At 41.4% G+C, this 144,179-nt stretch overlaps 4 protein-coding genes across 13 annotated transcripts; 3 read left to right on the top strand and 1 right to left on the bottom strand.

The window, feature by feature from the left end:
- Positions 1-25,992: 25,992 nt before the first annotated feature.
- On the top strand, positions 25,993-40,963 carry klhl21 (kelch-like family member 21). Of its 3 annotated transcripts, none has more exons than XM_072367276.1 (5): positions 25,993-26,135; positions 32,422-33,500; positions 35,957-36,362; positions 37,297-37,369; positions 37,668-40,963. In XM_072367276.1, exons 2-5 carry the CDS (start codon positions 32,474-32,476, stop codon positions 37,995-37,997), a joined length of 1,836 nt encoding a protein of 611 aa, XP_072223377.1. In that variant the 5' UTR covers positions 25,993-26,135; positions 32,422-32,473; the 3' UTR covers positions 37,998-40,963. The 3 variants fall into 3 exon arrangements, with proteins under 3 accessions (XP_072223377.1, XP_072223378.1, XP_072223379.1); XM_072367277.1 differs by lacking the exon at positions 25,993-26,135 and adding an exon at positions 31,082-31,221; XM_072367278.1 differs by lacking the exon at positions 25,993-26,135 and adding an exon at positions 31,696-31,813.
- A 1,335-nt stretch (positions 40,964-42,298) lies between these two features.
- Positions 42,299-49,531, bottom strand: zbtb48 (zinc finger and BTB domain containing 48). Of its 3 annotated transcripts, none has more exons than XM_072366832.1 (11): positions 49,203-49,531; positions 48,014-48,690; positions 47,591-47,907; positions 47,400-47,505; positions 47,228-47,320; positions 47,045-47,131; positions 46,296-46,450; positions 46,054-46,190; positions 44,741-44,905; positions 44,562-44,650; positions 42,299-43,547 (listed from the first exon to the last, which is right to left on the bottom strand). In XM_072366832.1, the coding sequence occupies exons 2-11, from the start codon at positions 48,668-48,670 to the stop codon at positions 43,122-43,124; spliced, it is 2,232 nt and encodes a 743-aa protein (XP_072222933.1). In that variant the 5' UTR covers positions 48,671-48,690; positions 49,203-49,531; the 3' UTR covers positions 42,299-43,121. The 3 variants fall into 3 exon arrangements, with proteins under 3 accessions (XP_072222933.1, XP_072222934.1, XP_072222935.1); XM_072366833.1 differs by having other exon boundaries at positions 49,215-49,531; XM_072366834.1 differs by having other exon boundaries at positions 49,393-49,531.
- A 142-nt stretch (positions 49,532-49,673) lies between these two features.
- nol9 (nucleolar protein 9) lies at positions 49,674-61,259 on the top strand. The gene is made up of 13 exons (XM_072366835.1): positions 49,674-49,956; positions 50,319-50,849; positions 50,946-51,156; positions 51,240-51,370; positions 51,535-51,670; positions 52,568-52,664; positions 52,916-53,013; positions 58,438-58,605; positions 58,693-58,945; positions 59,047-59,161; positions 59,481-59,655; positions 60,548-60,681; positions 60,784-61,259. The coding sequence occupies exons 2-13, from the start codon at positions 50,382-50,384 to the stop codon at positions 60,901-60,903; spliced, it is 2,106 nt and encodes a 701-aa protein (XP_072222936.1). The 5' UTR covers positions 49,674-49,956; positions 50,319-50,381; the 3' UTR covers positions 60,904-61,259.
- A 2,957-nt stretch (positions 61,260-64,216) lies between these two features.
- plekhg5b (pleckstrin homology domain containing, family G (with RhoGef domain) member 5b) lies at positions 64,217-138,063 on the top strand. 6 transcript variants are annotated; one of them, XM_072366825.1, is made up of 21 exons: positions 64,223-64,528; positions 90,558-90,634; positions 115,629-115,770; positions 117,202-117,301; positions 117,485-117,545; positions 117,795-117,886; positions 117,972-118,108; positions 120,398-120,564; positions 130,455-130,646; positions 131,793-131,960; positions 133,015-133,110; positions 133,349-133,549; positions 133,667-133,777; positions 133,918-134,067; positions 134,178-134,315; positions 134,402-134,521; positions 134,687-134,813; positions 135,008-135,123; positions 135,240-135,394; positions 135,579-136,568; positions 136,656-138,063. In XM_072366825.1, the coding sequence occupies exons 1-21, from the start codon at positions 64,447-64,449 to the stop codon at positions 136,663-136,665; spliced, it is 3,432 nt and encodes a 1,143-aa protein (XP_072222926.1). In that variant the 5' UTR covers positions 64,223-64,446; the 3' UTR covers positions 136,666-138,063. The 6 variants fall into 6 exon arrangements, with proteins under 6 accessions (XP_072222927.1, XP_072222926.1, XP_072222929.1 ...); XM_072366826.1 differs by lacking the exon at positions 136,656-138,063 and having other exon boundaries at positions 64,217-64,528; positions 135,579-136,572; XM_072366828.1 differs by lacking the exons at positions 64,223-64,528; positions 90,558-90,634 and adding an exon at positions 103,561-103,694.
- The last annotated feature ends 6,116 nt before the right edge of the window (positions 138,064-144,179 follow it).

Below are 144,179 nucleotides of genomic sequence, written 5' to 3'. Positions count from 1 at the left end.
CGGTTCAGAGGGACAAAACTGGACCCCAATGACCGACCCTTTATCTACGCGCAGCAATTGAAGGACGCGGCGACCAGATGGCTGCAGCCAGGGGACTCAAATGGTGGGCAGAGGATGGTGGAACAGATCATCCTGGAGCAGTTCATGGAGGGGCAGCTGACTGGTACGACAGAGTGGGTGCGCTGCCACCGACCCACAGACCTGGCTGCCGCAATCACCCTTTCGGAGGATCATCTGGCCATTTTTCCCGACGCCGGATACAGGAGGCTCGGCTAGCATCTCTCAGCCGACCCAAAGGAGGTTGTCAATAGCTGACCCTGTACACCACACAACAACGCGACCATCTTCTCTCCCCCGCACTAACATTTCCTGTCCTTTCTTTCCACCACAGGTTCCAGCTGCTACAGATGCTGCTCCCGACCCGCAGAGGGTTCCTCAGGTGGCAGGGCAGGAGTGTTGGAGGTGCGGGCAGCCCGGTCATTTTCGCTGCGAGTACCCGCTTATGGAAGTCGGACAGATGATTCGGGTTGGTGGCCCTCCGGCATCCTCCCCCGGTCCAGGAGAGACATACAGCGTTCTGGTAAGGATTCAGGGGGGTACACATCAGCCGATGGTGGACTCGGGGTGCACGCAGTCCATAGTTCACGACAAGTGGCCTTGATAGAGGCAGGATGGGTGGATATTAGGTGTGTACATGGGGATATACACATGGGGTTCCAGTTGAAATTCATTATAAGGGAAAAAAAGCATAGTCTGAAGGCTGCGATCTGGCGCACCCCCTGATTTTGGGTACCGATTGGCCCAGGTTTGATAGATTAGTGGGGCAGTGTGTGGGGGTGCGTTCACAACCGTCAGGGGCTGCGCTCAGCTGTGACGCGTGGTTGTCCGACACTGCAGACAGGGAGGAGGAGCCGGCGGTGCCTTCACAGGAGGCTCTGCAGGTTCCCGTGTTCGACTCCATGTAAGATTTCCACTTGAGCAGTCTCGTGATGATATTCTACGCTGTGCCTTTGACCAAGTGATGAAAATTGATGGTCACATGGTGCGCCCTGACGCAGTGTTAACATAGCCGCACTTTTCATTGTGCAGGGATAGATTGTACAGAGTGAGTCATGACACTCAGCCAGAGGAAATAATAACACAGTTGTTCATCCCGAAAAGCCGTCGGGAAATTATTTCCAAGCGGCTCATTATAACTTGATGGCTGGGCATATGGGGTATGAAAAAACACTGAACTGTGTAATTGCCCGGTTCTATTGGCCAGGCATTCGGGCAGACGTACGCCACTGGTGTGTGTCCTGCTCCGAATGCCAGTTGGTTAACCAACTGGCCATCCCGAGAGCGCCTTTGCGCCCATTACCGCTGATTGAGGTCACATTTGAGTGTATTGGGACGGACCTCATTGGACCATTTCACCAGAGCGCACGTGGACATCACTTTGTGTTAGTTGTTGTGGATTAAATAACGCAGTATTCAGAGGCAGTGCTGCTGCGCACCATCTCTGCAAAGAGTGTGGCGCAGGCACTGTTTTCAAGTCCTCCCGAGTCAGGATCCAGAAAAAGATCCTGACTGATCAAGGTACCCAATTTATGTCACGAACACTGACACGAAAACTGTACGGATTATTGGGCATCAAGTCTATTCGAACCAGAGTTTACCACCCTCAAACTGACAGCCTCGTTAAGCGCCTGAATAAGACTTTGAAGTCCATGATCCGTAAGTTTGTGCACGATGATAGTCGTAAGTGGGATAGGTGGCTCGATCCTCTGCTGTTTGCCGTGCATGAGGTACCCCAAGCCTCCACGAGATTTTCTCCCTTTCAACTGCTTTTTGGCAGAAAAACCACGCTGGGTTTTGGACCTGGTTAAAGAAAACTGGGAGGAGGGTCTGAGCCCCAGTAAAAATGAAGTTCAGTACATCAGGAACGTCAGCAGCGGCTGTACAACAGAGGCTCTAGGTTAAGATCATTTTCAGCGGGAAATAAAGTGTTTGTATTGCTCCCATCTTCCAGCTCAAAATTTCACGACAAGTGGCAAAGTCCCTTTGTGGGTGACGTTGATGATGAGCTTGTGCGATTTGACAGGGGAGGTGTGACACAGATTTATCACGTCAACCTCCTTAAAGCATGGAGAGAGGCGACTCTGTTTCCCTGGTGATGGCAATTGCAGAGAGATGAGTTGGGACCTGAGGTACCAAAATTGACCAATCCTGTGGTGTGTCAGTATCTTGTTTACAGATGATGTCAGGGAGTGCTGGGTAGTTCCGGGATCATCAGAGTGATAGGATGTGCTGTAAGATGGCGTCTCTATGTTAACAGTAAATGTTCACAGACTAAAGAAAGGCGGTGTCATCATTCCTAAAACTAAGAACTCATATCATTAACATAACAAATCCCACCTCGCTCCTTTGTGAAAGCCACCTCTCACCGTCCCAGAGAGCAGACATAGCCCAGTTGCAGCAGCGTTACGTTGATGTCTCTGTCAGGATGCACAAGCTTTATTCAACACCATGTTGAAACTCAACCGGGCGTGACGGTGGGTTCGCGACCCTATCTTTTTTTTTTACGACACTGGATTTGACCAGGGGCTACTGGCAGATTCCCTTCTCTCCAGAGTCTAAGGAGAAAACGGCCTTCTCCACTCCGTATGGTTTGTACCAATTTTTCACACTTCCGTTCGGGTTGTTTCAATGCCTCATGGATCGGGTGCTGTGCCCGCATGCTGCATATGCTGCCGCCTACCTGGATGACGTTATCATCCATAGTAATTGCTGGGCAGAGCATGTGCAGCAGGTGGTGGGCAGGTGCGTCCACAGGTAGACAAGACAGCAGCGATTGCAGCCTGCCCAAGACCAAAAAAGAGGTGAGGTAGTTTTTGGGGCAGGCCGGATATTACCGGCGATTTATTCCCAACTTTGCGGAGCTGACCAGCGCCTTGACCGACCTCACCCGACCTCACTGCTGCCTCTGATCCGATCCGGTGGACGGAGCAGTGCCAGGTGTTGCTTGAGAGGGTAAAGCAGGCCCTTTGCGGGGAGCCTCTACCTAACTTTTCTCTCCCATTTTTCCTGCAGACTTATATGTCAGGCAGGGGGCTGGGGGCTGTTCTGTCCCATCATTAGCTTTAGGAGAGAGGTGTGGAGAGAGCTCAGGGGAGCAGGACCTGGTGAGTGGTTAGTACGCCGGCATCCACTTTTCTAATCACTCTTCTCTTTTAAAACACCGTAGTGTGCTGGACCTGAAGAGGAGAAGCAGAGACAAAGAGAAATGGAGTCGGCAGCACGAACCGAGAGAGGGAAGGCCTGCGAACGGCTCCACCTGGCCATATTGTCTGTAGAAACAAATAAATAAATATCGAACTGTCCTCAATCTCGAGCGTCCTTGCTGAAAGAACCCATAGTGGCATCAGGAAATGCCACAAAATCCATTTAGAGCATGAAATGTTTGAAAACTGATTTGTCGATATCTAATCCACACCACTCCACCACTTTCCCTAAATAACAGTCTTTTATTAACAATGTAATAATAACACTTAATCAATCCCCCAAGGGAAACTATATTGCTGCAATAGAAATAATAGTTAAAGATAAGTTTTGGATGGATGACTAAATAAAACTTCACAAGAGTGAAAATGATATCAAAATCAGTTGACAAACTTTTGGAAGGTTTAAGTGTAGCAAAGAGAGGTGTAATGAAATCTTCAGAGCTCACCATGAATGGACTGTGTTGTTCTTTTGTACCTTAGCAACAACATAGCTGATGTTGTGTCAGCAGGTAACACAGGTGAACACCCTCAGCAGATGACATGCACAGGAACTCAACCAAAAGTTTTACATCTTCGTGTCTACAGTGTTTGTCTGCTCGTATGATCTGAAAGCTGGGTCAGAGATGTTGGAATCATTCCAGCAGCCATATCTTTGTGGAATAAATAATCTTGCCTTCCTGATAGTCCTACTGCATTCTCATCAGGGCTCCAAGCACGTCAATTTTATCTACTTCTTCTCCTTTCTCTCTGTTTTGTTCCTGCTCTGCATCAACATCGCCTCTTCAACTCATCTGAAAATGATAGCTTCACTTTATGTGAAAAATTACAGTCATTTACAACTTGTCACTAACTGACACTTTGTCAAGAGTCCAATTTTCAGTGCACATGGTACCCCATACTGTTACTTTCTGTTTACAGAGAACTTCTCTACACCTGCGTATTGTCAGTTGTTCTCTGTGATCCTAAATGATACACTGGCTGCTTCGAAAGTAAACATTGACACAAACATATAATTCTATCATTTTAAGAAGTAAGAAGATTTGGTTTTCAGTCTGATTTTGAAACTACTGTTTTTGGTCATTATTGACTTCCACTGCCATGTAACTGTAAAGCGTCCTTACACATTAAAGAATAAAACTTGGTACTTAATTGACATACTACCATACTTATTTCCATTCAGTTTTTATATACTATTGCAATTTTTTTTGTCACATTGCACTTTTGTTTTCCTAAGTAAATCAGCAATTATTTGTGTGAAGTACAGCACTCAAACTTTCAAAGAGCCTCTCCTGGCATATGATAATAATCCAAATCTAATAAGTAACTCCACTGAATATCTCCAGAATCTTTCTACCTCTACGAGGGATATAAATGCTTCTTTTTACTTTATTAGCCCCAAAATCGTACTTCATACTGCTCAGAGAGTTATTTTTGATCTGATAGGCGTGTTAGTAATCTGAAAGACTCATATCCTTGTATTGACCAGGTGCAGGAACACAGAGCCTGGAAATGACAAATTAAATTAGGTTTTTTTCATTACACAATAGTAAATATGATCTAGTCGCCAGAGCAACCAAACCCAGAGATGCATACATGTTTAAGAATAAATTAAATCCAGAAGTAAAAGGGAACCAAAAGGGAATCTTTTAACTGGAGTGTGTCAGAACAGTAAGTAGCACTGTCATATTCCTCAGGTAAATCTACACAATACACAGTAAATACTTTAAACAGTATGAGTACACAAAGAGGTTTTAGGAAAGATTCTCTCAGAGCAAATCCAATACATCCAACTATATATTTCATAATTCAAATTGTGTATAAGTAGGTGAATTAAAGTACTTTTAAGCATACACTAAAATGTTTTAATAGATTTAGAGATCTAACAGAGTGCTAACAACTCATTCTGTGCTAAAGTATTTGCAAAAAAATCAGATTGTGTTTAAAGGGTGCTTAAGGTTTAGAGTTCTTACTGTCCTTTCTTGCCTGATATATCCTCCCTCAGCTCAGCTTCCCTGAGCATAAAATCATTCGGGCAGAATGACATGATGTTTGGCTGCAAAGCAGTAGCACGAGATTTGTTTCTGTGCAAATAAACAGCGTTGATTGTTGTCTCAGCAATTTAACGGTGCAAGGGGGTTCTGCTACTGGACATCTCAGTTATCATTATAAAATATCAAATGGAGGGCGTTTTTCTTTTATGGTTGCTCCAGCATAAGATACACTCTAAAATTTAGACTTTTTTGGTGTGTGTGTTTGTGTTTTTATGTCCCTAATAATGGCTCCTAACAAGGTTTGTGGAGATTTTTGAAGAAAGTTAAGTCTGTGCTGGGAACTGCTCTTGAGCTGAGATAAAGCTGACATTACGAAGAGGAATGTTGCACATGCTATGGAACATAATGGACAACACTGCCTCCACACAACATAGTAGTCCATCGACAGAGTGTCATCAGTCAGAGGCTTTAGTAAAAGTTTAATTTAATGATATATAGTAATATCCTACACATTACCAGACACAATGAAGAGATCTCTGCATTTTCATCTAGTGGATATCTACTGCAGCTGCTGTTTTGTTTGTCCTCAAGGTTTGTTTCCAGATAGGACAACTACTTCTTTAAAAAGATTGTTTCAGATTTGGTTCACTAAGGAGTAGAAATTTAGCTATTGACAGAGTGACAGCTCATCCAATCATCTGCTTTTTATGTTTTGATGGTACTTGCATGGTACTTACCTTGTCTCCTCTAGACACATTCCAACAATAGCTTTACTGTTTGGTCTGTGTAACAAATCATAAGGCACATCAGGTTATTTTCAATCAGCATTTTTATTAACAATAAAATCAATAATCCCCTAGAGGGAAAATCCTTCAAAACAGCTGCCAAAACTGTGGAAGCTGTATCAATTATTACACATCAATGCTAGGGAAAAACAAAAAATAGAAAGTATCAAAAAAATTAGTTACACATCAAAAGTAATGAAGCCAAAACCAAATTAAAATTTAAAAAATACAACAGAAGATAATTCTATAACCGTATAGCCACAGGGAGGAAAGCCCTCTGTGGTGTGCAGTGGAGCATTTTGTCATTGTTAAGTCTCTTGCTGAACGTGGGAGATGTAATCCATGATGTAAAGGAGTTTTGACAACATCCTTCTCTCCCCTACTGCATGTAGATTGTTCAGTTCCACCCACAGGACTGACCCAGCCTTCTAAATACATTTATTTTGTCTCTTCACGTCACCCACCCTCAGTTTTTTTGCCACAGCACAACCTATGTAGAAAATGTCACTAGCCACCACAGACTCATCCTCGGCATGGTGCCACATATGCTGAGGGACCAATACTTCTGCAGGGATGAGAACTGACTAGAGCCATTTTTATAGACCTGAACAGTTTCTGGTCCAGTCTCATTTCCTGTTTATGTAATCTTAATCTTTTGTAATCTTGTTTCCATATTATTATTATATTTCACATATTTCCCTACGGAAAGAGGGATATTAAGAATCTAAGATTTCCTAGAGTCCACCACAAGCTGTTTTCTTCTGCTGATGTTATAGTATTGATGGTACATAGAAGTACAAACTTTGGAGCTGTAACCCCATTAAGATTTCTGTGGTCTGCTTTGAAGACAGATTTGACCCACCTCGGTGTAGGATTCCTGGGAGATGGCTTACTAAACAGTTAATCCCACAATGTGCTGTTGTTAAATAAAAAGGGTTAGAGTTATTCATGTGTCATCATTTCCAGGCCGCTAGCTACCTCAACAGGCCAAACATGCCCTGTCATCTGAGTCAGCCTTAAAGCTAAAGCACACTGTTAGCGGATGTTGTGGCATGTCATATGACTTCCTTAAAGTGCTGCTGCTAGTACCAAGTGTCACAATCTGACCAGACAGGTCATGGGCTGTGGCGAAGCTCCCCATTTTTAGGAATACATTGAAAAATGTATGTTTTGACCAGTGACATCGTGTCTTCAAAGCAACAGAAGATATTATATGGTTGGTAGGCTATCAAATGTTGTTTCCTGACAAGAAAGAGCTAAACTTAGTATTCCTGAATCTTGTACCTTACCAGTGTTGGCGATAACGACGTAAGAGTATAACAGCATTACTAATGGCATTATTTTTTTCAGTAATCTAATTAATTATTTTTTATTAATTAATTTCGTTGCAACTCCGTTGCCTTTACTGAAAATTTTAAGTGGCACATTACTACAGGTTAAATGAAGCTTAAGATGTCAGGTTTTAGCCACACATCAGCTGCCTGGAGAGAGCAGGAGTGGGGATGATGACATCGTTGCAAATGTCCCATTCACGCTGTATACTCAGTGGGTCTACATGATGAGATTAACTCGATTATAGTTATAGTTGGGTTATGCTCCTTATCTGAGGGTAATTATCCTTGGATATATGGCGGTGAATGAATCGAATCACTGGCACAAAGCATGCCATACCCCAGTATGATAGGTGGCGCTGTACCCATTTCAGCTATCGCTAATAGAGCCACTTCCTGTTAACGTCTTCACCACCAACAACAACAAAACTAAGGCATTCGAGAAAGATGGCGAAAGAAGAGCAAGATGAAACTACATTTCGTTTATGATGAGCTGGTTATGGCACAAACGCAATGCACAACAGGGCATTCTCCATCGCGTAGTTTATTTCTTTCCGACGGCAGCGACAACAACAGTAATATCGTCTCCTTCGACTTCCAGGTGACGATCCCGGGAAAACATCTTGAGCATGCGCAGAATGCTCAATCCAATCCATTACCGTCTACATGCACATTCAGTGTACATTTGGATCGAGTTATGTGGGGGTCTTAATTCGATCGCGAGTAACCCGATCCGATCCGTTTTTTTGTCAGATTAAGGTGTCTACATAAACTGAATAACTCGATCTTATTGTAATTTAGCCATTAATCCGATCCGATGGCCCGCATGTAACCGCACTGACTGCACGCTCTGACTGCCAAACACAACAAGACAGCGACAATGGCGACAAGCCAGGGAAATTCAAAGGTAGTGTTCTCAAACTGAAAGTACTACTTCCTGCTCATTGAAATTAAAGGCAAGAATGTTTATATAACATGCACGCTATGCCCAGGAAAAAAGACTTTATCCACATCTGCCTCAAGCAACTCGAATCTTATGAAGCACCTCACATCAACACATGCAAACATGACACCTTTTGCTGCTGCTGCTGCTGCTAACCCAACCCCAAGCCCAAATGCAGCCAGCGAAGGAGAAGGAGACACTCTGTTAAAACAAGCAAAACTCGATTTTCCAGGTCAGCAACAGGTTAATAGCGTATAGAACATGAAAAATAATGTCACAGTTACTTTGATGAGTAACTAATTACTCTTACAATGAGGTAACTGAGTTACTAACTCAATTACATATTGGGAGAAGGAATTTGTAACTATAACAAATTACTTTTTTAAAATAAGATGACTGTACGTCACGAGTCAAAGTAGGATCCTGTTAGCCTGCCAGTGTATGTCGGCAGGTGACGTATGATTTAGTGAGACATAAGATGAACTTAATCAATGAAATACATTACTTTTGCATTAGTAAAACTATTTTTGTATTATAATAAAATCTGTACCATAAATATAAACCTCTCTGATACACTACTTAAAGTTGATCACTTACCAGAAGAGCAATATTTCTGACTCGATTTAATGACAGGATTGTGGCTTGCAAAGTTGCATTTTTTTCTTGACCACAATAATTAATCTCTCCATGTCCATTTTACAAATATGTTTGACAAGGTACGTGACAGCACTGCTAAAAAAGAAGGGAAGAAAATCCATCCATCTATTATTTTTTTATACCAGCTATTCATCCATTTTCCATACCCACTTAATCAAATTCAGGGTCACAGAGGAACTGGAGCCTATCCCAGCTGCCATTTAGCGTGGGAAGAAATTTTATTTTATTTTTTTTTTTAAATGCACTGCTAAAGCACCAGAGAGGAAGAGCTGTGGGAGGGGAATCAGTATATACTTGCATGGAGCAAGTATTGAAAATAATGTATTTTCAGGTCCAGCAGTGCTTAAAAAAACAGGACAGTGTTGACAAGTTACAAAAAGCTACCATATCTTTTTTATTTTTATTTTTTTTTTTTTTTGCCATGTTCTGCCTTGCAGCATGCGTCAGGTCACAAAAATACATACTGAGATCAATAGCTTTTAATCTGAGGACACATTCATTTGTTATACCTCTAATTTCACGACTAGTGACAGCAGCCATAAAGAATTGTTTGCCACTTAAGGGGCCTGTCTACATAGAACAATGACATACAGTACAGTACAGTGGCTTGCAAAAGTATTCATACCCCTTGTACTGCGCACTTTTCAGTTTTTTATTCGTAAAAATAATTTTAAATCATGCATAATTTCCTTTGTACTTCACAATTGTGTGCCACTTTGTGTTGGTCTTTCACATAAAATTCCCAAAAAATATATTTATGTTTGTGGTCATAGCGTGACAAAATGTGGAAAAGCTGAAGGGGCATGAATACTTTTGCAAGCCACTGTAAAGGCATACACTATATAGGCAGGAACATGAGAAAGGGATGGGACAAAACTATGCGACTGAGAGTTAACTGGCTAAGAGGCTGACTATAGCCATTCAATTCAATTAGACATGCTTTTACGTCTTTTTATAGAATAGAAATAGTTTAAAAAATAAACATGAAATAGATTCTTGGAAAAACACTATTTGTGCCTTTCCGTATACTTAAACACTTTTGAGCCTCTGTAATTAGCCATTAAGGGTTCAGATGGCTCAAGGTTTCAAGATAATCATTTTTATTTCCATTTCCTGTGTTCAAATGATGCTTCATGGAGGTTTGACAGACTTCTGTGTTATTTGAGGGAGGTTAGGGCATACAGCCTTGAGCAAATAACGCTCTTTTAAGCATCATTTGACTTGATTATTGGGCCTAGACACACAACCTTATGCCCTACATGCCAATATATTCTAACTTATTAGCTTTGTGTATGTGCAGCATAGCTCAATTTGTAGATCCCGATGCACTAGTAAGTGGCCCTCCAAGACTTTTAAGGTGTGAGAACTTCAGGACTATGTTGCCCGCAGTTGTTTGTGCAACTGTGTGCAAACAGGTATTGACTGACCCTCGGTAAGACAAAGCGGCATCACCAGTTTGGGCTGATGGTGGATTAGATCAGCCCTGCTCTCTGACCCAACCTGCTTTTTCTGACTGAACAACATAACTACGAGGTGGGACAGAGAAATGGCAAATGAAAAATAGTTAAATACAGGAAATAAAATTGTTCTGTGAAAGGAATAAATGCAGAATTCTCAAATAAAAGTCTTTGTATTTAACAGATGTCAATTATCAGTCCTAATTTACTGAAAACTATATGGATCCATATATTTATTGAAAAAAATATTTATTATTTGATGACATGTTGTTTTAAGTCATAGTCTTATTTATTTATATTTGATTAATGTATTTATGGATTTTCCAAAGTAAAAGCTTTAACCCAATATCGTAATTAACATAGCTGACATGACATTTTCTAATTTGTGGAATAAAATCTGTAATCTTTACCACATTTTTCCCATAGCTTAACATAAACTACCTCAGTGCTGCTAAAATAATGCCCTTCAACACAAAAGGCACTGTTTTCTTCATAATCCACGAGTGAACAATTTGTGGCTTTAGTTTGGAGGAGTGCACCATGCAGTCCATTGAACCTTTTATGACAAAATCATTAAAAGTGCAGGATAACTGTGCTCAAACTGGCCATCCTTTGCAGGAGGCAATCTTTGCTTCCCTAATAATCAGTTGAGGTCTTTTTCAGACCATCAACACTCAGTAATCTCCGTCCATAATGACATGGCTGCCTGAGAAATGTGGCAGGAGGCAGGAGCCCCCAAACCTAAGCTCCTTTTGTAAGACGGAGGCAAAGCCACTCTTCGAAGACAGGCTGCAAGGAGCATCAGGCTCGTGAGCCCTCCCAGGGTTTAATGTCTTATTATTTTCCACAGACGGGGACAAAATGAATAGTTTTGTCAGCAGGAACACTGCTATGTTGGTGTCACTTCCTTTGAACACACAACAAGAGGAGAGCAGACTGAGAAATCAGGGAATCCATAAAAACTCACAACTGCGTCATTAGCAAGAGTCTCACATCTGAGGATGTTGCCAGAGGATGCTGGTGAGGCATCATTCATGTTGCCAGGACAAATATTATATATGGCTGAGGACTGAAATAAAAATATTTCAGAGCCAAATATAGAATTATCCAATTATTTCTTTCAGTCACTGTTGCAGTACTGGACTGTCCCCACAGTTATAATACTGATATAATACTTTGACCTATTGAGTTGCTGTTAAACACATTGTTGAATTAAGGCATTTTGTTCACTTTAACTTGATGAATTACGAGTCATGGGACCCAAATTAATTGAGTGTAATGAGAAGTTGTGTGGTTAGGATGAAAAATCCTTTTTATTCAGTTTAATGAGATTTTGAACATATTTTTCCCTGACCTACTCAAGAACCGTGACATCCCTAAGCAAAGCCGATTGACAGATTAAAAAGGACTTGAATGCTAGATGACTAATGTCTAATCCAAATCCAACATTTATACTTACAGTGCTGCATGGTTACTGTGAAAATTAAAATCACTTTTTGCACACAAGAAAGTGGTTAACATCCTCAGTTATGTTTGTATGTGACACACCTGGTAACCCTGGGGCCACAAAGCACTCATGCATAGTGACAGCATGATTAATTGTGTTGTGTTGAGAGGCAAACTAAGCTAGCTGATGGATATGTGAGGAGTCCTCAGTGGCAAAAAAGAAGTAACTGTTTAACCGTTGTGTGAAAAGAGAAGACTGTTATGATGATAAATGAGTGCACAGAAACATTTTGCTGACGTCTTAAAAAATGCTGTCTAGGGATTTCAAAACAATACATTTTTCAGGAGGATAAATGCATTCTAATCTTGTATTTATGGTGCTTTGATTGTGCCTGAAATAGCAGCATAAACTATTACTGTCATATTTAATGTAAAAGACAGAGGAGGGGCGACTGTAGTGCAAATGCAGAGAGAGAATCGAATATATATTTTTTCTTACAGCAATCTCGGCAAATTCATATGTATAGGCAGATATGATATCCAGAAGAAGTGTCCCAAAGGTGGGCTGCATATGATTGGATTAGACTTCAGATTATCATGTATGTTGTGAGTAGTGGGCAGACATATAGCCATGCCTTCAGAAGATATTAATCACAATAAACCGACGCAAATGGTTTACCTCTGCTGAATGCAAAACAGAAATATCTACCTTACAAAAGACGAACTACTGTATGCATCTGCAAGCATACAGTAGTAAACAAAGAGACTGTTGACGGTGTTGGTTGTCTATGAGATCCTCAGCCCTGCAGCAGACATTTCAATCACCTGCACTTCAATTCCCTCACTTATAACTGACATGATAATTAGGATTTACAATTTTGTTTTCTTCTGCAATTCAGTGGGCAGAAATGCTCGCGAACCACAAGAGATGGCATTTGAAAATTCACAGATGTATGACTGAATGTGATAGAATTTTCCAGTTTTGCTGTCGTCGCTTCCTGCTGTGCAAACACTGACTCGATTAAAGGGGAAAATGCTTTGAGAGCATGGAGGTGGTCTCAATGTGTAATTTGGCATTAAACTTGCTTAACATATGAGTCATAGTAAAGCCTAAACTTCTACCAGAGTGTTTTCTTCCTGTGCTCGCACACACACAAAGACGCAGTGATCCGAAAATGAAAGATGCTTTATGGGGCATGGTTGACAACATGAACAGCATGAAAAGTGTGGCTGAGCTAATGCAGCAAGGAAAAACAAATAAAACATAGATCACCTCTGACCACCAGAGGTTTCTTTCCATACATGATAAACAATGAGGCATCTGGGAATAAACACAAAGTATGTGGTGTGAAGAAAGCAGACTGTGACTTAAGTTGAATATGTCAAACTAATTTTAGGTTAATTGTGCCACACAAAGGTATGTAGAAAGTAGTCTTGTCCCTATTCTGAAAAAAAACTGTGTAATCATTGTATATTTTGTAATATTCTTCTGTAACTACCGCTGCTTGCTCAATGCTGATATTTGGCATCCAATCTTCCCTCAAGTGTATTTTCCATGGGCTGTGGAAAATAAAAAATACACCAGCAAGTAAAAATAATAATAAAAGATGATAATACAACTTTGAATGTATGAGTAAAGAAGAATGATTATGGAAAAGTCTTCAAAGGTCCATTTATCCCAGGAAGGGTTTGCTGAGCAAGCTTTTACCTCCTCCTCCCAAAAAATACAATAAAGATGAGTTTGTTCAATATTTCATGTTGCTACATAATTTTTTGCTTTTCCTGAACTACCTTATCCACATATAATAAACATACTTATTCAGCAAGCCCAGAGTGTGTTATCATCAAGCCTTTCAAAGCTGTCACCCCATAGAGAGGCACCACTGTGCAGCAATAAAGTTGGAATTCAATTAACACAAGCAGATCCTGACCTTTGATATTGTAACAACAAAGAGGTTAGCCATGATCACATGTTATAAAACTCTGTTGTGTTACAATATGTAAAACATTATATGCAACTGACAGCTCTGTTTTTAAGCTTTGTGTTTATATTTTTTTATTCTTTTTTGTCGGTTGTGTAACTGCTCTTTCTCCACTAATCTATTGCCACCCACCTGTCTTTATTGATCAGTCTTTCATATCAGGGGTTCATTCACTTCCCGTCTCAAGAGGGATCTATTGACATTTAAAGCTGCAGTTTATCATATCAATAATTTACACAATGATTGTGCTGTGTCATTTTTATATGCAACAGAACATCACAACAACAAATAATGCATCAGTGTTACAGCATCCATTTGATTTACTGCTGCACTATGAGAGGCTCTAAATGCCACATGTTTGCCTGATTTATGTCATCAACCATAGCAATAAATGATAATGGAATGTTGCTAATTTACTGACTAAAATATGATGAATTACTCTTTAAAGTCAGCCTTGCAAGGTATGTGAAAGTGATTAAGGTGACTGATCCACCTAAACAGATTTCCGTCCATTGATAAAGCAAGTTTATGTGCTTACTATCAAAGTACATTAAAGAATTGGGATGATGGAGATATTTAAAACAATCAGAAAGGTTTTTCTTTCTTTCTTTCAGATAAGACGGAAATTTGTTGGAATGCATCACAGCACATTTCTCCAGTTACTTACAAATGACAAAAAAAGACTTCTAAAAAGCTAAAATAAAATAAATAATTACAATTAAAGAATAGTAACAGAATTTGAGTAAAACACATTATTTCATCAGAAGAATTATCACACAGAAACCGTCACTGTATATTTATTTAAGTCTGCCATCTGTAACTGTTGTGTAGCTAACAGAACTACATAAGGTTACTTTGCTAATGTAAAATATGACTCACATCAGGGAACAACTCATTACAACTGACACTTGTCAGTTACTTGCCAGTTAGACTAAATGACCAATTAATAAACAGACTCTGACATTTGCCACTTTACTGTGTATGAAAACAAATTACTAATAATCTTAGTTAATGTCAAATTGATGCATTTCTGAATCAATTACCAATTGTGTTATTTTATAGATATCTGTTGTTAGACAATTCTAAAACAATGAACTAACGTTAACAGGAAACTACCATGAGGTTGCTCACATGACTCACATTAGAGAGTGACAGATGTTTATGCAGCTGCAGACATCTTCTGAAGCAATTATGAAGAAATGCGAGGGAGCACTGACATTACTTTAACAACAACAACAAAAAAAGACAATTTCCCTGGGAAAAAGATTATTCTGTTGGTTTTCTTTGAGCTAATGTTAGTTAAAAAAATAGGCTTTAAGCTAATGTTAATAATATTAACCTAAATAACCAAACTGGTTTCATCGATATCTGCCACTTTCAATTGCATTAAAACTACAAAACATAAAATAATTACTTGTAATCTTCTTAAATGTTGAATTATCTCCTAATGAAACTCAAATTACAAAATTAGACTAAATGACACTATATTAGCAGTCACCAAATGTAAACACAAATCTGCCTGGTGTGACTTTAGTGTAGCTAAAGCTAACACACCGTGGCTTTTCTGATATTTACCATAAAAGATGACAGCAAACATATCCAAAATGCACATTTTCTATGAATACATCCATCCATCCATTTCCTAGACCCGCTTAATCCAATTTAAGGTTTTTAAGGGAGGGCTAGAGCCTATCCTATCTGTCATTGGGTGGGAGGCAGGGTAAACCCTGGAGATGTTACCAGTCCATCACAGGGCCCTCTATGAATACACATTCAGCTAAAAAGTAAATCATGGCAACATTTACACGGGTTGGGCAGCAAGGAGTGATTGACATGTCGGTTGCAGCTTACGTAAATTAACTCTTTTCTAGAGATTTATTGTGCATTTTGCTACAAACTACAAAGAGCAGGCAGGCACATTGCAATCCCAGCAAGGATTATAGCATGAAAACTTTATTTTAAAAGCCTGTTAGTTACAAGTCCTCAGAAGCTACTTGAAGCACTCAGCAACAGTCATGGCACATAAATATCCTTTAAATGTTGTGTTTTGCAAGAGCCAGTAGTCAACAGATGTTGTGTGTGGCAGGAAAATAAAAACTATAGAATGTCTCCATCTAGTGATGGAAGAGGTGTAAACATATCATATTTCAAACATGCCATGTGTACTTCTCACTTGTTTCCATGAGGAGAACAGAAATATGCATAACAATGGCCAAATTGTAACATAATAGTGGCTTATTTTTTCAAGGTATCACCTGTTTTGGACATATGAATACTTGCTGATTTAAATATGTAAAAAGGAAGATAAGATATTCTCCTTTTAAGAAAAGGTAAGAAGGAAGATATTAAATCCTTATCAGAGAGCTTTTGAGTTGCTGAAATGAATTTTATTTTCTCCAGAGAAAAAAGTTTGAGGTTATCCTGTTTCTTTCCTCTAAAATGGGTCTTGCTTTCTTATGCAGGGGCTATGTTTCAATACCCTGTGAGTACCACGAGCAAGGGTCACAGTCTAGATGAAATCTCTAAATCTGATTTAAGTGATGTAAAATGTCAGTATCACTTCTTAGAAGACCCTCTGTTTGGCAGCCCTCTTGCACCGTCACTCCTGAAGCAGTTCCCACATCTTTGCTGCCAGAGGGACACATTGAGGCCAGAGAAGGTTCAACAGCAGGTCACTCCTAATTGCACTGCTAAGGATATTTCCCTCTTTCGTTCACAATGTAGGCCATCATCTCTTTCTTGCAGTATAAGTGTCCTCTGTGAACTGAATTATAAGCAATTTACTGAATTAAACATTGTGATATCCTTGGTGAAAACTCCCCGTCAGGGTTTCAGCTTGTAATACAACTTGTTCAAGGTGACTGAGAGGACTTTTCAGCCGAATTTGCAATTTCAATACGGGAATAATGGGAATTTAAAGAGTTGATGTCATGTTCGTTTTCTGTGTTATTTGTTCAGGCTGAGACACATACAGTAGCAAATCAATTGAAGCATTTATGTAAATCATGAATATAAATTTTCCCTAATAACAGAAAACTGCTTAGTATTGTATAATGTAATGTTGTTGTTTTTTTCATAATACACTTTTGGCCAAAAATGTATTTTCTAAATGTAAGCAGTGAGAGAAGTAGAATGTATTTTTATTTTTAATTCCAACTTTCCAGGGCATGATGGAAGACCAGCAGGATTTTTTAATCTCAAGCTCACAGTTTGAAGTATGAGCTTGTCTCACTGATACAGCAAACACATTTGCAAACACAGCACTGTTCCACGGATAACTTAAATTGCAGTTTGAAGTCAAAATGTAAATATGATATAGAGCAAAACTGATCTCACCCCCATGTGATTTTAATTGTATTTGACCTAAACCTAAGAAGAATGAATGTAATGATGATGAGAATTTGATTTGTTAAACTATAATGAGAGTCTATGTGTAATAACCAACTGCAACAAAAAATAAGTACTAACTTAATTTCTTTTGTATTGAATCAGTGATCTTGCAGGGTGTTAACATTATTATGCTGGTGATTGAAGAGTGTTCTGTTGGACTCAAGTTTTAGTCAGGCCACAGTTTTCCTTTTTGCCTCGTTGAAACACCTTGTACTGTCACAGTTTCTGTAATTCAGTCCCTCCCTGACAGATGGTCACTGTGCATAAGCTGTTGTTTCCCTCTTTTATGGACACTCAGCTTTGTCCCTTTGTCTGTCCGAGTCTGTCATCTCTTAGAAATGAAGTCTGCAATTGTTACATTGTGTTTTGGTCTGTTTTCATTATCATTGCTTTTGATAACATGCTAAATATATTAATTCTCTACACCCACTTAAACCACTTGGTGTACCGTAGCTCAGGTGGAGAGAGGTAATTCCACATCAGGAGCACCTCCACATGTCAAAGTATTCTTAGGTGAGACACTGAAACTATATTCATTCATTCATTCATTCTCACATTCATTGGTGTATGATTGTAGAGAAAAACAAATAATGATTTAATATAAATATTAATGTATAGAAGTCTTTAGCCACAACTTATTATATATATTGCCAGGGAATAGGTGCATAGTTTCACTGGAACATGTGAAACCATAAACTGAAATACACTACAAAGGGCAAAAACAGAGTTGAGAGAGCACAATTCTAACAAGTTTAAACAGCATTATTTGGTTAGACCACCTTTATTCTTCAACACAGCCTGAACCCTCTCAGACAAGTTTTTTTTGTACTCTCTTTAAGTAATCTACAGGAATAGTTCTCCAGGCTTCTTAAAGGACATCCAAAGCTCTTCTTTGGATGTTGGCTGCCTTTTGTTCATTTCTCTGTCAGATGATCCCACACTGCTTCACTAACGTTGAGATCCTGGCTCTGGGGAGGACTCGTCACTCCTTAAGACGTGCTGCCATTGATTCACAGTCCACTTTTATCTCAGCCTTTTCTCCCTGTGCACCTTCCTTAAGAATGGCTTCTTGACAGCCACCCTTCTGTGGAAACCATTTCTGATGAGGCTTTGGTGAACAGCAGATGGATCAAATAAAGGGTTCAACAGAGCTCTGAGGTCCTGTGTCAATTTGTTGCTGCCATTTTTCAAGGACATCACTTTCAGATACTATTCATTTTGACCTGTCACTTCTTTAGGTCTCCACTTGTCAAATTCTATCAATTTCTCAGAAGACACAATGCACACCAGGCCAAGATATTCCAGTTTTTTTTCAGCGAATTGCTATTTGGGGATCACTTTGTTCTTTAAAAAATACTAGTGTATGCCCATCAAACAGCGGGGTTTTTTTTAAATACGGTACACAACACTTATTCAACCCTTAAGTCAGATGCATTTTTATGCTTTAATGGTTCATAGGTCAGTGTCAAGTGGCTTCGTAAACAAAATAAATAACAACACATTCTTCTGAGAATGGTAATGGACTGGACTGTGTGTAATGTGTGTAAAATCAGCCACCATCCAAAGCAACTCTATGAAACACCTTAAGAAAGCCAAGATAGTTCTTGTTGTTGCTGAATCGAAGTAGTTTGAAGCATTATTGGTCAACATACTGAACCTCACGTTGCCCACCATGTGCTTCTCGCTTGTAAGTCCCTTTAAATAAACTTTGCATTCAGCATCCTCACCATTTGGTAACTTTATTCCTCTGCCCTCACTTTAAGGATATCCCTAAGAAAAAAAAATGCACACATAAAAGCCCTAGCAGAAGATCAAATCACAAAGCTTTGCATTGTAAGCCAACCAAGCCCTGAGCGTGCACGAGACATGCGTAAACAGCAAACCTCCAGCATAACCATCTGAGGCCATCTGCCTCAGCTGGTCAGGGGTTGAGAGGACAGGAAAGAGAAATCATCAAACGACACTAGGCCAGGACGACCTACTGAGATAGAAAAAAGAGAAACACGTGATATTGACAAAATAATGTTGTATATACACATGGAGGATAAAGAGTGCAGAGAGAGGAGAGGTGTATTGCAGATTTATATCTTTTGACAGTGTCAAACTGTAATTTTATGCCAGGTGTCCCAGAAATGGTAAAAGTAGGCTATTTTAAAACAGCAATTAGATTAACATTAAACTACATCCACATAGACTTGGTTTAACAATTAATTAGGTAACTGTTAACCTAGGCTACTTAACCAAAGTCCTTCCCAAATGTCACAGGCTGAACACGAGAGGAAAAAAGTGAAATAAGGAGTGTTTAACATCATCACTAGAGTGTAGAAGGTAGGTAGAAAAGTAACTTACGGAGAGTAGAGTGGGGGATATCGGCCGACGGCCTGTACAGGTCCGGTAGCGATATCCTAGCGCTACTTTTGGTAAGCGGGTGTAAAATGGAGGGGGATAGAGAGAGTTGTAACAATACGGAGATGAGTGAAGAGGAGTTTGAGATTGATAAAGAGGGTGGTGAGTGGGAGCAAGTAGGGAGAGGAGGAAGGGGTAAAGGGGAAAGTGGGAGAAAGAGAAAGAAAGAAGATAAAGATAGCGTAGAAGACACGGAGAGTGAGGGACAGGAAGATGAGCAAAGGAATAGGAAGAAGGGAAACTTTAATGTTGTAGTGAGATTTGAAGGTGAAGGGGGAGTTAAAAAATGGATCCATTAAAAATTACAAAAATAATCAGAACACAAGTAGGGGAAGTCAAATACGCTAAAGTGTTAGGAGATGGAAACTTGCTAATCGGGTGTAACACAGATACTCAAGTGGAAAAAGCTCGGAAAACGGTGAGTGTAGGAAAAATGAAAGTTGCAAAAATGGTGAGAGTTGGAGAGCAGAGAAGTTTTGGATGTAAGGGAGTGATAACAGGGGTTCCCCTTGGAATCAGTATGAAAGTTGTAATAGAAAACCTGAGAGTAAGAAATACAACAGTTAAAGATGTTAAAAGAATGACAAGAGGGCCTGAGAAAAAAGAATCTGAAACAGTGGTTATAGAATTCGATGCAAAAACGATCCCAAAAGAAATTTATTTTGGATTTGTAAAGTATAGTGTTAGAGAATTTCTCCCAAAACCAATGAGGTGCTTTAACTGTCAAGAGTACGGACATATTGCTAGCAGGTGCACAGGGAAAAGAAGGTGTGCAAGGTGTGGAGGGGACCATGAATATGGGAAATGTGGGACAGGTGTGAAACCAAAATGCTGTAACTGTGGAGGAGAACATAGTGTAGCATACTGGGGATGTGAGGTTATGAAGAAAGAGATAACAGTGCAGCGGATGAAAGTGAATGAGAAAATATCGTATGCTGAAGCTGCCAGGAGAGCGGGAAAGGAGAATGATAAGCAGAAGCATAGAGAGAAACAAGTGGTGACGGATGTTGGGCAAGAAATTGAAAAGAAAATGGTGGAGGAGAAAAAAAGATTGGTGACATTTGTAGCAGGGGTCATAAATGCGACTGCAGATGTTAAATCTAAAACCGAAAGAATACAAATCATAGTCAAAGCAGCAGTGCATCATCTGGGTATGAGAGGGATACGATGGGAAGAAGTGAGAGACGAGTTAAGTGTTCAGGCCAGTCAAGATTCATCATGTATTGGATAGTATTAATAATAATGATAATCCTTCAATGGAATGCAAGAAGTCTAATTGCTAATGGTCAGGAATTTAAACAATTCATACATAGTCAGCAGGAAAAACCAAACATATTGTGCATACAGGAATCATGGTTAAAACCAAATTTAGATTTTATTATCACAGGATAGAAGGGACAGGGAAGAAGGGGTAGGAGGTGGGTGTGTCACGTTTGTTAAAGAGGGCATTCCTTACAGGGTTATCGATATAGGAGTTGAGATGGAGAATATTATAATAGAAATATGGATAGGGAAGAGAAAGTTGGCAATAATAAATTTTTATAACCAATGCAGGAAGTTGGATATAAAGAAACTGGAAGAAATGGGGGGCAAGAGCAATGGAAATACAGTGTGGTGTGGAGATTTTAATGCTCATAATACATTGTGGGGGAGTGAGAAAAATGACAGTAATGGAGAAATAGTAGAAGAAATGTTAGATGGACAGAATCTGGTTTGTGTGAATGATGGAAGAGGGACAAGGATAGATGTAAATACTGGGAAGGAGTCGGCTATAGACCTGACAATAGTGACGTATGTATTAGCACCACTGTGTGACTGGAATGCGTATCAAAAAGGGACCATAGGAAGTGATCACTACCCTATATATAATAAATTAAATATAGAGACAGTACAGGACACGGAGAGAGTAGGGGGAAGATGGATCTTAGAAAAAGCAAATTGGATAGAGTTTACAAAGGAAAGTGAAAAAAATCTGGATCGGGTTAATGATAATGTGGAGGTGGAAATGATGGACAGGGACATAAAGCAGGGGATTATATCAGCAGCAGACAGATATATACCTAAAAGTTCAGGGAGAAAGAAAAACAAGTTAGTACCATGGTGGGATGAACAATGTAAACAAGCAATAAAGAGTAGAAATAAAGCGTTTAAATTAGTTAAAAGATACCATAACTTTCAACACATGATTCAGTATAAGCAAGCACAAGCAATGGTAAGGAAAACAATAAGACAAGCAAAGAGGTCGTATTGGAGGACATTCTGTGGATCTATTGGGAACAAAACTAAGATAGGAGAAGTATGGGGAATGTTGAGGAAAATGGGAGGGGATAGGAAGGATTGGACTTATCCAGTCCTGAGTTCTGTAACTATAACTAATAAAGAAAAGGCGGAATTAATGGTTAAAACTTTTGTTGCGGTGCACAGTTCAAATAATTTAACTGAGGAGGGAAGAAATGGAAGGAAGAAAAAGAGAGATGAAAACGGGGAGGTGTTAATAAGAAAAGAAAGTAGAGAAAACGAAATAGATGTACCATTTACAATTAGAGAAATGAAACGAGCAATAGAGAATACAAGAAGGAGTGCGCCAGGCAAAGATGGGATATGTTACACTATGATCAAACATTTAAGTGAGGGGGGATTAACAAAGATATTAACATTATTCAATAAAGTCTGGAAAGAGGGGAAAGTACCACGAAGTTGGAAGGAGGCGATAATAGTACCAATTAGGAAGCTGGGGAAAGATCATAGTAAGACAATAAATTACAGGCCCATAGCACTAACATCCCATATAGGTAAGATAATTGAAAGAATGATAAATGAAAGAATGATGTATTATATAGAAATAAGGGGATTGGTGACTAGACATCAGAGTGGGTTTAGAAGAGGTCGGAGCACTATTGATCCAGTAGTATGCATTGAAGATGATATAAGAAAAGCACAAGTAAATAGAGAAACAGTGGCAGCAGTGTTTTTTGATGTGGAAAAGGCATATGACATGTTGTGGAGAGAGGGATTGCTAATTAAAATGCATCGAATGGGAATTGAGGGAAACATGTTTAACTGGACTATGGATTTTTTAAATGAAAGAGTTATACAAGTTAAAATAGGGTCGGAGGTGTCAGAGAGCTATGTGGTAGAGAATGGCACACCGCAGGGGAGTGTGATAAGTCCAACACTATTTACAATAATTATAAACGATATATTCGACAGTATACCAGCAGGAATGGGAAGATCTTTGTTTGCAGATGATGGGGCATTATGGAAGAGGGGAGGCAACATAGATCACATAGTTAAGAAACTACAGGAAGGGATAGATCAAGTGGAGAAATGGGGAGAAGAGTGGGGTTTTAAATTTTCAGTGGAGAAAAGTAAAGTAATGTTCTTCTCAAAAAAGAAAATTAGTGAAAATAAAAAGTTAAACTTGTACAGAAAGAACTTAGAGAGAGTAAGCAGCTTTCGATTCTTAGGAATGATAATGGATTCTAGATTAACATGGAGGGAGCATGTGGAGGGAATTGTAGAGAGAAGTAAGAAAGTATTGAATATTATGAGGTGTTTGGCTGGGTTAGAGTGGGGTGCTGATTTTACAGCATTAAAATATATATACATAGCATTAATAAGGTCTAGAATAGATTACGGTTGTGTGGGATATGGATCGGCAGCAAAATCAGTGCTCCCGCAAATAGATATAATTCAAGCCAGAGCAGTAAGAACTTGTCTCGGAGCAATAAAAACAGCACCAATATGTTCACTACAGGTTGAAGCAGGAGAAATGCCATTAGGGCTCAGAAGAAAACAGCTGATAGCCAACTACTGGATAAATTTAAAAGGACACAAAGAAGAACATCCAGCAAAGACAGTTCTGGAGATGTGCTGGGAAAAGGGGAAGGAGGAAAAAACGAGTTTTGGGTGGGTCAGTGAGGGTTTAGCAGAACAACTAAAAATACAACATGTGGAATTCAGCCCAACAGTTCTATGGACAGTAATACCAAAATGGATGCTACAAGAAACAAATGTAGACTTAAACATGTGAAACATCAAGGAAAGAAATAAAACAGCAGATATAGTACAGGAATTTTATAACTATGTGGAGGAAAAATATGGAGAATATGTGTATATCTATACAGATGGGTCCAAAGAACAGGCAACAGGAGTAACAGCAGCAGCAATGGTGGTTCCCATTTATAATAGAACAATTTCAAGAAGAACATCGGATCATTTAAGTATATATGCAGTGGAATTATGTGCAATATTGATAGCAATTGAATGGATGGAGGTGAGGGATAGGAGAATAGTTATATGTAGCGATTCATTTTCATCACTCTTAAGTATTAAAAGCAGAACAGCAAAAACACATCAGGAAATTTTATATGAAATAAAGTTAAAAACATCCAGGTTAATGCAACAGGGGAGGGAAATAGTGTTCATGTGGGTACCAGCTCATGTAGGAATAAATGGAAATGAAAAAGCAGACAAAGCTGCTAAGGATGCAGTAAAGAAAGAGGTGGTGGAAATGAAAGTAAAATTATCAAAAACAGAAGGGAAAAGTTTAGTATGGAAAGAAATAAACAATCAGTGGAATCAATATTGGAAGAATCAGGAAAAAGGAAGACATTTATATAAATTACAAAGTGTAGCAGGAGAGGCAGGGTGTTATGGACAGAACAGAACAGAACAAGTCATTATTAGCAGGATAAGAATAGGACATTGTAAACTGAATAATACACTTAAGATAATGGGGAAACATCCAACTGGGCAGTGTAGCTGTGGGGAGAGGGAGACAGTGGAACATGTGTTGATAGCATGTCCCAGATATGGAAGGGAGAGGGAAATAATGAAGATAGGGCTGCAGAGGGCAGGAATAACAGAATATAATTTGAAAAACATAGTAGAATCTGCTAAGTTTAAGGAAGGGAGGAGAATAACAATAAGATTCTTGGTAAATACTGGAATAATTAAAAGAATATAGAAAAGAAGAAATAAGAAGGGAAAAAAAGAGAGAAATCTAGTCCAGTAGATGGCTGCATATGCAACACCAAGGATGCCAGCTGCCATTAAACATCAAAGAAGAAGAAGAAGAAGAAGAATGTCACAGGCTGCTGCAGATAAATCAGCAACGCCGTGTAGTGAACAATGAAGCTATAATCTGCATATAGTTTACAACACTGTTTACTTTGATTAGTTTGCTAGTGGTAGCTGTCTATATGCGCTAAGACTTCCTTTCACATTACAAAGAGACTGACCTATCCTTGTACGTTTTCAGGTACCTGATAACTGCATACAGTAGGACATAGTTGAGCCGGCATCATTTATCCTGATACCACACACTTTGCACGTCGCTTGTTTGCTGTCTGCGTGAACGCTTTAAAACCAAATGTGACAATTAGCACGTTGCCATGTTAGACTAATTCTGATATCAGTAGCTATGAGGTGAAATCGATGTCAAAACAACTAGAAAGACACGCAGCGACGTTCGTGCACGGATGTTTATTTTGTTATGCGTGCGTGCGTGCGTGCGTTGTTACGTGCAGATTGTATTTCACGAGAGACAAGAAGCTGCGTACATGTGACTTACAGACATATGCAGACATTTGCATGACATGATTCATTTGTTCAAAAAAATAAAAATATCTAAACTACAACTCTTTTAAGGATTACAGTTGCATCAGTCAAGAAATAAACTAGCTTTGAATAGCAGTCCTCTCTATGAGCAGTCAGGTTGTTTGAAACTGCCCTGTACTGACATCTACTTTAAGAGTCGTGTGATGGAAAATTCTGGTATTTAACCCATACTATGTTTTGCATGTGCTGTATAATCATGTATGAAACAGAACTTCTCCTCACCTTGTGATATGTGTTGCTCTGTTTTGAGCAATATGTATTTGCAGTTGGAGCTCATCAACTGGAGCTTATCAATGAAAAGTCAACAATGGGAAAGTGGGACGAGCAGTCGCAATATAATTAACTTTCAGGAAGCACAAGTTGATGAGGATGTTAGTGTGGGAGGCTACTACGAGACACACGAATTGGGGTTGTTAAACCCAGATCAAAGTAAAACTTGGTTAAAATTAAACAAGCCAGTGTGTTTGCTCCGGTTAAATCGGACTCTCGATAAAGGAATGAATTGAAGAAAGTGATTATGGGGAGAATTAAAATGACCCCGACAAACAAAACAAAAAATAAATTACTCGGAAAAACAGAAATATTTACCCCGAAAAACAAAACAAAAAATAAGTTACTCGGAAAAAACGGATTTTTTTTCAAGTGAATGCAATACGCTTCCGTAAAAAATATTTACTGGGAACTCGCGAAAGTTAGTCTGATACTCATATTTCCGCGGGCACTCGAAGGCAGCATTTCGGCTGTCATGGCGCTGAGGAGGCCCGAGCAGCCAAGGCGTCAAACTTTAAGTCCGGCTCGATTTGGAACATCTTCACCCTGTTTACTCTTTAGAGTCGTCACCATCCGACGAGGACGCGCTTCGGTAAGTTTTCTAACACCAAGTTGGCCTGATTTTGAGCGTTGTTGTTCGCTCCAAGCGGGGGACAGTTGGACATTAGCTGAAACGTTATGTCTAAATGGAAAATAACGTTACGTGCGTATCAATATGTCTCTACTTTTATGTTTGCTGGCAATTCACACGTTACAATAAACTCAAGACTAATTTAAAAAAAAAAAAAAAAAGAATCATTCACTGCATTTTAGCAGGCATTATGAAACGAAAAAAGCTGTACAGAAGTTGCGAACTATTTTTTGTCACATCATGCTGTGCTGTGCTGTGTTGTGTTTACTGGTACTGACACATTTGTGGAGCTTTTGGCCTAGTGCTGCACAAAGGCTTTCGCTTATATATTTGAATATTATCACGACCGAGGGGGTGGAGCAGTGATACGTTTGATGTTTTTTCAAAGTAATTGAAGACTAAAGCCTCTCTGCTCACAAATGATGTCTTGTGTTTGGGGCCTTGTAATTGTTGAGGAGTTAAGACTTTAACAGTACATCATATCTGGAAATCTGGCCATGTTTTACATGTACAATCCTAATCAATATAGTTAGCCATAACTATTGCAATGAAGCAGATGTATCCGCTTATCTGATTTGAAAAATCAGACCTTGATGCCATTTAAATGAAAAGTAACATTCTGATATCAACACAATAAAGTACTCAGAATAAGATACTGCTATATAAACAACATCACATGAACTTGAAGAAGGCTATGCTCTTTAACACATATGAATGGGGATATGAATGACATATTCTGTACACTCATGATAAAAACACCACAATCAAACTATTTTCCCATTAAATTTAAGGTTAACAGTTAGATTATTGTGAACACAGTTAAGTTAGAGTGCCTACATGCACAGTTGAGTCGAGAAATCATTCTGATGCCACAACGCTGTGTGAAAACATTCTGCCGCTTCCACCTTTCTCTGTGGGAGATCACCGTACATGTAATTATAGCTGAACTGACTGCACAGACGTAGCCTTTAAGTTACTTGGAGGGCGATTTTGTTAGATGATGCTGCGGTTATGAAATTAGGATTTTATTAGAGCAAAGAGACTGTTTTTTTTGTGTTACAGTTGTCTGAGGACAGAAGAAATCAAATATGTGAACGAGAGCAGCCACATTTGGAATTTGGGTGTATCTATTACCTCAAAGAAAGTGTCTTTCCAAAACTCTGGAACTCTGAAGCATGAGCAGACAACCCTGGCCCTCTCCATTGAGTTTCTACTTGCAGGAGTGATTCAGTCCCCAGCTGCATTATCAAAAATGATGGAAATTGAAAGGAACTGTTTAGCTCTTTGTTTTACTTTCCTGCTTATTAACTGTGAACTGGCAGTAAAATCATTTGTCTGACCAACCATTAGATGGACACATTTGCTTGTGGGAAATATGCTCTAAAATCCTTCAAACAGAACAACTAATTGTCTCTGAGCAGACTCCTTCATAAACATAGTTCACTAGATCACTTATTTGTGCTGAAAATAGTCCATCGTATGAGTGCACAATCAGCTCTACAACGCACCATTTATATGAGAAGCTGCTGCATCAACATAGCAGTAATATATTCACCCTCATACGTCTTATCTGAGTGTTGCTTCTGGTAGCCTTGCACTGGCCTTCCTTAGTAGGGAATGAGGTGAGTGTGGCGTGTTTGCCTTTTTAAGGGCAGGACGGGCTCGTCTGTGGAGGAGTGGGGATTCATGTCACCTCAGCCTCAGCAGTCAGAGCAGCTGTCTTTGTGTGGTTCGTAGCCTGTCAGGTGCTTAGTCCGACCACACCAGCCACACGTCAATACTATATCAACATGTTAATGGATGGATGTGTACAGTGAAACCTTTCCTTTGCCTTTCTGTTCAGCACCAATGACTTTGTTGTTCAGAGTAGCCCAAACTGAACAGAAGCCAAAAAAGTATCAAATGAAAGGAACCTGCACATCTTGAAATGCTTTGAAAAGCTTTGAATATAGCTTTGAAGTGTTTGAATTATACTTTTGCACTTTAGACTAAGCCGTTCATTTTCTTTTGGATCTTACCGAGATGTGGCCACCTCCATAGAAGTAGAATATTGTTGTGTAGGTGGATTGTGCTTGACGGAGCTGTTCAGGTCTGCCTTCTGAAGTTTTAGGTGTCATCTTGAGATGGTGATCAGAATCTGATGGTTTTTGGTTTAACTGGCTATGATTGGTTATCGGCTGAGTACATGCAAAGAGAGCCAGCACAACAGTGAGGTCTGTTGTCAGATCTGCCTGGCAAATTTCCCTGATAGGAAAGTATTTTGTAAAATGTTGTAATGATAATACAAATAAGGCGTCTTTCTAACAGCAGGAGTGTAGACCTCATTTTAATGAAACTGAGCAGACAAATTGGTTTCTCTGTGCAGTTCACAGGGCCTGTTTACAAAGCCATATGCCAGCTTCTGCTCTCTTTAAAGGTGAAGTGGGATATACTACTGTTAATTGCTCTCCGGTTGAATTTGTATGATACAAAAAGACGGTTTAGTAACCAGAGGCACTTTATCTTTTTTAATTAGTTCGAGTGGGATTAGGAGGTAATTCAACCTGTAAGGACCTGATATGAAAACATGGGTGTTCCACTTCCCATGTGTTGAGGGATGTCTTTGTCCACTGTATAGTTCTGAGGCAGGAGCCAAACCATTGTGTGCTCTTATATTTTGATACTAACAGCTCCTGTAACAATGCTCTCATTAATGTTTGTTTCCCCTATCAAACAATACTGATTAGGCTACACAGTAATTTGCTTCAGAAAAGACAACGGCTGTACTTTAAATCCGTTCTGTAATATTCTTTTTACAATTACATTTAACATGGCATTAAAAAGTGTGAAGTTTGGTGGTAATTGCACTGATGCACCAGTAAGAGGCAACAGTGTCATTGAAAGAAATAGACGTTGCACGGCCACTTTAACACTTCTCTGGAGGCTGTAATGTCTCTGCAGCGTTTCAGTGAATTGCTTATGATACCCTGACTTTTATTGTCGTGCTAAAGCTGACATTCTTGGTTTTGATGGATAGATAGATTTTTTTCATGGCTAGATGAAATTATTTTGGTTCAATTATCTGCTAAACTGTTTAATTTTTACTCAGTGTTTGATGTTGATTTGCAAGTGTTGGGGTCCAGCCAGCCTGAAATCAGACAGGGAATATGGGGAAAGTGTGCTATCTGCTCCATATGTTGCTGTTGGTACATTTTGCTGCAAGGAGAGCTGTACAGCAGAACCTCACAGGGCTGCTGTTGAACCTGTGTGAAGATGTTTGAACTCTGATTGAATGCAGCAGGTTAATTGAATGTCAAAAGTTTCAAGAAAGAGAAAATATCACACACGAACCACACTGCGTTCGGGTGCCCAGACGAACGGCGCGGCCCCTTTTTGCTTCCCCTCTGGCCGGATTTGCAGGTCATGAGTTCACCGTCAGGGGCAGACTGACTAATACCGTTATGCTACATGAAGAAAGGGGGAATTGAGTTCCTTCCACTCATGTAGCCTGTGTGTAGGTGCCGTCATACCTCTGCTGCTACACTGGTCTCTCTGTGCTCCTCTGACATAGCAGTGAGATTGTTTTCCCTCCTCCTCGCCTTCTTCCTCCCCCTTTTGAGAGTATGAGTCTCTTAGCTGTTCATTTGTACAACCCTGCTTCAGAAAAAGTTGTGTGTTTGAGAAGTTGTTTGAATAACAGAATGCAGTCATTGCAAATGATCTCTTCCCTGTAGTTAATGAACAACAGTACAAAGATGAGGTTTGAAATTTCAAACCTGATAAATTAGTTTTTGTTTTTTTTAAATTAACAGGCATGTTTACCACTGTGTTGCAGCACATCTCATTTTTTTAAACGACGCTCTGCAACTGTTTTTTAACTGAGGAAAACCCTTGTTTTGAAAGTAATGTTTTTTTTTCTTTCCCTTTCCGGTTGTTTCAACACTTGTGTAAAGCATAAGCACAAGTGTTGAAACAGCTTAGCGAGGGAGTAACTCATGATCCAGCTCCTGCTCCACAAGCTGAAGTGTCCTTGGGCAAGACACTGAAGCCCACATTGGCCATGATATGCTCGTTGGTGTGTGATTGCAGAATAAACAGCTGCAAATATCAACTAAGAGAGTGAGGTTATAAGAAACACAGTGGAAAGTGTTTTTTAAACTCATTAGATAAGGTTAAAAAGTTGATATAGATATATATATATATATATATATATATATATATATACGTGTGTGTGTGCGGAGCATTTGGCTTATAGGATTTAAGCTGTTCAATATTTTGGGGGCTCCTTTTTGGTGAGTGACTCGGTGACCACAGAACTGTGCTGTTGTACCTCATGCAGTATGTGGTTTGACATTGTCTTCCTGAAAATAAGCAAATCCCTCCCTGAAAACCGCATTGTCTGGAGGGCAGCATGCATTTCTAAAGATAGTTTGATACTTGAATTGAATCCTCAGATATGTGCACATTGCCCATGCCGTGCACACTAATGGTCCCACACCATCGCAGATGCTGGCCTTTGGAGGTGTGCACTGATTAAAGGACTTATTAAAAAAAAAAAAAAAGAATTGAAATTTTGAAACTGTCAGACCACAGGAGTTTTCCACTTCATCTCGGTCCATCTTGAGTGAGCTTTGTCGTGAGGAGGTAGCAGTATTTTGGGGTCTTCTTTGATACCTGGCTTTTTGTCGACACAGTAGAGCTCTACCTTGCATATGTGGGTGTAGTTTGTGGTTTCTGTCAGTGTTTACAGAGACCATGAAGCGATGTCCACTACAAAATCATGCCTGTTTGATCACTTTATGCAGCACGAGAACCCGAAGATTAAAGCAGCACTGATTCTCAGCCTGTCCGCTGCAAACAGATTTCTTTGAAGTCGTAAAAATCTTTTAAGGGCATAAAATGATTCAGATATAAAGAATTATCGCAGGTCTGGACTGTGAGGCTCTGCGTGTCCTTCGGGAAATCAGCAGCTATTTGGTCTGCTGGGTTGTTGAACGCTGGTGTGGAATGCATGCTGTCCTTTGGCCAGAGGATCAGGGGCTTTATAACAACCTTTAAACAAATCACTGTAAGCAGATACCTGTGTATTTTGAGTTGAGTTTGGGGGGGGTTGACGACGCACGCTTATTTTCGTAATCAAGCACTTTTCATGTCGAGGCTGGGAGTTGTTTAGATATTTTACTTTGTGCCCGCACCACCATCCTAAGATTTCTTTATTTTTTTACTGTTGTTTGAAGAATCACTTTTTATAAAGTAGGTTGTTTCTAGTTTTTTTTACACTTGAGCAGAAGAAGTGTTTGGATCCCATGATTAGGATGTGGATGTGTGCCTCTGGTGCTTTGCTAACAGATTTCTGGTGATTCAGAAATGACTCACCACACATGAGTGGTTTTGGGTTGTTGGTGGATGGAAGGGTGGGCGGAGAAGCGTCGGCTCACAGCATGGTAGGTGTTCTCCCCAAAATCCATCCCCCACCCCTGTCTGGAAATGGACACTGCTGGTGTATTTATAGCTCCAGACCACAAGCGAGCTCTCTTTCTTAAACACAGCTAAGGAGTTGGTGGGATTCACCGCAGCCGTGCTGAGCTTCACTGTCGTATATTCTCGACTGTTGGACTCTGTCACTTTGCTTGTTAAACGCGCCTGGAGGAGCTCGTCAGGTAGGAGGAAAAAAACAGCACAGGCTTTTTTTATTGAGTCAGTGATGTGTTACATGGCTGCTTGGTTTGACGTAATTAATTTGGTTGTGTTTGACTCTGGGTATTTAATTTCATTGTTTGGATGTTTTTTTTAACATTGCAGCCATTCATAGCAGGATGGAAAACTAGGCATTGAATAATTTGACCATTTGTGGCATCATGTTTGACCGTGGCATCCAAGCTATAAAAGATGTGACTTGTCAGTTCACTGAAAGTGAATCTGTGGCAATTTTTTTAATTTTATTTATTTATTTTTTCTGCAAATAAACTAATTTATTTATTTATTTTTTGTTCCAGACTGGGGGTTGTGAGACTAGGTCTCCTTTTCTTTGGTTTATGAAAACTGAGTGTTTTTGGATGTTGTGTTTGAAAACAAGCAGCTGAAAAAAATCAGACAGGATAATTAAAAAAAGTCATCTCGCACAATTCTGTATTTTGTATTCCATGGACCAAATAACTGATAGACCAACAGAATCATTTAGATTTAAATTTTTGATGAAGATTTTTGCCGACCTCGTGGTAAACCTGGTTTGAGTTTAATATCCATTTTCGATGTTTATTTCTTTCAGATGAAAACAGCATTCTGAACCCGACCACAGGAAGCACCCACAGAGAGGAGAGATGGAGAAGCCCGTCCTGCAGACGCAGCCGTCAACACTTCCTTTTTTTGACACGGCCCACGCCTTCAACCTGCTGCGGGGAATCCATGAGCTACGCGCTGAACGGAAGTTTTTCGATGTGACTTTGTGTGCCGAGGGCCGCGAGTTCCACTGCCACCGCACGGTGTTGGCTGCCGCCAGCACCTACTTCCGGGCTATGTTCACAGGAACCCTGAGGGAGAGCGTCATGGACCGAGTGGTGCTACACGAGGTGTCGTCTGAGCTTTTAGGCCTACTGGTGGACTTCTGCTACACTGGACGGGTCACTGTCACTCAAGATAACGTGGACCTGTTGCTGAAGACAGCTGATTTGTTTCAGTTCCCCTCGGTCAAAGAGGCCTGCTGTGCTTTTCTGGAGCAGCGACTGGATGTTTCCAACTGCTTAGAGATCCAGGACTTTGCAGAGGCCTATGCTTGCAGAGAGCTGGCAGTCAGTGCACGCCGCTTTGTCCTGAAAAACATAATGGAGCTTGCTAAAGGGACAGAATTTGAACGGTTGCCATGGAAGCGCCTCCTTGAGTTTGTCTCAGATGATGAGCTTTGCGTCGACAAGGAGGAGACGGTTTATCAAATCGCGGTGCGCTGGGTGAAGGCGGATCTTCAGCGTCGACTGCACTACTGGCCTGAGCTCCTCCAGCAGGTCCGACTTCCATTCGTCAGGAGATTCTTTCTGTTGGCCCACGTGGAGAGCGACCCGCTCGTCTACCTTTCACCCACTTGCCTCCGCATGGTGAATGAAGCCCGTAGCTTCCAGTCCTGCGAGTATGACCGCCATGACAGGCCCTGCCACCGCATGCGGCCGCGACCTTCCACGGGACTGGCAGAAATCCTGGTGGTGGTTGGAGGCTGCGACCAGGACTGTGACGAGCTGGTCACAGTGGACTGTTACAACCCTCAGACTGGACAGTGGCGCTACCTGGCTGAATTCCCTGATCACCTTGGAGGAGGTTACAGTATAGCTGCCCTCGGAAACGACATGTATGTCACAGGTAAGTCGTTTAAAGAAATACAAAGCCTTTTTTTTATTTATTTATTTTTTAATCATTAAGCTGCATTTGACTTCCAAAGCCAAAAAAAAAAAAAAGTCTAAATATATGTAAAGGTCTTACTCAAAATTCTTGAGCTGCATTTCTATCACAGGAGCCTTTTTACAGGAACTTGTTTTTTAGGGGGTCCATTCCTCAACCCCATTCCATATTTACTACAGTAGTCAGAGGCTAAAACATTGAGAACCCTGTGAAAGGGTCACATTTCACCTGGCAATTTTTGTATAAGTTAAGTAGTTAAGTAAGTTAAGGGTGCAAAGATTAGTCGACATTGTCGACAAAAATCGATAACATAATTAGTCGCCGACGTATTTAATTGTCGGTTAAGTCATCGCACGTCTTTTTCACGCTGTCGAGCTGAACATGAGTTTTCGTACGGAGTGAGTCATCTTACTTCCTAAATATCTCTGCTTAGAGACGCATGCGCGTTACGGTAAATAATAGCGGGAGATGACCTGTATAAACATGGTGAAATGACTGCGGCTGAATTATCGTCCTCTCATCCAAAAGTGTCCAGGGTCTGGGAGCATGTCACCCTCAACACCCAGAAAAAATAGCTTACCTGCAAGTTTTGTAAAGCCGACCTCACGTATCACGGGAACACGTCTGTCATGCATGAACGTTTGAAGAGGAAGCAGGTTGGAGCTCTGGGAGACGCGGACTCACCATGGTAAGAGCTTGTTAGCGTAGCCTGCTAGCTATAAAAAGGCTGAGTTGTCTTGGATTTTAACATTAAAGTGGAACATTAAAATTGTATCATTCAACTTCACAGTCCAAAGTTACAACCAGGCTGTATTCTTTTTCACTTGTTCACTTTTTGGTATTGATTTGACTGTTGGTGCATTACAGCCACAATCTTATTAGCATTTTCAGTTAATGTTAAAAGTCAAGATGAAATATGGCTTGAATGTATCCTTTTTCAGTTTTAATTGTTTTAATTAGTAATTAACCGATTAGTCATTTCAATAATCGATGACTAGTCGACTATTTAGTTGCAGTTAAGAATCATTTGGTTCTGTTCAGACTATTGGTTTCTATTCATAAATTAAATACAAAGGAAAAGTATCTGTTCACATTCTTCTATATTTTTGAAGGTAGAGTTCAGTCTCCGGTTTCCCACTTAACTGACAGGGTTCAGCCGTTACATTAGCCGTGTTTATGTTCACCTTTGTGTGAAACCTGCAGTGCACAGATTCCCATTTCTTCCTTCTTCCTGTGAAACGGCTGTCAGGGACTGTGTATAAAAAAAGATCCGGGCTCCTTGGCTACTGACTGTGTGAGAACCAGGAAGGACACGGTGTGCTGCCAGGACAGCAGTGGTGTTATCTTCGTCATCATCGTCGTTATTGGTGGACTTGTCTTGTCTGAAAACAGTGTTTCCCATTAGAAATGGCATCAGACTTTCACTCCTGAAAGATGCTGATGGTGGTCCATAAAATTAGTGGTGTTAGCTCACTGCCTCGGTGACAGAAAGAACAGCAGCATATGATTGCATCATGGTGGCAGGCAGATTTAGTTTTTGTAAGGCTTGATTCTTTGAATTAATATTTCAGCTGCTGGAGTTATTTATTTGCTGTGAGAGTAAGTCATTTTCAGAATTGCACTCACAACTGTAATTTGTTTGTATTTGTTCTTATCATGGTTGGTTATAAATCTGGTGATGTTACTTAAAAGCTATCATAAATAACACCAGCCCAAGTGTTTTAGTTGTACCCTTGTTAGTCAGCCAGGGAAATCTAATCTTGTCACAATACCACAATTTTGGTACCGTTATCGATACCAACATGTATTTCGATACTTTTAGATCCTTTTTTAAATGAAAAAGGAACACAAAAAATGTCCTTATTGACTTTATTTTAATAGAAAATCTTAGAACTATAACTATACACCAGTAAATTAAATAAAACACCACAAAGACAGGCTTTTCTAATGCACAGGCAACACAATTTTATAATAAATAGAATATAGAATAAAATGATATAAATAGGCTATTTAAACCAGAGGAAGTGGTAGCTAATTGCAATGCAGCTTTTTTATTTTTTGGAGAGTGAAGGGGGCTGGCGTTGCTTGGAACAGAATTTTAATTTTCACAAATGGCTTTTTGTTTTACAAATGGAAAATGATAGAAACCAACACACAAGTTACAAATAGGAAATTTGTAGACAGCAAAACACGTGTGCAACTCAAGGCATATTTGTAGCTCACCCTCTATGCATTTGCAGTTATTTTTGAGACAAGTTTAAGCCCATAAATCTGCTCTGTGGCCATTGCCTTGCTCCCAATAACCACATTTAACACTGCATTAGTGAGGACAGCCTGGATGCAGACAACTGTAGTCTTCTGCCAGGGTGTCTGAATTTCGTTGATTAACAGCAAGTAAATATGTCTGTTTCCTCTAGGTGGCTCTGATGGCTCTCGACTCTATGACGGCGTGTGGCGCTACAAGTCCAGCGTGAACGAGTGGACAGAGGTGTCGCCCATGTTGAAGGCCCGTGAATACCACAGTTCCTGCGTGCTGAAAAGCCAGCTGTATGTGGTAGCGTTGGACAGCACCGAGCGCTACGATCATGCGTTGGACTGCTGGGAGTCCTTGCCCGTCATGCTGCATCCCATGGATAACTGCTCCACCACGGCGTGCAGCGGACGCCTGTATGCCATAGGCTCTCTCACTGGAGAGGACACCATGGCCATCCAGAGCTACGACGCAGACACCAACCGCTGGACTATGGTCAACTGTGGACAGCTGCCTCCGTGGTCCTTCACTCCAAAAACTGTCACTCTCAACAGCCTCATTTACTTTGTCCGGTGAGCAGAGGGCTAGTTTGAGTCTCTTACCTGATGTGAACTAAATCTGTATGTTTTGCCTTATTTTGGGTGTACTTGGGAAGACGTTTGGCTCCAAATGACTGTTTACTGTCTATAAACAGTAGTCTCTAAGTATAAATGATTTAAAAAGGAATATTTTTTGACAGCTGTAGTTGTTAAGATTTGACATAGATATTATGATAAGCTGATGAAATAGAAAATATTGGAAGATTTAGTATGACGTTTCTAATGTTTTGCCATTTGAACCCTGAAAACTTTGATTTAAGGCAGAAAACACTTTCCTCTTAATCATAGCCTGGGACCCAAATAGGCAAATCACTCCTGTATTTTATGAAAGAAACAAAGAATTGAGGCATCCATTGAAAAGTGTATCCAAATGCATGTATCAGAGAGTAATTTAAGCTCCTAATGCGTCTGTTCTCTTCCTGATGTAGGTTTCTCATGTGGGACGTCTGCTTCTACTGTTTATTGACATTGTGGTGCTGATTTCGGTCACTGTTTCCACAGGTGGTAAACGATTAGTAGAAGCATCGTCGGACCGTACCATTACCATAAACAGCAGTTCTCTTGTTTGACCACACGTGTGCCCTAATGCTCATCGTCTTTTCTCCCCAGTTCCTAAGAGTTTACTCAGCTGCTCTTGCTTTCATCAAGCATTCTGCTCTTGCTCTTACGGGATGTTTATTTTAAGGCAGTTTATTACCATCACAGAATGCCATTTCTTAATTTGCTTCATAAATTTGTCACATTGTATGTTGAAGGTTGGTTTGAGATGTCTTTACATGTAAAATGCTTGAATACTAAGAAGAAGATTGACCAGAAAGAAACGTTTCATCACAGAAGTGAGCGCGAATACATGTGCAGCAGTGGGTGTTATGACACTGACTTGACTTGAGTCTCTTTCTATTTACAGGGATGACTCAGCTGAGGTTGATGTTTATAATCCCCAAAAGAACGAGTGGGACAAAATTAGCCCCATGACCCAGGTTTGTATTTCACATCAGGTGTTTGTGAGGTGGCACACAAACATCAGTGTACCACAAAATTAAAATAAGAAATGCTGTCATCAGTACTGCAGAAATGATGCACATATTGAACCTAATGGAGAGAAAAAATGTGTAGCAACCAGTCGTGATTTTCACTCTGGTGGTTTCACTGTCTCATTTTACTTGTTAATCTCCATCTCTGATAAATTTTTCAGTTTTTCTTTCGACAGAGTTGGAATTTGAAGAATGCAAAACAAGCTGATGTAGTTCCTGTTAAGACTTAAATGAATTTTTTCAGGTGCACGTTGGAGGCAGCGTTGCAGCGCTGGGCGGGAAGCTGTACGTGTCTGGTGGTTATGACAACACGTTTGAGCTCTCAGATGTGGTGGAGGCCTACGACCCGACCACCTGCACCTGGACTCTCGCTGGGCGGCTCCCCCAGCCAACCTTCTGGCACGGCAGCGTCAGCATATTCCGTCAGTTCATGCCGCTGGTGTCCAGCGCATTCGAACCTGCTGACATACCCGAGTCCAACGCCATTCACCTGCACCGGCACCAGCGACACCAGGCTCTCCACAATCTCAACAACAATCTTAACCAGAACCAGGATGTGAACCCAGCGCACTGAGTCTGGACCAGGAGATGCTAGTCACAGTTACTCAGTTTGTTCTCTCTTGCTCAGTTTTCTGAGAATTGACCTCATCACAGAGCTAACGCAGAAGAGACGTACACACCAGCCGGAGCTCCTTGTAATCTGATTGACTACGAAGCTGTCATGCAGTAAAAATCACTCAGAACGGGCAGAAGATGTTTTCCTCTCCCTCAGGGGAAAGTTTCTCTTGCAGCAGCTACACTTAAGAAAAAAAAAAGTCCTTGTGAAGCTGGCTCACATGCACGAGCCCCTCCCTCTGTTCCCCACAAATGAACGTTGAAACCCACTTAAACGATTATTTGCACGTGGACTTGCTTCACTTCTCCCTGGCAATTTCTCCTGTCATTATGTGCGGTCATTAAGAACAGTTCTGAGTATTTATAGCTCATCAAGTTTATTCATGTATGTTTAGAGCATCACAGTGATGCCAAGGGGATTGTCTTGGATTACTTGGGAGAGCTCCTTATGACTAAAACAGAAATGAAAATGGTTAAATTCATCACTCAAAAATAATTTAAAAGTTTATAGTGGTACCTTGGATTGACATTTTTCAGAGGGCAGCTAGTAGTAATAGTTACAGAATTCTATACTAATTTATAATATTGTCTGATAACAGCCCCTGGAATGCAGCTCTGGATCTTTTGTCAAGTTTTCTCTTCATTATGATGTGCCAGCTGGGGCTGGGCTCATTGCTGCCCCTCTTCAGCTGAAGAGCAGAAAAGTGCCGCAGACACTTTGGTGTGAATGCAGTGAGTAAAAGTGTAGAACAAAACTAAAGATGGAACACAATGACTTCTAAATTCTGGCTGTGTTTCACTGTTGTGCAGTCTATACGTGCTCAATGGGAGAAATACTATTGACCCGCTGCCAGGCTCCAGCTGTGCCCTTTGACATTGTGATAAAACATAGAAACTCCATTTACTTCAAGAGTTTACGAATATGGATTACAAATTCAGTGAAGAGTGGCCCTGTTTGCAGTTGAAGATGTACAGTTTACAGTCATCTCTGCCTAGAAGGGAAAATGCATCGCGGGGCACAAGACGGTCGTTCTTGTTGTAGCACCACAAGTGGGTGGGGAGAAATGTGAAGAAAGCTTAGTAAGTCCACAAGAAGAGCAATGACTTTGTCATCTTAACTAAGTCGGAAATTTCAAAACACTTTGAGCAAACGATGTATTGTGACTTTTTACACTGCGTCACGTCTGCACCAGAACAGTGACCTGGACTGGCTCTGAATGACATGGCCCATATAGCCACACAGGGCTGCAGCTGAAACCATGTCTGAGAGGATGGTGGACCGTGTTCCAGCACAAAGTTCTGCAGATATTGACAAAGTAAGCAGCTGTTTGATGCAGCAGTGACGAGGTGTAACAAGCTCCAATATTCTGCTCACTCAAACATCTATGAAGGAGTTGTTTTAGTTGGTGAAACGTGCTCGTCTCCTTTTTCACATTAGCTTTTATTTTAGCTCACATGTAAAGATTAGTTTTTTATTCTCCAAACTGAGGACATCTTGACCATTGTATAGTGCAGGACACCAGCTACTCATTAGGAAAAATATATTTTTTAACGACGGAGTATTAGGGCCACATTTAAAAAACAAACTTTTTTTAATATTAATTACGGGAATAAAGTCGTATTAAATAAGTCGTAATAAAGGTTGTTCTACTTAAAACAGAAAAGGTGAGAGTGCAACAGTTACATTTAAGGTTCATGTGATGCTATAGGCGACACATTAAACGTTATTTAAACGGTTCTGATCACTGACTTTAATTTCGTCATTAATTCCAAAATTTTTATTTTTTTTAAATGTGGCCCAAATATAAATTTATATCTATATTTCTATTAAAAACACTTCTGTTTGAAGTGTGTGGCATTTAATTCGGTGACCATTTAAGGGGCACCACACTGAAAATGACTTCAGTTGGCCCAAAGGTGAGATTTACATGTGCTGTTTTTCATTTAGCTCTTGTGTTGGAATTTTTTGCCAGAGTCAACTCCACAGTGGATGAGGCAGTCTACTACATAATAAGAATGCATGTGTTTATTTTTTATTTTTTGTTACATAGACTATTCACAATTTAAAAGCTCTGAGAGGAAGTCCACCGAATCAAAGACCGTTTACTGAAGAATTGGCAGCGACTGTCAAGTCTTAAGACCACAAACGAGAATGTGAAATGGATCTGGTTAGAAGGAAGTAAGCTTACTAGACCTTTTGGCTTGAGGCTAGCAGGCTAACGGGCCTTAAGGAAATTTGGGGTTCAAGTTATATGTAGGCGAGTGAGGTTTAGACGAGGAAAAGACCCCACCACTTTTTCAGAGGAGAACCCCCTTGAAAAGCTCTGCCCCTTTGTGATTTTCAGATATTTGGACAGAAACCACATTAATCTAATTACATTCCAGAAAAATGGCAACAATCATTAAATAGACACACAGTGGTAATGCTTAGTACGAGGGGTTGAAATGAGCGTGCTCAGAAATGTTCTGTCATCGGAGTTTGGGGATGGTTGCCTGCAGTGTTTCTAGTGATCATCAAGCTGCACTCCTGGCCCTGAAACTGGGCTTCTTCAGACTTTGTAACCACCAGTTGAATATGCATGAAGAATATTCCTTTAAAAACTACTCATGAGTGTTTTCTGTGTTTATTTATGGATACGTTTGTGCTCTGCTCTCTTGTGAAGTATTTGCCCATCAGCTGTAGAGGTGTGACATTAGCTGATGAGGCGACAGTCACAACTGGAAGTGCAAAAGAATCTCAGTTTTGTCCAGTTATTTTTGCTTTAACATAAATGGTGTTTCAACATTGTGTGTGCAGCATTGTTTTCTTAGTTTCATACAGGCTTGTGATGTTGAATTGGTTTTGTAAATACAGTTTACTCTTAACCTTGTGTTGAGTGTTCAAATGTTTTCTGTATGGTTACCATGAATTAAACTGCTGGAAGAGTTCTGCGTGTATGTGTTATATGCAAGTGTGTGTGTATGGGGGGGGGGTGTACAAATGAGTGCAACGGAAAGGGGAGTTGACAAACTGAAAAAAAAAAAAAAAAAAGGGGAAAGAAAACCCAGCCAAAAGACCCTCGAAAACAAATAAAACCTCAACCACAGCAGTAGCACACACCCACCTGCAGCACCGGAGGAGTTAAACAGACAATATCTCACCTAATGTACACAGCAGGAGTGTGTCACCCAAGATAAAGACCATACAAGTCAACATAACCTTTACACTGAGTGTGTAGCAAAAGCTTTAGAACTGCACCAATAAGATTTAAATGACGATGACAAGCCAACATTCAAATGTTTTTCCACACATGGCGAAACTGCAGTATTTTGGTAGTAACAGACCTAAAAATGTTAAACAGGAAGCCAGCAAGAAGCCGCTCTCCTCCAGTGCTGCCATTTCGTAGAGCTGCAGCCAAACTTTGAGAGTCCAGTAGCGGGTTCAGACCGACCATTTGGCAAATGTCAAGAGAACTGGGGGGAGGTCCGAGGCAGAAGTGTGGTGTGGTGTAGTAAAGTAGGTGTAAAAAGTTCATGTTGAAACAGTTCACCTGAGCATAGGTTATACGGCCCCGTGCCCACTTGGCCCTACCTGTTCTGTGGGGAGTGTTGCTGCCACTTCTTCTCAGCCCATAAGATGAATCTTCCAGTGGCGTAGCTGGATAATGAAGATGGACTGAAAACCAACTCTCAAATGCTGACAATGTCTGACTGATACCCTCTTCAGTGGTACAGGAAGACATCTGCAGCACTTTAGGAGGGTAATGATCCTCATCATATGTATCCAAAAACTCACTGAGTGAGTGCATGCATTCGCCAAATGCTGTTTTATCGTTTTGTGCTACTCATCTCTAACTGACAAGAGAAAACAAAACTAATGTGTCTCTTGTTTCAGAGACATTTTGGCATGAACATAGTATCAGTTTCACGATAAAATAAATCCTGACGAACACATCGTACCAGTTAATTGTCCATAAGAGAGTAGACATGAGGCTGACCTGTCCTGCTGTTTGATGCTTCATACTTTGTTAGAAAAATTAGTTGAAATTAGTTCAATCAATCAGACACGTTTTGTTTTTTTTATATTGGTCAAACAAGCTGCTCTTAAAGTAATTTGTTGCTTTACAGTTCTTGATATTCTTGCAATGAAAAGTGACGTGTACAGAAATGGCCCTTTCAGAGCTGGTGGAGGAAATGTCCCCAGCATTAATGACACCTACATTAAAAAAAGAAGAATCAAGACATAAAAAACACTCTGACCCTCCTAAAATTGGGTAAATACAACCTGACATGAATAACAAGTGTCCTATATTTAACAAAAACTAAGCCAAAGTGCAGGAGCAGAGAGTGTGAAGGACCTATTTGGTTTCTTTCTTTATTTTTTCCATTTTCTCCAACAAAGCTGGACAATACAAAGTTAGCGTGACCCATAGTTATAACAAATAAAACTGGCTGAAATTAACTTTCCTCTGAACTCCTCCTGGACCCGTGTTTTCAAATCACTTCCATTCATTGCGTTTAGCTGCTTGCAACCGTCTCCTTAACTTCCAGCAGCTCTGATATAAATTCTACTATGACATGTTGTTTTTTTTTATTAACATCATTTAAAGCGACAAAAGATTAGAAACAAGTTAATGCAGTCCCACAGTGATGATGAAGTAGAACTATTACCTGCCTGAGCGGGACTGTTGCGTTGGATGATACAGACGCTGTGAATGTCATTTGTCTCCTTTGATCCTTCAGCAGTAAAATATATCTATTCCAGTCATGTTGATAAAAATCAGGTTTATTAAAACAAGCCAGGAAATATTCTTTCCGTAGCCAGAAGCCTTCACAAGCATGCAGCTCATTCATACTACTGAGTGTGGGAGAGATATTTGCTTCTTTTTTATTTCAAACAGCTGGAACTGCTGCTGTGTCTTTGTATTAAGATCAGTCAGACCACATGATTTAGTGCTCAACGCAAATTTATACCCCATTTACACTTACAAAAAGTCATACAATCTGGCTAAAAATATCCCAGGTTAAGACCATGTGGAGCCACGTGTGGCTGTCGGGCATAGAAACAGGAGTAAAGGAAGTGACGTTAGATGCAGTGCAGCCTTCACGTCTTACTCTCAGATAAATCCTTGACGATTTGCTCCATGTCCATCGTGGACTCGTAGGCCTCACTGACCAGCTCAGATTGCTGCAACACCTCTGGCACAGAAAAAGTCTCCGCCACCTCAGGGTGCCCCACGTTCTGGTTGCTCACCACCTCCTCGATCACAGCATCCCGCGACTCGATCACTACTCGCATGATGCAACTGGAAGCGAGGCCTGAAGGCGAGTCCAACTGCTGGTTCGTGGACTCCTGGACGATGGCTGTCTCTGCCTCATAAACCATCGGTTGGACCTCCACCAATTTTGTGGCTTCGTTCTCAGCAGGACTTCCACCAACATCCTGCACGATGATGTTCCTCAGTTTCCTCTGCCGCGGGTTGTAGTTCTCGGTGCGTTTGTGGATTTGAATGTGTCGTCGCAAGTGTGCCTGAAGGAGATGCGAGTGTGTGATGATGAGTTCAGGGGGTGGTATTAATTCAGGATAAGAAGTAGAGCAGAAACGTTTAGTCAAAAATCAAACAGTTGTTCAATAAAAGAAAAAAAGTTTTAACGCTATTCTCCAAGAACAAATGCCAAAGACCCCCTCAGTTCTGTCCTCTCAGATATGACAGATATTACAGTTTCTTGAGAGGTGCATCTTTTGAACAGAAATGTTAACATAACCTAAATGTGCACAGAAAAATGTATTGTGATGCTGTGTGTATAATGCTTTGCATTTTGGAGATGCAATTCAAAGACACTATCCGGTTTGGTCATGGTTCAGTTAAACGAGACAGGTTTGCTCTGATCCCCGCTTCCTAACACGGTGGTCAGTATTTTGGCCGTGGCGTTGGTCTGCTCGAGACCAAAAACTCAAAAACAGCACTGCAGCGATAGCCTTTAAACACTTTTCTGTTTGCTATACTTCTCCAGATCTTAATCCTTTTCGCCTTTAATTTTTTTCTTTTCTTTAAGTCATAATGCAGAAATCTCATTTCCCTTTGTGACTAATGAGGTGTCGTTTCATTCAGTTCAGTTCAATTAAATAAGATTATCAGAAATATGCAAGACAGGGAAGTTCTTGGTGATTGGCCCATCTGGGGTATACATTGTGAAGGTTTGCTTTACTATAAAGACACAGCACATCTTTGGGTATTTCACATTTATCACACAGCAAAATATTGGAGGATCTGACCTCCCACGGTAGGAAGTGAAGGATGTGAAGCATTTTTCACCTTCATTATATGTTTTATAGATTAACAGTTAGTCAACTAAACAACCTGGTGACTACTTATATTTATGTTAATCTCTACATATCTTGCCTAGCATTTCACTTTTTTAGCGGTGACGTGTGGGAACTTTTCAGTCCTGAAGTTATGTTCACTTTTAAACCCCCACCCCCCACACAATAAACGAGCACTCTGAGGACTAGATTTCAAGAAAGCGCCGTCTTTGAACCGACCTGTCGAGTAAACTTGTAGCCGCAGTCGATGCACTCAAACTTCCTCACGCCTTTGTGGCGACGCAGGTGGACGCGTAGTTGCTCCTTCGCTGGTAATGGGTAAAAGAAATTCAAATTCACTCCAGATCATATTTCTTCATCAACATTTTGCTCATGGAGACAGAGGACAGAAACCTTACCTTTGAAGGTTTTGCCACAGATGTGACAGCAGTGGGGGCGGCCCTCCCCGTGCTTGCTGGCCTTGTGGCGGAGAAGGGCGCCCTTCTCCGTGAAGCGCTGCTCACAGACGTCACAGCCGAAGGGACGCTCGCCCGTGTGTGTCCGCTGGTGCTTATCCAGACTGGCTGGTAATCAAACACAGACTGTATTGAGTGAAAAGAAGACTCTATCTCTGTCTGCTTGCTCGGGGTGCTGAGACAAACTGGTGGGGGCAAAAAGTGACTCCGGAAAAGAGTTTTGTTTTTATTTTCTCCTCTAAATATTTTGCTCTCCAAGTTGAAAATACATGTTCTATTTTTGGAGAAGTCGGAAGTAAAATCAGTGAGACACGCAAGATCTACTATGATTCAATCAAACAGCTCCAGCATTAACTCGACTTCTGACAAGCGGACACATTTTCAGGTTTTGGCATATTTTTCAGTGACGTTTATGAATAAAGTCACAGTGGGTGGTGGTGTAAAGCAGCTGTTCTGTTGGAGGGCAGCAGATATGTGTTCCTCCCGGTGGATTAATGTGCAATCCACATGGCCACTGCACGGATATCCTCAAAAGTTTGATATAAAGAGCAATAAAACAGAAATTAGCTAAGTATAGTCAATCCTTTTCATGCAAAAAAAAGAAAAGGTGAGCAGTGTTTACACAAACTATACAGATGTCACATCAGCAAATTAACGGCTATAAATGATGCTGTCATCCAAGATGCGTTTTATTCCTCTTCTACACTTTTTTTTTTTTTTTTACAACTCAGGAAAGAAATTGTACAGCAGCAGCTCTGAGACAGCTGCTGTAACTCAGTCTGTTGTTTATGCAATAATTCATCTTCCACCAAAAATGAAAAACAAAAAAACAATTCCTGAATGAACATTTCTGGGTCGAAGGTTGTTACACTGTGGACTAGAACTAGAAAACATCTGTATTGACGAATATTGCTGGAATACTTGTAACTAGAAATGTGGCAATGATAAAAACTTACAAACATGATCATCCTGAAGTTATAGAGCGCATCTTATTTTCTAACAGTGGTAAGACGAGTTACGGCAGTTTGTTGGCAATGGACCTGCAAAACTTAAAGAAAAAAAAGGATCGGAAAGTTTAAGTAACATCGAAAAATAAAAACACCTGTATCACATCTTTGACTGTTATGAGCGTGCAGCTGTTGACCTTGCTGATAAGCGGGCAAAACTACATCAGCTGCTCTGTTTTTCCTTTCATCTCTCATAGTTTGTTTGGCTAAAGTTGGAGATGCCACCTGACCACCACGAGAGGCTGTTACCTTGTGTCCTGAAGGTTTTTCCACAGAGGTGACACTGGTAAGGCCTCTCGCCGCTGTGGACGCGCAGATGCATGTTGAGGTTGTTCTTCTGGGAGAATGCATGGCCACATAAGTTACATACAAAAGGCCGCTCATTCCTGCGGAGCAGAACAAACAAAGAAATGGGATTTGTCGTGTTAAGAGGGCACATTTTGCCCCTTTTTTAAGCAGCACTGAAACTAATAATAAAGACGTGCTTCTACCTGTGTATGGCTTTGATATGCATCTGCAGGCCATTGCGACTCGACGCTCGATGGCCACACTCCTCACACACAAATGGCTTTTCACCTCGATGTTTGGCCGCTTCGTGCACATGCAGCTCAGAACGAGTTAAGAAGGTTTTGGGGCACAGTGGACACTAGAAACGAAACATAAAACTTAGATGATCCCATTGTGACCATAACATTTATCAGGGAAGTGAAGTTTTTCTCAGTATTTCCAACACTTATCTCTAAGAGTCTTTTGGTCAGCTATGGAATTTTCGATGCAAAGTGTACAGTTTAGACTTGTCTTTAAATCCCACTCATTTAAGAATGACCACATCAACTCTAAGTCTCAATCTTATCCACATCTCCTCATGGTACTAAACAGCTGGAACTAATTCAAAACCACAGTCTTATGTTTGTGGGTTCAAAAGTGGCTTTTATTACTTACTCAAAAGCCCTAACGGTAGTAATCCCCTAAAGTCCCATCTGTGCTTTCTTGTTAAGTTTTTGCCATGAAAGAAAAAGCCCTTAGAGAGTATGACTGAATCTGCTCCCCGTTCTGTGAATAGAGTTCTGTAAAAATGCCAATCTGTCTGACCTCTGTGTTGCTCTGCAGATTCTAAGCAGAAATCCTTAGCCACAGTGTTGACAGCTGATTTTGCTCATGATAGGTCTTGTGGTGGAAGGACTGTAAGTTTTGAATCACAGGTTAAACAATAAAAATGCACTTTACGGTAGGTACTCACTGCATGTGGTTTGGGATGACCATGAATCTTCATCATGTGCATCGTCAAGTTCTTCTTGTACATAAACTGCTCACTGCATGTTGAACACTTTATATAAAAAGAACACCAAGGTATGAAGATATTTTGAAAATTTAGCATTTTTATACTTTACTGCCATCTGTGTTTGTTAGGAGTAAAACATACCTTGTGGGGCATTTCTCCTGTGTGGGAGACGACATGCAGCCGCAGCTCCTCTTTTGTGTTAAACGTCGTGGAGCATGTCGGACAGGTGTAGGTCTGGAATTACAACAGCACAAAGACTGATGTTTCCTGATGATGAGTACAGCTAAAACACAAGAAATTTTCCCTCACTCACCAGCACCCTGGTGCAGTCTCTGGTCTCATGTAAGAAAAGATTCTCCTTTCTGAAGTACCTCTTTCCACATTTAAGGCAACCAAAAGGCCTCTCCCCTGTATGCCGCCTACAAAGGACACGCATTAGTGGCTGCTGTTTTACAGGAATTCCAGGAAAAAAATGAAACCAAAAAAACAGGAGGAACTCTGTACCTGTTGTGGACTTTAAGGTAGTATTTGCTCTTGAAGCATTTGTGGCAGGTTGGACACCTCACCTGGCCCTTCCTGGAGTCAGCATCGTCGTTCTTGTGTTTGTCTGTTTTACTCTGTGCTTTGCGTTTCTGTGCTATCGACATGGGCAGAGCTAAGGAACTGGACTCAGCAGATGGTGAATACTCTTCATCTGTGTCTTCAGCAAGGCCCTCAATATCTCCGTCATTGTCATCTTCTTCCTCTTCCTCTTCTGCTGCTGTTTCTCCGGTAACCTTGCAAACGCCATTGTCATGTATGTCAGTCTGCAAATCCGTCACCTGCAAAGAGCACAAGACAAATTGAAGAAAGTCACTTAACTTATCCTCTAAAACACCACCTATCCCTTTTGGGATGCCTATCCAGGAAGACACCTGTGTATTTTACCTCAGTTTCAGCAGCTGGCTGATCTGGGTTTAAATTTTCTTCAGCAATTTTTGCAAGCACAGCCCTTTTGCTGTTGGAGGCGGGGTTTGCATCAACAGTCACCAGTCGCTTGGGGCCCTTCACTACTCGACCAGAGCGTGTTGTGGTGGCAGGAGTTGCTGTGGCACCTGTGGCAAAACTGACTGCAGTCGTATCAAGGCTGGACTTATCTGTCGCAGCTGTAAACAAGTTCTCCTCTTTGACAGCCTTTGCATCGGACACACACTTTCTAGGTCTGCCTCTTTTCCTCTTTAAAGGCACAGGGTGCACAGAGTTTTCCTTGAACTGCTGACAGAGGGCCAGAGCTTCAGGTACACACAGGCTGGATGCAGCTTGCTGCACCTTGTCCAAGTTGTCCACGTCTAGTTTAAGCTCTCCGGTGTACACGAAGTTCAGGAGCAGCTCCAGGCCGTCGCCTGGGCAGCCTTGCAGGCAGAACTCTGTGCTGGAGTTGGACTGCTCGAACAGTTTACTGAAACAGGTGAGGATGCAGTGATGGGCAAGGTAAAGGACCCCATCTCCCACATTCAGCACAGCATCACAAAACCTCCCTGCTGCCCTCTGTTGGTTCAGGGAGGACAAGACACGCCGTGCATGGTTGCCCTCTACAGCAGACATCCCTCCTGCTTCACTGTAGACTGCAGTTACATGAGACACAACACACACCACTTACTTTTACAGTTTCATTTTATTTGTTTGTGTGCACAGACAGAAACATAAGAAGTGCCAGTGACATGAAATCACACATGCCCTGATGAGAGTATTTCAGACAATGTTTTTGTCTGATTTTGTTGAAAAACGATTAAAAAAAATACAAACCCCCTTTTGCTTAACAGAGTGGAAGTAAAGTAGTCAAATCACTATTTTTTATACTTAATTACCAAATGTTCCAAAGAAAATCAGCAAAAGCTCATCTCAAATTTCAGTACAAGAGTACCTCATGCTGTACGAGCTAAATTATTTTGTAATAAAGTTAAAAAGATACCGAAGTCTTGATATATTTTGTGTTAGACATCCACTCATTCAGCGTAACTGCATTAGCATCGATGATAATATTTACTGTCTACACGTCTATGCTCTAATATATTTGTTTTGGGAGTATTTAAACAGTTAATATAGCTGAATTTAAAGACAGATTGCAACCCCTTACCCAACTGCGCACCTTAACGTTTATTTCCTTGCACATATCTTTAAAGACGCTCCCTTAGCGAGGTACGCCCCGACGGCTGCATCCGGACAACAACATCTGCAGACTAATGTTTTCACTCCAGTCTCTCGATAGATCGCACCAAATGTCGGTTCAACTATAATAACGTGATAAAACAGGAAAGCTTAGCAACGTCTACCTTGTTTTCGTTTCTTTCAGGCCCCTCAAAATTGCGAAAAGGAAGAGGATGTGACGACGTTTACGTCAAACTCCGGGAAAGGTTTTTGGTGCCCAGTGTTAAATGATAATATATTGAAAATTAACTATAAGAATGTTGCCTTGATTATTATAATTTGTTGGAGATTTTTTAGTATATATTTAATCTCGCGTGACAAATGTGTAGAGGAAGAATATTTTGTTAAATACTTCTTTATAAATAATGACACTCATGGAAAAACTATAGTCGACCATTTAGTACCAGCGGTAGGTGCTAGATTGGATCAGTTAGAGGGGTACACTACGTTGCCGTGCAGTTCTGTTGCCTAACAACCAATTACATCAGTACGTCCTTTCGGCTGATCCAATGTCTCAACATCGCGTCTGTGTGGCTCACACACGCAAACTAGCCTGCTAGCAGTGCTGTAAGAACAACTGTCCAGCTTCTTGGATTCACATGAATGAACTATAAAAATTTCCCTGCCAGTAAAGACACAAAGGGAGCTTTTCTGAACCGCTGCGGTTTTTTCCCACGTGGGGGGTAAGTTTAATCTGTCGGGCTGCAACAATATTAGCTAGCAGCTAACGCTGGTAATTGTAAAGGCTGTGGTGTGGTATGTGATGTTAGCCATGATAACTCCACGCCAAGTTTAAAACCCAGGTTGCTTTATCGTCTGCCTTTTGGTTCTTTTGTTTGGTGAATGGATTCGTGATTCAGTCTCACTTGTTTAGAAACTGGTGATTCCACGGCCACGAAACTGTCTGTCACAAGAGTGAAACTAGCTATGGCTAAGTTGTTTTTAAAATAAACAGCTTGTCAAATTGTATGTCGTTTGTTGACATACTTTGTTCTGGAGCCAAAGAAACGGCATTAGATCAAACACGTTGCTTCTCTCTTCGCAGAACCCCCCCTCCCCTTGTTTTCCACCATCACCACACACCTAATCGCTCACAAATTACAGGATCATGAAGGTGAACAAACCCACACAGATAAAAGGTAAATCTCAGAAATGGAAGGATGTGAAGGGCAGGCGGTGCAAACCTCCCATCAAGTTGTCTGATCTCAACTCCAGTCCTGTCATGGTCAGTATGATAAAGGAGCTCCAGGTGTCTGTGAAGAATAAACCCTCCGTCAAGAGGCTAAAAAATAAAGCAAAGACTCTATCTCAGCACAAGATAGTCCCTCTTGAGTCTGGATGTAAGAAACCATACTCTCAGGCTAACGGAAGTTCAGTGTTTACCTTGGAAGATGAGACAGAGAACTTGAACAACTGGAAGGAGTATTCCCAGTCGTTTCATGGGAACGGACATGTGGAGATCTCAGGCGACATGGAGTATGCCCAGCCAGGTAGACTGGAGGGAGAGGCTCTCCATCACTGCGCACAGAGAGATGACAGACAAAACCGCTCAGTGCTGGTCATGCAGAAACATCAGGTATGCACCAGAGCATTTTTCCATAGAATCAGCGAATGTAGCAGTAATAATCTCCGTGACTACAGGATTTCTATGATTGCATTACTTTCTCTGCAGACCCTGTGTTTTCGTGGGAAGTGCTTTTTGACCTGTTTATATGGTCGTGTAGAAGTAATGGGATTCACCATTGAAGAGGGACAGAAGTCCTACCCCCTCTTCTCCCCAGCTTCACACTGTCCCCTCACAATTAGAGCACTGGAGACCTCTGATTACAGCCGAGATGACCGAACAGAGGCTTCACACATCCTTCAGAAGTATCTTTCATCAGGTAAGCAGCTCCTTATAGTACATATTGGGACTGGTCACTGAGCTACCGTTGCTTAGAAAATAATGAAAATCTCATTTTTGCAGCATCGCGGAAAAAGTTGCTAAAGAAGATAACGTCGACGTCGTCCGTCATCCTACTGGAACCAATGGAGACGCCTCTGACACGCTTTCTGTCAAGCTTTGCAGATCTCAGTGAATTGTTCAGCCCCACCGTGGTAAGACGGCTGATATTTTTACAGTAACTCGTCCAAATCCAACCACATAAGAATATTGCTTCATATTAGTTTTACCTATAATTTGTCACTCATCTGTAAGTTAATTTCAAGTTAATTTTCAAATGCCTCTCTAACTAAAGCACTTGCTTACCACATGTTTGCAGGGGGAACTCATGTCAGCTGTTCTTGACACTCCACTTAATGGTTTGGGCATGATTCCCCTGGCCAGCACCATCGAAGGCCTGAAAACGTCTGGGAGCTACAGAGATGCCCTCAACATGGTGGTGAACGCATGCAGAGGTGAGCGCTCGCCTTGCTTTTATTGTAGAATGATAGACTCTGGAACACTTTCACACGTGAACATTTTTATCTCGGTTCTTGTTGATGCTGCACGGGGTTCAGTACACGGAGAGTTATCAACATCACATCTTGTTTTCGTGATCTCAAAGGCAACATGATGGGTGTATTGCTCATTCTGCTGTTTCTTATGAGCAATGACGAGTAAAATGTCTTTGGTGAAACATTAAAACACACACAAGAATACAATTTCGTCCCTGCATTGAGTTTCTGGACAACCCTGTCTGAAGAGATCGTTTTCCAGAAAACTCGTTCACATATAGAATGTGAGAACATTGGAGTTAACTAGAGAAATCTATCAACATTACCAATTAAAAGCATCATTGCAATTGCAATATTATCTCTGCATAATCTTCATAGTTGTCTTTATTCACCTGTATAAAAACTTGGGTGAAACGAACAGTTGTTTATCACACGTCATGCCCTCGTGTCTTCTGCTGTAAATATGTCACATCTGCCATGTGCAATATTTTGTTTAAAAGCTATACAGCTATAGTTTACAATTAATTTAGTTTAATTTCCAAAAAATGTCTGTTATTACTTTTAAAGGTCTTATCCATGTCTCAATAAATTCTTAGTAGTTGTTATGAATACTATAGTGATGCCCTCTGGCTCCACCATAAGACAAGTACGCGTTCCTAACTGACATCATATTTCTGTGGTACTTTGGCTGTATTATGGGCCGATTGCCATTGGTTGGCTTCATATGTTTTCGTTGAGTGCTGCAGCGAAAGTCAGAAGCTGACATTGAACCGTTGCACGCATGCAACTAACACACGCAAGTAAACACACCCTCATGATTACCTGGAGACTCACCAGAGACATACCTTCCATTGACAGGAGACATGGAAGGTTGTGCTGTTATCCTGGTATGTGGGATCAAGAATGTGGGCAAGTCAACATTTATCCGCTTCCTCGTCAATACCTTACTAAATCAGTAAGTTCTCACAAAGACACTTTGCTTTTATTTGCACATGTTAAATGTTTCCTGGTGTTTTTATACTATTTGTATGATTGTCCATCCCTCAAAATGAGATTAAGTGCTGAAGCTGATGCTTACGTATCACTGCTCGTCTTCTGTTTCTCTGTATATTCTATAAAGCTTATTACAGATGCTTCTTGTAAAAACAAATAATGGCATGTTCTGATATTTATTGAATAATTCATCTCATTTTTATTTTCTGCTAGTACTGCTAGTGTGGACTATTTGGAAGGGGACCTTGGTCAAACAGAATTCACCCCTGCTGGTTGTCTGTCTTTGCTGACTGTCAGTGAACCACTTCTGGGTAGGTTTTTTTTCCTGTTCTTCTCTGGTTGCTCCACATTTCTTTACTCTATGCCGCTGTTGTTTTTTTTTTGTTTGTTTGTTTATTGTGTAATATTGGACACAGTTAAGCACCTCTCTAAAACCACCTAAAAGTCCACAGCCTCATAGTCAGTGCTGATGTTAGATATACAATGTTACATGTTGCAGGAGGCATTGGTTTACTTCAGTTAACTTTAATTTAGTTTGGAGAGTGTCAAACTGTTTAGTTGTGCCCACGTGGAACAATATCTGCTGATCAGTTTCCATATTGTTAAATTAAATGACATGACACCTGCTCTTTGTGTTGAACATAACATCTGCTTTGTTAAATACATGTAAAAGTGTAAAACCATAAATTTGTCATTGCATGGCTAGCTATGTGCCGGGCTACTTCTTACATCCTTCCATTAACTTGCTTCACACCACTGGTCACAGCTAAGAAACGGTCCAGCACAACTTGTTTTTACATCGCCTCCTGACTTTTAAATTTTTTTAAGACATTATACAAATACAGAGCTCTGGCTTAGTTTATTTATGTTGCACCAAATCACAACAAGTATCATCTCATGACTTTGTTTTTATTATGATAGGAGCAGGGATGGAAATTGTTAAGAATTTAGCAGTTATCAATATTACTTATCGATTCGGTTCTCATCCAGTTATATATAATTGATGAAAGGGGTAGCTACAGGTATGCGGGAGCCTGCCTCCGAGCCCGCTTCTGAGCCCGCCTCTGAGCCCGCCTCTGAGCCCGCCTCCGAGCCCGCCTCTGAGCCCGCCTTTGAGCCCGCCTTTGAGCCCGCCTCTGAGCCCGCCTCCGAGCCCGCCTCTGAGCCCGCCTTTGAGCCCGCCTCTGAGCCCGCCTCTGAGCCCGTCTTTGAGCCCGCCTCCGAGCCCGCCTCTGAGCCCGCCTTTGAGCCTGCCTCTGAGCCTGCCTCTGAGCCCGCCTCTGAGCCCGCCTCTGAGCCCGCCTCTGAGCCCGCCTCTGAGCCCGCCTCCGAGCCCGCCTTTGAGCCCGCCTCTGAGCCCGCCTCCGAGCCCGCCTCCTAGCCTGTCTTTGAGCCCGCCTCCGAGCCCGCCTCCTAGCCTGTCTTTGAGCCCGTCTTTGAGCCCGTCTTTGAGCCCGTCTTTGAGCCCGTCTCTGAGCCCGCCTCCTAGCCTGTCTTTGAGCCCGTCTTTGAGCCCGTCTTTGAGCCCGTCTTTGAGCCCGTCTTTGAGCCCGTCTTTGAGCCCGTCTCTGAGCCCGCCTCCTAGCCTGTCTTTGAGCCTGTCTTTGAGCCTGTCTTTGAGCCTGTCTTTGAGCCTGTCTTTGAGCCTGTCTTTGAGCCTGTCTTTGAGCCCGCCTTTGAGCCCGCCTCCGAGCCCGCCTCTGAGCCCGCCTCTGAGCCTGCCTCCGAGCCCGCTTCTGAGCCCGCTTCTGAGCCCGCCTCCGAGCCCGCCTCTGAGCCCGCCTCTGAGCCCGCCTTTGAGCCCGCCTCTGAGCCCGCCTCTGAGCCCGCCTCCGAGCCCGCCTCTGAGCCCGCCTCTGAGCCCGCCTCTGAGCCCGCCTCTGAGCCCGCCTCCGAGCCCGCTTCTGAGTCCGTCTTTGAGCCCGCCTCTGAGGCCGCCTCTGAGCCCGCCTCTGAGCCTACCTCTGAGCCCGCCTCTGAGCCTACCTCTGAGCCCGCCTCTGAGCCTACCTCTGAGTCCGCCTCTGAGTCCGTTTTTGAGCCCGCCTCCGAGCCTGCCTCTGAGCCCGCCTCCGAGCCTACCTCTGAGCCCGCCTCTGAGCCCGCCTCTGAGCCCGCCTCTGAGTCCGTCTTTGAGCCCGCCTCTGAGCCCGCCTCTGAGCCCGCCTCTGAGCCCGCCTCCGAGCCTGCCTCCGAGCCTACCTCTGAGCCCGCCTCTGAGTCCGCCTCTGAGTCCGCCTCTGAGTCCGTCTTTGAGCCCGCCTCTGAGCCCGCCTCTGAGCCTGCCTCTGAGCCCGCCTCTGAGCCCGCCTCTGAGTCCGTCTTTGAGTCCGCCTCTGAGCCTGCCTCTGAGCCCGCCTCTGAGCCCGCCTCTGAGCCTACCTCTGAGCCTACCTCTGAGCCCGCCTCTGAGTCCGCCTCTGAGTCCGCCTCTGAGTCCGTCTTTGAGCCTACCTCTGAGCCCGCCTCTGAGCCTACCTCTGAGCCTACCTCTGAGCCCGCCTCTGAGCCTACCTCTGAGCCCGCCTCTGAGTCCGCCTCTGAGTCCGCCTCTGAGTCCGCCTCTGAGTCCGTTTTTGAGCCCGCCTCCGAGCCCGCCTCTGAGTCCGCCTCTGAGCCTGCCTCCGAGCCCGCCTCTGAGCCTGCCTCCGAGCCCGCCTCTGAGCCCGCCTCTGAGTCCGTCTTTGAGCCCGCCTCTGAGCCTGCCTCTGAGCCCGCCTCTGAGCCTACCTCTGAGCCCGCCTCTGAGTCCGCCTCTGAGTCCGCCTCTGAGTCCGTCTTTGAGCCCGCCTCCGAGCCTGCCTCTGAGCCCGCCTCTGAGCCTGCCTCTGAGTCCGCCTCTGAGTCCGTCTTTGAGCCCGCCTCTGAGCCCGCCTCTGAGTCCGCCTCTGAGTCCGCCTCTGAGTCCGCCTCTGAGCCCGCCTCTGAGCCTACCTCTGAGTCCGCCTCTGAGTCCGTCTTTGAGCCTACCTCTGAGCCCGCCTCTGAGCCTACCTCTGAGCCTACCTCTGAGCCCGCCTCTGAGCCTACCTCTGAGTCCGCCTCTGAGTCCGCCTCTGAGTCCGTCTTTGAGCCTACCTCTGAGCCCGCCTCTGAGCCTACCTCTGAGCCTACCTCTGAGCCCGCCTCTGAGCCTACCTCTGAGCCCGCCTCTGAGTCCGCCTCTGAGTCCGCCTCTGAGTCCGTTTTTGAGCCCGCCTCCGAGCCCGCCTCTGAGTCCGCCTCTGAGCCTGCCTCCGAGCCCGCCTCTGAGCCTGCCTCCGAGCCCGCCTCTGAGCCCGCCTCTGAGTCCGTCTTTGAGCCCGCCTCTGAGCCCGCCTCTGAGTCCGCCTCTGAGTCCGCCTCTGAGTCCGCCTCTGAGCCCGCCTCTGAGCCTACCTCTGAGTCCGCCTCTGAGTCCGCCTCTGAGTCCGTCTTTGAGCCTACCTCTGAGTCCGTCTTTGAGCCTACCTCTGAGCCCGCCTCTGAGCCTACCTCTGAGCCTACCTCTGAGCCCGCCTCTGAGCCTACCTCTGAGCCCGCCTCTGAGTCCGCCTCTGAGTCCGCCTCTGAGTCCGCCTCTGAGTCCGTTTTTGAGCCCGCCTCCGAGCCCGCCTCTGAGTCCGCCTCTGAGCCTGCCTCCGAGCCCGCCTCTGAGCCTGCCTCCGAGCCCGCCTCTGAGCCCGCCTCTGAGTCCGTCTTTGAGCCCGCCTCTGAGCCTGCGTCTGAGCCCGCCTCTGAGCCTACCTCTGAGCCTACCTCTGAGTCCGCCTCTGAGTCCGTCTTTGAGCCCGCCTCCGAGCCTGCCTCTGAGCCCGCCTCTGAGCCTGCCTCTGAGCCTGCCTCTGAGTCCGCCTCTGAGTCCGTCTTTGAGCCCGCTTCTGAGCCCGCCTCTGAGCCCGCCTCTGAGTCCGTCTCTGAGCCCGCCTCTGAGCCCGCCTCTGAGCCCGCCTCTGAGCCCGCCTCTGAGCCCGCCTCTGAGCCCGCCTCTGAGCCCGCCTCTGAGCCCGCCTCTGAGCCTACCTCTGAGCCCGCCTCCGAGCCCGCCTCTGAGTCCGTCTTTGAGCCCGCGTTCTGAGTTTTGAATGCAAGCGTGACTCTTTTTTTTTTCAGCGTGAGAAATACAATGTGTGGCAGGAGTGCGTGACAAAAGACCGAAAAGCGTGATTGTCACACTCAATGCGTGAGACATGAGAGCCCTGTTGAAATCAACAGGACCTGGAAGTTTTCCGTTACCTGGGACTTTTGAGACAGAAGACGCTGTGCAACAAGCTCCCCTGCGAGTTGTCGCCATCGCTTAGCAGCGTGTGAAAAACTTTACATTTGTGTAAAGTAACTGCATGCTGTGTGGTCAAATGTTTCACCATGTTGGAGGTATTTCCCCCTTTGATGTGATCACAGCTCTGCACGTGTTGCAGCTGGCCCTAGTATTGTCCTTTTTGGTGAAATATAACCAAACTTTGGAGCACTTCTGCCTCAACGCCATTTTGGAAACATTCTGAGCCAAAAGACGAAGCGTGCACATGACGTCATCGTGCAAATGCTTCAGACGTTAGCAGAAGCTATAAACGGGATCGTAGATAGGAAAGGGATTTCTTTCAAATCTGCAAGAAAGCAAATAAAATGTCTAAATGAAATTTTGATGAAAAAGCATTTTGATAGTGTTCTGTGATTTTTGTAAAACTCTTGAGATGTAAGCTGTGAAAAGCAGCCGCTCCTGCAGCCCCCTTCCAACTGGACCGCCTGCTCGCTTCACAAGCAAATCCGCGATGAGCTGAAAATGAGCAAAACAACAGCCGTTACTCACGGCTCTCCACAGTGAGCCACAGAGATGAATACAAAGCAGAGATTGAGGTGTTGTCTTTGCTAACTTGAAGCGTCTTGGCACACAAAATGTTTTGTCGTTTGGAAGATCAAACACAAGAGGCTTTTTTTAACCCTCGTGAAGTGGGTTGTATGAGGTACTTTTCCAGCATCAATGTATTACCCAGAGTAGAAAGCAGTCTGCATCCTCTGGTTTAAAGAAGCAAGAAGAAGTACAGCAGCTAAAAAGTCATTTTTATCTGTGTATTTGCTGTCAAGCACCTGCTTTAAACAAGCGGCTCTTAAAGCTTGACAAAAAAAACAAATTTACCTCATTGTTTGTTGGAGTTTATTGATGACATGATTTACTTAAAACTAACCAGCTGAGGCAGTTGCTTTATATTCGTTTTGCCATTTGTGCCTCTGTGACACCTACATTAACAGGCTAACTTACAAGTAGGTCATTTTCCAGGCAACAGCTTTGCAGCATAAAATCAACATTGTCTTAAGAAAAATAGCGAAGAACAGAACAACACGCTCAAAGTAAGTTTAAACAGAGTAGCTGTTGTCTCAGTTTGGTTATATTCTATGCACACAGGCTTATACAAACGTGTCAGCGGTTTCTCTCTGTTAATAAATTAATTCTTGCCGAAAGAGGTCAGCAGAAATTCCCTTTAGAAAATTTAGAAATTTAGAACACGAGATACTCAACCATCCTGTGAGGACTGTACTGAAAAGCTATTGTAATACTAGGTAAGCCTGAATGATCTGTGTGGTCATTTTTTTAGCTGTCACCTGAAAGATACTTTCTGTGGAAATGAAAGATTAACATTGATTTGCTGAAAGGTGGCATTATAAGACTTTAATGTGTACCAGAACATCTTCTCAGCATGTCACCTCTGTGCTGTTTGAGTAAGGAGGTATCAGAAGGCCTGTGCTGTGTTGTTTTTCAGGTCCTCCGTTCACACACCAGCGCACACCAGAGCACACCATCTTCTACGGTCAGTCGTCATGCGAGTCAGACTTGGACCGTTACCTGGAATCTCTGAAGTCCTTGTGGCGTCGTCGCTCCCAGAGCAGAGAGACGCCCGTCATTATCAACACAATGGGCTGGGTCAAAGGTCAGCTCAGGCTCCCCTCTGTTACAAACTGAAGCTATATTGAGAACTAAAGAAACAGTAAGAAATGTCTGTCCTCTCTGTCCACAGGATTTGGACTCCAGCTGTTGGTGGACATTATTCGCTTCCTCCCAGTTTCACATGTCATCCAGCTCAGTCATAGTGGTACCACCCAGTGTCCCGCGCTCACTCCAGAGTTCCTGAGGACAGCACAGGGCTGCCAGACGCACCCACCTTCCCAGACTGCCCTGGATGAGTTTACAGAGAGCCACTGCCCCCCCAGAAACTACTCTCACCTTATTGTCCAATCAGATTTTCAAGGTGTGGCACGGCAAGGAACAGCGTAAGTGCACGGCTGTCAGCTTGAGTTGGTTTTGATTTGACGGTTGAAATCTTTCAGTATTCCAAACCCCTGGCTTCTTGTAACAATGATGTATTTGACAGGAAACACCAGCGCACTAATGAACACAGAGAGCTGTCATTGCTGGCTTACCTGAGTCAGCTGCAGTCTCCTGATCCTGGACCAGTTAGACCTCTGCACAGCCTTACCCCATACCAGGTACATGAGAAACATGTCCTTGCATTGTTGAAGAGATTCCCAATATTTTTTTTGATCTCATTAGATCAAATTGTGATCAAAATCACCACGTTCACAATGATTTACCAATGGGCTGCCCTATTAATGCGCTCCTTCATAGGTATTTTAAAATATGCATATGAATTGTGTGTGTTATTGGAATAGTTTAATAACATACTCTTCTTATGTCCCCATCTCCGTATAGAACAACACATTTTCAGTATTTGAATTTTTTTCATGAAACCAAAATGGAGGAATAACGTGTCGACCACCACAAACAATTCTCTCTCTGTGCCTACAGGTGCCTAATACAGCAGTAGCATTAGGTGTGATCCATTGTGAGGTCGTTCCCACTCACATGTTTTATGCTGCTAATGCCAGTCTGGTGGGACTCTGCTGCCTGGCAGAGAAAGTAGCAAGCAAAGGAGGTCCTGTCCTGCTGTCACAGGCACCCATCTGCCCTTGTGTGGGCTTTGGTACGTTTCCTTTTTTTGTTCTCCTTGCTTAACTTGCAGTCCACTTCTGGGTATATAAAAATTAATTATGATTACAAAACCAACCAAATGTTACTTTCAGCATGTTTTCAACACATAAAAGTTCAGTATGTAGAACAGTATTAAAGTGCTAACTCCTTGTGTCGAACTAAGATGTTCAGTATCTGTGTGCATTGGTCATTGTGCCAACAAATTGTGTCATCATAACCATTTCCACACGCTGAACTCGCTGCAGCCTTCTTCCTAACATTAGGTGTCACTACTGAGAAAGTGACCCCCGCTACACTGCAAGAATAGCACTAGGAGGTGTACAGGAAGTCCATACACAAACATTTCTACACAGTTTTGTGAGATGTCCAACCAGACAGAACCGCACTAAAGCAGCCGACCAAATTTGTATAGCGAAGTCAGTTTTATTGCGTAACATAAACGTAGCTTTTGACAGTTTTGTACAGCAGTCTATAAAAGCTGACATTTCAGTTCCAGCCATTTTCAGAGTTTAAATCATAATACAGATCACCTGGTATATAAAGGCTCCTGGGCTTTCATATGCAAAGACAGTTACTATATAATAAAGTGTCACTTACTCCTTTCCTGTTTGAGGCATTGAAGTATTGAAGTGTTTGCAGGAGTATGCAACTTCACCACTAGATGTCAGTAAATCCCCCATGTTGTTCCTTTAAGCCCAAAATGATAGTTTAAGGGATTTTCATTGAAATCGAGCAAATTTTTATTTCAGGCTAATGTTTGGCTGGGCTGGTGAAGATGGAATTTGATCTTAAGATGCCAGAGACAGAATGTTTCTGTTTGATTTGATGGTTTTGGTGGCATAACTGTTGAGATTGAATGTGTACTACCTTGTAATATCCTGCAGGCGTTCTTCGAGGTATCGATATGGCACGAGGTTTGTACTTCTTGCTGACTCCTGTAGATCCCTCCGTCCTCCGGAAGGTCAACTGCCTCCTTTTGGGAGCGATTTCGTTGCCTTCCTGCATCCTCACAACACAGGTCAGATGCCAGTTTATACACGATGGGTTTTAAATGCTAGGACTGGTTATAAAGTGGTATATCTGTCTTCATCTTGACTTGGAAAGTTTTTTTCTATTGCAGTCTGGCTTTGAAGGGGAGATGCCCTATGTTACTACAGACTACAGCTTTGATCTCACCGGTGCAGGAAAGTTGAGAGTCTTCAAGGGCCTTACAAGGCCCAGTCAAACAGGAATGCAATGACATTTCCACACAGCATTTATTTTGCTTTTCACATTTGTTGACTTGTCATACAATAAACCAGTCAGCACTGGCCTGTGAATGTGCGCAACTGAAGCTGAGTTTGGACTCTGCTGGAGGAGATGGCTGCCATCCTCATACATCCCAACTCTTCAGCTTTTATGCTCTCACGTCTTACAGCCAGCTCCTGCACTGACATGGTGGCACCGAGAAGGAGTTCAAAGTTTCTGTATCTCTCATGGACACATAGAATTGAATACCTTGTATTTGAAGCTCTTGTCTGATGTCTTTTCTTTGCTGGTTACATTCCAGAAGTAAAAACCTGCCAGATATTAAACGGAAAATAAATTTGGTTCAAACTTTGTGCTTGTTTCTTTTGAATCGATTGTATCACTGGTGGTTGTTGGAACTGTTAGTTATGAGTCATATATACATATGCATTTCTTCAAGACAACAGCAAGTTTAAATGATCACACTATTCAGGATAGTCCATGATTTAGTCAAGGAGTTTGTTCATTTTTGTCTTGTGTTTTGGGATATAATGTCCACAGGAAACCCTTTCCACTTGGTTTATTCTTACATCCAGCAAACATGGAAGAGGAGGGCAGGGCGGGCTGAGTAGGGGTCTGTAAAGGAGGCAGGTTTGTCAGTATCGTGTTTGTATGCCAGTCAGAGGCTTTACTGAAATGTCTCAATTTTTAATGCTGTTAGGCTGATATAAGGTCTTCAAAAGGACCACCTTATTGTTACTGTTTGTTTACACTTTCTTATGCTGATCTGTGTGAGATATAAGAGATAAAAAAATAAAGATTTTGTTGGTTTGCAAGTTCTAGCTTTTTTCCTCAAGGGGGCAGCAGACATTTAATGTGGCGCCTTTGCTATGAACCTTTGAACAGTGAAAGATATTAATTGTCAAAGTGGCTCAAGGGCAGGAAAGTTGCAATAAAAACCATCTGTGCACCGGGCTGTGATGGTAATTAACCATTATGATTCATGATGCAAATTGAGAACAACTGCAAATCTGAGTGGACCATTTAAACGTCCCCCCTCTGCCCCCTGCCTCTCTTTGTTCGCAGTTCCCCGCTCTTTTATTGAGGCTGGGAGCAAACAAACAACACAGATTTATTTTGGCAGAGCCATCGTTTTGGCTTTGTCAGGTCAGATGTTTTCCTCAGAGACCTCATACAAACCAAACTGAAATCCCTCTGTAGATACAGCATTTCAGCATCTTTATTGTGCGCTTTGTAGTAATTCTTTACTGTGTATTGAAGTGAATCAATCTGGAGATTTGGGCTGGTGAGCAGACAAAACATAAGGGATTGAAAAAACTTCAACTTGGCCCCTATTTTTTTTTATATGTTACTGAGGTAAGAAAGCACTTGCCAGAATAGCTGATTATGAAAGGAACTGTTAAATGTATCGGCAAAAAAGTATCTCTTACTTTATTATCGTTGATTTAGTTCTCATTTTTATTTGTGGTAGTTATTGATCTGATTAAAACTGAGCATTAACAAGAAAAGTATGAAGGACCTACACCTTTTCTCTAAAGAAAATGGCTCCAGTAGTTTATATTCTGACATTGCAGACTAAGTGAACATTTGTTCTATTCTGAGAGCAAATTTGTCTTGATAAAATATATAAATAAACTTTTAAAAGTCACTGATGACTCCATCTTTAATCTAACCTTTAGAATGTCCAGAAATTACATGTATTTTAATTACATTTACATTTCAAAAGCTAATATTCTATCGAGGCCTGACAGTACCTATACGTCTGGTTTAGAAGACCACAGTTGAACACTGCAACACAAGAACACATGAAGCTGCTATTTTCATACAGTCTACATACTGCACTCATTGTAGTAGTTCACTCTGTGCTTCACAGCAAGAAGGTTCCTGGTGGTTCAAACCTCAGCTGTGACCTTTCTGTGTGCATGTTCTCCTTGTGCCAGTGCGGCCTCCCCTCAGGTACTCCAGCTTCCTTCTATAGTTAACAACATGCATGTTTGATTGATGGATGATTCTGAATTGATGGTGAATGTGCATGTTTTTGTTTGTGTTGGCCCCGGGACAGAGAGGTGATGTGTAAATTAGTTTTCCATCTTCAAGTATTTGAATTCAACTCATATTATCCTGACTTAACAATTCACAATTGATTTTCAAATGGGTTATGAATTGGGTTTTTCAAACAGATACATATTGCATTCAAACAAGAGTACGCCTAGTTGTTCAAATGGCAAATAGTCACCTGTGTGCAGACCGAAAACCGTCAAAAGTCTGATTTGCTCCTGCTTGGTTCTTTGATCCATTTTGTTATATGTGCCATCATGGAAGCCATGGACAGACCCACTTGGAACCTGTATTCAAGGCCCTTCAGTCCCCATGTATAACCTACAGAAACTAAGTCTGCGACCTAGATGTGTCTTGGACATACAACCCAGTTTAAGCACACCTTGCCCTACATAAAACCTATATGAGAAATTAAAACGAGGATAGAAAAGCTTCTTGCGAATGTGACTCAGTTGCGGCCCACTGAGTGTCCATAATCATGCATCCAGTCCAGATGGGCAATTAAACCGGAGCCATTATTGAGCCTGAGGATATTTCCCCTGTCAACAAATGTAGTCTGGACCTCACACTCTGACCCAGTATCACCGAATTTCTGGGATTACAATTTTTCTAATTTAGTATTTCAAGATTCTGACTTGGTGCCTCTGAATGTTACAGACACTATCTCAGGATATTGACTCTCAGTGATTTATTTATTCATTTTTTCGTCACAATGTGGGGACCGCACGTGCTTCTGTAAATATCTAAATATTCTGTGCGGACAAAACTCAGTCAGGACATAATGGGCTGCTTCGTGCCCGCTTTTGAGTGCATGTATTGTGGGCACCTGGCGCCTCTATCAGCAACGTAGCGCTGCTCGAGACAAACCGCACGAAGTCTTTGTGGACCCAGTTTGTCTGAATGAATGGAGGGGGAGCGATGGCCGATCAGAGAAGGCGGTGACACTACGCGGCGGAAAAATAAGAGTTCGGCTTCAGTTGCGCGTTGTATAAAGTTGGCAAAAAAAGAAGAAATCCATCCACGGACGTGTGGCTTCAAAGGCCCCGGAGAAGGTTTGTCCTCGTAATCCACAGACCGAGCTTCACCAGCAGAGGATTTTTTTCTCTCTCTCTCCCTGTGGACGTCGACATTTCTTTATGCATGCGTGCAGACAGCAGCAGATCAAGCCGTACCCTGCCGCGGTTATTAGATCGGTGCTAAATTTCCGTCGTGTGTATCGCGGGATGCCTTTTGCCACTTTTTACCTTGTGTTCACCGTGATATGAGCTGCAGCATTGTGCTCGCCACCGACCTCATCCTACAGCCCGAGCGCGCTGCCTTGTAGTTTTACACCGCGACAGACAAGAAAGATGAATATGACGTAGAGTTCAGAGCGCTTCGCAAACATTTGCGACCGATCGTCGTTCGAGCCTGCCACGTTCGAGCCAACGGACCTGTGAGAAGCTGGTGTCGGTTTCAAGAAGGACTGCGTGCACAGATGGTGCCAAACAAGTGGACCATGAATTCAGTTCTGCACAAATCGCCTCCGAGGAGCTGGCTTGGGCTCAGACTGAGACTGAGTGAGTAGAAATGATCTGGTCATCTGTTGAGGATCTTTTTAGTTAATCTTAACCTGGTATGCTGTGGGACAGGTCAGCATTTTAAAATCAGTCGCCTGCACGCTTATTCCAAAAGAAACACCATATGCAACTCAGTCTGAACGGTGAGAAGTCTGATGGGAAGGGGAACAGAGCAGCTCTCTAGACTTTGATCCTCAGGCACCAGTTCTTTGTGTCAGACTTTCCTCCAGTCATCAAAGCTAATGGCTGGATTTGGCAAGTGACCTGAATATTTATTTGTGCCTCCAGCAGGGATATTTTAGTCAGAGGGGATAGTACTCTCTGATCTGGAGTTTTTCCACTTGTTAAAGGATGATGAGATGATGAATATTCTCCACTTGTAAATCTTCAGCAAATACAATTTACTGCTGTGTTCCTGGACTCCTGTGTACTCCCACTCAGAATTTCTGTCTAAGATGGACTTTCTGTCTAGAATAAGTTGTAACAATTGTAAGAAAAACTGCTCAAAGTTTAAAGTTGGTGTGTGAGTATTATAGATTTGACAAAGTCTTTCAGCTCTTTTCAAAGTGCTTGGCTCTCTGACTTTACATGTTCGTGTGTAACGTACGCTGTGCCGGCAGCTCATGGGTTCATGCAGTAAGTAAAGTAAGCATTGAGTTAAAGTTTAGCAGCCTTAATTGGTTGAGTCTGGAACCCCTCAGTGTTTCAGGCCACCAAAGTCTTAAGCTCGTCTTAAACACACGTCTAATCTGGGACCATATGTCTTGTCTAGTCTCTGCCCTTCACTAAAAAACAAAAACACACACTGTGCATCTCAGCTGTAACCAAAATGATTCACTATTATGATATCAAAAGTGTTTGTGTAGCAACCAGAGAGTGAAACTTTGGTCTAAATGAATTCTTTGAGATTCAGGCGTTAACTTGGTTTAGTTAAAAGCTTTGGGTCATTCTATAAATATGTGACATTTTTATTATTATAACAATCAACTTTGTACAGATATTAGTTTACTATTCAAGCTTTGCTAATAAATAACTGTAAGCTCCATATAGAGGCTTCGACACTCTAATAAATTGTCATTTGCATTGTAAATGGCATAAAAAAAGTAAAGAAAAGTCTCTTCATTGACTGACTTTGATCATGACTCCTCATGTCATCAGTAGATTGAGTTTACCTCGTCGTCATAGAATTGAAGTAGCTTCATTTATATTCTCTTGGCCCTACAAGGACTTCACTACCACGTTAACATAAAGGATGAGGTCCATTCCATGCATAACACATGACTCAGAAAATACTCAAATATAAATGAGAATCAAGAAATCGACATGATGAAATAAGTTACACAAGTGCTGTGAGAGGAACCCCATGGTGAGGTTATTTTCTGAATTGATCTCTGTCGGATTTAATCTGGAAAAACTGCAGAGCTCTTGGGGAAAATTTGGAAGGCTGCTCAGTCTCTGCTGCAACTCTGGAGTCTGACTGGACTGATGTAATTTGGTTGCGTGGGCCATGTTATGTGTCTTTGTGCACACGTGTGCGTTTGTTAGTGATTTTTGGCCTGGCACATGGCTTGTTACAGTTGAAACTGCCTTATTTGGACTGTCTCTCCATTGTTCCATTGTGATTTCCTTTCTCTTTTCCTCTCTTTGCATTTCTGCCTTTTCCTGATGCCATCTCAGGTCACAGTTTGCTCTGCTTTTTTCCCCTCAGTGGTCTCCTACTGCTTAAGAATAATTATCTCAGTTTTGTGCAATGTTTTTTTTTAATGAAAACATTTCTTTGGTTTATGAAATCCCTGCACTGCCTTTGATGTCGCTAATGTCGATGGCTATGGTGGTAATGTAGGTTTTAAAGCCTCCAAAAGACTACAAGTCTGCCTTTTTTGTTTCACAGTAAGTGCCAGTCTACTCTGTATCACAGCTTTTTGTTCTTTCTCCTTTGACTGAACTTGAAATGTCTTGTGGGCCCAAATGAAAAGCCAGATAGAACACCGATGCAGCGACCCTCTTTGTTGTGTCTGACAGAAAACACGTTTCCTTCCTTGCATCTCATTATTTCCCTTCCTGTATTTAAATTTTACCACTCTAAAGAGTCCATAAAATCCTATGACAAGCAGACTTTTTCATTATATTTACAGTCATAGGTCTATTTTGAATAAATAATAAAAAAAAAAAGACTAGGGATGGTGATCCTTTTAGTTATTTGAAGATGTTGTAGTATTTATCTCTTTCCGAGGGCGTTTTACTGTCAAAAAGGCTGCTGAAGTCTTGTCATTTTCATGTTAAGTTGTTGTTCCTTGATAGATTTTGTATCATGGTCATCACGGTTAAGGAATTATTCTCTCATCATTTAACGCCATTTACCCATATTTGTTGTCACCAGATGTGCAAAGTTTGCAGCCTACCACACCCTATTGTTTGGAACCAGAGCGCTACGCCTAAATGATCAGTTTAGCATGGAAACAAACTTGGACTCCAAAGTGGCAATTGCTGAGGAACTAAGTAACATGTCGGTTATAGTTGAGCCATGAAACTCTTTTGGACCAAACAGTTTTAAGGGGCTCTCTGAAGTTTTTGGGGTGCAACGTACCTTCAAGAGCTTCTTCTTTGGCTGTATTCATACTTCAGATAGGAATTCTGAAGTGATCTAATGGGCAGGTGGTAGATGGGTAAGAATCATATTGTAATTCTTCTGAAGCATGTAACTTCGATAAACCTTGAGCTTCAGTCCCAGTCCAGTGTTTTTTTTTTTTTTTTTTTGTCAGAATCTCAAACAATGAGAGCTGTTTTTTCTTCTTTTTATTATGCACGGATGACTTTTCACAAATTTCTTTCTTATTTTGTAATGGCAATGTCTCTAGAACAAAACTGTACAGGTCGCAGACGGTCCGCTCTTATTGGGAATGCTCCTACTCTGAAGTAGGTGTTTCAAAAAAGAAATGCCATTCTGTGAACTGTGATTGACTGCGGACCCCAAACGAGGGGGGACCCTTCCTCCAGCGGTTAAGAGAACTATGAGGAGGTTTCTGAAAGCAGCTACACAAAATTGTATGAAACACTCCGGGATGGCTTTAAAGGGGAACTCCGGTATTTTTAAACCTAGACCTTACTTCTGGCATAAAATCCGTTCATCTACTCACTGAGAACAGTTTGGTGAAAGTCGGCGTCCTTCGGAAGATATTTAGATAACTGGAGATCCGAGTATATCCATATAACAGGAGAGAGCAGGGTATTAAAGGTTCCCTTTAATTCAAGTTAAAACGCTAGAAAAAAAAAAGTATTTTTTTTGTAATTCGCAAATATAGACTCATGAAGTTCGGTACGGTCAGCTTAACAAGGATGATTTATTTTTTATGCACCAGTAATGGACAGCCACTGTGTAAAAGAGCTATTGGTGGCTTCATTGAGACATCTCAGCAGTGATGGAGAGAGCCACAGTATGCATATGGTACTTGCTACTTGAGCAAAATTGTACAGAACATTCAAATAAGGTATAATGAAGATGCTCTACCAGCATGTCAGGATGCCTTTAGAATTCATATCGGCCTTGAAATTGCACTGTAGATCTGCAGAAGAAGCAGATGGTGTTTGGGAGCAGTTTGAAATGCTGCTTCTCTTCATCTTTCACCTTGTTGAACAGTTAATGGGATTAAACATTTCTCATGGTCTTTGCTCTCAATGTTTTTGCCCCCCCCCCTTAGTTGTTGTCAGCTATAGAGAAACGTAATCTTACACTTCACCTGCGTTCACTGTCTCCGTCGTTGCCTCCTTGCTGTGTGTGACAGACAAAAGTGCTTATCTCATAATGGCCAGTTGTCTACTTTTTCTGTGGGCCTGGCAACAGTGTTTTTGAAGCTTTAATTCTGGATGAAAACCACTCCCTATTTGGGCCCAAAATGACAGTCAAAACCCCAGACTGGTGACATACACATTTGAGTTGAGCTACTGTAAGTTTGACCTAGCCATTCAATCAGACCACAGTCCGTGTCCCTACAGGATGGGAATTAAGCTATTGACCAAAGTACGTCCGACATGACGCTGTAGACTCTGGGGTTGTGTTCAAGACATTCTGCTGGTTCAACTTTCTCTGCAATCGTCTAAGTATCGCCAAATTCATTGCACAGACTTTGTCTTAAAGTTTCTCCAAAGGTGATTTTTGTCAGATGAAATCAGGATTTTATTGGAGCAGAGCGACAGTCTGTAATTGTTGAAGTAACTTGACATGTAATCTTAATGAGCTGGTTTTTCAGGCCCAATTTTAGCCATCCAACACTGATAGCCCAGTTTTGAGAAGCTCAGTTTCATATTATAAGGACTAACATATTTGCGTGCATTTTAAAAGCCAGTTTGTTTTTTCTCAGGTTAAAACAATAATTGGAAAAAAAAAACATTTTAGTGTCATGTAGACACGACTAATTGGTTGAAAGTTACTGTGAGGTTTTGTGAGCGGATCAGAACAGTAGAGTCATGTGATCCAAATTGTTGATTTTATTACCTAACAGATGTTAAGTAAACACTGTGATGTGAACAAAGTGATTTTAATGTTCCCAACAAGAAAGCATCCAAATGTGGAGACTCTGCCCGCTTAGCACAGGTAAATATGGAAATATGACAGTGTGTATATCACATTAGATAAGACGGGTGTAGCGCGGGACTTTACTGTCAGTTGGTTTACAGTCAGAGATCAGACAGTCATCCTCATAGATGTGCTCATAGCTCAAGGCTTAATCTTCTCAGCTCTTCACTCACGCACCTTTTCCTGTCATCCTGCTCTCTTACAATGGCCTGCTTAAACACTTTTCACACTGTTCTGCTACTCTTCTTAACCTTATTCACAATACTTTGTGCAGTTGTTCGCATTTGACCGTACATTGCTTTACAGCTCCTGAGCTTCACAGTTCAGAAGGTACTCTGTTTTTTCTTTTTTTGCACCAAAGGATACTCTATAACACTGCTCTGTTTTACATCAACATTCAGGGAGCAAGCTGTTGGGCTCTGGTTTTTATTTTTTCTCAGTTTCTGTCTAAAATCAGATTAACCCATTCAGCCTCTGATATTTGCTTGTGGGTCAGTGTTGTCTTGTTTTGAAATCCATGAACAGCGTCAATCAACAAACTTCAAACAAGTTGGGGCAACTAATGTGATTAAAATGTCTTACGCTGTCATGGCCTCAATATCTTGTAAAAAAAAAAAATGGTGAGCTATTTCTCTTTGAACTCTAGAGCAGATAATTAAAGGGGGCTACTTTAAGGTCACACACCCACACGAACATACACACAGACCTTCTTTAGGCAGAAGCATGACTGCAAATATTTATCTCTGAATGTGTCCTTCCACACTTATAACCTCCACCCAGGCTAAACGACTGTTTATGCATATTGCAGCCTTCAACATGACAATAACTGTACTTTTAGGGAATAAGTGTTTTTGATTCCAGCTGACTCTGTTATTGGCTTCTCAACGGTAGCCCCCTCTGCAATTTCAGCCAGATTGTTTCAATTATAGGATTATTCATATCAACAAATTAAAGAGTGTTTGTTTGTTCCTTTTGGCTGCTGCTCCAAGGATGGACTGTTAAATTACACTGTTTCATAGAGATTCATTCAGAAGGGATGGTCCCACTGACTCAGACCGTAATGGTTTATATACCAGCACTGCACAACAAAATTTACCTGTTGGGGTATGCTTGTAAGTTGCAATGCTACATACAGCTAAGTATGTAGCATTGCAGGTTGAAGCGTTGCTTTTAGCTCACAGCTCAACTCTGGAGAGTCAGATGAGGTGAACTGTCTAATGTGGTGTAGGCTGAAATATTTCAACAACTGTTGGATGAATTGATGTGAAATTTTTTTTAAAAGCTATTTCTGGTTTCCAGAGAAAGAATAATGACTTCAAAGTAGGGCTGTGCGATATGAGGGGATATTTTTAAAAAATAGTTTTTTATATCAGTCGATATTGATATATATCGGGTCCATAACTTTTAGCATCCACTTGAACCTCTTATTTTCCATTGTGCTTATTGGTAGCATGTCTTTTGCAATATAATAAGCTACTGCATTTGTAATATGACTGTCATATTTTCAGCAGTGATTTATTTATACATTTTTTTATTAATTAATTATTTTTTTGTCATACGCATGGCGCTGGATGAAGCAGACTGTGGTCTTCTGTTGCTGCTGCACAGGCCTTATTATTGGGGAAGAATAGCACTTGTTCCGGGCTGTGTTTGTAAAAGTTTGCATTCTCTGTGCTCAAACGGGTGGCGCTGCTTCAGGTGATGAAAAAGATGAGCGGTGTTCTCTGTCTTTGTTGGAACATGTGCTCGACATAATTTGCAGTGCACACTATTCTGTTTCGTGTCGGACTTCAAGAAACCAAAATACCTCCACACCACCGAACTTTTCGGGCCCTTCTTATGAACCATGTCATCCCGTACGCCTTGGGCTGTGTCTTCCGTCGTTTCTTCCGAGGGAGCACTCATTTTCTTTTTTTCTTTTCTTTTTTATATATAGCTGCAGCAGCACAAACAAGCGACTAGCTGCTGGCATGGCTCTATTCCAGCTACGTGATTGGTTCAATGCGGCGCAATTCTCGTTGTCATTGCCTATTCGTATTGTCTGTCAAAAGTTGGATGAATGTAATGTATCAAAGTATATCGACCATGTTTCATTCAAGGAAAACAAAAGAAACTTGTGCTAAAGAAAAAATGGACCAGACTTGGTGAATAATTCCCTATAATCCCCCTAGACCAGTGAGCAGTGCTGACCAACATGTCATTGAGGTCATCAGGTGGGAACCTTGTTTCGTCTAGTTGGGCCAACAACACCTCCAGGAGGCTAGACAGTGATCACTGGTGTCCCAGAGTCACTCCCCTAATGCCAGCCATCACTGCTCCTCACACCACAACAACCATCTTTTTTTTTTTTCCACAACCACAAGCTACCCCAGCCTCTCACCAACTGCACACCAGTCATAGGGTGGGGATGCAACCCCTGGTTCGGGTAGGGGGTAGAAATAGAATTGGTAAAGATGAGTAGAAATGGGATTCAACCCCTGGTTCGGGTAGGGGGTAGAAATAGAATTGGTAAAGATGAGTAGAAATGGGATTCAAACCCTGGTTCGGGTAGGGGGTAATGAATGTATAGAGGATGCCAGAAGTGGAGGCAGTACAAGACACACTAGCAGATTCAGCTGACAAACTCACCTAAACAGTCCTATAGTTACTAAGAAACACCAACAAAAACAAGGCCATACGGGCCAACTCACTTGAAATGGCCACCTGGTTTCAAAAGGCTCACATGGGCCACAAGAGGTCGTTTACCCTAAGTGCTCCCCCTGCTGGGCCCCCAGCTACCATTGCTTCTTCTAATCCAAAATCCACTGACTGGACCTTACTGCCTCATCTGACATTTCCTTCGCTATTTTCCTCACACTCTGTCCACCCAACTCCCTCAACAATGAGACAACAGATTTTGCAACAAATGCTCTACATCCTACTTCCACTGGACATATCCTAACTTTCACTGCTCTGCTTCTGCCCCTAACTCCACATACCTCCTTGACCACAAGACTATAGCAGGCCTTAGATTTGTAGAGGCTATTTCCTGGGGAACAGCAAGCTTTCTTCCTAAATCTACCTTCATCTCCCAATCACAAGCATCCTCTAAGCTGCCTTGGCTCCTTATTGTCTCATTAACTTTATCCCCCTCTTGAACAAACTGAATTGCCACTCTCTTCACCTTAGAGCCTTTTTTTTTTGCCTGCCTTCATTTATCTTCAATACCTGCAACTAAGCTTCTTAATACTTGGTTATGTTGCCATGTATACCGGCCTTGTGACTCACTAACCTTATAACCTGACAAAATATGCCTTAGAGTTGCAGTACCTGACCATAGTGGTTCTCCGTTTACTTGGAGTTTTAGGTAACTAGGAAACTTAGGAAAGTTATTCCTCGATCATTATCGTTTTATCGCTCAGCCCTACTTTAAAGGTGTGAGTTAACAGATTGTTCAAGTTGGTCCACACACATTATTGAGGACCACCTGATTTTTCATGTAGAACAAATGTCGAAATGACATTTGTCCCCGATCATGACAAAGGTAACCTACAAATTTTTTTTTTGATAATTGACAAAGTGGAATTTAGCTAACTAAGCTAATGTTAAAATAATTGGCACACATAAACATGCTATGTATAGCAATTACATTGTACTTGGGCTGCTACAGTCTGTAATTACTTTTCAGCAATTTAAGTCTAAATGTTGAATACCTGTTCTTGTTGCAGTTTCCTAAAGCACAAGGTGACATATTTAAATTAGGACCATCATGATATCTGATTTTCACTGCATTTTTTTTCATCATGGCCTAAATAATCAACAATGATGATATTATTATCACAGAAAATGTGAAAATAATGCTATCGGTTGAATTAATCTTTAACTTTGTTTAATGTGTTTTTAGTATTTTGTCTTCTTCTGGTAAACAAATTGGGAACAGACCAGCTGACAAAAGGAGTCTGTAACCATAACTGTACAATTGGGAACAAGCACAGAATGCCTAATCAAAAAGTGCTCGATGTTTGAATGGATTGTAATTAAAGTGGATTCAGAGGTAGACTAGACTATAAAAGTTCCCAATAAATGCAGTCCATTCATATTTGTATTACTGTATGCATATCGACATTCTCATTGTGAGCACGGTGGTACACTACTGTCTGTCAGCAGCTCCCAAGGAGCTGAGAGGAGAGATGCCGGACAAGTTGTCTTCATCAGACTGACTGACGGAAGATATTTTCTGCATTAAAACTAGCTGCGAAAAGGGAATAATTTTGTTATTTTATTTGTCTTTTTGTTTTGAAAGCATTGGAAAGTGAACATAATTTCTCTGGAGACCATGCTTCCCATGTGTGTGACTTGGGCTCATTATAGATTGATATGTTTAAAAGAATGGGGCTATGTATATTCTACAAGATAGGGTGATAGACGCACACACAAGTTATGCAGATAAAAGAAAAAAAGACAGCCCACATTCTCCACATGTAGAGAGATACTGTTTTTCTGGAAGAAGTTTTTGAAGAGGCTCTTTTCTTCCTCTTTCAGTGCATTCGCACAAATGTTCTTAGACCACTCCCAGTCTGCTGGTGAGGGGTTAACTTTGGTCTATTTGATGGGCCACCTTGCTAAATATAACCCCCCCCCCAACCACCTCCACATGGGCACGCACAAGCCTTCAACTGCACTCCCTCTGTCAACACTCCGCTTCACACAGTTCTCTTCGCCGCCGCGCACACACTCCAAGAGGCTCATTTCCAGTCTTGTCATATTGCATCCGCTTTACACGCACTCGTTTCTCAGCACACCATTAATGCTTCAGTGAGTGCGATTCTGCCGAGAAGCCAGTTGACTGAGGCTCGACACACTCATTTATTTTCTATTTCTATTTTCATTAGTTCTTCTAAACTAAATGTCATTGTTTTCAAATATGGAAGTTCTAATGACTTAAAAGATCTACATAGTCTTAACAGAATGTGACCTTTGAAAAAAATATGCTTATTGCTGAGAGTTTGATGAGAGGATTGTACCACTCCTCATCTGTGTGATATGAAGCTCAAACAAGGAGACCTTACTCAGCCCATAGACTCTAAACGGTGGGGAACAGTTAGTTTGCCTGTTGGTAAATAAATACTCTTATAGCATCTCTGAGGCTCACCAACAACCATAACTTTGGTGTTAAAGAGCCCTTCAGGCAACCAGCAGAGATGAAATAAAACCACAACTTGTTTGTCTTACAGTGTGTATCAAATGTTAGGATTTTATGAAAAAATTAAACCTTGTCAGAACTTTTAAAACATTTCTATTTTACAACCATTGTAGAGAGAGTGAAAACGGCTGGAAAAACAACCCGATAACTTCATGGCTTCAAACTTTAAACTCTGTATCACAGAGAGCTTATCTTATCATTTGGAAGTATCTAAGGAGAGAATACCTAAGACTTTAGACAGGCTTTAGACATGTCGTGGGCTACAGTAGGGACAATTGCCGAGTTTCTGTTGATGTTTTTGCTTGACATTTGATAAATGGATAAGAAAAAGTGATAAGTATTAAAAATGGGAAAAACTTAAAAACAAACAAACAAAAAAAAAAAAAACACTTGTACGCTCACTTGAGGTGGTTTTTGTTTATTTAAAAAAGGACTTGATCCTCAGTAGGGGACATGGAAATACTTTTGTATCACAAGTCACCAGCTGTTTTCAGTCCAAACCAGCAAACAAACCTACAAAAAAAACCTCATGTGACTGACCGCTGTCTTCCCAGATATATAATATATATATATTCCACATATTACTAGATATTAAAGTTAGAGAGATTAAGTTAGTTCATGAAAATGTTCTTTCCTTTTTTCCTTTTGAGGTTCTCATCTGCAGTTGCTGTCTTCTTCCTCCTTGAGCTTTGTTCCCAGTTAGGACAATGACTCGTACTGAATTAGAAGCGCTGGGAGGGTTGCCTAAACTTCCACCCTCAGACACTATACAACCTAGTTAATTTACTTCAGATCAATCCATGGAAACGTGCTTGATTCACTTTTGTGCAGCATTTCTACAAGTTCCTATAGATTTGTTTTGCTTGTGAACGCAAACCTGACTATTGACCAGCAAGAGGTGAAAAAATATGACGCAACGCAATGCTACCAAGAACATGACTGTGGTGTTACGTCCCACAACTGTAGGGCGAGTGAAAGAGATTTATTTATTTTCTTTTTTTGCCAGATTCTCTAGTGTTACTTGATCAAAACTGCATATCCGTATTCCAAAAAATGTGTGGAAAAATTAGTTATTTGATTAGACAAAGATAGAGCTTTGTGGTCGTAAGTTCCAAAGCTTTGACTCAAAGACTCAAAAACAATGCATCACAGCACCAAATAAACAGCATAGACATGGGAAAGCATAGTTGTAGCAGCATTAAGCTTTGGGGGTGCTTTTGTTTTGCTGGAGGTGAGATCTCACTAAAGAATAATGAATATTATCACCAGCAAGCTGTCATTTTTGGTGGAAAACCCTCAGGCTAATCACCAGGCTGTAGCTTCATGCTTATCAGACAAACTTCAGACTTTCAGCCTAGGTGTCCATCAATATTTAACTTTTCTTCTCAATGTACTGGTTGTGGACAATATCAGGGCATCTCTATCAGAAACTGAAATTACATTGAGCTGTACTTTCTATTGCGTTGTGTCAGAGGACTTCATTAATGGCTGGAATTTGGGATTAAATCAACTGTGTTCAATTCTTTATAAAAGATGAGCATGACTCAAATATGTGTGCATACAAATTTGTAATGCCTGGCTCACAATTTTCACATATGATGTTCGGTTTATGGGGCATGAGAGGTGTTGCTGGGGTTTGAAAGATGAGGGTGTGCAAGGGGTTGGGAGGATCAAGTGAAAAGACTGATTTGCAAACAGGACAGTTTAAGGTTTTTGCAGATTTATCCATAAATTTTCAGGCGTTTTGTTTTATTTTTTCCTATACAAGGCCCCCTATTAATTCAGAGCATAACAGAAAACTACTAAAATGTCAGTTTATAAAGAGACAACAGCAATCATGGGACGACAGGTGGAACAGTGTGTTTCAAATCTCCTTTTAAAAACTTTGATGTCTTTGAGGTTGCTGTTCTTGTTTCTTCTAGTGAAAGAGGTTTAGAAAATGGGAACACGCAGAAGGCATTCCCATTCATCAGGCTTATCCCAGTAGTCGACGTCCTGTGCACCAGACTACAACTTGACAAGTACTCAGAGATCTATAAATGGGAAAGGCTGTGTAATGGTCATAGGAAAAGTCGGTTTTCCTGAGTCTTTATTTGACTTTGACTGGACCAGAACACTGACAAAAAGTGCAACCTGTGTCTGCTCAGAGCTGCCAGAGTTTCTTACTGTGGAAAGAATATGTGTTTTCACAATATGGAATCCATTTCCAAATGAATTCGGTATGATATTTTAATCGGCTAAATAGCCTGGGAGTTAGATCAGATCAAAATGCATTTGAATTTCGATACTAGTGACACAATGGAAAAGGTATTTTCAGGTCTTGGTATGGCTAACAAAAGCGTATTCTTATTAAATGCTGATCTGGTGAATGATGATGAAAGCAAGGCCGTCTAATACCCCCCGGCTTCCCGCTTTGTTTCTGTTGTAGGTTGAAATTGGCCCTTGTGTTTGCAGCCCAGTTCTCATGCTGCATGACTGCTCTCTTCATTAAAAGGGAAGCTGCATGCTCAAAGCTGCTTCAGATTATTACCATATGTCTGCAAAGCCCAGAGCTGAGCAACAAACCGGCTTCCATCCTACCCTCTAATTTCTCATCCCAAAATTGGACATGTGGGTCGCTATGTGTGACAACATCCCTCCCTTCCCCCGGCCAGCGCAGTACATTCTCACAGTATTTCTTCTCCCTTTTTAGATGCATAATAGCAGTGCATGAGCATTTAAGCAACAGGGGGGAAAATATTATACCTCAACTTGTAGTGTCGGTCTGTGTTGTTTTAACCCTTCAGAGGTTTTTCAAAGACATCAGAGAAGTGCAGTGCATTGTTGCAGATGACCATTTTGTAACAAGACTTTTTCTCATGACCAAGAGGCTCTTTGTACCTCCACAGAAATAACTGAGCACATCTAGCACAGAGCTGGTGCATTCACAAAAAAGGAATAAATCTTTCAGGACTCATAAAGGGCGCGGGCTCTAATCAATGCAGAAAAATGTCAGCCTTTTACAGTTTGAGTGAAACATAAAGTCCACTCTGGATGTAGGAGGAAGCTTAAAAGAGATCTTTGTATCATTGGGTCCAAAAGCCATTGGCCCAGATTGCCCATCCCAGCATGCAACTCACCTCTTCATGAATACAACACTTGTCTGATGGAGTGGGTAGAACCCCCCCCCGGTTCGTCTCAAGGAGATCCTACACATGAGCAGATTGCCTCAGACACAAGTTCTGTGTACTTTTAGGATCTTTACCATGGATGAAGTGGAGGCTCAGGGAATGCAACAGCAAAGGAAATGCCACTTCTGGAGAAAAGATTGCAACACTTTTTAGCAGTTGGACAGCTGTAATTTTAGTCAGGATTAGGCCGGTTGAATGGATTAGAAGAGGGCAGCAGTTGGTGCTTGACAGCTCCTGGTGGGTGGCTCTCAGTGGCTGATTAGTAGAGAACCTTAAAGGCTACAGGATCAACAGGAGGAGGCTCTGAAACAGAAGGTTCCGAGACACGTATTAATCTTCGCTTTGTGGGTGGCAGTGGTACAATTTATTCCAGTCGCAGGTTCAGTGCTGTTATACTCTGGAGATGTAAAGGATTGTCCTTGAAAGAAGTCTGTTTGCTCACTTGGATATGCCCTCAAGTAGGATCAGACTCGGAGGGTTCAAAGCAAGTTTTAGCAAGTGCAAGCGAGCTGAAGTAATCGTGCAGGTGGAGAATTTGAAAGAACACATGGGCAGATGGCAGAGTTTAAAGCTGAGTTGGCTAGCAAGTTTTATTTTTAAATGTCAAGGCAAAGGGTAAATCAAATGTTGGCAGAGGTTCAGATAGATTTTGTTTGGGGGGTGGGGCATGGTTAGACTTAGTTTAATTATTAACACAGTGGGAAGAGTTTAGTTTTAGGGTAAATATTTTAACACTTGATTAACATTCATTACTACAAAGCACTATCTGGTTGAAGAGGATGTTCCTATACTGGAAGAAGCGTGGCACATATGAGCTGGAGGCTGTGCCACCCTCTCTCAGTCAGCTGGGAATAGAGCGCTACTCCTGGTCGTCATCCCTGGATGTCATCCATGATCTGTCTGGTAAGCTCAGCTAAAATAAGGTGGATCAGCTGATTACTTTTTGTTTTGCGTGTCGGACTAAATGAAATAAAGACTGTTATAAAATAACCTCTGTGTGCTTTTTGCACAGTGAAATAAGAGGCTGTATAGTGGATATGAATTTACAATTAATAGTAAGTAAACTGCTGGCCAAAGGTTAACCGATATGAATTGGATGTTTAATATGAGCAGGAGGTAAATTTACAGTACCTTGATAATAGAGCACTGATGGACATATAGAAAAAGTACACTAATATTAGTTTCATGTTATAGCAACAGAAAGGGAAGGAATTGCATTTATGAATGTCCCCAAATACAGTGGTGTGAAATCTACTTTTATGAGATAATTATTGTTTTAGGTCAAGGATTCCATATTGCATATATCCATGAGTGGCTAAACTATGTTCTTGGATAAACGCTTAACTTCAAGGTGAAATCAGACTGGTGTTTCTATTCAATAACATGCACATCTACTTTGAATCCATACCCATTTTTATGTAAAGTGCAATGATCTATCAAAGTTTGATCTTTGTTTGTTTAAGTGTATCCTGTCACAAATGCAAAACCAGCTCTAAATAGTTTGGATTCCACCAATCCAAAGTAAGACAGATTGCGTACAAATGGCCTAGAATGCTGGACTACCAAAGATTACTCAAAGAATAGACCATGTTTATAAAAAAACAAATAATAATAATGTAAAAAGTGTGACGTCACAGAGAAACACAGGGTAGCCCTATCTGACTATGGCTAACGTTAGGCCTAATGCTCACCAGTAAATTTAACAACAGTTGTCTACATAGCAGAGCTGTAGGCAGAAGGCTATTAAAGGACATTGCAGCCATTTAAAACTTTGGATGAAAGTTTTGTGCCATATTTGAATAAAATATATGCATTCCAGCACAAGAACCTTGCACTGTCTGAGAAACACAGCAGTGGAAGTGTTATTACATGGGGCTGTTTTGCTATTTCTGGGCCAAGACAGTTGATCACTATCAATTAATTTTGAGTTATGTCCACGAAAATGACAAATGTTCAACTGTCTATGAACTGCATCTCAACCAAACTGAAAGAAATGGGTTGTGCAGTAAGAGAACTGTAAACACACACGTGGTTTCTACCCGAGAACACGTGAAGAAGAATAAAGTTCATATTAGCCAGGTCAGACTCCTGACCTTAATCCAATTGAAATATTGTAGAGTACTTATTGTGACCAGGTTATGTGAGGAAACTCGCCAACATCAGAGAGACGAAGCTGCTCTGTACAGAGGAATAGACTAAAACTCCTCCTAGATGCACTTGGATCTGATCAACAGTTTTCTGATTTGTGTGGATTGCTGCACTGGTGAGTCATGCCACATACTAAGAGCAAAGGTTAATTTTTTTCTTTTTCCCTCGCTATATAGAATTTGATTTATTCATTTTCATTGATAAATGAATAGTCAGACTTAATGCAGCAAGGACCTATTTCTGTGTGAAAAATGTATGTTTTTAGTCATCTCTATTGTAGAAAATTCTTTACGCCACACTTTGCTGTAAATGCACAGTACATATAGAGCATTTTGGTTAGTCGTGTTGGTCGTTTGGTTAGTCTCGTTGCATCAAACATTTTTCTTAATTTTCAGTAAAACTGAAGAATAAATGGTAAACGTGTGCATAGTTCAAACCTACTTCACTAAACCCCCTATTAGTCTGGGTTAACGACACAGAAGAGACGACGCTTCACATTGTTATATAAGTAACTTTTCTTTAAGCAGAAGATCTGGTTACTTTGCCTGGAAAGTTTTTCTTTTTCTTTCCATTGCTGTCTTCAGTGGAAAGCTCCAAGTAATCTGGCATGATGATGGCCTCATATGAAGAAGGAGAGATGAGGGCAGCAACATGGCAAATATTTAGCAGTGATGACGTGCATAGTTGGAATTGAAATACTTCCATGTCTCCTCTCAGTGCTTTTTTTTTTTTTTTGGGATGAGGTACTTGTTTCCGCTTTGCCGCCCGATTTATGCCATTAGTGAAAGGGAAGTGATAAAACAGGGCTGGGGAGGAATGTCCTGTCCTCTCTGCCAGCCAGCCGCTTGGAAAACCAGCTTTCTTGTGCTGGTGTGGCAGACCTGTTTTGCAGAAACAGCGAAGTAGAATGCCACAGAGAGACTTTGATCCTCACCTTTTCATAATTTTGACAAACTTACTGAAAACATTTCTCATCTTTGTTTTAGCCCTCAACCTGTCAGCTTCTCTAGTTTAAGATCCTGTCCTTTTGTCCTGTGAGAGCCAAACACATTTCAACTCTGAATTCAACATTAAAATCCCTCCTTTTAATTTTTTTTCTCTTTTGTTTATCTGGATCAACATTGGTGCTAGTGGCTATTAGGCCACACCAGGACACAGTGATGCTGGAGTTTTGTACAAACATCAGATACCTGAACAGACAATGCTAACATGCTGATGGAAAGCAGGAGTGTCAACCACCTTTGTTTAACACAGAGATATTTGCTAATAAGTCCAGCTGGGCCAATGGAGTGTGAAAGTTATTGATGGAAGATTAAGAAATGCAAATAGATCGCTCGGTTATTACAGTTCATTAAGTTTGAAGGTGTCTGGCCTTGTTGTTGCAGATAATTTTTCTGTAATACACCTGTGTAGAGCAAGTTTGCCTATAGAATGCGACTTAAAGGGGACCTTTGGTATTTTTAAACCTAGACCTTATTTCTGGCATGAAATACGTTTGTCTACTCACAGAGAACAGTTTGGCGAAAGTCGGCGTCCTTCCGAAGCTATTTAGATAACTCACGATGAATGATTTAAGAAGAATGAATGAACGAACGTATACTATAGCTCTGTTAGCTCATAGCTGCTGTTATGTGGCTACTTGCGGCTATAGGAGAGTTAACGGATGGAATTCTACACAGGCACTCTACTGGGACCACTTCATCCACGCCTCCTTGGAGGACAGTTTATTTACTCCTGTCTCTGTGACAGTCGGCTAACTTCACACGGAGTTTGCTACTGCTAGTTTTGTGCAACATAGCAGGATGTTTATCAGATTTTGACAACGTGAACGACGACTTTGAGTAAAATGGCTATTCTTACTGGAGTGAATGAGCTGTGCTGCAGCCATGCGTGTGGATGAAGTGGTCCCAGTAGAGGTGTGTAAAATCCCCTCCTTTAGCTTTCCTATAGCTGCAAGTAGCCACATAATAGTAGCCATGTGCTAACAGAACAATAGTATGCGTTTGTTTATTCATTCGTCTTAGAATATTGGTGAAATAAAGACGGATAATGCCTTGTTTAGAGGCTGCATCATCCCTGCCCCTATCACTCCGGGGCAGGGACTCCCCAGAGTTTTCTAAATAGCTTCCGAAGGACGCCGACTTTCGCCAAACTGTCCTCAGTGAGTAAATAAACGTGCCAGAAATAAGGTTTAGGTTTAAAAATACCGGAGTTCCCCTTTTAATCCCATAAGAGATTATATTGCCACTGTATATATAAACGATACAATAACGAAGGACTGATTTCGAAAATATGAAAAAACAAATAGATTTTCTTTTTCTTTGAGTCGCTGGCTGTGATGCACAACACAGACTTACAGAAGATGGCCAACAATTTGCTGCAAACACTCAACATCATAAAATACAACATCAGTGTTGCATCACCAGTCTGTCTACGTATATGCAGATGTGAATATATAGGCTCATTTATTGTTGGATGTCTGGAAGCATGGTCCAAAATCATCAGCTGTCTACGTCAAGGTCAAAGCTTATGAACTTACCTTACTAAGTTTGAGTGAGATCTTTTAAAGAAGAAAAAAAAAAAAGCTAGACAATATGAGCTACGCATACTAAAACATCTCCACTCGAATGTGTACAGTGCAGGTCAGAATGATTGGAGCCCTGAATTTAAAGCCCAGAATTATGAGTTTGGGGAGTCATATTTTGGGTTCCAGAAACCCACTGGTTTTCCCAGTTCCTTCCTGCAGTGCACTCTTTAACTAGGCCCTTGAGTACAAGCACACACTTGCATACCTCAGGTCACAGTCAGCCATGAGTTCCAGTAACAGCAGAACGTGGTTCTATTTTGCTTAATGGTAAAGTCTACAGAAGGCCACATATTATATAATGATAACTTTTGCTTGACTGATTACTGTAGGAGGGGATTACTATGCAGTAATCCTCTCATGATGCCTCTTGAATATGGTGACAGGTTATTGAGGTTTCAGCTAATACTTTACCTTAATGTGGAAGTCATGAAGAGCCTCGGGAATGGATGGAGAGACTGGAGAAAGTTGCATTTTTACTTGCCATTGAACATACAAAATGAGTCGGCAAAGTAAATCCTTTTGTTTTTTTCTCCGTCTGTGGAGGTAAATTAGAAATTGTTGACTGCTCCTCCACCCTTTGGAACAGTTTACACTTGTTGTTCTGTGGTTTTCAGTTTTATACATGGTGACCCCGCATTTGCTCAGATGTGGTGGAGGAGGGAGAATAATGGAAGGAGTTGGTAGGAGAGTGTGTGATGCACGTGTGTGTTTTAACCACTGTGGGGGTAAAACAACATTTAGCAGAATGACTGTGTTCTGCCCCCATTGCCACTGAACCCTTAGCATTGGAAACAGCTGCAACCTGATTGTGTTTCAATGTCTGCTCACCAGGACTCTTCCACCTGTAGAGGAATACTGTGGGGGTTCACTAGTAAGGGGTTTGGTTTTAATATGCTGAACTAAATCCATGCTTCAAATGTAAAGTGAGATCTTACAAGGTTTGTGCGACCATTAAGGGAGAAATAGCATAAACACAAACTTTTGTGCACTGTGTTGAAAATAACTAACATCTGGCTTATGTCTTCAGTTTTAAAGTTGCAACTGGCATTCATTCCAGGATCAGTTAACTCTGCTGTAGTCAGGGGTATTTACTGGCCAAAGCTCCAATCGACAGTGATAGAAATGTAGCACCCTGGCACATGCTAACTTTTCCATTGTAAAGTTGTCACTGGTATTCATACAGTTGTCGTGTGTCGGACTAAATAAAATAAACACAGTTAGCAATTAACCTCTATATTCGTGCTGATTTTCATAATGATGAAAAAATAACTTGGAAAGCGTGTGTTGTTGATATCGCTACCAAATTCATACATTAAGTCAGACTTTAGAGCAAGGTCTTTATAAGCTTTGGATGTTGGCACAACGACAAGTGGATATAGTCATTTTGACGGCACCCTTGGTTTGTGGAATTCTATTTGGCAATGCCATCTTGGTTACTTTTGAGCAAGAAGTAACCATATGTAGACCAGAGGGTTTGGAGTTAAAATGTCTTTGTTTGAAGCCTAATTAATGATGGAAATTGTTTTCAGGAAATTGTGTAAAGAGTGAATTTAGCTAATGAGATCAGAAAAACGTTTTGACTTGCTAATGTCATACTTTATGGGAGACATTGGCAATTTAAGTGGAAGTTTTCAGAAAAGGAAATAACCTTCTCATAAAACTGCAGGTTTTCTGAGTTTAAAAAAAAAAAAAAAAAAAAGCCATAATGTCCTAGATGCCAAGTCTTAGAGATGCTAGAAGGCAGAAGTAACTTCCCTCAGGCAAAACTAAGAAGACTCTTCCTCCAGAATTTTAATTTTCATGATAAACTAAGCTAACTGTGCAGGCTGCAGCTCCTTACAGTATATTTTTATTGAAATTGTTTTACTGTACAGATCAGGAAAGGATTTGTTATCGCTTCTCCTCACCATCATTAATTGATTATATCAACTAATATCCCAGACTGTCGAACTAGTCCATTGATCCAAATGACATTCCCATTAACGGTAGCGAAATTGAACTGGAACACAATTATTTAGCTCCAAAACATTTTAAGATTAAGCAGAACTACTGTAAGCAGTTTTTAGTCCTTGACAAGCAGCTGTATAGTTTGACAACATCACTGACAATTTCCCTCGTATCTGTTTTTGAAAAGGTCTAATTGATTTGGTTTACAGAGATAATGAGGTGTGTGTAAATTGTTTTGTCTTGATTTCGACTGACTCATTTATCCATTGCACATCTTCTATGATCTAACTTCTCTGTTCTCTGCCCAGCTTGTGCTGATGAATCTGTTTCTTTGCCAGCCCTCCTTGCCTGTATGCCATTCACCTGCCTGCCATCTGTGCTCGTCTCCCACAAGTCTTTTCATAACCATCTCCTGGCAGGGAGGTGTATGTTACTTTACATACGGGGGTGGGGTCTTTTTAGTCTCTCAAAAACATCATGTGAAACTGGAAAAACCTGAGCAAACACGGTCATAAGCTCACCTCTTCTCCATGTGCCATGATGAGATCTCACCAAATAGAAGGCAGAGTGAGGCATTCTTAACATTCTTTGAAAGACCGTGTAGAAGGCTCACAGCTGAACACGTTTGGATTAAAGTCATCCCAGATCAAGGTGGTGTTCCTGAGTAAAAAAAGTTAAAACTGATAATAGCATAGTGAAGAGGAATACATAGTCGGGTAAAGAAGAGAGTAAGTGTGTGTGTATGTATATATGTGTGTGTGTGTGTGTATGTATATATATGTGTGTGTGTGTGTACTAGGACTTTAGAAAAATGAGGCAACTATAACCTCAAATGAACAACAACGCATGACATATTACACCATGTCAGTGTTTTTTGTTTTTTTTAACAAGACTAAGCCTAAATATAAAGGCAGTGTGTGAAACACGAAGTACACCCCATGATCTATCAAATCATTGAGGAATAATTTTTTACCCATTTATTCTTTTTCAGATATTCTGTTTTACATTTGCTGCTGTGTTTGGGATCATTGTCCTGTTGTATGACCCAATTTTGGCTAAGTTTCAGCTGTCGGCTATATGACCTCAGATTTGACTCTAGAATACTTTGGTATTCAGAGGGCTTGATGGTTGACCCTATGACTGCAAGGTTCCCAGATCCTGTGGCTGCAGAACAGACTCAAATCCTCATCCCTCTACCACCATGCTTGACAGTTGATCTGTTTCCCAAAACGTGGTGCTGTGCATTATGCCCAAACATCTCCACTTTGTCATCTCCACACATCTAGTCTGTCCAAAGCACATTGTTCGAGAAGTCTTGTGTTTTGTTGCAACTTTGCAAACCTGAGCCAGTCTGCCATGTTCTTTATAGAGACAAGATCCTTTCTCCTGACAACCCTTCCAAACAAGCCATACTTCTTTAGTCTTTTTCTACTTGCACTCTCATGAACTGTAATTTTTAACATGCTTATTGAGCCCTGTAGAGTACGAGACGTAGCTCTTGGATATTTTGCAGTTTCTCTGACCTTGGGATCAACTTCCTGGGACGTCCACTCCTGGGAAGACTGGCCACTGTCTAGGGTGTTTTTCACTCAAAATTATGGACTGCAAATTGTTTGGAAATGGCCTTGAAACCTTTTCCAGATCGATGGGCAGCAACAGTTGCTTCTCTAAGATCACTGCTGATGTCTTTTCTCCTTGACATTGTGTTAATATATTCTTCTGCCAAAACTCAAGTTAATCAAGTCAATATGAGTAGCAGCAACTGGCCCTCCTTTATTTTCAGTGAAATCAGTAAGGGTGGACTTTTGTTGTTCTTCTGAGGTTGCAGTTATCTAATTTTAAGAATTGGTAGGGAACAGGTATTTTTCTTTTTTCTATGATACATAAAACCACAGAACTGAAAGAGGGTGTCTTTACTTTTACCCATGACACTAGTGCTTTAAGAGTAATACTATCTCATTCAAAGAGTTTTTAAGGAATTAAAACCAAAAACATGAGCCAAAACCGCGTTGAATGGATTATACAATGTGCTCTACTCTGACATAATCCGTTAATGCTAAGTAGCTTACCACCTTCAGTAATGGCACTTATTCAAGTACATTAGGATATTACTTTATTAGTAGTTGTATTTAACAAATGTTCCTCCTACAACATGCGTTGTGTAGTATTTCTGCACTGTGTGTAAACTGGTTTCGATTGGTATTGGAGTTGAATCTTGCACTGACTGTCTTTTTTTTTTTTTTTTGTTATTGGATTTGGGAAAATCTAGGCCCAATCGTCTGTTGGCAAAATAGTTTCAGGTTGTCAAATACATGAGCGAATTCTCATCCTCAAAGCCCTTTTTCGTAGAAAACATGTTTGAACAAGAATGTACAGTAAGCAAAGCCAACAAGGTCACCTCAGAAAAAAATAAATGTTTCATTTGTTGAACTGTTAATTTCCTTCATACTTCCAGCACCAGGACAAACTAGCTCCACAGTGAAATGTGCAAACCGCCATGGGATCAATTGCTATGAAAGATTCAGAGGCATAACTGATGTTTAAAAAGAAGTGAGACACCATATTCTACAAACCAGATATGTTTTATATGCAGCATCTCTGAAAAGCCACACAAAGTGTCAGCTAATATCTCTTCCTCATTTTAATTGATTAATGATTTATTTTGTAAATAAGATGATATTGTGAAAATTGCAGTTTCCCAGAACCTGAGGCGGTGACTTCTTACTGTCGTTTCTTTTCTTTGATCTGCTGTCCACAATGTTGCGGTATAAAACTTTGTACGTTATATAAAACATCAGAACATAAATAAGAATGGAGAAAAATGTTTGACTGTTTTTGCTTGAAGTTATTGATAATCAGAATTGTTCATTTTCCGGTCAACCAGGAGCTCCCTTAACATTTCAGCAATCTATTCGCCTCATAGAGAGCGTAAAGATCAGGTGGGATGGTAGGAACATGAATTAGTGCATGTTTAAGTCTGCATGATTTCACCTGGCCTCCACTGCTCTGGCTTATTTATGGGCACCTAATGGGCATTTGCCCCAGGCAGTGTCTCGCTGTGGTGAGCAGGCCAGCGTGTGGATGTGAATGCACCGCTGTGTGCGAGCTCATTGTCTGCTGTCACGTGTGCTCGTGTACAGTGTGTGCTTGTGTTTGCTTTTGGCTTAATCAGCACTGCTGAGTTCAGGAATTCCAGTTCATCACAGAGAGAAAGTAGGATAATCAGCAAGAAATGAGCAAGAAGGACAGAAGGAGGTTTGGCAGATAATGGTGTGTTTTTACAAGAAACCGAGTCATAAGAAGAGAGCTATAGAGAGGTTAGAGTTTAGGACAGAGGGTAATGTATTGAATTTGATGTCATGAGTCATGTAAGCCTTTTTACTTGATGTTAAAAATCAAGTTTGATTTCAGAAGAAAAGACAAGAAGGAACATATGAGTGTGACTGGCGTCTGCTGACAAACTTGAAGGTGATTTTCAAATGTATAGTCATGATAATTTTAATGTCTTTGTAGGCTAGTTAAAACCGTAAGAGTGTGAATGCAAGGAAACAAACCATCTCCCTGGAAACTTCAGACTTTTTTAGCACTGTTTAAAACTCCCCCTGGTGGTTATGGACACCTTTTTAAGAGATTCTATGCAACCGTGCCTTTTCAAGCCGGGACTGACGTGCCTTCATTTGCGTTGTCATATGTGAATGTATTGAGGACGAATAGCAGTTGATCCGGTGATGCACCTCTAAGCCGTCAAGGGAGGTTATAACAGAGGTGAAATGATCCCACCTTGTGTGTCCTTAGACGCATGAAGCCGTCACACCATCACTGGCTTGATGTGTGTGAGGACACAGTGCTGCAGGGCTAAGCTGTTTGGCATGAGTGTATTACGTGTGTATTAGAGGAACAGCAGCGAGTGATAAGGCACCTCCTATAAGGCACCACTGATGTGTGAAAGAGGCTATAGTTGAGGGGAAATTAAACCTTCTGTAGAAAACTTAGTGCTTGGTGCAAATGTTCCATCTATTCATCTGTAGTTTTTGATTGCTCATTAACAGGTTGATAACCTTTTTTTTTTTTAAGTCTACTAGAAGAGATTTTCATGCTTTGTTTTCCTTGCAGTGGAAGGGAGCTGTATATGCACCAAATGAACAGTAGCTCACCTCATAATCTAATATATTTCAGAAAACCCTAAAATGTATTTTGCATTATAATTATTGGCCTACACCACCTCGAAAGGGAAATAAAGGTGTGTGTAGCTGGCTCCTCTGTATTTACGAGGTATCCACCAACACCGTAACAAATCTGACTGCCATTGAGTTTACTGAACAGTTAGAATTTTAGATATTTCTCACCAAAAAAACCCTGAATTACTGTCAAGGTGATTATTAGGGTTGCAGCTAGGTAATTTGAAGCACAGCCTGGCTTCTAAACATTTTAGACCTACTTCCTTCTCGTTGTGTTTAAGTTTCCACGTCCCTGCAATAAGACCTGTGATCATACTGAGGAGACTAAGTAAGATAGTTTAGTGGAAAGCTATGAAGTCTCTCTTGAGGTAGAGAAGCTTTTGGCTCTTTGGAAATGACTCCATAAAAGCTGGAGGCTCCCTGTGCAGCCTTCTGCTTGTAAACCCTGAGGGAACCATTTTCCTGAGACCTGCTGGCAGAGGCCAGAGCTGAGAGCGCGTCTCGGCCTGCTTCCAGCAAAGCAAAGGAGAAATCTTTTTACCCTCTTCCCGGAAGGTTGCTAAGGTTTAACAAAGTAGACACTGCCTCTTCTAGGTAGTTGAAATGTGTTCAACAAAGGTTCTTTAACTTCTCCTTCTACTTAACTTGGAAATATCGGTCAGTTGCCTCGATACTTTGGTCCAAAATTAATCCCAGCATTTTTTACAATGGATGGGCTTTCAGACATTTTACCCAGATAATTAATTCTTGTCTAGATAATTACTGGATGGATTGTTATGTCAAATTTCTTGTACCCATTCACTCTTACAATATTACTTTAATAGCATAATGGTGAAGGTAATGATATTTGACTAATGATCAGGGCACATGCCTCATTACCACAACATTGAGGGTTTAATTCCATCCCTTTGTCTCCTGTCACTTTCTGCTCCATCAAATAAAGTCAGACTATAAAATAATGTCAAACAATGTTTACAAAGAGTAATTTCAACATATTCAGTACAATAATTCCTGAAGGTTACGATCAAATGTTTGGATGCAAAACAAATATGAACATCACACTGGTAAATGCTGACGTGTTGTCATCGTTTGTTTGTTATCAACCTTAGCATTCAGCTCACAGCACTGCAGTGCCTCAGCACAGAGACATTTAATTCTGACTATTCTCTTTTTTTTATTTAACTGCTATCGAGCAAATTAGCAGTAGACAGGTTGACCCTTTCCTTCCCAGCGGGCACGTTACAGGATTTTTGGTATGCAGCAATTGGTGTTTTTTTTTTTCTTCTTCCCCACGAGCACCCCTGACCTGCAGGAGTAGTTACTGCCAAGTGAATGACTTAAGGTGACTTGTTTCCGTGCGACAGCTCAGCCTCACGGTGACAAAACATTGTTTAACGTTGTCCGCCACAGAGTGAGTTAATTTCCTAGCTGTAGTCCATCTTGATAACTGATGATTTACTGATATCTCATAGGCAGCTTTGCAGTAAACAGGTCATCTGCACCTACTGGAAATATTTTCTTCAAAGCCCTGTTGTACTTGAAAATTGGAGGCATTTGATTTGAGCACCTCTGCTGTCCAGCCCCCCTCAGGCTCTCTCTGCCACTCTCTCTTGCTCTTACTCTCTCTTTCTGCATGTGTATTCTCTGTTTTTCTCATTAAACAGACCAATACATACTGGTGCACTCAGGGTCTCTGTTATGATATATTTATCTTTTGTGTATATGTAGAAGATGGAGATGTAAACACTGCCTTTTATCTTAGCCCCAATGCAACTAGTCAAGTAGATTTTAGGGATTTATTTGACAATATTGATTTGTTGTGCAGGGGACAGAAGTGAGTCTACCCAAGATGAGTGCACTTCTGTACAGAAAACAGAATTGGGTGTCCCCTCATTTACTCCATTTGCTTGCTGTCTCTTTGGTCTTCACTCGTCTCTGATCTCCTCCATCCTCCCCCTTTGTTTACCTTTAACCCTTCAAGAAATGGCTTTAAACAAAGTTTTCTTTTGTCGCTTTATTGCGTCACTTCTCGGTCTTACTACATGAGAAGTGTTTCATGCGCTCCCTCCTTTTTTTTTCTTACCCCCTCCTTTTATAAACACACTTGGGTCCTGCTGTCTACAATATATTTTCACAGTCTTACCATGAAAGGTGCGATCATAGTTCTTGTGCTGGCCAAGTTTATTGGTTTGGTGCTTTAATGATAAAGCGAGATGTCAAATTGACCCATGTGTTCTGTTTCAGATGATAAGCCTGTCCAGGAGGAGGACTGGGTGGTGTGCCAGCATCCTGACTGTCCTGACCGCCGGAGGGCTTCGAAGGTATGTCCCTTAGAACTTGAAGCACAGTCTGTGCAGTGACTCATAAGAATGACAGACTGCAGTTTTGCCATAAAGTCTTAACACACTTTCTTCAACATTATGGGTAATAGAGTTACTCACTTTGTAGGTCATAGATTAAATAATTAATGTGATCTTCAAGTCCTTCCATGAATTTTGAGGCTACAGCTCATAACTGGTTGGCTTTGGTCTGCAGACAAGCCTGTATTTTTCAGCCATAGTTGAATACATTTATTGTCCCTCAACTTTAAACCCTCTGATGGTATCCTGACAGCAAGGGAGTCCTGCGTCTGTAAATAAGATGCAATGTGTATATAGTGAGCTTTGGAGGTGCTTACAGGGAAAGTGTTTTCTTTGGACTGAGCGAAGTTAGCTGTTTTCAGCTTTTATTTTACGCTAAGTTGCGTTAACCGGCTACTGGCTGATGCCTGCTAAGCCCCTTTCACACAACCACTGCTTCCAATAGTCTGCTAGCAACTGAACATGTCGGCGTCATGTGCAAATGATGCCCCCGGTACTTTTCCCTGCCATTTTGCAACGACAGTCTGACTAGGTCGGACCGAGTAACATATAAGTTGTTTTTCATGTGGCCTCTGACCCCAAAGAACCAACAAGCTGTCTTAAGACAATAGTTTTTATTTCTTCGGTACCTGCTAAAATATCTTTTATATCTTTTTTTTTTTAAATATCTTTTTATTTATTTTCTATTGCTTGTACTGTTAGTGAAAAGGTGTTTTCACTTTGCATATTTCATTGATGATGATTTAATGGATGAGCTTTAAGGAAATGAAGATGGAGCGAGATGGGATTAATTTATTATAGTATTGGTACTCACTATTGTGCCACATTAAATCTTAACTAAAGGTCTTTTCACATGTGACTTTCAACCTGGACTGATGCGCCTGTGGATGGATGGATGGATGGATGGATGGATGGATGGATGGATGGATGGATGGATGGATGGATGGATGGATGGGTCATCAAGAAGTTTGAATAAGACATCGTTGACTATTGTTTGCACCCTACTCTCTTTTGACAAAGAAGTTAAAATGATTTTAACCACGACGACCGGTCCTCAAACATTAACAAAGAAGTCTTTCACAAGTTAAACAAGTATCATTTAAACTCACACCATGACCTTTCCTTAACAGCAACTAAACCAAGTCACCTTTTGTCTAAACTGAGCCAAACTTTAACTCAAGTCAAGTCTAATTTATTTGTAGCACATTTCATGTACAAAACAATTCAAAGTGCATTACATAAAATAAAAGCATTGCAGCAGGGAGTGGAAGAAGCATTAAAAATATGTAAAAGAATATAAAGAGAAAGAAATAAGATAATTAAAATGAAATGAAAATTATTAAAAACAAGCAACAGTTTAGATAAATTGAAAGATACCGTGCAGATTTCATGCATAGACACATGAGGAAAGAAATGTTTTTAACCTGGATTTAAAAATGACTACATTTGGTGACAGTTTAATCTCCACTGGCAGTTTGTTCCACTTGTTTGCAGCATAGCAGCTAAATGCTGCTTCTCCATGTTTAGTCTGGACTCTGGACTGGACCAGCTGACCTGAGTCCTTGGATCTAAGAGCTCTGCTGGCTTTATATTCTCTGAACTTTTTGAACACCGTTGGACATAGCCAGGCACTATTTTGTCTCTGTTGTGCTACAGCAGGGTGAAAGGTGAAGTAAGTGCCGAAGCTGCTCTTCTTCTTTTAGGCGTTAAAGGGGGTGCGAGTCGTGGGGCTCTGTGTCTGGCCACCAGACTGTGAAATGAATTTTTCCTTTGAAGCCTCTAGTTTCTGAAAAACGGGACTCTGGCCAGAAGGCCAGGGGAAACCGCCATGGCGTCTGGTTTGTCGGTCAGATGGGTTGTTTTGGTTTGCCTACTCTGCCTCGACGTCTACCTCCAGCCAGTAGAGTAGGACATTAGACAGATTTTCTCATTGGTTCGAGATGTCTCCTGCTGTTCTCTTTGTGGAAAACAATGAAAAGTGAAAATTACAGAAAATATGTTGAATGGAGCCTGTAGAGACACTGAGATGATTGTATATAGTTTTTCTCCATGGCAACCGAGAATAATAAAGTGGGGAGAGGAGGAAGGAGCACAAGTGTTCAACCTGAATTGCTTCTTTCCCTGTTCCCCACATTATGTTAACTATTATTATTAAGACAAAGTCACTCCAGAGTCTCTGGCCCCTCTTGTTTGGTATATTCCTACTGTTTGTTGGATTTGTAGAGAGGTGTGAATGAGGCAGAAGACTTTCTCCCTGGTCAGGATCAGGATGGATGTTATTATGTAAGAGGAAGAAGGAAAGATGCATCCTTGTGGGGACTGTGATAGACACAATAACACAGCTTGACAGCAGATACAATCCTGCTCCATCATTTTACAGTTCATTCTACAGTTCTCATCTTTACATGGTGACAAAATCAAACTTTTAACAAACATTAGCTTCGTTCAGTTGGTGGCTCTGATAACAACTGATGATCTCTTCTTTATCTTTGTGCTTTTGGCATCTCATCTGTCTGTCTCACTGCTGTCCATTTGATCCTCTTCCTGCTCATTCCTGACCAATTATTCAAACTCACCAAGACATAAGTCATCAAAGTATCGAATTACTTGAGTAACAGTTCTCCAGGGTGTTTTTCACACATTGACTGCTTTCATACTCATTTCCACTTCAGTCCTTGTACTTGACTATTTTGGGAGGATTTTTTATTTCTTTTTGGTTTGACTTACAGCTGGCCTATGACTCATTCAAACATAAATAAGCTCAAGGGATGAACCAGCGCCTACTCATAAAAGACACCTTGGCAGCGAACCAATTACAAATTGTATCCTTGAGCACTTTGTTACTAAAACTAACAGCCTGTTGAACAAAGACATTCTTTTATTTTAAACCTTTCTTTTATTGAATCTAAGAATGACGCAGGTTGACAGACATAAAATAGTACTTTTTCACCAACAAAGTGATTCTCAAAGAGCTGTTACCTGAAAATTTTGCATATTTCAAAATTCTCAAAAATTTGAGAAACCTGAACAAGTGGAGGACAAATGAAGGGACGAGGCTACAAACTATCCCCTTAAAAAACAATGTCCTTAAAAATTGGACAAATTCAGCAAAGACCTGACACAGGACCTGAGACATGCATCTGGACCTTCAGTTGATCCGTCTCCTGCTCATTAAAGCCTCGTCGGAAATGGTCCCCATGGAAGGTGGTTGTCAAGACGCATATGTTTACAGACGTGTCAGTCCATCACTGCACCTATTTCCAATTTTCCTGGCAATATATAAAGAAAATACTGTATAGTGCTGTATCATACACACCTAAAACTGTATGTAAATGTGAGCAAATGTGAGAGAAATGAGCTGCTGAAGCAACAGCACACTGGCAGATACAGCAAAAAGAGTCCATTACTACTTCTCTTCCTTTAACACTCCCCCCCCCCCCCCCCCCCCTTCATGTATGTGTAAAGCAGCAGAAGCAGAAGTTTGCAACCCCAGCAAATCTCGCTCCTTATTAGTACTGTGTCATGTGGCATGCACTTTTCTTCACTTTGACGAATAAAAGGAAGGATGAAAAATTCCATGTATCAGTCCACTGATAGATATACAAAAGCTATCTATGGATAAATACAATAACTACAGAATCTTTGGGGACCATTTTAGGGATGAGGGGATGCAGTGGTGTATATTAGATTAGATTAAGATTACTTTATTGTCACACGAAATACACAAAATTTCTCCTCCGCATTTGACCCATCCAGGTCGGCACCTGTTGCACACACATGCTCACACACTCATGGAGACAGACGCCATACACTGGAGCGGTGGGCAGCCAATCACAGCTCCCGGGGAGCATGGGGGTAAGGTGCCTTGCTCAAGGGCACCACGGCCATGACAAGGAGGTGGACTGCCACCCTTCCAGCTGTCAGTTCACCAATCTTTTTGAGCGGTGAGCAGTGGGAATCAAACCGCCAACCTTAACCCGCCTAATATAATATTATATATATATCTATATATATATAGATATATAGATATATATAGCATAAATCTCTCTCTCAGGATGGTGAATGCTGACCCTACTGGGTTTTCTACAATGTTTTTTTTTTTTTTTTAATCATCATAAACGTCCTCTTTATTTGAATGTATATATTTTTTTTAAGTAAGGATTAGGTCCTAAGACACAAAGCTATCCAACCAAGGTGGTTTCTTCTTTCAGCTATATCCTCTAAGCTGAGGGCTGATAATTCAACCACTTTCATGCACATGTATTTATTTTCTACTGTTCAGTTTAGAGGGATGTTATGATCAAGCTGAATTAAAATTTATTTGAATTGATTTATTAAGTAGGTTTTATCATGCTATCATCCGTTTCTGCTTTTTGAATTTTTTTTTCTTTTGAATTGATTAGCAGGAAAAAAATACATAAATAGACAGATAAAACTCTCACTGAGATCTTTTCAATTCACTTTTGTAGCTCAATAAAACAAACAGAAAATGACTTATAGACACTTTGGTTCTGACGAAATCCCGTATTTCAAAGAAAGTGTCAAAGCCACCAACCTTTCTCAACTGTGCAAGCGGTCACAAGTTTGTGGTGTTGAATGGAAAAGCCATCAGAAAAGAAGAATATTTTTTTAGCTGAGTTTTAGCTTTCAGACTTCACACAGTGGCATCGTCACAGAGGAGTGTCTGCCGGTTAACACCAGCACTTCACTGACTGACCTAATCTGCTCCAGTAAAGACGGGATATTCTGAGATGTCACAATTCATAACATTTGTAGTCATGAAACTGTTTAAAAGAAACAAAACAAAAAACTGAGTCATGATAGTTTCATTGTTTCTGTTATTTTTATTGTGCAAGAGTGTAGGATACATATTTGTTTTTACAAGTTCTCATTCAGCACAGTGTTCTGTTTAGCTGTTGCTCAATAGTTAGACGTGTGTGTCGTCTGTAACGAGCTTGAAACAGCAGGGGGCAACGTCACGGTAACCCTGACCCTCAGGAGCCGCTGCTGTGTGCTCTCCTCGTGAGCAGTGTTTGCTTCTCACCAGTCAGCGTTTGCTTGACTGGTGAGAAGCACATTTCTGGGAAGAATTTGGACATAAATTTCCCTTGACTTTCACCCACTCCACCCACTGAACAGATTTGGACACATCAAAGATTTTTTTTCTTTTACTGAGAAAATGAGAAAAAAAAATCAACCTTTATATTTCTCTTTGAGTTTTGAAAAGATCTCAGACTGGTCTCTTTGATATGCTGGCGGCTTGGCAACAGGACACAGAGCAGACACAAACACACACAGACAGACAGGCAGGCAGTCTTAGGCCAGTCCTGCACTGCATTTAAATCCCTTTTATTTCCAGACAGGCCTGCCTGGAGCCTCCTCCTGCCATATATCAACTCCCAACAGGACTGCGTCTCTTCTAGTCATAGCATGACTGCCTGGGACCTGAAATCTTCGCAGGTGTCATCCTGTACTCGTGCTACTGTAGCTCAGTTCTATCACCACATTACACGGCAACACTCAAAAGATTACTGTGACAATTTAAGATGGCCCAATTCATGTTATCTAGAGGTTTAGCAATTTTGAGGTTTCTTTCATTTCAGTGGGATTTACAAGTGTTGAAAGATGAAGTTCAATCCAGAGATTGCTCTTTGCTGAGCCTGGTAGAATTAATTTCATATCACGCTGGTTAACACTCGGTGCTAGTCTGAGCTTGCTGCTGGGATCGAGACTCCAACACAGAGGACCTCCTCCCTTCTTATTTTTTTTCTATCCTGGTCTGCTTCATTTCCCTGGCTGCGTCAGCTCGGACAGGACCAGACAAGATAACTGGAAAGGTGTGGGTTGCTTAGGCAACAAGTCCCTACTATTCCAAACAGCTGGGGGCAAAGGGATTACTTGAAGAAAGGGTTTAGCAGAGGCAGAAGTGATGAGGAAATGTATCAGTCAGCTGGTTCACACACTCTGTCAGTGCAATACCATCCCTGTGTTTTTCACTTTGGGCAGAAAAAAAAATCAAGGGAAATTACAAGTAGCATTCCTTGTTGAAACTGAAAAAATGTTATTGTTACTAATTTTTTAGAAAAACTCATGTTTGGTGGGATAGAATTTCTGCTGCTCGATATTTTGTTGCATTTCAATCCACAGAACACAGCTTCCAACCTCTTTTTTTTTTTTAAACATGACTTTGTGGACGCAGTGACAAATAATGGTTCTTATGTCGGGGACCTAAGGACATTTTTGCTTGGAAACAAGAGAGAATTTAATGTAAAAGCCAAATGCTGAGAGTGAGGCCCAGTTGTCGTTTGAGCTATTATTTCGTCATTTGCAATTTATTTACTTTTTCACAAATTTACGAGGTGCAGATAGTGCTGAAAAAAAAAAAGTAACACCATACATTTCATGCAGTGCTTTGTGTGTGGCCACATTTTAGTGGAAAGCTATTTTGCTGACTTAACCACAGACTTGCAGTAACTTAATTTCAGTAAATCTGTGTCTGCGGTTGCTGCTGATGTACAGGTAAGTTGATGTAAAGCTGTGTTCACACATGCACACTGGCCCTGAAAATAAAAATGGAGTTTTGGGAGGAGAACTCAAAATGTCTGTAGCATTTTCTATTGACATCTACATAAGAAGTCCGACAGGTCAGCACTCCCGTACGTGACTCCAAATATTGTGGAGCATTCGATGAGCGTCTGTGTTGACGAGTTGCTGCTCGAGACTCTTTTTTGCTGACTTGCAGTATTGTGGATGTGCCCAACAAAATGTAATATTGACATAAACAAGGAAACGGCCATCATGGAGTCTCATCTGCCATTGTCATGCTTGAAAAGAAAACACAGCGATTTCCACAGCTTACTTTATGTGCCGCGTGCTGTGACTTCTGTACGCTACACAGAAGCTATCGTGGAGTGCTTCTTGCATCACCAGCGGAGAATACGCCCTGTGAGATGCAGGAACGGCTATTGCAGAGAAATACTGGATTCGATTCTCTTAATGCTTTCCAAAAACTATCCAGTATTTGTGTAAAAGGGGTTTATGTTAATCCTTTTTACCTGGGTGCTACCCACATGTACAGTATCTCTTACGGCTTTGTACCTTAACAAGAATCTTTGCTCCTCAGCAGCTTGACTGACTGCAGTCTACACAGTTTGGTGATTGGCTTTCTGAGTAAAAATGTTGGAGGATATGACCACAGCTATTACTGTAAAGTTCTTGGAAATTTTATTTTAAGATGTAATGCTAAACCATTCATTCGAATGGTGGTCTGAATTTTGAATCTGAAGTCTGAAGAGTAAGCCAGGACAGCTACCAATTCGTATACCAACCCGACTGACCATTGAGAAACGCTGTGCTGCTTGTTTACTTGGGAAGGGTGAGTGCGTATGTTCTTTTCAAACATTTCATGCCCTGCCTCTAAAAGACAAACATGTTCACACACAGTTCCTTAGCAGATCTGTTGTTGGAGTTAAAACATGGAGTCATTGTCGCTCTAGTGATCTGAAATTATTTTAACACAGGTTTACCTTTTCATCACATTATTTCCCACTGTTTTTTCCTTTGAAGATTTTTTTAAGGCTCTAGTGACACTCTAAGGGCGATGGTTCCCTGCATTTTTGCACTCTTATGGCCTAATAGGTACCCAAACTCTCAAACTCAAAAGTTGGTTAGTAAAATAACTTTTTTTCCAGCATCCACATAGGCCCAAAATTTAACCAAGTGTTGACTGCCCATGTGACACATATTGAGATGATTGCAGACTTCAGTAGGCAGGGTAGGCTATAGATATGACATTTTTAAAAATATTTGTAATCGCTCATCAGATGGTACAACGTTGCTGTAAGTCATCCCTTAACCTCTGAAAAAATATTTATTTCCTGGTGAAAGGGGCTTCGTCCAAGATGGCACTGCCCTTGTAGAGAACAAAGAGTCACTGTTTGGTTTGATGACCCATTAACATTATGTGAATGTTGTGCTTCCACCTTCCACTCCCCACAGACTTGTTACTGCTCTCTCCTCTGATAGAACAAGAATGGTACACCATCACCAGAAGAGTTCCTTAGACTTTTAGAACTGGTGACAAAGTGAAATGAAGCTGTCCTGCTGGCATGTGGTGCCCAACACCACCTGGGCATTCATCTTGACATGACATTTAAAACCAGTGTGATGCTGAAATGCATTCCGATCTCACTAAAAACACATTTTTGATACGTCTTACACGACTTGGAAATGCAATCTCAGACGGCCTCTATACAACGTGGAAGTGTATTTCACTAGGTGAAAAAATGCTGTGTAGATCACTGCAAATTCATCCAGTATATTTCAGTATTGACCTCCATTTAAAAAAACAAAAGAAAAACAACAATCTGACCACAGCAGTCAAATCCGATTTTTACTCAGAGCCACTTCAGTTATGATTTTTTAGCTTTGTGTTAACCTCACATTTCTGATTCAGTCCTTAGTGGTTAAAAATTGTGGATTTGCAGTAGACTGACTTATCAAAGACTCTTATTTATTTAAATTATTTTTACACAGCAGACAGACCCAAATCATGAGTTTTTTTGTGTTGAAAGCCAGCTGGGTGTATTGTATTCTACGTATAAACTGATGACTTATGTTTTTTTAGTGTATGTTGCAAGCTTTACTTATCCATATAAAGGCTGAGCTGTCTTCCTAGAGTTGGGTTATTGCTAAGACTTGATATTCCCATGTTTATGGGGATGTTTCTCTCCAATTGAGTAACACTGTTGATGATGTGGATCACAGCCACACCTGCAAGCTGCAACAGCTCCTTCTTGTACAAACACACACGGACTTTATCTGTTGCGGCCAAATCGGGTCTTCCGCCTTGTTCGTCTAACTCCGCCATGAGATGTGTCGGTCCAAAGAGTGAAAGTTATTATTCTGACCATGGGAATCATTTCGCATCCGACCACTGTCACGTAATTGTGATAGAGCCGTGGTCTTTATTTTTGTATCAAAAATGTGTGTCTTCTTCTCAGCTGAATTTCTGTTTGAATAAGGGTAGTTCTGAGTGCTTTTCCTCACACTACATGGCAAAGTGGAGGACAAGAGGGGAAGTCGAGTTGTTCTTGTCGTTTTGGGGTTTTTCTAAACGCAAGATATCTAATATCACCTTTTTCGCTCAAGTGGAAAGATTTTCATCTAGCTTGGACAGGTGCTCCCACCCACTGGTCTCACATGACGTCAGAATATGTCTATTTGCACCTTTCCTTTCCATTTTTATTTAATCATGCCTGCCACACAGTTCAAGTGAATTGAAGTCCCCCCGAGGGAACTACATTCCCTTAAGATTTTCTTTTCTTTTTTTTTGTTTGTATATTAACAGCTGATGGGGATGCTGAAGTTCTGCAGTACATCGTCCATAGATGAATAAATAACTTGGGAAAAAAATGGTAACATCTGAGCTCTTTAAAGCCTGGATTTAACTGTCATCTCTTCATTTTATAGTTTAACATTAATTGTTTATTTTAAAGTATTACTTGGATGTCAGATGTTTTACTGATATTTCCGCAAATATTTGTGAAATTTAGCTTGCAAATGCTGCAGTTGTGTGTTCAGCCAATCAATGCACATTTGCTCTTTCTGGACGAACACTTTCTTTAATTGTTCTTCTTGTGTCAGGAGACGATCTAAACTAAGACAATAGCTTCAAAAAAAGATTATACAAACAGTTCAATGAACTACAGTCTCCTTGGTTATGGGAACAATGAAAACTGCAGTCCAAAAGTACCCAAAGTGATCCAACAGTACATAGGAATAAAGCTAAATGATGTTGAAAAATGCTTCATGCGTCTTTTTTGAGTTCAAGGGGTTAGTAATTTGTGGATTAGTCATCATGAGGGCTCCTCATTAGGCTACTGACATTGTCCTGCGTCTACTCTACATTCGTGCTACATACATCTTTATAAACCCATATCTACCCGTTGTATTTTCTTGCTGTTTCTTGGGGGCTGTGTCAAAGGCACATGGAGCAATCAGGGGGCTACTTTACTTAGCTTGATGCCCTTGGTTCTTGTGCTATACCCTGCTGCAGAAAAGAAGGAAGACACAGGTGAAATGAAACTAAATGTTTAAGAAGAATTCAGATTGTCAAGTTCACCCACTGCCTTTGGTTTTCATCTACGCCTTTTTTGTTTTTCACAATTCATCTGCTTTGAGATGATTTCTGTTGTGTTCGTACCCCTATGCGGTCAAAACTAATTAAGCAGCAGCATGCTAACCAATTAGCATGCTACCTACGCATAGCGTTATCACTGAATGCTACATGCTGTTAGCTTTTTGATGGACTGCAACCAATGCTGTCTGCGCTGGTTACATAGCCATAATCCGTCACTCTGCATGGGATGAGAGCATGGAGACATACTTGCTATCCGCTTTTAATTGAACATTGCTGTTTAATGCAAAAACATAGGAATCCTGAATGATTGACATCAATGATTAAACAACTCTAAAACAGACCAAAGTAATGACAAAATGACAGTGAAATGTGGTAAAGCACGCGTCTACTCATCAGGGCAAGTGGAAAGAAAAATATTTTGAAAGTCATCCTGCAATAACAAACGAGCTGGACACTGACTTATGTGTCTCCATCCATACAATGTCTCCTCAGGAAGTATAAACACCAGAGAGGGGTCTTGAACCAGTGATGGTAGGTCAACTCCCCAGGAGCATCCCAGTCAGGAAGCAGCATCGCAGCAGACTGGGCAAAAACAGGAAGGGGGTACCTGAATGACACTCCAGTGGAAATGGCCTTGTATGAGCTGACCAGTGACAAAGGTTCAAAGACTAAAGTGAGATGCAGAGGAAGCCTCCACTGTGGAGATAGGTTGAGAAAACAACCCCCTACCCCAAACTCCCTTGCATGCAAAGAGTTCTCTCATGGCAAACTCCACTAATTGGTGGTGTTGAGTGTTGTTAAGAATCTAAACAATCACAGCTGAAAGGAATGCTTTGAGAATGGACAGCTTTGAAAAAATCTCCAATTTACAACGTGTTGTTTTGGCTTTAGAAGTGAGTAAGGCTCACTTTTGAAACTGGAGCTTCAAGCTGCACAGTTGGTGACATATCTGGCTCCAAGTCTTCATCCTTATCATTTTATTTTTCCTCATTATTTAACCTTGAAGATTTGGAAAAAATATCAAAACTTATGGTTAGCAAGGGGTTAACACTATGGTCAAGCACTAAGAGAGGGTTAGTCATGTTTGCACCCCAACACTCCTCCAACAATAGGAGTGCCGTTGCTTTCTAATGCTTCAGGTTAGCTACTCTGCTGATATCCACTCTGTTAGATATAGACTCCCCTAATTAAGGTTTCCAATGGGGGTTGGAGGGGCCGACAGGGATTCAACAGGTTGCCTTGGTGGGGTTTGGGTATTAAGATCTACCCACAGTATGTCCCCACACTTCTTGTCTTGTCATTTGAACATGTCAGCCTCCACCTCCAAGGGTCTGAATTGTGTTTTTTGTGAGCTAGGTAATTGTGGGGGATTTAAACATGACTCATTTCAGATTAACCTGAATGATAGAAGAACGGAGAGTAGTGGGAAGGGTGTTTGTAGTCAGCACAAAAGATTGTACTGGGACATTCGGGCAGTAAATCATACCTGCTTTCACACAAGGCAGTTCCACATTAATGACATTTTCAAAACATTGATAAACCAGTAAAATGTCTAAAGTGTCTAAGCCATCTCTAGTTGCTTTTCTATAGACGACTGATAAGATAAACAGTCTAATCGCAACAAAAATGCTTCAAAGTGATCTGATCCGGCTTAATCAGAATTGCCATTAGAAGGATTCCTAATTAGATTAAGTATTTTGGGGGGACGGGTAGGGGGTAAATCTTCAGACGCTCAGATTATTTATTTATTTTTGGTTGAAATGAAAATATTCTTTCTGCTTTTACCACACTAAACTTTTTTGTTGAATACCATAGAAGAATTAAACATTCTTGAACATTTTCTGATGCTGCTCCGTGCCTTCTTCCGGATTTCCAAGGTTGTAGAGAGAGAGATTTGTGACCACATACTTCCCTGGTTATGTACACAGTCTCAGGAATGACTTGAGTTCTTTTTCTTGAGGAAATTTTGTTTCCATTCCTGAATGGTCAATTCCCTGAGTACAACTCTTCCTTACCAGTCTGTGGACTTTAATCCATAGGCTCCTTACCTTTGCCAGAGGAAGGGACTGGCAGTTACCTGAGCTGCAGAGTTCTGATATTTTACTTCCAGACTATTTACAGACAGCAGGAGAAGTGGGTCTATGTGCTGTTGGGTTTGCTGCTTATAAGGGGACCTATATACCAAACAAACAATGGGCCGTTAAGAATCTATCTGGAGTAATGGAATAATGGAATTATCTGGAGTCTCTCTCTGCATTGTGTAATTCTTTTGTTGTATTTCCCATTCTGCCTAAATGCTTTTGCAATCTTAAATTTATACTTTTTCAGATAACTTGATAAAGCATCCGTTCAGTCGGATTCAAGAAACCTAGATTTTATGATATCATAAAGGTCACTTTTCTCAGATTTGGTACAAATATTTTCACAGGCGGAGGAGTGTTCTGTTGAATAAATTTAAAATTGAATATATTTATAAAGTGCTAGATTAGCCTTTTATATAAGCAATGAAAAAATTAATAGATTAGTCAAAGAATTGGGGGGGGGGGGGGGAATCATTGAGTTACCCTGTTTTAGGGCTGAATAATAAAATATTTTCTGTTTTCTTTTCTTTTAAACCTGATCCAGATTTGGGGGTTTCATTTATCTGTGAAAGGCAGTGTTGACAGATTTATTTCCCAATTCTTCCCCTGCTCAGTGCCCCGGTGGGTTAAAGTTCAAATGAAGCTCTAAATCAGTCAGGAGAGTTCAGCTCAGGCGTACAAAAACTAATTTTAGGATTGCTGAAAAAACCTGAGTTGCAATTTGATAAAGCCGGTTCATCCAAGAAGTTATATGTGGAACACGTGGACAGTCTTCAGGGGGAAAAGAATCAGGTTCTCTGTAAGTTTACATGCGTCAGCCAGGATGTGTATGAACTTGTGGAAGTGTGATTAAGCAGAAAGGAGGGGTTGATTATTCTTCTCTGTGTGTGTGTCTAACCAGTCGACCGCTGTAGTAAACGCATTGAAGCTCGCTGCTCTCACCTTCTTTCGATCCCTTCGTCTCTCACTCTGAATGCATCCGTTGTTTTCACCCTGAAGCTCGAAATAATTTCAGCAGCTTGAAACGGAGAAAGGACAGAGTGAGTTTAATTCAGGCTGGACTAAAACTTTCACCACCTGCTGTCTGCAGGACATTGGAGATATTGATTGGTTCTTCCACTAAAACTCACAGAGATTGATTTTCCTGGTAAGCATTTTTCTATGGTAAGCAATACTGCTTCATTTATTTATTGAAAAAGATGAATTAAGATCATCCTCACATGAAAACCACTGTATTGCAACATGTTTGCTCTCTGTTTTTATTATCCGTAAAGGGAGAACTAGATCGGTTTTAAGCTAATTATTCTATTCAGTATTGTTAGTGTAAAAGATGTGGTAATCATGTGTTGTCCAAGTCGAAAACTTTCCAAAACCCTAATATAAATTGTAGTAAGTCAAAAGAGAAAGCAGGAAAAATGTTGGCAAAATGCCAATGTTGGACTGCTTTGCTTGATAAATGACAGCGCTGATTGATTTGAATGATTAACTAGTTATCAAAGTACACAGACCTTCATGGACATGTATGTTTTTGTGCAGTAGTTGTCTGCGTGAGTTTCTAAAGGTAGCACACACATCTACAACTGCAGAGCAGCACTTTAAGTCTGTTTTTCCTTCTGTGTCTGCATATTTCACATCTGCTTCTTATATCAACAGACCAGTGTACCCCTTGGCACTCGCCAGCGTTCTCTCCTTTCCATATTCTTTGTAGAAAATTGGAAGTGGTTTCCAAATGATCAATTTCCAAGTCATATTAGAAACAGCTTGCGTCCAAATCAGCATTCATCCGAAGCTCTAATTTGACTTGGAATACCTACTTCTTCTATATTTTCCTCTCACTTCCTCCTTTTTTGGTCTGTTCACCACCTTCCTGTCTATCTCTCCTTCTTCTCCTGCCCCGAAGCTATGGATAGGAAGGCTGGTTGCGTCACAGTTCGACCAGCATTGCTTCAAACAGCAGTCTGTACACTTGACTTTACTGAAGCAGAGACGGAGCAGCTGCTGGTGAGTTGTGTATTTCTGGAGTAGTCGTATTGATAATGCTGAAACCAACGATGTCCAGTCTGACTTTGTTTGGTTTTTCAGCTTCGAAAGCTTTTATTGGCATTTTTTTTTTAGTTGTTTTCTGTGTATGACGGTAGCATCATATTGGTGTCATGTAAATATTTGACAGTGCGGCTGGGGTCGGCATCAGTATATATATATATATCCACTTGTAACTGATCTAATTTCTGGTTTGAATGAATCAGATCTACGTAAGGGATGTGTTTTCCATAGGGTTACTTGGCTTTGGGGACGGGTTTGGTTTTGTTTAAAAACCCTTGCAGCTGATTGGATCCAGGAACACTATCACGTTAGAAGAAAAAAAAAATCCCAGCGGCCAAAAATCACAATAAGGTCAAATGTCTCACAAACTTAGCTTAAGAGAAAGCAAAGGAGAATGGCATAATTATTTCCCAACTCTTCTGTAAACATCCAGCACAGTTTACAGACAGACTTCCTGCTTGAACTTGGATTAGTCGTACTGTCCATAACACTGCCTTTCTGTGCACAAAGTAAGTGTTTCTACAGTAGATTTTTACCATCACAGCTGCACTCACCAGTTGTATCTCAAGTGGTTTAGATAAGCTGGCTAAACTGTTTGCTGATTGACCATTCATTGAACCTCTAACCTGAACTGCAATCGTCCAATAAAAGCTTAAAGGGGAACTCCGGTATTTTTAAACCTAGACCTTATTTCTGGCATGAAATACGTTCATCTGCTCACAGAGAACAGTTTGGTGAAAGTCGGCGTCCTTCAGAAGATATTTAGATAACTGGAGATCCATATAACGGAGTGAACGGGGCTTAGAGGATGCAGCCCCTAAATAAGGCATTATCTGTCTTTATTTCACCAATACTTTAAGAAGAATGAATGAATGAACGCGTGCTATTGCACTGTTAATGACAGATCTCCCGGCAGAACAGTATATGGCACAACAGGCATAACATATATGGAGCTCCAGTAAGGGCAATAGTCAAAATCGTAAGTGAAAGAAATGGGATGAATAATATATCTATATCTTTTTTTAATTAAATTTTATGTTGGATCTGTTAGCTAGACAGTTAGGTAATCAACATCTGTACCTGAGAATTACTTGAAACCAGGCTTTTTTTGCGCATTTACTTTAGTCAAACGCCATTATATAGTCTTTATAAGTCTTTATAATATTTTTCTTCTTTTTTTTTTCATATAAGTGAAACTAATCTGTTTGTCCACGTTTTTTGTCCCACAGCAAGTATCCATACCAGGTAGAACAGAATAATACTCCCCTGAAGCTAACAATCTGAAGTGGCTTTACAGTATGTGGGTTTCCTGTTAGTATTAAAGCAAATATGAAGCAATAAAAAGAAGAAAAAAAAACAGCCCTAAAAATTAATTTGAATCTGACACTTTTCCACTAATTGGTTTGAAGTGAACAAACCAGGCTGTGTAGTGTCACCATAGGGTGGGATTACAGGCTGTGTTGTTCGTGGTTGTGATTCAGTTGAAAATGTACTTCACGGAAAACAAACCTTGAGAAAGAAATACAACTGATGTTAATTTTTAACGTTCTCACTCACCCTTTATCACTCCCATCTTCTAAATGTGACTCAAGAACAGGATTGGAAATCCAGCTTCGGTTGTATCAACACAGTGCTGCATAATATCAATTATTGTTCCAAAAGAAGTTGAGGATAGGTACTTCCTCTTATGCAGATTTAAGCTTCATTTCAAGAGTGCAGACCTCACAACGGCAAAAAATAAGACACCCTGTGGGTCAGGGAAAGGACCCTCCTGTAGTCCCTGATCTCAGTGAAAAGTTATCTCAGTTGAAATGCAGCTTTACCTTACCAGCTAGGTACCTTGTGTAGGTCAAGATCTTTAAATCAACTCAATCCACAGAGCTTACCGATTCTTCTGGCACTAGGACTGAAAAAGGAAATTGAGTGAAACACGTTGACAATTCTTTATGACAAGAAATTATGCACATGCAAGCTGCAGCTGCCATTTCTAAGAACAAGTCTAATATTTCAAGATTGGGGTTAGTGTAGATAGAGGCTAGTGTTTCAAATATCATCAGAGTATCAGTCACAGGTGTCTAATGGTAAAAAATAGTGTTTTGTATGAATGTCTCATTTCATATGCATGTTTAATTGTTTCTCATTACTACTTGGAGATATTATATATCTATGTATATATTTGTACACCACTCAAGTTTGATTTTTTATCACTGTGGGTCCTTTTTATGAATGTACGTTGAATGGACGTTTGGGAAAGGCGCACACGATGTCTCGCACAGTTTGCTCTCTCTTGGAGGGATGGAGCACAACAAGTGCCTCTGTTTGAGTGAATCTTCATGTATGTGAGGCGTCAGGACTGTACTGTACCACAGAGAGAGAATCTGTAAATAGGGAACAGACATGCAGCTATGTTGCATAAGGGTTGCAGTAAAAAAAAAAAAAAAACGGGGCCTGGCTCTCCTCCGCCTCCTCTTTTAGCCAGAGGACAGATGGCAGGAGAAGAAAGCAAGCGAGCAGCGATGGCTCTCTGTCATGGCACTCCTCAACAGATGCATTGTGTATTTATTGAAAAATGGATCCAACCTGAGCCGGGCCTGCCCTCACTACCCATTTGATCTGCTGGAACCTTTTTCTTCTCTGTTTTCAATCACACCTACAGGGCCACAGCTAATGGCAACTCTGTGTAGTGTTTAGGGAAGTAGGCCCACTCCAGCGTACATGGGGAGACCCTGTGGGGTCGTATGCTATGCTCCCAAGACAGTGATAGCTGGCCCTTAAGAAAAAGGCATTGAAATAGTAACGGAGCATGGTGAAAAGACCACTTATTCTAAAGGAACTTTACACTTTTTTTTCCCCTCTGACAATCCATCTTGTTTAATACTGAAGATGATATTGTATCTTTAGTTAGTTATCAAAGTCCTAACAGGATAGCTGCATGCAGCGTTGTGAGAGGCTGGAGAGAAAGCGCCTGACATCGCCTGATTGGTGGACTGCAAAGCAGTGTGTAGACATTCAACAATTTAATATAATAAAGATAATCCCTTTTATACTGATATTGACTGGGAAACCTTTCTTTTAAAAGAATTTCATCAACCAATGTGATTTTAAGAGGAGAACCACATGGAATAAGTCAGTGAGGGGTGCGCTGTACTGTGGTGATTGGCCTCACAGCAAGAAGGTACCGGCATCGAATCTCAGCCCGGGCCTTGCTGTGTGTTGTTTGCGTGCATCTTTTTTTGTCTTGCCGTATGGCAGCTGGGATAGGCTCAAACCCACCTGTGATCCTTAACTGGATTAAGTGGGTATAGTAAATAAATGGACGGACAAGTCAGTGACCAACAGCCAGTGCTGTTTATTGCAGTCACACCTAAAACCTTACCATACATAGTTAGTGAAATGAACTTGCATTCTCGATTCACAAGCAGAGATGAAAATAGCTGTTTGGTTGGCTGTTAACAACTCTGAGATATCTGAAATGTGACTGTGATGACAATACTGCTGAAGACATCAGAAGCCAAAATTACTGGAAGCTGTTGAATCTAATTGGCTAACTACTAAAGCTGTCATTTAAATGTTATTTAGATGTAAAAAAGATTTTCCGCTGAAATGTAGTGAAGTTGACAAAAGCAGGAAATGCCAAACTAAAGTATGAACACCTAAGAATTTTACTGAAGGAAAGCGAATGTCTCACTACTGGTCTTTCTTTCTTTGTCTGTTAAAGGAGTTTTTAAATCTATTTTCATGCATGCGAATAGCCTGAAGATGCTTACAGTCAACGGGCAAATACTCGATAGTTTGAATTTATCAGCGATTCTTTAGCAAATGATAATGTTCAGTTTTGTTCAAACAGTCAGCTTCATCAAATGTGTAGTTGAGAGTATTTGTTGTTCAGTCAGTTTCAATTGAGTTTATGTAGTCTCAGTGTTGAGTTTCAGTGATGTGCCCACAGGACAAAGGTCAGTTCGTTTGACTGTGAGAAGGAGATTGTGGTTGTCTTCTTTCTGTGAGCTGTAGACTATGAACCGCTGCTGATGTGTACTTATGTCTGAGTTTTGGGTCAACTGTGATTAGTTTGATGTTCACACTGAGTGAGTCGGTCTGACCAAAGTCTGTCTGGATGTTTGACTGAGTTCCCTGCAGTCATACCGTTTGAACAAGACTGTGCACGACTGAAGCTGGTTGAGTGCTAACCAATCATTTGCATGTGTAGGTGTGTTTATGGGAATGTACTGAGTGTTTTCCCTGCTGTTTATGTGGAGGGGGGGGGTCATCAGTGAAAGAAAGCAAGAGGGGCTGACTTAAAGCTGACTCCTCAATGACTGATGAGCCGAAGTGTTGATGCTAACATAACTCACTGCCAAGGAGAATGTCTACTAGTTGCCAAAATCAGTGTTGCCTTGCATGTTGGGACAGGCGCTTAAAGCATCCATTCCCATCTGAGTGTAGTGATTATTAAAGTTGGCTCATGTGATTAAAAACTGTACGTCACTCGCAGTCTCAACCAAAACTGAAGAGCAGCGAGTGTGTGTGACAGAAGAGTGGACCAAACAATATTTAGTGCTCAAAGTATTCTCCATATTCCTGTTATGAAACATGTTGTTTCTGGTTAGCTTTGGTTTCTTTTTCACGTGTGTGTGTGTGTGTGTGTGTGTGTGTGTGAGGACGTTAGTGGAGGATGATGATGGTTGCTTGGAACAATGACGGGGAGCTGACTTTGCTCCATGGGTGTGGGCATTAGTATGACAAACAGGTGTGTGTGTGTGTGTGTTATAGTAGAGGTAATGTGTGTGAGCCCCTGTTCTCACAGTATGCCATTAAGAGATAAGGTTTTTTTCTCTTTTTGCTGTATGTTTTTCCATCAGGTCCAGTATGTTTACGTGCAGCACATGAATCCCACATCCTGCCCCACCTCTCCAGACACCTCTGGCCTGAAACATATATATTTAACATATATATATGAAAAGTTTGAACTGTGCCTTATCTTCTCTCCTGGTAAGCACTGTTAACCATCATAGTGAAAATGTTGTTAACCTCTCTTATTACAGGCCAACTTTCATTGTGAAAATTACAAAGAGATTAGAGATGTAAATGACTGATGTTAAAATGAAATATTTTACCATTTGTGATAGGTCAAGGCCCAGCCTGGGCTTCAGCAACATGGTTCTGATGGAAAAGCTCATGGAAGTGGCTGTGAACTGCGTTTTAATTGTGGTGTGCAAATGTTTGCCAAACCAACCAATTAGTCTTCAAAGAGTCTTCTCTTGTAAAAGTTTAAATTTGCTGCTCAAGGACTCTTCTGATAAAATGCAAACCTCCAGTTTGTGGCATGAGCCCTTTTTTTCTATAGTATCAAATGTAACATGTGGGATTCATCCTAATCTGACTTCAAAAAGTTGATAGGCTTTCAGAGATGAGGACAAACTAGTTTATATATATATATAAAAAAAAAAGCTGTGTCGAAAGGTTTGGACACACCGTATAACCTATTCTTTAGCATTTTTTGTTCTGACCATGTGGGGCTGTATACATACACAGATAGTGTATGTACACGCTTTGTGGCTTTGGTACTGAGCTCATTAAATTGTTGAAATGTTCTATTAATAATTTCTGTTCAATGTATTTTTCCAAGCATGTTTTGTTAAAAGAGCACAGAGTCCACATTCAAATCCAACAAAGGTGTAACATTTTTCACAAAATAGTTTTTGAATTGCAATATGTCAGAAAAGCAGCCGCCCCTCATTCCTTTATGTTTTGCTTCTAGGGAGTTGGACTTTCTGTTAATCTGTGAAAATGTTCTTGAGCAATAGTTGTCCAGGGCTTTCTGAAGGTCTTTCAAAGTTTTTCTTTGGACATTAGTTGGTTTTTCACACATTTTCAGCCCAGTCCTTCTACCTAACCTTTTTCAGAGGATTTTTTTGTTGTTGTTTAAGTCACTTAACACGAATCATTCAAACTTTACTAAAGGGGTGAACCAGTGTTGTCTACACATAACGGACCACTTAGCAAAGGACCAATTTTAAACTGTGTCTTTAGGCTCTTTGTTACTAGCTGCCTGTCAAAAAGACTAAATTTGCTCCTATTTGTTTAGATACATCTACAAGAAAATCAGCGATAACACAGTTTGACAGACGTGAAATAGTATTTCTGAAGCAACAAGGTGATTCCCAAACAACTATTAGCTGAAAATTTGCCATATTTCAGAATGGTGTGCAGTGTGAACTTAAAAACTTGGAGAAACTTGCACAAGTGGACAACAAAAGAAGAAATGTCAGGCTCAAAAAACTGTCGACATCAGATTAACAGTTTCTGAAAGTGATGTATTTCAGAAATAGAAAAAAGTCCTGCAAAGACCTGACACAGAACCTGAGAGATGCGTCTGGACCTTCAGTTGACCCATCTACTGTTCACTGAAGCATCATTGGAAATGTTCTCCATGGAAGGGTGGCTGTCAAGAAGCCACTCTTAAGAAATGGAAGAAAATAGGAGAAAAGGCTGAGGTATGCAAGATGACACAAGAACTGGACTGAAAATTAGCGGCAACAGGTCGAATCCTCCCCAGAGCCCAGACCGCAACATTATTGAAGCAGTGTGGGATGTTCATGTCAGAGGATGGAACAAAAGGGTGCCAAAATCCAAAGGAGAGCTTTGGAATGTCCTTCAAGAAGCCTGGAGAACTATTTCTGAAGACTCCTTAAAGAAACTACAAGAAAGCTCGTCTCAAGAGGGTTCAGGCTGTGTTGAACAGTAAGGTGGTCATAACAGATCATCTTCCTGATCTTCATAAAAATTTTACAAACTCTCAATTTAGTTGTATATGCTGTATTTCAATTAAATGTGCACATATTTCTGTAAATCACTGCACATATGTCCTGTTTCCCAGGCAAAATCTAATGAAATTAGGAGTGGCTCAAGACTTTTGCACAGTGATGTAGTTGTGATAACTTTTGCACGTTCATCATAAGGGTTTCCAATCACCTTAATGCCAACAGCTGGAATAAATTAACTGAAGGGGCACCAAGGCAGTGACACCATGAGTGAAAACCATGTTTCATGATTCTAACAGCTGAACTTCTTAATTATGATAAGGAATTCAAACAACACTGCCACTCTACACCTTTACCCAGCAACAGAAGAGTTGGTTGTTTTTTTTCCTCATCTCTCAGAAGATACATTTTGTAAGAATCATAGCCTGCAGCTCTCGCGCCCTCCTTCATCATGATGCAAAGTCGTTACATAAGTGCTAGGTGTGCTCTGGCAGGACAAGCTGTTCCGGAGGAGGGCTGACTGAGCTCTGAGGATGCATTCAGGTTCCAGACAGACGGGAGGGCAGTTTTTTTTTTTTTTTTTTTTTTTTTTTTTTTTAATTATTTTTTTAAATTATTTTTATAAAACAAAATCTGTATGAGAGCAGATTTTCTTCAAAGCAGCACTGTGATGGATGGGGCCCTGTATCCGTCAGATCTGCAGTCTTCTTTTTATAATCTATCAGCGACCTTTCCCTCAATGCGTCATATGACTCCAAACACAAAGACTTTTTTCCAGCTGGTGAGGATGTGGCAAACTGTCCCAACTAATTTAAAATTGTCCTCGAGCCAAAATTGAGACGATGGTGAGGAGATGGCAGCAAAATTCAACAGCCTATCTGTTGTTCTAAACCCATATGTTCCATCCATGATCAAAAATCCCATTAAAGATGCTGAAATCTAAACTTAAGATAACCACTCCTCAGTTTGTCTTTTGTGCCAGTTGTGTGAAGTAGCTAAAATAGGATCAAACTTTTAGCAGCAGGCATGCCTGTCTTTCCATTTGTATGTGCGTGTATGTGGGGGAGAATTGGCATGCTTACAGGATATGTAGAAACAAGGTGCAGAAAGCAGGTGCCACGTGGCGCTGGACGTGTTAAGCCAAGACGAGTGCCACAGTGGGGCCTGATTGTGTGTCTGTTCTCAGCTGTTTTGAAGCATATGAAAGCATATCCATGTGTCTTTGTGTGTGTGTGCAGCATTTTCATTTACAATAATATGACCCTGGACCACCTCTCTAATCCAAGCAGATCTAAAGGAGAAGGCATGTAGGGGACACACACGACACACTTGCATGACACATGTTGTCTCGCACGCAACAACGAGGCACGCTTGGCTCCCAGTCAGCTGTCCAGCACCTTCTCTCACTGTCGGCTTCTCTTAAACTTTCCTCCTCATTGGTGTTGAGTTAAAAGAACTGATCCAAACTAGACATGGATGGATAATGAAAGTCAGGTCAATTGATAGGAATGTTCAGTATTTGAAAAATCTCTGCTCCGCATATCTTGAACTGAAACCCAGTTCTGTTAGGTATGTCTTCAGGTGTCTGTCATGAATGTGAGATTAAAAGCTTTTCTAGGGTTTTTTTTTTTCCATCCAGTACTTTTGGGCTCACTAGCAAAGCCTCTTTCTTCATCCTGTGATGCATTTGTTTGTCTTGGCTGAAGCATCCTGTTTTATTTTTTTTCCCCCCAGCTGTTTTAGTTACAGCAGGAATTCGGACACCTTAGCTTGATAGCCAGGAAAGCTAACCTATCAGGCCATGTTGTCTAAATATGGCATCTGATTTGCTCGCTTTTCTCTGGCTCGGCAGTTTGTCTCCTCACCTCACAGAGAAGCTTTCACCTCTGTGTGAGGAGACATTTGACTCTACTACACAAAAAATACTTCAGAGAAGCACAAGCAGGTGATGTTGTAGCAGATTTCTCACAAGTTTGTGGTCCTCATGCTGAGATTAGTTATGTCAGTCCAATGAGAGGCACTTAAGTTCTTTGTACCAGCAACTTTTATAACTGCAGTGATTGAGAAGTGTTTCTTCACACTTTTCCTACTGGCTCTGATCTCCTCTCTGAGTCTTTTCATTTAAAACAGTTGTCTCTATTGGCTATTTGTTATTAATATAGAAGTATTGGTTATAGTATAAAATAAAAGTCTGGTTTTGTTTGAACATGGATCTTACTTTTATTGCCAGTTTTGGACATAATTTCTGTCTGAAATAATAGTAGTGGACTGAGCTTATTGTTTGTTGCCCTCAGGGACCTCAGCAATTACTTCAATATGTGCAATATTTTCATAACGATAGAAATGATAGCCAAAGCTATTAAAATTAAGTAGTAATAAACAGGAATTATCCTGTAACCCAATGTCATGTTCACCACAAGGCTGTCCTCTTAGTTGGTTTAGCCTCTGAGCTCACTTCCTGACTCTTGTCTCTCAGTCTCTTTCTATTTAAAACCTCCCTCTTGCTGGGGCTCTGCCTGGGTGCAGTGACCCTGGGTGTATGAGAGGAAAGGAGGAGTCTGTGCTTCTGGTGGTGGAGGAAAGAGAAGAAAAGCAGAGAGGGGGAAAAAGTGGAGAAGACCCTGGCTCGTGCAGCTCAGAGCTGGGCTTTTTAATCTCGACAGGACCGTCACATGGGTTTGACAGAGCACAGGCACCAATTAGGCTGTAAGATTAAGAGAGGCTTTGTACTTCTGAAAAGCTTCTAGACTGACCTTCTTATTCTTTCCTTCCTGCCCGGGGTTTCTGTCTTCACTGGGACTCCTCACCCGCACTTAACCTTATCCCTCCCTCCCTCCCCTGTTCTGTCCTCTTCCAGCCCTGCAAACTGTTTGTTGGGGTCTGCGATTATACCTGGCGAGACATTGAGAGGAGTGGATTAATAAGGCAGCCTGTCAGTGTGGGTTGACAGGTGCACACTGGAATGTGAGTTAGCAGGCCAACAAGGAAGCAAGTTGCATGGTTACTGGGGTCCCGAGTGCCTGCAAGCATGGATATGGAGCCAACTTGCAAAGACTCCAGCTCCAGTCTGCACTATATGACGGTAGAGTACTAAGGGCATTAGAATTGTTTTTTTAATTTATTTGTTTGCAGATTGATAATTTGGTTTTGCTGTTTGTTGCTTACAGGCCAATAATACTGAGTATTATGTCTATCTCATGAAAGCAAACCTTCCTAGCTTTCACTCAAATCTTTGCTGTCCACATGCACACACATTTGCACACGCGCACAGACACACTGCTCCTCCCGATTACATGGAAACAATTAGAGGAAGTACATTAGCGGGACCTCCATTGTATCTCACCATACATCCCTGCTTCCTGAGCCGGGTGTGGGTGCTGGCAAGCGGGGACACAGAAGAGTCCTCTGGTGTTGAGGTGGGAGCTTTGGGGGAAGGGGATGATGGTGGTTGGATATGTCTGGACTGAGACAGACAGATCCTTAATCCAGCAGCCTTCTGCTGCATGTTGCCGTAGATCTGGTCCTTGTGGGGCCCTATGACCAGGAAGTCTCCCAGTTGCTGACCTGTGATCAGATGCATTGGTTCACTTCCTGGGATACAATTTTGGATTACATTAGGGTAAGCTGGTTCAAGCTGCAGCGCACAAGGTAAAAAAAACCTGATTTTAAATCGATTAGTTCTGAATCTGCTGAGAAGGACAGATGGTTGGAAGGTGGGAGTGACCAGACCTCAGGAATGCCCATGGCGGCCTCTGTGGTCATTTAATTGTGGCAGGAACAATAGTCAGGCAGGGAGCTGTTTATTCTAAATGTGTGTGAATGTGGTGCCCTTTTCATTTCGGCCCAGTCTTTTAAATAGGCGTCTGTATTTTAATGCATACTTTTTGTACTTGGCAATTATGTTGATCTGTGTTTGTCTCTGTGTTTAGGCCTGCCACCACCCAGACTGCCAAGACCTGAACAGCAAAAGCCCACTTCACCTATGTGAGTCATGTGACTCACGCTGCCATTCGGAGAGCACAGACAAGATGCACTTTGATCGACACCCTCGATTTGACTTGCAACCTCAAGGTAGTTGATTTCTTTTTTTTATTTGGTTCTTCCTGCCTGTAATAATTCCTATTACCTCATTACAGGACTTCACTGTGTAAATATCATGCACACTGAGATCATTTTGTTTAGTGGCTTTACATTTAATTTCCAGTGTTTGTTGTGAAAAAAAAATCTAAGTGTAATCATCCATGTGTAAAAGAAATAGATTGTTATTGGTGTGTGTGTGTGTGTGTGTGTGTGTGTGTGTGTGTGTGTGTGTGTGTGTGTGTGTGTGTGTGTGTGTGTGTGTGTGTGTGTGTGTGTGTGTGTGTGTGTGTGTGTGTGTGTGTGTGTGTGTGTGTGTGTGTGTGTGTGTGTGTGTGTGTGTGTGTGTGTGTGTGTGTGTGTGTGTGTGTGTGTGTGTGTGTGTGTGTGTGTGTGTGTGTGTGTGTGTGTGTGTGTGTGTGTGTGTGTGTGTGTGTGTGTGTGTGTGTAATTCAAAGTGTGTTACAGCTACATAAAATGACAAGAAGGCAAATAAAATCAATAAAACATCAAATGAATTAATTAAATTAAAACCGAAGAGTTCAGATAAAATACTCAGTTGTCATATACACAGCTAAAAAGAACTTCTTTTCAGGCTGGATTTAAATGTTGTCAGTTGAGGCCTGTTTCATATCTTCTGGAAGACTGTTTCAGATTTTAGGAGCATAGAACTCAAACGCAGCCTCAGCTTGTTTAGTCCTGACTCTGGGCACCAGCAGGAGACGCCTCACTGAGGTTCTCAGAGTCCAAGTTGGTTCATATGGCTCTAACATGTCAGAGAAGTACTTTGGTGCTAGACCATAAAGAGACTTGTACACAAGCAGAACTGTTTTAAAGTCTATTCTCTGAGCGACAGGAAGCCAGTGCAGACACCTGAGCACTGGACTAATATGGTCGTATTTCCTGGTTCTGGTCAGGACTCGAGCAGCAGCGTTCTGGATGTCCTGCAGCTGTCTTACAGGTCGTTTAGAGCCCAGTGAGAAGACCGTTACGGTAGTCTAACCTGCTCGAGACAAACACATGGATTAGTCTTTTTAAGTCTGAAAAACATTGCCAGAATCAAAGCAATAGTGTCTAACCCAGATGATAAAAAGCTGCTGATGTTATTGATTTAATGTGCCTGTTAAAGTTCAGGTCTGAGTCCAATATTACTCCTAGATTTCTAACTTGATTATTAGATTTTAGAGAGGGACTCACGGTGACTGATAACACTTTCTGTCTGTTTCTGTGAGCAAACTTATCTATATGGCCACATAATGCTGACAGTATCGCAGTTAGCATGATGATATGATTTTTTTATTTTTTTGTCATTGATAAATTACTAAGTAATTCAGCTGGAGCAACTCTTCAAGCTCTGCATTAAAGCTTCACTCAGTAGTGATCCAGCTCAAGGAATGACTGATTTAAATTTTTTTTCACCCTAAGCCTCCATCCTGTCTCGAAACGTGTCCACGCGCTCCTGTCCCCCACGCACCAGCCCCCCCTCTGACATGGAGGAAGAGGATGAGGGGAGCAATGACCGCGGGTCAGTAACCTTCTGTTTTCTCATGCTAGTGTTCACACACTCCTCCTGCTTCACACTGCCTTCTGCTATGTGGATCATTTGCAGGTCTCAGTGGTCACATTAAACTTGCAGTTTCTCGTATACTGGGTTATTTCAAAGAACTGGTACGTGTATGTTGTGATCGCGTGTGTAACTGTTGTGCAGGGAGTGTAAAACAGTGGGAATGAAGCTGGGGAAAAAGAAGCCACGGAGACGACACACTGATGTAAGTAATCATGCAAACACACAGGCCAAACAAAAGATCCCCCTCCACCTAATGAAACTGCAGCTTAATTTCTGTTCCTGGAAGGAGTGGAGAAGAATATTCTAAATTGCATGCAATTAATTGTGAAATACAGCAGCCATGATATAACATGTTGGTGCCACAGTACTTTGGCTGAGTAAGATCTGCTAAGTGCACGCATACAGCCGATACAGCCTGTGTAAACTAATAGTGTGTTTCCTTTTTCTGCAGGACCCCAGCAAAGAGTGCTTCAGCCTGAAGTTTGACCTCAATGTGGACATAAACACAGAAATTGTACCTGCTATGAAAAAGAAAACACTGAGGTGAGAGGAGATGAGGAATGGCCACTGAAAACTACTGTCCCCAGCTCTGTGAAATGAGTTTGGACTCTTTATTTTCTGTTATCAGAGAGGTTCTAGGTCCAGTGTTTGAGAGGAAGGGCATTGAGTTGTCACGGGTTGATTTGTTCCTGGATCAGTCCAACACACCACTGTCCCTTAACTTCGAGGCCTATCGTTTTGGAGGACACTACCTCAAAGTTAAAGGTAAAAACACTCCTACCTTCCACTAATGCCCCCACGTCTGTCTAAGTCACTGGGACTGGACATGATCTGGGAATGTTCACTCTCAGCTGTAGAGCAACAGAAAGTCACCTACACACTCATTGATCTAATAAACTTGGGTCTGACCTCATATTTGATGTTTGTTATAAAGACTTTACAGTGATAAAACTTACTGTATCTCAGGCTACAACACAGTGCTGCAGTTCCTCCGCTTTATTCCATCTTTTAGATTATGACTTTGATCCACTTTGTTGGGATTTGTTTTGGCTTTTTCACCGAAGCTCCAGTTTAGCCCTGGTCGGTGTGTCATTCCATGCTGCATTCCTTTTTTTTGCAATGGCTCTGTTTGAACCTCTCTGTCACAGTGCAGCATACAAACACAATTTTGGGGAAAGATCAGCACAGTGTTTTCAGGTGGAGCATCTTTTGTCTGTGACATAAAGACATAACCGGAAGCACATTGTGGCCTTCTGCATGAATATGGACTTTTAATGACCTGAAGAAGCTGAAGCCAACTACAGTATGATTTAAGCAGGCAAAACTTTCTAAGCTGGCTTCTAGTCTCTTCACACTGAAATATAAAAGAAAGACATTTTGATTAAAGTTTTGCTGGAAAAGAAAAACATTCTATGGGAAAATATAATTTGTTTCACTGCAGTGCATATTTCAGTGGTGAAGTGCACTGTTTGCCTCAAGTCTACTACCAGGTATAATTCAGTGAGAGTTCCTGCAAACCAGATAAACTGTTGTTGTTATGAATGCCCTATTGAAGTAGCAAACCCCGATGTAAAACTTTGAAACCTAAAAAAGGCATCAAGGGAGGTTGCAGATATGTCGTATTTCAATTTTTGGTTTTGTTGTTTTTTTTCCTAAAACTATAACTGTCAGTCATGACTGGTTCTTACTGTATATTAGAAACGATGGTTTCTTTTAAGTGAGTTCGATTTCCTGTCACAGCTGTGTTTCTGATTGTCAAAGGCAAAGGGAGTGGAGTTGCCACATGACATTGCAGAGACGAGAAGTGGAAAAAATGTGTCACTGATGACCTTTGGGGAATTTTTGTTGGTACTGTCATTAGTGTACAAGAAAGGATAAGCATTGCCTCTCTCTTTTTTTCAGAGAAGTGATTGACTGCCACGTGAAAGGGTCTCATCTGATTTTTACCTCTTGACTAGAGTCTGGAGTTACAAACACTGGAGTCTAAAACACAGAGGTCAAGGGGGAACAGTCTGCAGCAGTTCAGTCAGAAGCTTTACTGTTCTGCTAGATTTTGTTTCAAATTCTGAACACTGTGAGACAAATTGAATGTATTTTCCTAAACTTAACCAGATATGAGACCTTAAATCACTAAGTTCATTAATATTAGATCAAATTACACCTTGTATGTGATAAAGGTCATTCATTATTGTTGCCTGATGTCAATGGACATTTTGACCAAAGTGATTTCTTTCCTACAGGGGACATATTTTCCTTTCTTTCACTAGTTGGCACAATTTCCTGAGGTCTTAATGAAATGATTGTAATATGTTTTGCACCATAGATGTATAGTACCACAGCTCCCTTCACAACAATGAATTTACAGTGCTTTTCAAAGAAACTGGTTGTAGGGTGTGTCACTCCACTCCACGCTACTTTTTTCCACAGAATTCGTTTTAACTAATATCTGTGCTATAGCCTTTAATTACCATGCAAATTTAAATTTGGACACATATTAGACTCAATAACCCCTAAACAATGTTAGAGCCATATGAGAGAGCATATATATACACAGAGAACTTACTCTAGCATTCATGGCAAAACCAAGTCACAGCAAACCAAGCATCAGTTTGTAATTCCTCCGTCACATATTGACTTAATAAACACTGGGCCTATCAAAGCAGAAAGGTAGAGCAAAATAATTTTGATTTCCTCCTTTCATGGTACAATGAATGCAACCTAATTCTAACTCAAAGTTGGGTGGAGATAAAGATGAGCTGGGCCTGTGTATCATACCGTTATACCCTGAAAATCTTCATGACTCACTGAATGACTCAATTTTTGACCAAAGCAGCCCCAAACAAAGTGACAATGTTGTTTTCTTTTGTTGTTGTTGCTTTTTTTTTGTTGCTTTTTTTATAGTTGATAAGTTTGTAGTGACATGTTGTCAAGCACAAAAAAGTGTTTTGCTTTTTCTTTCATGTGACCTTAAAATTATACTCCTTTTTCTGTTTCCAAGATCCCTCCCACAAAGATAAACATTATCTTTCTTTTCTTTTTATTCTAAATACGTAGCGCGACCAGGTGATGAGCTGAAGGTAGAGCAGAGTGTGAAAGACTTACGGTCACTCAGCCTGCCCATCATGAAGCCCTCTCCAAGTCAGAGCCCCTACATCCTGACCCCAGACAGTGAGAAGGTTGCACATGAATCTCTGGAACGCCGGGAAAGCATAGATCTGTTGGTGAGTATAGGCATCAGTTTTATTTCATGTGACGATGCCAATAGTAACATATCATAGCATTCGTCATACACATCAAAATTAAATTCATCATCTCTTGAAACTGCAACTAAACACAGACACACCCAGAGAGTCTTACTGTTTGCACTCATCTTTTAGTGTTTTCCATAACTTCATTGTTCTACCTTCCGTCCCATAAAACCTGGGACTAGTTTAGTATCTCATGGTAATCTCATCATGACCTCATTGTTTTCCATTACTGTTATCTTTGCTTTAGAATCCTGGGAATTAGTGTGTCTATTTCCATTTTAGCCCTCTGCCAACTCTGTGTGTCTTTGAGGGCACAGTCATGTATGTGCATGCTAGACTGCGCAGTGCTTTGAATCGAATATGATAATGCATTCACTCAGGAACACTCCCTGCCACTTCCACGCTTCCTGCGGCCACAGGAAGCAGCTGTTTTGTAACCATTGAGAGGTGAGTGAGATGCTAAGAGGCTAACGAAGGCCTGCAGGATCCTGATCTACTTGACTGCCAGACATGGAGCTGGGAAATGGGGCAGGGGTCATCAGGTTCAAGCTGTGACATGTAAGGACACTTGAGCCAGAGCTGTAGTACTTAAACTGAGGAACTGTTTAAAAACTTTAGCTGCAGCACACACATAAGTGGACTTTAACGCCAGGACTCCAACTAACTAATTATTAGTTCATCTGTGGAATGTTTTTGCTTAAATTTCAGATGGTTGTTTAGTCTAGAAAAAGTAATTGAAATGGGCAAAAGTTTTCCTACATGGCTCCCAGAAGTAAAGATGATGTTATCAGACACACTGTTTGCTAAATCCAGTCTGTTGTTGTGCATTTGTTTCGGACTTTATGTTCACCACAATAGTAACAGCAGATTTATACCCTGGAAATTTGGGTCACTTTGAAATAATGGGTCTTGATTTCCGACAGAGGCGTAAGGCTCTCTTTACTAACTGGCATCCATAGATTCTTTGGCTTACAATTGCACGATGTTTGAGCATAAACTATATATAATTTAATGGATGCACACCCAGTGTTTCCACCTTACGTCATCTATGAGCCTCACTATCAGCATGTGGCGGTCTCCATTTTGGCCTTTCTGGAGAGTTATCTATGAAAGATGATTAGACAAAAGTGCATTAACCACGTCGGCTTTGTCTGTCAATCATATAATCTATGTGTTTAAACAATAGCTAGTTTTCTAATTAGGCAATGTGTTTCTGTTAAAAATGTGGAGTGAGTCAAAATTAAGAAGCTTCTTCTTTTCCCTTATCCCTTTATGTAGCAGAGTGTGTGCAGTACATTCTTTCTTGTGGAGCTGTTGCATCAAATCAAACTCTTTTTGCCTTTCATTGTACTTATCAGCCATAATATGCTTAGTGTAACAAGTTCAAGTATGAAAGTAGAGAATTTGAGCTGTAGTTTCATCCTGATTTTATTTCTTTTATTCCTTTTAGTTCAAGCCCATGTCTGATTTTAGCTGCAGTTTCTTTACCACCCACCCCACCCCATTTACTTTGGGCTTTAACTTGCAACCATTTATAACATTACAACAAATTAAAGGAAGGACAAACCCTCAAACAGGATAGTTTGTCATCTTTGAATATGCTATTGAAGTGTAGTAAAGTTATTGTGGCTAATATCTAGGCTTTTCTGTGGTGGAAAATAATATATACATTTTAAAATGAACACTTGAACTTGCCATCATGTTACTTAACAAGATGTACTTCACTGAGAGAGTTCTTAAGTACATTTATGTTTGAAAGAACAATGGCATTGCCATCAATTTATATTATTGGCAAGTATTTTGCAGTAAGAATACCATCCATTTGCTCTCTAATGCAAGTTTATGCATTTGCAGTTTCAACCTCTGAATTAAAGAAGTAGTTCCAATACTATAAACTGAAGATACTGTAGTTTCTGTCATGCTGCTGTTTGTATTTGGTGATTTCTCAAGTTCAGCTAAGGTTGGCTTTTGATCTGTGCTTTTACTTGCCTCAAACTAGGTTCTTAGTCACCCTTTTTGGCAAGTCAAGACCCACCATACAGGTGAGTTAGATTATGTATGTACGTACACAAGCCTTAAAAAGATGTCATTGTTGCTGTGGGCGAACAGGTAGAGGCTCGGCTAAAGCATTTTACTGCCATCTGCGGAGGTAAATCACGTAGGGTAGTCATGAACAGCCGAGGTTTACTGAGGAAAGTGGAGGTTTAGTCATGAAGTGTCTCATCTTTTGATGAGCAATTTTTTTTTTAGTGTGTTGTTCCATCTAACAACTCATAGTGTGATTTCTTACACTGATTTAAGCCAAAGAATTTCTGTGCCTCCATCACAGCTTTGTTGACTGCAAATGTGGAGGGAGTTATGTCTGTTATAAAAAAGAACTCCATCTGGGTCCTCAAGGCGGCAGTGTTGAGCCGCATCTGGTTCTCTAATGAAAGCTGTCAGAAAGCTATGAGCTCTGACAACTGGTGCAGATGTGTGGCACCACAAAAGGTTTTTAAAATATTCACTCGGTTTTGGTTAAGTGCCAGAATAAATTCCAACATACGTAAATGTTATCAACAATAGATGTCCCTCATATTTGGATCTATGAGTTTCAGGAATTGTTTTGACCTATACAAGAAACCCAAGCTCGGGTAAATATGTTGATACTTTTGCCTCAGCTGTAACTCTGTGATTTGTTTTGGATGTCAGCCCATATATTTATGAAATCTGTTTACAAGGCAAAGGCTTTGCTTGGATATGGGGGGCTCTGAACCCTGAGTTTCTATGACAGCAGCTTTACCACTCACTATTTACTGCACGCATGCTTGATTTTTATGAAGTCTCAGGCTTTGTGCAAAGAAGTTTAGATTTTTGCCCAGTGACCAGATCAGAAGAATAGCAGCCAATTCTCATCTTTTCTTTACAGAGGTGCTCTGATGTTTTAAATGGGTATGGGTCATGTTTAGTAATACACAGATGTTACATTTTATAGTCTCTGGCAGTGTTGTGATAGGCTGGTGAGAGCTTTGATGATCTGGATTGATGACTTCACGACAGGGATCCTTAGCCATGCCTTCTGATTGGTCAGAGATTTTCCCAGCTTGTTCCCATAAAGCACATTTGACCCTCTGCCTCCATTTGTTAATTATCCTTCCCCTTAGACTCTTACAGTATCTTCATCGTATAGATCACCTTTCATACTGACCCAACTAAAGTTCAGCTCTGAACCCGTTTCACTCAGTTTGCAATATGATGACACATTAAAAAACTATACTGACGTCCTCTACATCTAGCCAACAATCGCTGGCTGAAGGTTTATCTGACACACTGCAGTTTTCCTAGCTTTACCAAACTTAAAAATCTGAAAGCGGACACCTCCCATTCCACACACACACACACACACACACACACACACACACACACACACACACACACACACACACAGCGGGAGCTGTGACTAATTGGGAAGGTAAAGTCATTAACCCTCAGGGTCAGGGCTCAGTATGTTTGTTGTCCACATGGATTCCATTTGACATCAGGTTTGAGAAAACACATTTTATGCAAAATTGCGGTGCTACTGCGCTAAAGCAACCTTTGGACACATAAGACACACACACACACTCTCATCTTCCTTTTTCCTGAGAACAGAAACTGCGATGGCAGATTTACTTTTACAGTTGTCGTAAAGATAGCCCAGCCGTCTCGGACTCTGTGATTGTCAGTGAGCAAGTACATTGATCCTTGCTCACTGTCAGTTGGTTGAGTCATAAAATACACATCCTTCAGTTGCCATAGAGCACTGAACAAAACACTGACGTGGTTAGTCTCCTCTCACGTTTGTCATGCGAATCAGGTTGAATAAATGAAGCTCAACATAACAGGGTGGTGTCTATAAACTAGCAGCAACATGATTTAATCCAGAGATACAAATCACAACGATGAGGCTGCTATTACAGGCTGCAGTTGGATGGTTTCTGTCGAGTAATGGATCGTCCATATGTGTGTCAGTGCTCAGTTCTCTCAACGCATTCTTCCCTCACAATGAATGTGTGAAAAATGTTGGTGTGTTTAAAAATTCATTTTAAAAAAGGCCTTTAACTTCAGATCAAATTTTGTTTAATTTATTTTTTCCTCCTTTATACAGCTCATGATATGTATACCCAGATCTGAATCTAAACTGAATGAATTCTACATTTTCTTTAACATTTTACAGAGGGGTAATTAGCCAGTGAGTCTGGAAATGAATCTGATAGTTTGGAAGTTGGACTGCATTAAGATTTAAGTGCATTTCTTTGGTATTGCTTGTGAAACTCGCATCTCGTATTCACTGTTGGTGACGTCTTACAGATCTTTTATGATGGTAATTAACCATTCAACTTCTTTTTAAGCAAAAACAGGAAATATAATTGAATCCCTGCTTCTTCAGTGCGAGATTTCCAGCATTGTTCTGTTCCACTGGGCAGTAAACTGATTTCAGGCATCAGGTCCTGTGAAACCTTTATTTGTCCAAATTTTCTTTTTACATTTTTTTTTTTTTTAATGTATCAGTAGATTTCGTGTTGATGAATAGGTTTCTTCCTTACAAGAAGGAACTGAGACTAGTTTATCATCATGGTTGGGTGAGGTAGTTATGTAACAGGTAGGACAGGTAGATGTTATGCAGTAAAGGATGCAGTGCTGAGAGGACGCCGTTGTTGATATAAGCAGCTAAAAACCTTCAGGGCTGCAGATGCATGATGACATAGATGGCCCACAGCCTTCAGCTGATGACACGCTGGAGGAAATGGGGTGTTATCCTCTTGTTTATAAGCACACATCTTTTTCACCAGTAACGAAATTTGAATTATATTATATTCATGTGGCAGAATGCAGCTCATACAATGCTTTAGTGAGCTCCTCAGGAGCAGTGGTCGTTATCTCCCCTTTCATTGGATCACACCGAAAGTCTCACTCCCTTCATTTTACAGCATGGAGAGAAAATGTGTTTGGTTTCCTCCAGCAGCCAGCTCTTCTGCCCTCTCTGAATGCTCACAATGGGTCGATCAGTAATATAGAGTCATTCCAAATGATGGCAGTTGAATCGGCAGCAGTCACACGGACCTTTTATTGATCTCAGAAATTGTCCCGAGACAATCAGTTGTTCCTTAAAACAGTAGGTGTAGTTTAATCGAGTGAGAATCACTGATTCAGATAAACTGGGGGAGACCAACATTCACTCTCACTCAATCACTCTCGTTAAGCGTAAATCAAAGACTTGAAAGTTTAACTTGATGTGTGCAAGGTGTGTGGAGTTAAATTTCCGACATCAGTTCTAGCTTGTAAAATTGGAAATTGGCATCTTAATATTTGTTTCTTTTCTTTCTCATTAGATGTTATTCTACTTTCTGAATCCAGTTTGTCCACTTTGTTTTTTGTGTGAAGTATTTATATGACGTTATATATATAATGTCTAGCAGCTTGCTCTCCAGTTGCACTAATTATATCAGGTGCTAGAAGACGGTTACATAGAAGCTAAAGAGGTGTGCGTGTGTGTGTCTGAGAGGGCGAGAGAGAGAGAGAGAACTGGCAAGACAAAGAAGTTTCCCTGAAGCTTAAAGGTGGAGATTACTTCAGGGTGAACTCACGCCTTTCTGATTGTTGTTTATTTGACCATTGACCTGCAGCACACCTTAACTGCAGGATCAGGTAGGCAGGCAGGCAGACACACAAGCGGAGCAACAGCGATGTTTCACTGTGCTCTCCACTTCTGTCTGAACCTTGGTCTCCTGGAGATGGATTTCCCCTGAGTTGCGGAGTTTCCTTTGTGCTTTTGATTATTCAGACTTTTTAAAAATATATATTATTCTTTGGTTTGGGGGATTTTCTGTTTTCCTGTGGAAAATGGTTCGTTTTGGTCGCCTGTCATCCTGGCACAGCTGGGACCTGCTGCATGTGGACACAGAGATTCCAGAGTCGCCGCCTCCTGACAGAAGGCCGACAACAAGTGACTGTCAGGTGAGAGGTTTGTGGACCTACCAGTGATTATGTAAGATTTTATTTTTGTGATATTTCTTTCCCAGGCTTTGCAATAATGCCAATTAATGGTTTCAAGAAGTGAACACATGATGGTAAGCTATATATCTTTAGGTTTTGAACTGTTTGTTGAAACCTGTGAAGACACCATCTTGTTTTGTAGGAAATTTATATTGGGTGTTTTGTCACTGTTGTATGACTTTAGAGACAAAACAAGACTGTTTTACAATGAAAGCCGAGAGCTGATTGTATTTGTTTTCTGATTGTTTGATTGTTGGCTGAAGGTTAAGTATCAGGAGCAACATTCTGACTTTGCAGCAGCTCTCACCTCAGGCTGAGCTTCCGTTCATGCCACTGTTGTGCTTGTCACAGGCTTGAACTGAGGTGTCCCTAAAACATGCAGCGTATGTTGACCGCCGGGGATTCTTGTAGTTTCTATTTCCCAGTTATGCACACATGACGCGTGCATGTGTGTTTGCCCGGGTTGGTGTGTGTCCAAACTTTCAGGAAGGTCAGTGTCCCACTGTTTTCCCATCGTTAATCAACCCACCTGATCAAGGGGAGTCGTTATCAGTTGACTACCATAAAGGCTGTAGCAAGGGGTGTGGGGGTGTAGTAAGCAGCAAGGGAAACCCCAAATGAGGGGGGTTAGTTTCTTTCTTTTTTTTAAAAAAAGTTCCCTTTTCCAGGCCAAGGTTAATGCTACAAACCCCAGTAGATAAGATAAGGCTTTATCCACTGTGGTTTGATATCATTAACCTGACTTGCCCCCCACTAGACTTGCTGCACAAGTCGCAGTTCCCAAAGTGGGGGTTGCTTTACAATGAAGAAAGCTCAGGGTCCTGCTGCCCAGTGCTCTGACTGACAGGTTTACACAGTGGACACAAGGGAAACCTTGTAAACATAATGAGCTAGGCAGACATGAATAGAGGAGCTTAATGTTTGCTGTGAGGCTACATTTGCTTAGACTGAAGAGTTATCTGGCAACGTACTGACCTGAAGAAATATACTCGAAGAATATACATGTTTATGTTAGTGACTTACAATATTTTTTTTATTATCTATTGCTAACTTATTAGTTTATATCTACTAGTTTCAGCTCTGGAAGGTTGTCAGACTTTTTGGCTGCTCCTGAAGGAGCAGGCATGTGCTTTCTTTTGCTTATCTGCTGAACATAAGCAGCCTATTAAATGTGCTGAGACAAGTACACAAAGGGGATTTCCCGTTTGGCCATTATTTTGGAAAATTCTTTCCTTGTTTTTGCCATCTAGCATGGCATTGGTCAAAGGTCTCCAAGCAAAATAGTGACTGAACATAACAAAGAAGCTTTTTTTCCAAGCAAAAGTAAAATAGAAATGTCCACCCTATCATCTTCCTGTACTATTTAGCTAATTGCTTGTAAGAAAAGCTGATTTTGAAAAACTGGTCAGCTGTACAACTGCGAGAGGTTTGTTTCCCTGTTGAGGCTGACCTACAAAGCATTTGTCATCCTCACAAGCACCAGGATGCCACTTTGAACCAGGGAGCTCCCTGCAAGCTGTCACGCTGACTCCACCTCCAAATATTCAGATCGACCACCTCTTGTGCCTCCTCTTTCCTGCCCTACACAATGAGGCTGGTTCTGGTTGCTATGACTTCAGGCCAGTGTCTGTATGAAATGTAAGCAGGCTGGCTGCCTCAGTGAGTAGGTCTCACTGCTGACTGTTTGGACAGCAGGACACAACACAGATACATCGGGGCTCAGGGAGGAGCTACAGTCAGTGCACAGCAGGACGAGGCGAACTAGCTGGACCCTGTCAGCCGGAGGGGGTCATTTCAAAACCCAGTGGTCCAGTGAAGCGTTGGTAGGAATAAAAACGCATCAAAACTCAGAGTGGACAGAGCGGTGTGGATGTGTGTTTCACCAGTGGAAGTGGAAAAAGAGGAGGCAAGAAGTTGACAGAAAGCGGCAGCTGGCTCCAGAATGGGCTGTGGTCCATGAATCCAGCTGAAGGATTAGGATGGTTTTTGTTACGTTTGACATGCCTCTGGCTTCAATGGTGAGCACTGTCACTATGGTGGGAAACTGCTGATACTTTTTTACACTTGACTTTTTAAAATCAAAGACAAATTCCTGGTGTTGCTTTCGTCTGTGAGAAGCTCGTCTTTTGTTAGCGTTTTTAAGGATAATCAGCTTTCTTAAGGCGAGATTTAGATTGCTGGAAAGCTTTCTCATGTTAAGTGTTCTTTTTCATTTTAAATGTGTTGGACTGGTTTCTGTTTGCTCAGTAGTGTGTGTTCAATAGCACAGGGTCCAGACTTTCCCTGTTTGACCATGTGGACTCAACACCTTCAAACATCTGTGTCCTTGACTATTTGGACAAAAAAAGAAAAATCCAAAGTGACTCTTTCCCTTTCATTCACTTAAACTGTTTCTCTTTCGCTGCAGTTTTTGCTTTAAAGCCAACTTGTCTCTTTCCAGTGAAGTTGCTGCTTTCTTTGGTATCCTTTCTTGAAGATAAAGGACTACAACCTGCTTCAGATTCTGGTGACCCCCCCCCATTCAGATTTACACGTTATGCCAAAGTGCACGGGCCACTTGTGAGCCTCTATCTTCTTAAGTGGTTCCATAATGGTGTGGGGACTATCCTCCTAAAATGGTATTCTGTGTCATCCATCTTTTATTTACATTTAATTCTGTAACACATACTTCTACAACTTTTTTATTTATTTATTAGAAATGTCTCCATAAAGATGGTTCAAATTATGGAGGAGAGGAGTTAATGCAAAAGTTTCTACCATCTGGTTTGTCAGTAAACTGAATTAATGATCTGTAATGCTAAACAATCTTCTGGCTTCTTTAAAGACTGGACTGTGTTCACTCATGACAGTGAAGTGATTTCCTTTTCACAGCCAAAACGCTGAAAATCTTTTGCAGATGAATTCTTAGCTGCAGCTTAATGAAATCTTGATGAAATCTTGATGAAGTCTGAGCTGCAGACGTTGTTTTGACTAAACAAAAAAAAGCTTTTTGCAGTGTCTGACTGTGTTGCTGAAACCAGACATATACACCTTGTGTTCTTTGTGATATCCAACTGCTTTGGGCATAAGTGTTTTGACTTCCCGGTGTTTGTGTGTGTGCGTGTGTGTGCGCCTCTGTGTGGTTGGGTTGGGTTGGGTGGGGGTGTGTGTGTGTGTGTGTGTGTGTGGGGGGGGGGGGGGGGGGGGGGGGGGGTGATCAGTCAAAGAATTTTGTTGGAATGGCCGGTCAGTTTCAGCAACAGTGTCAGTGTCCAGGAATGTAAGTTCTGTGTCACTGTGTTTGATGGAGGGGGGGGGTTCAGTGGCCTGTCTCTCACTGACTCCCCAACAGCAGATTCCTCAGCACTGACACTCCAACGACAAAAACAACTGCTTCCTCAGATACTGAGGTGGCCCCTGTTTGTTTGCTTTGCCGCGGCTCGTAAAGTGAACAGAGATTGCAGGAGCGAGGCTGCGCAGCAGGGCCTGCTGACAGGGTAACAATGGTCAGGGAACAATGGCCAGACTCGGACCGTCTGTTCTTATGGAACAACCTCCCGCCTGCTCCTTGTGATGTCATGAGCATTCACTGTGAGGAAGTGGCAGTCCTTCCCCCTCCTGTTTTTGTCCGACCATTAGGATAGTTGTAACGTTCCTGTTGATGTCATCCCTTGCCCAGAATTCCCCTCTGATTTCCTGCTTATCCTGTCTTTGTATATTTCTTTCATTCCGCCACTGTCTCTTTCCATCGATTGTGTTTCCCCTGAGTTGACAAAATCACACACGACAGTATGCCTGCTCTTTCATTTTCTGTTTTGTTCCTTCTACTGTACATCACATTAATTCCATCTGTGCTCTGTGACTTGCAGGGTCAGGCGCGACGGAGGAAGAACATGACAGAGTTCCTGGGGGAGACCAACATTCCAACCCCGGATTCCCTTGGACAGATGGGTGGCTCTCTGCCCAGCGTCGGGGCTGGGCCCGACAGCTGGAAGAACCGCGCCGCCAGCCGCTTCAGCGTCTTGTTCAGTTCCAACGCTGGAGCAGGGGCCTTCGGCAAGGTAACACTGCACATGCAGAGGCCATCACATGCAAGAGGGTGTGACTTCTATTTCAAACAAAGTGGCAGACTTTCTTTTGGCTGTGAATACATTGCAAAAGCTGTAGGGAGCAGGCTTGGTGCCCAGCCGTGTCTCACATTAAGCATTTAAAAACAAACAAAACGGTAGCAGTGGGAGGAGGTCAGAGGGCCATATTCCACCAGTCCTGGTGAAGTCATTTCCCTTAAGTCTCCTGACTTGTTGGCTTGCATACTTTCCTCCCAGCAGATCTGGAAATGAGCAGGTGGAGGGAAAACTTTGTGGTTTCTCTGTTTCTTAGTTTTAAAAAACAAAAAAAAGTAAGAGTTTTACATTTGGGACAAATATGTTACAGTATTTTTATATAGTTAAAATGCAGCTTACCTGGTTTGTTTCAAATGTAACACTGATTGGAGTGTAAGAAAAAAACAAAGTCATACCCTTCATTTTAGCTTTACTTTCATCATTTTCCACAATTATAATGGGCTTTGATTCTGATAAAGTGCAGGCACACGCCCACGAACACACTGCCATTGTATCCTCCTCCCTGAGGTCACATCCTGCACAGTAGCAGATGTCATATTGAGACACTATCTGTCAGTCACCTGTCAATTCCAGGCTCAACTCTATTCAACCTTTCTGTCCCACTTAACTCAAGGCCAGAGATCCTGCAACAGAACCTGGACCTCTATCACCCTCCATATGGAAGAATTAAATAACCATCAGTCACCTGATGAATGAGTCCTGAAATGATCACACTGCTCTTAAATGTATTTCTTACCATTAGTGTTTCTCAGAGGGTTTAATGAGCCATAAACCCCTGCTTCATTTCTCTCCACTGTGCTGTAGCTCTTGCCCCCCACTCCCCTGTCCTCTATTGTTAAACTGGTCTCAATGCACTGAGCTCATTTTCATAACTACGTAAAGCCTGCCAGCTTGAACAAAGACCTGAATAGCAGCAACTGCTGGATTTAAATATCAAGGCACCAATGAGGATAGTGTTTGTTTGCTATTAATACAGGGACCCCTCTTACAGTTTGAATGTGACAATAAACAGCCACACAGAAACCAACGCTCTCATGCTGTCCAAACTAATTAGAACCCACTTTCAAAACTATCTTGTCACAGGAGGTGGATCGTCTGGAGCAGCTCCAGAGCAAGCTCCACTCCTACACCCTGTTTGGGCTGCCCAAGGTGCCGAGGCAGCTCTCCTTCCACCAGGACTCCTGGGAGGAGGAGGAGGAGACCAACCTAGTCCTGGAGGACAGCTGGCAGACGCTGCTGGACAACTCAGAGGTACAGTGCACACAGAACACACTCATTTTAGACCTACAGGGTGTACATAGACAATTAACTACTACTGGTAGGAAACTAGCAGCAACATAAAAGTTTTCCGACCTCTGCTGCAAAATAATTGTTCTATGATCACCACATGATTTTCCAAAAGCATGCTGACATTCTACTCCCTCTGTGCCTGATTCTAACAGCCTTATCAGTTTGCTTCGTCACACTTTCCCTGTTGCCTTTATTCCTGTAATAAAGCCCATAAAGCATTTCACTCTCAGCCTGCCGTGAGGAGCTGTAAATGCCTTTTTAAATGATAATGTCTATCACAGACTCCCACCTGTTAATGTGTACACGAATAATCAGCTCATTGCTCAGCTGCTTTATTATCCCTGTGACTGTACCTTCATCTCTGAAGGTTAGTTACATAATCCATGTTCCTGATCAGATTGCTGAAAACTTCCCAGTAATGCAGTTTGTAGAGGGAGTTTAATGGCGAAATGAAGAATATTGGCAGCAAGTTGTCTTTATTTTTATGACCCATTCTTGAAGGAATTAGTAGGACATGCTACAGCAGCATGTGATGGTGACCTTCATACTTTACTGAATCTACAAAGATGCTAAGTTCTGATCTAATCTAAATCTGGAGTCTACATCACAAAGCGTTACATAAAGAATTGTCATTTGTAGTCTCGCTATGTAGTGCCATAGTGCCACTCTTTCACACCAAACTAGTAATGTGAAAAAGAAAGGGCAAAAAAAGCAGCGTTTAACTTTTAAATTTTAAACTTTTACATACCAAGATATAAAGCAATATATATTTATGATATATGTGCCCTCACCAGGTCCTAAAGTCTGATAATTACAATCTCAGATGAACAAGAGCACATATTTTTCTTCCTATTATTGATTTATTAAAAATTAAGTTAAAAAACAGAAGCAGGGTTTGAAAATCAAAATACAAACCATGCAATGGTCAAAGAGGCTGCAAAAAAGGCTTCCTGTACTCTACAGGGAATGTGGGAATGTATTTGTCACACTTACAAGTATTTTTGTGTTTGTACAGACGTTGACCAGGCGACAGTTCCACCAGCAGGAGGCTATATGGGAGCTGCTGCACACAGAAGCCACCTACATTAAGAAACTCCGAGTCATCACTGATGTAAGAGCTACCACTGACATGCACCTAAAGAACACATATTGCTGTTGGTTGTGTAAGAACAAATGGCTTCTGTACTCTGACAGATAAGACTCACAGGGAACTTCTTGTTGAGAAAAGCCTTTATTGTTGTCCTTTAAGCAGCTTGCTGAGAAAGTCAACCATTAGGTTTGATACCTCACTGCCATCTTGGAGTGTTTTTTAAATTTTTTATCTCAAGCTGTTGTTTCACCCTCTGCAGCTGTTTCTGAGTGGGCTGCTGAACCTGCAGGAGAGTGGCTTGCTTACAGAGGTGGAGCCCATCAAGCTGTTCAGCAACATTCAGGAGATAGTTCGCCTCCACACCTCACTGTGGAACCAGGTCATGCTGCCTGTCCTGGAGAAGGCCAGAGAGGCCCGGGCCCTGCTCGACCCCACGCACCTCTACGATGGCTTCATGATGGTCAGTTGTACTTCCACAGAATGATAGCGTTTAATAGGACTGCACGGACAACAAAAATGGGTTTAACTGGCTGTGGAAGGTAATATCTCTGATGGATGTCTCTGTTTGTGATCTCAGTTTGGCTTCAGGTTCCAGCCCTACATCCGTTACTGCATGGAGGAGGAGGGCTGTATGGAGTACATGCGCTCGCTTCTCAGGGACAATGAGCTCTTCAGGACGTACGTCACGGTCAGTTCTCTCTGCTCTCTCACCATAAAACTGATCCAAGATTCCTGCAGCACACCATGTCCTGACACACTTATCCTCAACCTTTTTTTTTTCTGTCTCATCTGGGCCTTGACTTCCTGTCTTTGTTTGTCTCTACTCAGTGGGCAGAGACCAATAAACAGTGTAACCGACTGAAGCTGGCTGACATGTTGGCAAAGCCTCATCAAAGACTAACTAAATATCCCCTCCTGCTGAAAAGTGTATTGAAGAAGACTGATGAACCGTTAGCCCGCGAGATCCTCAGCAGCATGGTAGGGATGTTAAAAATGTGCCACTTTTCCAACTGACACTCAAGCATGGCTGTTTTCTGCTCTGCCAGACATGTGACCAAGAGTGTTATTGCGTGTTTTTCCTCTTCCAGGTGGGTACAGTGGAAGGCTTCATCAACAGCGTAGACTCCCAGATGCGACAGCGTCAGGAGCAGCAGAGGCTGGCCGCCATCTCTGCGCGTATCGACTCCTATGAGGCTGTGGAGGGCAGCAGTGAAGAAGTAGAGAAGGCAAGACACGATTTATGGGTAACACATTTTTTTCAGATATGAAAACTCATGTGAAATCGAGCTTCACGCTTTTATGCCCCCCTCAGATCCTCAAAGAGTACAACCGCTTTGATCTTATGGCTCCCATGAGAGGAACATCACCGGAGGAGACTCGACAGCTGCATTTGGAGGGAGTGCTGCGGATGAAGGAGGGCAAAGATAGTAGGGTAAGACTGAGCTGCATGCTTGCTTGTAAACACACAACAAGCTCTTATCTTTTTACCCAACTTAGCTACACCTGGTTTTTCCTCCAAGTGTAAAGAGACTCCAACTTCACTGTTTTCTCATAAAAAATATTCATGTCCTGTCTAAAATGTTTATTTCCCCCGCAGATGGATGTCTACTGCTTTCTGTTTACTGACCTGCTGCTAATAACCAAACCTGTAAAGAGAATGGTTAAAATTATCCGCCAGCCTCTTCTCATTCACAATGTCGTCTGTAAGGAGCTCAAAGACCCTGGTGAGTGCTTTGAAGTAGATTTCCTCCTAATTTCCTCCTAACTCCTAATTTGATATGGCCTGTTTTGTCTATGAATGTGAAACAAAGGAAAGTAGGAAATCATGACGCTTTAGAAGGTGCAACATCCAAGTGTTTGTCAGCACAAGCTGTAAAAATGAATAATCCTCTTTCTTTCTTTTTTTTTGTCTCCTTAGGATCATTCATCCTTATCTACCTCAATGAGTTCAAAAGTGCAGTGGCAGCCTACACTTTCCAGGCCAACAGCGCCACCCAGGGGAGAAGCTGGATAGATGCAATCTGTAACGTCCAGGTATGAGAGGCAGCTCCTCTCACATAAGTTCTCTGACAGCGTCCGCACTGATATCTCAGCATCTTTCATAAGATGCTGCGATTACTTTGTAATATGGATGTGTTGTTGCGCTTCAGAACCAGCTGCAGAGGCTTCGCGCCGAGGAGGACCTCCGACAGCAGGACATTCGAAAGAGACGGACGGAGGTCGAGGAGGATGAGGAGGAAGATGAGAGTAGCAACTCCACTACAAGTTCCCCTGTTCTGCAGCATAAAGACCAGCTGAACTCAAGGTAGTACATCGTACAGTTGAACTGTGATAGATAACTAATTCAGTGAAAATCGAAATTCTGTGATTGGAAATTCATTTGAAAGTGAAACAACTGCTTATTTTCTTGACAAAGTTTAGACTTAAAATGTTGAAGTCAGCAATACCTTTAAAGATCAGTTAATCAAAAAATAAACCTCTCCTTTCAGCCAATCAGATGGTTCCACTGAGACTCTGTCAGTGATGGATGTTGATGAGCCAGTCGAGCACCAACAATCTTCCTCCTCCAACTTAAACCACGAGGGAAGCACTGACAAAGACCCTCCCATTGTTAACTCTGGTCACAGTCAGGAGGTAGGGCCTGACAGCGAGGAGCTGAACGCTCAGTATCAGTCTCTCTCCAGGGACAGCGCATATGGTACCCTCTCCCCTGAATCCTTGATACAAGAGCTGCAGCCACAGCCCAGCCACAGTGAAGGAGAGGAGACCGAGGAGGAAGAGATAGACCGGGAGGGTCAGGAGGAGCGTGTAGAGGCAGAAATACAGGTCGAAGAAGAGAAAGAGGAGGAGAAAGAAGAGGATGAGTGTGCATCTCTGGGGTCCCAGTTGTCAGTAGTTCAGTCATGTAAACCCCGCCGGCGGCCTCACGTTCAGTCGAGACATCACTGCCTGCAGAGGCTGTCCTCTCTGACTTTATCTCGCTCTGAGGACAACCTCCTGCGGCACTTCCATGAAGAAAACCCTGTATCTCACACACACTCACTCAACTCTGAGGCCCAGGCATCAAATTGTGGGGACACGGACATGTCCTCGCTGGCACACAGCAAGAGCCTGTCAGAGCTACAGCTGAATGGCATGGAGCTGTTTTCCAGCAACCTTAACCAGTCAGACGACTGCTTGAGCATGAGCATGCCCTCTGACAAACTCCAGGCCAGCCTGAGCCGGGCAAAGGCTCAGTACTGCCACGGGGAGCCTGCTGGTCCTTATGAGGGTAATGAGCTTCTGAGGAACAGCTCAGATGAGGTAATGGCTCCACCTGGCTGCATAGATAAGAAATGCGAGTCAGTGGTGAGCAATGATCTGGGGAAAACGTCACCTAAAAAGAGGAAATCTCCAACCCAGCAGCACAAGAAGCTGACACTAGCTCAGCTGTACAGGATACGCACCACTCTCGTCCTCAACTCCACGCTGACAGCATCGTAAGTCATTCCATCTAGAATATCAGTCTGTCATTTTCTTTTATGTTCAGATCAGAATGTGTATTAATCTTATTCATTCTTTTCCAGGGAGGTGTGACCACTCTTGAAACAGCTGACCAGTGGCGTACAGACTTTAAGAGGAACAACACTGGTTTTCTGAATGGACTGAATTTCTTGAGACACAGATGCACTCCCTCTCGTACTGTCCTCTCCCTTCCTGTTGCTTTTTGGTCAGTGACTGCAACATCTTTACATTTGCTCATCAGCAATCTCTTTTTTTTTTTTCTTTTTTTTTTTTGGCTATGGCATTGGTTTCTGTGTTCCTCAAACAGAAGGGAGAGGCAGAGAGACATTAACTGCTTGCACTTTGCAACAGAAGTAGCATTATGGGGCTGGAAAACTGCAGGTGGACTGGGAGGAAGGTGCAAAGAGTGGACGTGCTGCCCTGCAGAGAGGAGGCCTCAGGGCAGAGGTCTAACAACCTCATCCCTGCACTCCACACGGGAGGAGCTGAATGCTTTTCTTACTATTTCTCATGAGTGGAAGAGAGGGACAGTAAGTCTTTTTTGCTCGTGGCTGAAACCAAAGCAGCACCAAAGACGACCTCCTGACGCTTGTACTACTCTTGGTTTGCTTCAACAAAAGAAAGAAATAATTGCACAGTTATATTTGTTAAATAGAAGAATCACTAAAGGGTGAATTTACAGTCATACGATTATTTGTTGTTTGTGTACAGACGGACGTGTGTGTGAATGAATGTGTTCGAATGATACGTGCTCCTCGATTCCTGACTGAACCAATACATATCTCCATCTCCTGTGAATACACTATCACACCCAAAGTTTGGGAGGCCTGTGTAGCCAAGCAAAAAAAAAAAAAAAAGGAAAAATCCAGTGGCACAGTGCAGCCAATCAGATTTCAGCTCATTAAAAAGCTGCTTCAAAAGACTTCTTTCTTTGCTGTTCATTTTTTTTTCAATTAGTACGTTGGACTAATGACTAAAACTGAGTAATTAAAGCCGTTTTAATGTATTTTCTGCACTATACGTAGTATTGCTTGAGACACAAAAGAGAGTGAGCTGATGGAAAAAGCCAATTTCTGATAGTAACATTAGGAGCTTGAAGAAAAGGTTTGAGGTGGATCTTTTCTTTAATGAGTGACTGCAGAGCTTTAGTCCAGGAGATTAATAAAAAAGCTTCTCAGAACATGTATTATTATTCGTACTCCAAAAAAATGCCCAAACCAAATAGGTTAACTCTGTTTACTTTTAGTTTTTTGTTTGTGTCATATTTATTATGCCTGCTATGTTTTATATATAAGATATTGTTTATATTGTTTGCTTCCATGATTTGTAATTTTTTTTTGTTGATGTAGTCTTAATGATGTTTTTCTTCTTTTTTTTTTTGTCTCACCAGGCACTAATGTGCTATGAACCAAAATCGTGTGTTTCCTCTTTCAGGAATGACGTTACAGTGTCTTACACAATAATAAAAAAAAAGATACATAAAAAAAAGCTCAAATGCCTGTTTTAATTGTGTAATCCAGTGTAATGGAGCTGGAGGCTGGTTCCAAAGGGCGTGGCATTTAAAACAAACATGATCTGATGAACTGCTCACAGACGGGCAGCAGGTGGCGAGAGAACATTTAAGAAGGAGACGATGGCAATTTACAGCAGAGGAGTCATGGCTACGAGTGGCAGTGACTGATCACATCAGCTTTGTCTTTACTTCAGGATGTGGAACCTAACCTGTTGCTGTGGGGCATATCAGCTCTTTAACTTGAGTAACAGCACAGTATACATTACTGAACAAGAGGAGAAAAAAAGCTCTTGAAAAAATGCTAAATGAAAGTGTAATCATTACCTGTATTAGTGTTGTTTTTTTATATTTTACTCTCAGAAGTCTATTTCTCATTATCTTATTTCATTTATAGACCAAATGATTAAGTTACTCAGAAAGTAATCATCCTATTGATAATTTCCATAATCTTTGGTCGTACTAAATGCATTATATGAGAAGTAATCAGCTTGAACATATCGAGTAAGTTCATCTGCAAAATAAATGACCGAACACGTAATTCCTTTTCAAATGTAGAAAAGGTAAAAAGTCCAAAACAAATTTATAATTAATTCCAATTTCATGGTGAAGTCACCTCTAGATGAGGGATTTAAATTCCTCTTCTGCACAGAAGTCAACTAAGAAAATTTACGAAGAACATTTACATTTTAATTCATATTTAAAGGTATTAATTTATTTTCATATATAGATGGAAACATAGTTTACTTCAATTTATTTATACAGCACCAGCTAAAACCAAAAGTAATCTGAGGGCACTGTAAAGAGAATGTAAACAAGTACAGTGAATAGTAGTTGCAGTTCAATTCAGTCCAACTTATTATGATTGCGTTCATTTACTACAACAAAAAGCAGTCTTGTGAAGAAAACAGGGGTTGCAATGAATCTTTACCTACAGTGATTCAGTCTTTCGTCCTGAGCTGTGACAGTGGGAAGAACCAGACCCGGGCAAGGCGACAATCTGACTCAACCGGTTGGAAGCTGGACAGACAATGGGGACACCTGCCATGGAAAATAAGGAAAGGAAACACATAGTTTATGACATTAATGGCATTTACATTCATGATGAATAACGAGAATAACGTGAGGAGAGGTTCCCCAGTGCATAATGTGATGTCAACTCCAGCTTCCTTGAGGCCTATAGCAACATTACTAAAGGGATGCTTCAGGGGTCACCCGAGCCACCCTATAGTGTATGGTAGTGATAACGAGACGAAGCCTCATGAAGCACTGAAGTTTTCCATCCAAGTAGTTCAAAAATGGGCCGAAGCTTCATGGCGCTTCAGTTGCTGACTGCACCATCAAGTGGACAATGAATGTGGTGATTGAAATGACAACGTGGCTTCACACTATGCTGTCCACCATAATAATAATTCATATAATTGTATTTATCATATTTAATATATATGCTATTCATTCTGTGTTCTTGTTGCTTTGCTACAAGAATTTCCCTATGGGGTTAATTAAGTATTTCTATGCTGTTTCACACAATTATTATTGTGTGCCTGCCTTATTAGGGGAGATCAGCTCAAAATGCTCCCAGACAGGAGAACATCTCTTTTTGGATGGCTCCATAACAAAAAGGCAGCTAACAATGAAATAAGCCTTCATGAACCGGTCAGGTGGTACGGCGGTTCGCGAGGCCTCGAACGTCACTACATACGTCATCGACACGCGCCACAATACGCGCTTCACAAAATAAATCCTAAATTACTTGACACACGCTTCGAAGCCTCGACACGGATGAACACATCACTACTGTATGGTTGCAGTGGCTGCTCTGTTGCGAAACATTTTTCAAACAGCCTTGCCAACGAAGCTGTTCTTTTTTTTTTTTTTAAATCAGAACTTTATTGACAGTTACGGAACTACATACAACTTAGAAAACAGAAGTTGAAAATCAATTATCCAACTTACAAAAAAATAGATTTAGAAATTAAATGCAAAATAAAACACAAGAAAGAAATAAACAACATAACCATCACCTAGAGGTCTGCTTCATGTAGATTAAAGTGATTAATTAATTTGATTATTTTTTTTTGTTTTTCAATGGTGTTCCAGTATTTTTTAAGATCTGTTATTTTGAAGTTATAAAAGGAGGGTTTGGTCTTTTGCCAAATCATTTTGTGTAGATAATATTTTGCTAAAATGATGATTAAATTAATTATATATTTTCATTGGCTGTTACATTTGGATCAGTGTCTATAAGAAGTATTTCAATTTATTTCTTATTTTTTTAATTTTTTTTAGCTCAGGAGGAAGAGCAGTCACCCACCAATCGGAAGATCGGTGGTTCGACTCTGGCTTCCCCACGATACATGTCGGAGCGTCCTTGGGCAAGACACTGAACCCCACGTTGCCCCCCCAGTGTATCATTGGGGGAATGAATGTGTGTGAATGATTAGAGCACACATTGTTATGTTAAAAGCACGTAGTTATGAATCTTAAGACGTGCTGTATGAGTGTGTGTGAGTGGGTGAATGCGGCATGTAATGAAGCACTTTGAGTGGTCAGTTAGACTAGAAAAGCGCTATACAAATACAAGTCCATTTACCATTTACCATATATTTGTAAATGGAACCACAAAGAAGTGACATGGACACAATCAATAAAAATATGTTCAATGGTTTCACCGTCGCATCCACAAAATGTACAAACGTTACTTACAGTAGGAAGAAATATATATGTATTTTCTTTTGAAGGGTAATACCAATGTACAATTTTGAACAGAATCTCTTTGATTTTGTTAGCAATTATATATTGATAAGGTAGCAGGAAGATCAAGTTCCAAAGTTTCTTGTCCACGAGAGTCCACCAATGTTTACATATGGGAGTAGAGACCAGAACAAGCTGGTTTCTGCTAAAAGCATTGTTACATCTCTTGTCTGTAATTGGGATGCCAGCAATAGTAGGAGAGCTGAGTGTTACAGGTAGAGAAGTAACTAATAGTAAGCTCTGTGCTAAAGAGTCAACACTGATAGGAATAGATTTGATCACCATGTCAAACTCTTCTTGAGAAGTATCAATACCATATTTTTAAAATTCACCAATTGCATTCATCAGAGTATTTACTGTGTTCAGATTATTTATAAACCAGTTCTGTAGAAAAAGTGTTTTGTATTTTTGTACTACATACATGTTGTTCCAGAGACTACAGCTATGAGGTGAAAAGTTATGTTTATAGATCAGGTTAATTTTTGTTTAATTTCACAGGGAGTTCACAGTGAAGCTGCTCTTACCCATGTAGATTGAGTAGATTGATCTACCTCCATCTTGAGAAGCAGCAGCATTTAAAAAAAAAAAACTTATCTCAGGTTCATGAGTCAGTTATGGTTATTAATATACAGATACAGAGTTACAGCATGAACATTATTGTTAAAAGGGACTTTACGTTTGTATAATGTAAGTATAGTTATAGATAATACTAGCATGTTCACACAAAGGATTTATATTTAAGTAGTTGAGTACTTTTACTCAAGTAAATATAAAGTTTTTGTTGAGGACACTTTATGCCATGTTCTATAGTGAGTCCAACATTCAACATTTACATACAACTACACAATTATATTTCTTTTTAAGTTCGTGTTGTGGATATCAGATTTTAAATGTGTGTGTCTGACAAATGTACTGAACTAAAGACCTCAATATGCCCTCCTTAAAAGTGAAATAAAAGAAACGTGAATTGAAGTACCTCATATAACAATATTTGTTTTCCTACTTACAAATAAAAGAAAGAACGAGATCGCGAATACAAGCGGCCGAAATGGGTTTCCTGCGCAGGGTGTCTGGGCCTCCCTTAGAGATAGGGTGAGAAGCTCAGTCATCCGAGAGGGGCTCAGAGTAGAACCGCTGCTCCTCCGCATCGAGAGGAGTCAGATGAGGTGGCATCTGGTTAGGATGCCCCCTGGACGCCTCCCTGGTGAGGTGTTCTGGGCCCGTCCCACTGGGAGGAGACCCGGGGAAGACCCAGGACACGTCGGCTGGCCTGGGAACGCCTCGGGGTCCCCCCGGAAGAGCTGGAGGAAGTGGCCGGGGACAGAGACGTCTGGGTTTCTCTGCTCAAGCTGCTGCCCCCGCGACCCGACCCCCGGATAAGCGGCAGATGATGGATGGATGGATGGACTTACAAATAAGATAAGAAGCTGTATTGTCATCGTACAAGAATACAACGCAATTGCATTTGGCAGAATCTCTTGCTCGACAATGTCACAAGCATAAAACGTAATACAAGCAATAAATATAAAAGTGCAGTTAAAAATGTTATATATAAAACAGTCTGTACGGTTTGTTTGGGGGGGTCATGGTTCCTGCAGCAGTCCCTTCACAGCCATTGGGAAGAAGCTGTGTTTAAGTCTGTTGGTGCGGTCTCGCATGAGTCTGCCAGAGTGAGGGCTGGTGAAAAGAGAGTGTCCTGGGTAGGGGGTCTTCCCTGATCTTTGTGGCCCGTTGGAGGAGAAAGCTCGAGTAGGTCTCCTCTAGACATGGGAGCAGGGAGCCAGTGATCCATTATTGTTTCTTTTCGGATGCAGTGCAGCTGGCATACCACACTGTACATCCATAGGTCAGGACACTCTCTATTGTGCAGTGATAAAAGTTTTTCAGCAGAAGTGGAGGGAGTTTGTTCCTCCTCAGCGTTCTCAGAATAAAGAGATGCTGCTGGGCCTTTTTAATAATGTGGGTGGTGTTCACAGTCCAATCCAGGTCCTCTGAGATGTGCAATCTGAGAAACTTGAAGTTTGTGACCCGCTCCACTTCTTTCCCATTGATGCTCAAGCCTGAGTACAGTGTGGTCCTTGACCTCCAAAAGTCAATGATGATTTATTTTGTCTTCTTGGTGTTGAGGTTGAGGTGGTTGTCACTGCACTAGGCCGTCAGTGCTTGGACCTCTTCCCTGTATGGTGCCTCATCAACGTTGTTAATCAGCCCCACAATGGTTGTGTCATCCACAAATTTCACGAGGGTGTTGGAACCCCTCATGAAACTGTACACCCAGACTGTACACCCACAGTCTGGTCCACAAAACTGGACTCAGAACACAGCCCTGAGGAACACCAGTATTGAGGACAATGGTGGAGGATGTGGAGGTGCCCATCCTGACATGCTGGGGTATGTTAGTCAGGAGGCTCCAAGTTGCAGTGTCTGCAGTTTGTTGATCAGACGGCTGTGGCTGATGGAGTTAAATGCTGAGCTGAAGTCATCAAACATCACTGATGTATGTTTTGGGGCTTTCAGATGGCGTCGTTTGTGGATCTGTTGGACCTGTAGGCAAACTGGTGTTGGTCAGAACTGATTACTGTAGTATTTTTGGATGATACACAAACCCCATTTCCAGTGAAGCTGGGAAGATTACTGAAGTACAACAAAACCTGAAATCTGTCATTTGTTCTTTGAACCTTTAAAAGACACAAATGCAAACTAATGATTTTCAGTGTCTTCACTGACCAGATTAATTATCCATCCATCTTCTATACCGCGTCTATACTGCTTAATCCAACTGTTGTGGCGGGGCTGGAGCCTATCCCAGCCATCAATTGGCGAGAGGCGGGGTACACCCTGGTACCCCGCCAGTCCATCACAGGGCCACACAGAGGCAAACGACCACACACGCGCTCACACTCACTCCTAAGGACATTTTTAGAGACACCAATTAACCTAACATGCATGCTTTTGGACGGTGGGAGGAAGCCGGAGTTCCCAGAGAGAACCCACGCATACACGGGAGAACATGCAGACTCCACACAGAAAGGCCCCAGGCAGGGATTTGAAACCCTCTTGCAGTGAGGTGATGGTCCTAACCACCACACCACCGTGCAGCTCCAGTTTCATTATATTTAGAAAATATTAACATATCTAGGATTTGATGGTGGCAGCACACTCAAAAATAAAGTTGGAAGAGAGGCAAACAAGACAGAAAGGTTTGAAGAAGAAAAGAAACAGCAATCTGGAAAATTCTACAGTCAGCAATTAATGTGTGACAGGTGGGGGGTACCAGAACTGTTTATAAAAGGAGCATCCACCAAAAGCTTAGCTTACCCTT

This window comes from Leuresthes tenuis, unplaced genomic scaffold, assembly GCF_036924035.1.
Source record: "Leuresthes tenuis unplaced genomic scaffold, fLeuTen1.0.hap1 SCAF_16, whole genome shotgun sequence".
Lineage (NCBI taxonomy): Eukaryota > Metazoa > Chordata > Actinopteri > Atheriniformes > Atherinopsidae > Leuresthes > Leuresthes tenuis.
This window is presented reverse-complemented; position numbering and strand designations above follow the sequence as displayed.

Coding starts and splice junctions, on each gene's coding strand:
- klhl21 (XM_072367276.1), top strand. CDS start 32,474: ATGGAGAAGCCCGTCCTGCAGACGCAGCCGTCAACACTTCCTTTTTTT. Junction 33,501..35,956: donor AAACGACATGTATGTCACAG/GTAAGTCGTTTA, acceptor TGTTTCCTCTAG/GTGGCTCTGATGGCTCTCGA. Junction 37,370..37,667: donor AAATTAGCCCCATGACCCAG/GTTTGTATTTCA, acceptor GAATTTTTTCAG/GTGCACGTTGGAGGCAGCGT.
- zbtb48 (XM_072366832.1), bottom strand. CDS start 48,670: ATGTCTGCTGTAGAGGGCAACCATGCACGGCGTGTCTTGTCCTCCCTG. Junction 46,451..47,044: donor GTCATCCCAAACCACATGCA/GTGAGTACCTAC, acceptor TTTCGTTTCTAG/TGTCCACTGTGCCCCAAAAC. Junction 46,191..46,295: donor CATATCAAAGCCATACACAG/GTAGAAGCACGT, acceptor TCTGCTCCGCAG/GAATGAGCGGCCTTTTGTAT.
- nol9 (XM_072366835.1), top strand. CDS start 50,382: ATGAAGGTGAACAAACCCACACAGATAAAAGGTAAATCTCAGAAATGG. Junction 51,157..51,239: donor TCAGAAGTATCTTTCATCAG/GTAAGCAGCTCC, acceptor TCATTTTTGCAG/CATCGCGGAAAAAGTTGCTA. Junction 59,162..59,480: donor ACAGCCTTACCCCATACCAG/GTACATGAGAAA, acceptor CTGTGCCTACAG/GTGCCTAATACAGCAGTAGC.
- plekhg5b (XM_072366825.1), top strand. CDS start 64,447: ATGGTGCCAAACAAGTGGACCATGAATTCAGTTCTGCACAAATCGCCT. Junction 120,565..130,454: donor GGGAAAGCATAGATCTGTTG/GTGAGTATAGGC, acceptor TGTGACTTGCAG/GGTCAGGCGCGACGGAGGAA. Junction 134,316..134,401: donor GCAGTGAAGAAGTAGAGAAG/GCAAGACACGAT, acceptor TGCCCCCCTCAG/ATCCTCAAAGAGTACAACCG.